Below are 144,179 nucleotides of genomic sequence, written 5' to 3' on the forward strand. Positions count from 1 at the left end.
GACCATTACAAATGCGACCATGACCGTTTCAGGTTATTGCTATTATACGGTGTACGCTTTAGCAAATAAGTAGGTTTTGAGTTCAGTCTTAAAGGTGGAGAGGGTAGCAGCCTCCCGTACTAAGACTGGGAGCTGGTTCTAAAGGGGAGGAGCCTTGTAGCTGAAAGCTCTGCCTCCTGTTCTACTTCTAGACACTTTAGGAACTTCCAGGAGACCAGCAGACTGAGAGCGGAGTGATCTGCCAGGACGATAGGGCACTCACAGGTGTCTACGATACACAGGAGCTTGATCATTGTAGAGCTTTATATGCTAACAGGAGGATTTTAAACTCTATTCTAGATTTTAACAGGAAGCCATTGAAGGGAAGCCAATACTGGAGAAAAATACTCTCTCCTGTTAGTACCTGTTAGTATTCTAGCTGCAGTATTCTTAATACGATAGTTAAATATCTACTTTTTATAGAAAATACAAGAAATGTTTATTAATGAACAACAAACTGTTTCGAGGCAGAATTTTGAACGTTTAGACATGGTAAACTTTAAATATAGGTGTTATACATGTATATGATCGGTGTGTGTACATTGGTTGTAGTTATATTTATATATACTGTATATATACACTCTATGATTTTTTGTTTTTAAAAAAACATTATTATATAGCTTTATTTACAAGGGCTTTATTTGAAGGATATTTTTATATATACTGAATAAATTATTTTTAATTTAATTATTTTCTTTTTCCATTTGTCTGTTTGCATCATGTATTGGTTTTTACATTTCTTAAACAAGTATGTATACATGATGGATGTGGATAGTTTTATTGTATGTAACTACTAAAAATATTCTTTTCATTTATTTATTTTTTCTTTTCCCTTTTGTCTGTGTTTGCATCATATTACATACAAATTGTAACAAATGTCAAATCTTAATCAAATCTAATATATTTTCATAAATTGGACATTTTGCTGTATTCTTTATTTTCCTTTGTTTTTTTAAAAAGAAAAAAAGAGTTCCCATCAGACATGGGATGTTATTCATATGTTAGGATGTCGTCTATTAAGAGCATCAGGAAGTGAAGCGAGCGATAAGATAAAAACCCCAAATAATGGAAATGTTTAGGCTGGTTCTCAGTTGGATGTAATACATTTGACTTTTTCACTTCCTTATACCACTCGTGTTCCCTTTTGGTCATTTATTTCTCCGTTGTGTATAGAAACAACAGGAGAAACAATATTCCATGTAGGAAATTTTATAATAAGTGAATGTGGCTTTAGTTTAGTCCAAAACCTTTTTTTTTTTTTTTTTTTTTTTTTTTTGACGAACTGCTGACCAATCTGTGCTTTTTAGGAGAACAATGTTCCCCAAAAACTCCAATAAAGTAGAATTCCCAGAATTACATCAGATGGTTCAAATACGGCACAAACCTCAATGTATGAACTGCATTAGATTTGTTAAAAACAGAGAATTAAAGTCCTGAATAATGATGAAAACACATGGGTCTGAGAGCATGTACCTCGACATGCAGTCCATCTGTAACGGACCTGTACTGGTGAAAAACTACTGCAGTAAAAGCAGATGGTGAGTCATTCATGTCCGTCCCATACAATGTGAAATAAAACCAGTGAAAGGAGCAGGTTTGAGCTGAGTGGAGGGTCCAAAGTGGCAGTTAAAGAGGAACAGAACAAAGTGAGTTCAACCATGCAGGAGTGAAGCAAAAGACAAAGAGGGAGAGATTTAAAAGCAGGACGGTCGTTTATTTATAAAGCACTTCTCAAAACAGAATTATAGAGTCATTCGCTTTCAGAAAGAAAAAGCACTATATGGCAGTAATCTGATAAAAGCAGGAAGTTAATGAACAAATACTGGAATTATGTGAAAATCCTAAATGGATGAAAATAGGAAAGATAATCAGTGGAAAGTAAGGAAAGCAAGAAAAACAGCAAAAAAAAAAAAAAGAAGAAGAATAACTTTAAACAAGTGACTTAGATCAGTGGTTCTCAACATTTTCAACCTGCAACCCCAAGAATAAAGGTTCCAGGGACTGGGGACCCCCACTGTACCTGAAGGACCAGACATGAACATTGAAGAACAGTCATGTGGAGACAGGGTCATCTATAAGGGGGAATAAAGTCATCCATAAAGTCAGTAAAATGATGGTCCTTTGTTCTATGAATCTGTGATTATCACATTTATTAATTCATCTGAATAATATCCACTGTTATCTAGGAAGTTTAGTATTATTGGGGCCATAGTATATCTTAAAAAGTCATCTTAAAAATGAGAATTCTTTCTACAATTTGCAATTAAAAAGGCTTTGAAAAACTGTGAGCTCCTGCAAAGATTGTGGAGTTTCATTAAATTTATGAATTTGAAATGTCAACAACTGAATTATTTGGTAATTTACACAACGATTCATGATTTCTCTTAAGCAGTGCCTTTCTGTTACTTGACTTGCTCTAACTTCCAGGCTTTGTAAAATGTTCTTCAAGTTGTTTGAGAGGAGTTTGAGATGCTGTGTGTGTGTGCGTGCGTGCGTGCATGTGTGTGTGTGCGCTAGCTGTTGCTAGCAAAGAAAATGCTAATAAAGTTTTGGTGGCTACGGCATCAGGAATTCAGAACACAACCACGACAGTGTTTAAATCCTCTCACTCACTCGTCTTTAATCCTTGCTCGGCTTGTAGCTGTTACGGTTTAGGAAGTTATTTGTTGGCATAACATGGGATTCAATTTGAAAAAGAAGCTTCAAAACTCGGATTAAACTGTAAAAATAAATAGCGGACGACCGTCTCACATTTGCGCGTTATAGAGTGAATTATCATGAACTATTTTCTTTAATAAATGGATACCAAAGATGTTTAAAGACGATTCATAAATCATTCTATCACATGATGAAGTACAAATATGATCTTTATGAAGTAAAAACTAAATAAAAAATCAAGCAAGAAGCAGAAGATAAGACACTGTATGGTAGCATTTGTTATTGTGCACAATGACTGAATAGCCTAATAATCCCACTGATATTTTCTCACATCAAGTATCTTAACATAAAAAAATGAACAAATGATTCCAAAACATGAAATAACATCAAATCTTAGCTAATGCTAATTAGTTAGCATAATTGGCACTTAATGTTATCAAAGCCACAGCTGTGTTATTGATACAGTATTGAGGCTATTAGCTGAAATTATTGTGAAATTCTTTCAAGGTTTTGTGCAGGAAATTATCAGCTGAATCTGGCAACCACGAATGTTAGCATTTAGATGTTTTATATTAATGCAGTTTGATCTTTTTCTTTATATTTGCCTTAGGATGGAGATGTTAGCATTTAATGTGAGGTCAGAAATGTTTTAAAATTCATACAGTTTTTGATAAGTATGACATTTGCCTTTCATGTCATTTAGCATGCCTTGGTTTGCTAATGGCATTTAGCTCACTACATTTTCTAAACTTGTTTTTCGCTCAATTTTAAACCCCTTTTTCTTATTTATGAAGGTAGAGCATAGACATTTCAGGTGAATAATCAAACAATAACCCTGAGATTTCCTACCATATCAGAACTCATCACCTCATTTACGATCTCCATGTGACAGAGAAAGTCTGTCTGAAGGCTGTTACCAGCTTTATTGTCTGGCAGATGTAGAAAAAGCACCATTAGCACCATTAAAACCACTCACGGTGTTGTTCTTCACACTGTAGCTGAGGCCTGCAGTCGCTCCCCTAATGCACAGGAGGAATTGGCCACGTGCCTGCCTTCTCCCATGGGCGTGATGCTCCCCGACCACAAACCGAGCATTTAACCTCAGCCCCGAAAACACCCACAATAAGGAAGACCAACACATCGGCTTGTTTTCTTCATCACATTCCTCGTATCTTTTAATCATCTGCTCTCCTCCTTCTTCTCCTGTCGACTCTCCAAAACGACCGAGATGATGATTAATGCCTTTACTCTAATTAATATACAGCTGAGGGTTGGACGAGAAAGACTCGAAGATAGGTAGAGTGTGTAAGTGTGTGTGTGTGTGGAGGGGTGGTGTGTAGCTGTGGGAGGCAGACAGGTGGTGCTGATGGGGCGACGTGATTCACTTTGCTCCCTATTTGCATACATATGACAACCATCTGTGCTAATATGCCGCGCCGATGTCTCTATTAGGCTCCCCGCCACGCTGCTTCGTCCGAGGACCGCCGCTTTGTACCAACACGGAGCAAATGTCCGTAAACTTTACGCAACACGGCAGCTGATGCATGAGAGGGAGCGGAACGGAATCGGGATGATGTCCTCAGGATGGGGAGGATACAACTGAATGAACATAGCTAGCACGTGTTCATTGGGTTGTTAGCAAGAAAACTGCAAGTCATGATGACTGTAGTTACCAGTTTGCTGTAAATAAGGATTGTAACAGTACTTGCCAAATCAATCTGTTGCGTTTAGGTACATTTGTAGGAATCTTTAAGCTGCTGAAGACGATAACTAGCTGTTGGGTTCATAGATCAATAAATTTGAGGTATTTTACTCACAAAGGTTGAAATTTCTGCTAGCAAGTTTGTCTTTGACTCCATAAACAATTGATTTGTTGACAAATGGTCATGAGACTCCAGCTTTGTGGGATTTAGATTCCCGTGGAATAATGTAAAAACGGTACGGTTAGGTTTCTTTAAAGGTGAGTTCACACCGAACGCGACTTTAGCAACTATGGTGACTAGATTACATTCAAAATCAATGTAAATGCCACAACGTCCCTTCAAGGGATGCGACTTATGCAATTCCAGCTACTCAATCGCGCGATCTGAGTCAATTTAAGTATCTATTGTCGCTGAAGTCGCATTTGGTGTGAATGCACCTTAAGAGGTGTTTTTTTTTCTACTGAAATATTGTGTTTTGTACAGTGGTTTTCTCAATGCCATTTTTGGTTTGTTTATCATGTTCCGTGTGATATGACGGCACTCCGTGTTCAAGTGTTTCCATGGAAGCCAAACATCAACAACTGCAATTGTTTTGTCATAATTTCCTTGAATGATATGCTTTTTTCACGGCTGTCTTCCCATGAAACACTACATTTGTGTCTACCAGCAGATGGAGAAATGACAGCTGTTCGTCCATCTCAGGTCACGCGAGGAAGAACCAGTGGCTTCAGGTTCTGTCCTTTCACCACATTTCCCTTTGATTATTGCTGTCATTAGGGTGCCTGTGTGCTTGTATACTGATGGACCACATTATCAAGACAAATGAAGTCGATGGTTATCTTGTTATTGTGACATTAGATAGCAGTAATCGTGCGACCATATTGGAAGCACTCAGATGTAAACACTGCAATGGATAAATGTCCGAAACCACAGAAAAGCTCCACAGAATGTGTTTTAAATGCAAAGGCATACAGGGAAAGACTTGGTCCGCAGGAAAGGTCAAAATATTTGGAAAAGTTATGGTTTATTGGTGGTGCAGATCCAAACGAGTTGACTCCCTCGTCTTGGATCAATGACGACCCGGAGAGTCTTCCATCTATTGCGTATCCTGATATGGTCAACTACCTGGTTTAAACCCTAACCCAATCTGGGTCATCCTTTAGATAAAGTTCAGACCTTTGACCTGGAATACAATGAGAAATACAGCTCTACATTTTAGCTCTACATTTTAACAACTGTGTTGCTACTGAAGCAGGCTTTTAAATGTGATTATGTTAAGTCAATAATGCCACATGCAGTAGCTTGATATGAATTATATTATTATCATCACACTAGAAAATTACTTAAGAGCCGCTGCTATCAACAATTCACTTACCTAACAAGAAATGGGCCGTACAAATTTGGATGTTGTCCAGATGTTTGCCTCATAGATCCTGGTTTAGCCACAAGCTCCTCCTTTCCTCTGATAACTTTTGACATAGTTGTTGTAACATTTGGCAGTCTATAAAACTCCAAATGTTTTTCACGATCTGACCGATTGATACAGCCAAAAACGCTGCAATAATTCACCATTTCCTTTCGTACCTCCAATATGGCAACTTCTGGATTGACCACGCGCTGTGAAAACCCTTTCTATCAGCCATCAAAAGGACATTTTGGTCATTATCTAGTAACGCTCTTTTTTTAAGGGTGGAAGAGTGATCAACTGTTGGTAAGAACATGGCTGGGCAAGGGTGAGTCAAGAATTTTGGGATGTGGAGAAACTTGCCGATCAAAGATCTGACCAATGGATTAAGGACTGGAGTTTAGACGATTGAGAAAAACTACATCCTCAGAATTAATGTTGAATCTATGCATCTCCAGGTTTACAGAAAGAAAATGACTTGTTTGATAAGTTGAAGGGGGTATTGTTGTACATATACATATTGAACATCAAATTATCCAATAACTTTGAACAAATATCCTTCATATATGGTATCAACAGAAGAAGAAAAAGCTGATGGAATGATGAAACTACACCTGCATTCCCCCCTGGGAGCATCAACACCAGAAGATTCATCCTCTTGACTACAATCCATCATTGTTTGAAAATTCAATTCAACAAAAGGTCATGTAATTCATAATTGAGTCCTGTTTTTGATCTAATTACGCCCACTGCAACAGTCTGATCTAATAAAACGCTGACATATTCAGAAAGACGAATGAGCATCAACTGTGCCAACCTCTTGTAGGAGAGTTGGGAGAAGTGGAAGATGGGGATCCCAGTGCTTAACAAGTGTGTGTGTGTGTGTGTGGGGAATCTTGATTTTTCATCACGCTGTCATCGACGAGCTGGAGAGTCACGGTGATCAAGTGTCTGGAAAAGCAAGAAACACTGAGCTAAACACAAAATCAGCCCAAGCAATTTGCTCTTCCCGCCTCCTCCAGTTTCATCTTCTTCCTGCTTTTGATTTCTGAGAAGTCTGCGTAGGTGTGAGGAGATCCACCCTGGAGCTTTTCCCTCCTCATTACTTGGTTTTCCTTACAGTTCCTCTTCATTCGCTAACCACTTTTGTTCTGCTTTTTTGCCATAATATCCTGCAAAGCTGTTTCCCTGTTGTGGATTCACTCCCTCACTCATCCTAACCTTACATTTGTCTTCCTCCTCCTGCTGTTGATAAGTGACACCTTGCAGAAGTTGGATGAGCTCCGTCTGCAGCTGCTCTTCTGGCCTCCTCAATCAGTGCTGCAGTCCAGACAGCGACTCCCCAGGCAGTAATGACCACTGAACAGATGATGATAATAGTCTCAGACTAAAGACATCTCATAGCTCATCCTCTTCCTCATTTAATGCCCTTTCCTTCAACTGTACCATTTACTGTCCTGAGCTCTGATGCCTTTAAGTTTTACTCATTTACTTGAATACTTAAATAATCTGGTGACATTTTTACCAAAAATAACTTTCATCAAAAAAAAAAAATTGCTTTTAATGAAACCAGCTTGAAAAACAAGAAAAGAAAACAGTGAATTTATTTTCTAAAGTATTGAATCTGAATAAACTCCACGACCATGAAAAATGGATGATGGATGAGTCTAAATACAATTAAACTGAGGTCAAAACAGGTTTTAACAGTTTGTTTTTTGTTTTTTAGTTTTTTACTTTTGGTAACACTTTACTTGAAGTTTTATACACAACGCTGACATTACGCTGTCAATGATATGACATGACACTTGTCATTAGCATCAAATATTGTGTCATGAAGGCTGTCATTAAGTATTGTTTGTTACCCTAACCCTAACCCCGAACCCTAACCTTAACCCTAACCCCACTAGATTCCTTCACCTAACCCAAAAAATGCCAACATTGCTCCAAAAGTGTCATAATTTAGAGAACGACACTTAATGACACTATATTCATTTTATTGTCATTGGTATTGTGGCTATTTTATTTAGAAAAACTGGAACTTCCATTATTTATTTTTTTTTGCATGTGTGGAAGTGAGGCTCGCAGATGTTGATTTCCCTTTCGCCGCAGCCAGTTGTGCGATGCGTAAAATTAAACAAACACCCATGCACCCTATTTTTTTGTGTTATCGTCCCTCTTTTGTGTGTCGCACCCCCTGTCTTGTCTGTGTACACAAAGAGACTGAGAAGATTATTTATTTGTCTTCACTCAGGTGTTGCCCGTCTCCTTGATTACTTCCAGTGAGCTACTGAAGGAGTGCTTAATCCCTGTGTGTTTGCTGGTGGATTGTTTTAATATCATTCCCAGTGTCTTACAGTATGTTTGTTTTGGTTTCACTGACTTTGTTCATTTTGTACTTTGAGTTACTTCATCCTTCTGCATTAGGGTGTTCCGCTATTAATCTTTTATATTTACAACGTTGCTGATTTATCTTTCAAGCTGTGTCCTGTTTTTTCATGAATATCTACACCAAAGACTTCCACTGACTTCCCAACATATCAACACACTTCTCAGGCTCTCTTACCAAGTCAAGCAGATCCAGGCTCATTTTCCCCATCCAGTCATTTCTTCTTGACACGTTCAATCCCTCAAAACCCTCTCCTCCATCATCGCAGCAATCCAATCTTTCGTCATGTTTTTGTTTCACCCGGGAGAGGACACGCTGAACTAAGGGACGAAGACAGAAGGTCGTTTGAAGAAAAAGGCAGCTTGAATCCCGCGCCCAACCCAATGTGCCGCTCACTTACGTAGAGTGAAGGACAGACAGGAGATAAATCATATCACCCAACGGATTTACATGGATCGATCTAGATGAGAGCCTCTGCCAAGGACATGCTCATTGCTGTAGATGTTCCCGCCGTGCTTTCTTTATTGGGAAAACATGATGTTCAATGTTGATGGAAATGTGAAAAATGAGTGCGTCGTATGCATATAACAGGCACTAACCAAGCAGAGCACATAGCAATGTAATGTAATCTAATCTCATAATACCTAACAGAAGTGAAAGACAAACATGCTAACGCCGCCGCATATTGGCACTAATGAGCTGAGCGACCTGGCTGACACCAGCGATGCTTATCTTGGAAGTGTCACTTTTATGAGCGAGGGAAACGCTTCCATTAATAAAGACAAGTGCCAGTGTCTCATTAGACTGCGGTTGGAGTGCCAGCTCGGCAAAACGAGAGCAGCCATGCAGAGAAGCTAACAGGGTCATGACGCTGAGGAAGGACTCAGGGCCTGACACTGGCACGCTAACACCCGTAATAACGTCAGCGCTGGAGCCCAATCTCAAACGCTTTGCTTTCACAGCTGTTGCTCGACTTTGGATCTAATGACAGCCTCCGAGGGTGAACATTAACCGCCTCCAATGAAAGACTCGTCACTATCTGCTAACACTGCTGTTCTAAACTCATACACGTTTACACCAACAAATATTATACTATAGAAACTAAAAAGATTTTTGTTTCAGTTTCAGTTTATTTGTTTGTTTCAGTCTAACAATCAAACATAAATCACAATTTAAAAATATATATAACAAGACTGAAACAGGCAGTTATTTGCCAGTGCGGTTGAGTAGTTACTTGTATTTTGTGTGACATTTTTGCACGAATTTGTTGATTTTGCAATTAAATAAAACAAAAATGATGTTTAGAAGTTATTTGGACAATTTAGGATTTTCATCTGATTCTCATGACATGCTATTTGGAAACACAATTTTTTTTAGTTTTAAATAATGCACTTATTCTTTAAATAGATGGAATTTATGTTGTTTTTGTCATCTAATCAACAGTCACTTCTTGTTGCTGTTGATTAGACTTCATATTATGGTAAGAATTTAGTTTGATTATTTGTTTATGTACTTTTTGCATAAAATGTTTATGCATTTTGTAAAAGCTAGTTGAATTCTGTGGCATATTTCTGCACAAATTTGTCAATTTTGAAAACGTATTTGTATAGTGCATTTAATACACAAGACAATTAAATGTGCTTTACACGGTCAAAAAGTGCAACAGAAAACATTCAACAGCCTAAAAATCATTAAAAACGTTAAAATTATCAGTAAAAACATTTAAAATCAGCAATAAACATATTACATGAACAACAACATGACCAAAAATCTCCCTCTCAGTCATACGCAGTAGAGAAAAAGAAAAAATATTCACATTGGATGCTGACTTCAGCTAAAAGGATGTTTAGATTTTGTTTTGACAACTTTAGATCTTCATCTCATTCTCATTCATGCTTGACGACCTGGCAATAATTTTATTTTGAAAGATATGTGAGGATTTTAATGATATTATACAATATTTTTACTTTAAAATAATTGGAAACCAAATGTTCAGGACATACTAATAATCAGGAAAATGTGTTCTTTTTTTGTAGCTTTAAATAATGCACTCATCCTTAAAATAGATGGAAACAAACAACAAAGGAGAGGATTTGAACTCCAGACCATGGACAGGGTGCGCTGCACATGGAAAACCCCTGCTTACCTCATGTTTGGATTAATTAAAGAATCTCCTCCCTTTGCTCTGGCGTCCTTTCAGAGCCTCAGTGTTTATTAAAAGAAGAGCGAGGATTGAAGCTGAAATTAAGACCTCCTTTTTCTCCCTCTTCTTTAGTTCCAGCGTAATTGAGCAATTAAGCGAGATTGATTGACTAGGGAGACGCAGCCTTGGGACATGGAGGGAATCTATACAGTAGCTTTAAATTAGGCATAGCAGAAGCATATAACTCTAAGTCTGAGGAAGTGTATAGTCACTGTACGCCTGGAAGACAGATAAGACGAAGAAGACTGTGGATGATGAAGATCTGTGGAAAAAAGAAGGAGTGGAGCAAGGGGAATTCAAAGTGTAATTAGCCTGAGTGATAGCGAAGTGTCGTCCTTTTCCCAGAAGCCTTTCCGAGTCCAGAGAAGATATTGTTGTTGCATGTTCAACTCACACTTTTATCAGATCTGCCGCACGGCCACTGTTGCATTCTCCACAATGACTTTTTGAGGTCATCGCTGATGAAACGCTAAAATAAGAATCTATATCTGGACCTCTGTTTGCTTCACAAGCTCATATTTTCAACCATGTTATCGTGTCAGATAGCGTTGAGTTTCTAACAGCATCAGTTTAGACCAGTGGTTCTCAACCTTTTCAGCCCATGAACACCCAAAATAAAAGTCCCAGAGAGTGGGGACCCCCACTGCACCTGCACTTGAAGAACAGTCATGTGGAGACAGGTCCATCTATAAGGGGGAATAAAGGGGAGAGTTTTTTGGGGTCCATCCATAAAGTCAGCAAAATTATGGTCCATTGTTCCATCTGTGATAACAACATTTATTTATGGCAGTGGCTATCCGTACAGTTGCCGTATCAATATACCGACGATCTATCTGTACGCAGCGCCCTTATTAGGCCAGTTTAGGTCACGTGACTAAGACTAAACCTAACCCTACCCCTATAAATTGTTGCGATATTGGGTTATAACCTAACCCTAACCCTAAGACGCTACGTACTTGTACTTCGGTAACCGTGCCAATAGCACCAGGGGTTGTCCATATGACAACCGTACAAATAGACACTTTCTTTATTTATTTATCTGAATAATATCCACTGTTACCCAGGAAGTTTATTCATTTTTGTGTCTTATTTTATAGTTATCTTAAAGACGTAAATCCTTGTTTTAATCAGAGATAAAATGAATTAAAAGTGACCAAAAATGGTAGAAAAAGTGGTGAAATTGGATTTTTAAAAACAACAGAAATTGGTTTAAAGTTGCAAATTAGAGTGGTCAAAAACAGACAGAAAAGGTGGTAAAAAGAAAGGGTTCAAAGTGTCAATATTGGAACAATTAGTTTAAACTGGCAAATAATGGGCATGACAAATTGTGAATGTGATTAAATTGGTGGAAAATAAGCATGAAATATGGTGAAATGAAGTTAAAAGTGACAATAATGGGTCAACGTTTGTGAAAAGTGATGGAAAGGGTTTATAAGAAATGTGCATAAAAAGGCATTGAAATTTGATGGCGAAGTAATGTAGCACAAATCTAATAAAAGGAGCAAAAATATGGCAAGAAAAAGTGATGAAAATAGGTTAAAATATAGCAAAGTTTGGTGTAGTTGCAGAAAAATGGTAAAAATAAACAAAGATGGGCTCAAATTGTTATAAAAACATATCCTTATTTTCTTGAAGTCATCTGGCGATCCCCTCCCTGTGCCTCGCGACCCCAATTGGGGTCCTGACCCCAAGGTTGAGAACCCCTTATATAGACAACCTTGTTTACAATATCCTTCCAATTAGTTTTAGTTGCAGCCATTTTCCTCCAGGGTCAAAGGTGAAATACTCATAAACAATGTCATTGACCTGAGGTGAAGTACATCCATGTGTGTAAATGTGTTGTATCATCTTCAGAATACGCCGCGTACACGTACGGCTTCTTCCTGTTCACATCCAGCTAATTATTAGCGTAGCAGAGTATAAAGTGTGACACCTGTGTCGCAGACAAATCCCCCACACTGCACTGGGGTTCAAACACCATTTAACCGGTGCAAGCTTATCCGCCGCTGGTGGCAGCTGCGTGACAGAGATTACCTCAACGTCTTCAGCCCACCCAAGCAGAACAATATCTATGCATGAGCTGCAAAGCAAGGCTGAAGCTGCTTTAACTTCATGTCCAATCCCTTTTCAAAATGAAATCACGACATATTTATTGCATTATTCAAACAAATTTAACTTAGGCTTTTCAAAAGCTGTGGTTCCCAATTCCAGCTGTGGAAAGCCTCCATGCTACACGCTGTAGACCAGTGGTTCTCAACTGGTCTCACCCTGGGACCCACATTTTCCCACGGCCATTAAATTGCAACCCACATTTTTTCAAACATTGCTGTTGAAAACACACATTCTATTTTTTAAAACATAAATCTATATATTTTTCTGTGCAACATGCACTTCACAGCATGCCTGTCAAAATAAAGGTCTCTTTCAAAATAAAAGACAAGTCCAACATGAAAGACTTTAAGTATTTATTTATTTTTGACCAGCTGTTCGCGACCCACTCAGTATAGGTCCGCGACCCACTTTTGGGTCCCGACCCACCAGTTGAGAATCCCTGCTTTAGACCAGTGGTCCTCAAACTTTTACCCCATTATACCCCCTTATGTCTGACGAGAACATTTTACTCTAATTCTGTGAAAAAATAACTTTAAAGCATAATGATGGAATGAATGAGCGATAACTAGTGTTGCTAGGTAACGCATTACAAAAGTAACAAGTTATTGTAATGTTTTCCTTTTTTAAGTAACGCAGTAATATAACGATATTCCAATGAAAATGAAAAAAAAAAGAGTCTAAAAAGTGTTGAAAACACCGCCGTAAATTCTACCCATTTCTGCGGCGTAGAAGAAGAACCTCCTCAGCCACTTCTTTCCTGCAGAGCAGACTGTTGCAAATCATAACACGTGGCCATGGAAACGGGCTACACATTTGTATGGTGGAATTACTCTCACTATTTCAAATGTATTCATTTACGGTACCTAATGATAAATGAACATTAAGGCTTTCTTTTGTGTTTTTGTTTAATAGATACATTTTTGTTTGTATATCTTAAAGGTGTTTTGTGATGTCACATTTGTAGACATGAATCTATAATGGTATCAATGTATTATTATTAGTGTTTTAAAATGGCTTCGACTTACATAAATGTGTTATTAGCTAAAAGTATCTTAAAGAAGTGTAACTTCTATATTTTGGAGGTGGCAATAATGTAATACAAATATGTTAGGTTTTCATGCCTGTAGTAATATTAAATGTATTACAATTTTAGAGTCATTTGCCCCAACACTGGTGATAACACACATTTTAACGTATCTCATTTTGTAAATAAGTTAATGAAACAGTGTTTAGTGGTTCCTGAATAGATTTATTTCTATAGTTTTTATCATTTACGTTAATTTCCCTCCTGATGTGGGACCAAAACTTACCCTTAAATGACTGTGTTTTCAGTTCATGTTCTAATCAAGATCATTTTGTGTATTTTTTTTGTGTCATTTTGTGTATATTGTTGTTTGTTCTTTTTATTAATCAGTATATTTTTGTCTTATTTTGTGTGTTTTAATTGTTGTTTGTGTTGTTGGTATTATTTAAATTATTTTTTTTGTGTTGCTTGGTTGTTTTTTTATGTCGTTTCTTTGTCATTTTTGTGTATTTTGTAGTGATCTTGTGTATTTTTCTTCTCATTTAGTGTGTCTTTGTTGTCGTTTTGTGTGTTGCAGGTAATAGTAAGTGTTTTGCTCTCTTAGTGCGTGTGCTTTTGGTGTCATTTTGTTTATTTTGTTGTTGTTTGTCAGTTATTTTTATTATTCATTCTTGTGTATCATCTTATTTTGTGTCGTTTTGTGAGTTGCTGGAAATATTTAGTGTGATTATCATTTTTAACAAAGAATAAACATTGTATATATATATATATATATGTGTGTGTATTCAGCAGCTTTGATAAATAACCTCATAAGTTATTTGTTGTTAGAAACTTTTGGTCAAGGCACCCTGCACGTTTCACTGTTATTACTATTAAAAATATTCTTATCCTTTGATTGTTTCATTAGCTTTCATTAAGGTAAAATGAGGACAATAATTCTAATTACTTGCCAAACTCTCACATAATCCAACTATATCCAATATATAGTAAATCCAATAAGCCAGCGGCTGCAGATGAAACATGATGCTGATGACACTCTGAGATATTGAGCACACTTTCAATATATACAACAACTCTTCAATGTCCCATAAAGGGAGCATAAAAGCACCATAAAAACCAACGGGCAGTCGGCATATCGCGCATGTCAACAACTTTTCTCAGAATGAATTAAATATGAAGAGAGCAGCTGCGGTATTTATGAGCTTGATGAAATAACCAAGGGTGTCGAGTGTTTGGCACGCAAGTGACGGCATTAGTGCACGTTCTAAAGAAGCTTCTTCCACAAACACCATTGGTACAACCAAACAGACTCATTCAAACATGAATATGGATTGTTACGCTTTTATACGTTGTCTTAAATGGATCCATCAAACTTTTTCTGACACATGCCTTTAAACAGCACAGTGGAAATGTGAGACGGCGCCACAGCATCAGATCCTCTTTTTTCAGAAAAAGAGGCGAGTCGTCGGTTCTGTCTTTGAATAGTAATCAGCAGCTCATCATTCTTCCTGCTTTCAGATGGAGGATTATGACAAATGTCAGCCATTATTCTTCTTCTTCTTCTTCTTCTCATGTAGCGGGTAAAACCACATCGCACAGGGGGAAAAAACGGATAAAGGTAAAGGATGAATATATTGTAAATCACTCAACATTTTTATTCATGAGGATGGGGGCAGCATGCTGAGCTCGGATTTTAATCCAGTGGAAAGTCTTTGTAACAAAGTTTGGATCGCAAACATTTGGAGGAACTAATTCCACCCCTGACCGTTGACTACAAAACGCCTACAACACATTATCAATATTTATATCAGCATTTATAATCATGACCAATCTGAGCATTAATACAGGAAAGAACAAAAGGTTTTGTGTTCTTGTGTCAATTTTTCTGCTGGTTTTTTGTCATTTGTTGTGTTTCAGTTTATTTTTGTATATATTTTGTTGTCATTTTTAATAATATTCTCTCATTTTTAATGGTTATTTAAAGCTACTGGACAGTATTGACTTCATAGATCAATGAATCAAAGGTATTTCTTCCAATAAACTGGATAATTTATTCACAAAGGATGAACTTTGACAGTAAAAAATAAAAAAATAAAATAAAAAATCCTGAATAAACAAAACCTCACCTTAACATACTGTTAAAAAAAAGACTGAATTATGTTTCTTTAATTACGTTACTCTAATTTTGGCCTAATTCTGATGTTTCTGTGGAAGTCCAAAATATCAACATGTTTTTCAAACATGTTTCTAACTGTGAAAACATGAAATCGGAATCAGAAACAGTTTAACTGCCAGGTATAGTTTACAGAAAGCAAAGAATCTGCGTTGGTGGATCGGTGCAAACAATAAATATATAGAGAAAAAGAAAGAAAATACCAGTGCAAGAATCAAGATTTAAAGATTGTCAATGAAACAAAAGCAGAATAACTTGTAATTGTTGGCGAGAGGGTGATATGTACGTATATACCGTACAGGAACAGTTTAAAAAACATTATCTTTCGTCCCCAGCTGCTTTAAAGAGCTCTCATAAATGCACGTGTATGGATTGGAAGGCTAAAGAAAGGATTCATCTGTGAGAGTTGTCTTTTGTTGGTCTCCAGACTGCTTTAACATGCATTTACAGTGCAGCCGCTCTGAGGTCCTGTAAAGTACCCGGGGACTCTTAAGCACAGAAAGCCCGTCCACTCCGAGTGTCTCCTCCTGAGCAACAGCCGGATAATGACTATTCCACCTGGGACGAGTGTTCGGAAGAGAAACAGAGTGAAGTCAGCACAAAGAAATATAAATCAAAGGGATTGGTTATGCTGAGGCCCTGCGTAGCCTGTAAGCACATTAGGCCATTTTGTTTGGATTTCTTAAAAAATTGACAGCGGACAGAAGACGGTCAGGTGGGGATTAGGGAAAGAGGGAGAGAGGAAACGAAAATGACAGTGTGTCTATTTTGTTTGGCAGGCTTTTGGCTGAAAGCCCGACATATTTGTGTCCACGTCGCGGGTGTTTCCACAGAAAGACCTGTTTAATATTCCTCCGTGGCAGAGTAAACACTTGGCATAAGGAAGCAATTGATCCACTTGATCCAGGCAGGACGATTCAAGTCAGACACCGGATGGAGAGGGGACATGAAAGCAGCCCTTCATGGATCCAAGTGGCCCCCAGGTCAAGTTTCAAACAGCCATCCCCTCCATCCGACACACTCCAACTCACACACACACACAATTCGACGTCTCTCGGACTGCAAATGTACAAACAAGCATGATCATGACACTCAACACACTTCACTAAAGGAACCATTGTATAAAATGTCTCTGGTGTGGCTCATAAATGTCTATCAATCAGAGGTTTATTGTGAAAAACTCAGGAATTCAGGCTCATAAATCTTTAAAGCTCCATAAAGGAGAAATCTTTTGCAAGGGAAGATCGTCAAAGACAAACCGCATTCCTTTCAACCCGCACATGAAAGTGGATAAATAGTTATTATGTGCAAAAGCCACATTTATTGCATTCATACAAAAGGAGAATACAAATGATTCAAAATAAGCTCACATAATAGATCTGCATTATAATGGTCTAGAACGTCATGGTTCTTGCCATAGTTTGTGAACCATTGTGCAAACTTGAAAAGACTCAACCATTGTTATTGTTGCTTTTGCTTCGTTTATATTACGTCCTAATAAATATATTATATATTTGATCAAAAATAGAATCCATAGTAGCAATATTTCAATTGAATGAGTGTATGTGCACTCTAAACAAGGTCTCTGGATAGCAGTTTTTTGGTAGTTACTGAAAAATAGTAAAAAGTTACATCACTACTTAAATTGCTAATACTAACCCTCTAATGTATGAAGAACGTGTGGATGGAATGTCTTGAATTACTTTGGATTTGTCCATCGGGTCTCCTTTAGCTTCTAGCTTAGACGTGCTAGCCTTAGATTAGAAATACTCTTTCTGACAGTAGACATGGGACACAGCTACAATTTAACAAACAATATTGTCGTATTTTCCTCCTGTTTAGCACTACTTTGCCTTCGTATTACATAAACACGCCCAAAACGCACCTTCGTGTGTGAATAAAAACAGGAAATAAGACATTGAACTATGTCACAGACGCTTTCCCTTTTCATTCAAAAATTTGTAAAAAGAAATTTTAGAAGCACTCAGCATGAGAGTTGTTCCCAACCACTTTTTAAGTACCTTCCAAGTTTCCCCGCAGTGGGAACGCTCTTTGGTTGGAAAGAAATTATTGATCATCGATCAGAGAAATGTAGTACCACACAGGAAGTACTGAGAGGTGGCAAGAGAAGTAGATGAGGGCAGGTTTAAACGGGAGAGGCGAAATAAATTATGCAAGTTTCCAGCCTAGCCATCTTCTCCTCATTACGTTCAAGCCATCTGAATGGTAATTAAATTCATGCACTGATAGGATTCCCTCGGTTTCTGCCACCGCACTTTCCTCATGCACTTTGTCATTTTGGCACTTGGCTCAAAGGAGGGGGGTAGGTGGGGGGGGGGGGGGTGTAAAGAGATGTAAAGGGTACTAATATTACTAATATATATACTACTCAAGTAGAGGTACTGTTACTTGATTGTTACTTGAAAGTCCAAGTAAGTAATACATAAAATACTCAAATACAAGGAAGAAGTAGCTTAATTAAATAGTACTCAAAGTAAAAGTTACAAGTTACTTTCACCCCGCCATGTTTATATTTGCTAATAAATCTTGCCACGGTTCCCTTGCAAACAGTAAACATCTCGTGTAGAAACTTAAAAAGGATGAAATCTTGCACAATTGGAACTTAATTTATTTTCTACAGAAGCATCTGTATAAAATAAAAGGTTTGTCAAAATGTACAATTCTTTTTTAAAGAAAAAAAAGACCAATGAATTCAATTCAAAATTTAAAAAAATCTAAGTACATTTCCATCCGTCAATTTTCAGACCCGTTTCTTCCTGTTTTTCAGGGTCGCGGAGGTATAGTTAACTTAAAGCTAAGAAACAAATCTGCATTCAATGCTATTTTGGCACCAAACATTACGTTTAATCTTGTTGGTTGGCTATGATGTGATGCATTGATTGTTGTCTGGTCATTTCATCTTTTTTCACAATGTCTGATGATCATTGTTAAACAAAAAAATAATAATTTACTTCTTTTAAAACGTACTTAAGTACAAGTAAAATTACTGATTTGGAAACATACTAAAAAAAAATACAAGTACCCATAAAAGCAACTCAATTGCAGTAACGTGAGAATTGAATTACTTTCACCTCTGGATAGCTGATGTGAAGCAAGTCCCAGTTATTTCAGGTAAATTTTACATGTGTTGAGGATATGTGATTATCAGCTTAGACTGTAACTGTACACAGCGATGTTGCTGCCAATAAGAGAGGCATATTTTTCACCCTACAACACCGCAGTGACCACAGCTGCCAAGACTCTGTCACACACTGACCTGCTGCTGCTGAGGTCCTTCACCACGTGGTGTGTGACGCTAGCTCTCCGTCAAAAGAAAACCTATTATGTAGAAAAATACAGTTTAAACCATCCAAAAAAATAAATAAATAAATGCAAGAATTGCTGTTTCCTGTTTACACGTGTATGTAATCTTATCATGTATTAAATGTGAATACTGCAACTTTTTAATATCCTTTAAAACTGGAAATGAGCCACAGCTTGTTAAGGCACAATTGACTAGCATTGAAGTTAGCATAGTTAGCATCACTACTAAGCTACGAGTCAGAGATTAGGAACTTTATTTTCCGAAGCTGTTTGATGAAGAAGTTATTACAGGTGAACAACCAAATGCGTTTTTTTTTGTGGGCGCTAACGCTGACTTAATTTTAGATTTAACTTTTGGTATGACGGCAAAAGTAGCTTTAGCTTGCTATCTCAGTAAAGCTAATAAGTTAAAGCTAGCTAGTTACAAGAGTAGCCCCAAATTATACAGTTTATATCGCAGTCAACCGAAAACGTATTTTATTTAGTTGTGCCAGCTTAACTTATTACAGGTGAACAAACTTGTTTCTCATACTTTTCTTGGGGGGCGCTAACACTAATACGATTTTAGATTGAATCAGAATCAGAATCAGAATCAGAATCATCTTTATTCGCCAAGTGTATGTTGTACACACGAGGAATTTGACTCGGTCAACTGTGCTCTCTCCAATAGTGAAAACAATTCAATAATAAACAATCAACTAGAAGAGATGAGTATAAACATAAGTATAAATATAAACAGTAGTTAGACTAGAATGTGCAAATAACAAGATGATAATAATAATAATAATAATAATAATAATAATAATAATAATAATAATAATAATAATAATAGTATAAAAAAATAAATAAATACAAAATAAAAATTAAAAAAAAAAAAAAAAAAAATAAGATAAAAAGAAGGGAAAAATAATAGACATTTAGCATGATAGCAAAGGTAGCTTTAGCCATTGTTAATTGATAAAAAAATGTTAATACTCAGTAGAGATAAGTTTGCAACTTTGATGATTTTGAAAATTAAAGCGTTGGAGCTGTAAAGTGCTATATTATTGTAAAGTGCTGTGTGTTATCCCACATGTTTCCTTTATTAATAATAAAGAAAGGATCATCGCCAAGAACAACAGATAATATCTAAGATAAATAAACAGTTTTGTCTGTTTGTTCGTTGTATCTTATATTTAATCTGTTTTACAAACCTGGAAGACTCGTAAAATGGCAACCCATGAATCAAAGGATTCAAGAGGTATTTATTATCAAACATAAGCTCCATTACCCGTTTCATGTTTTTCTCATTCATTCTCAGACTTTCATTTTAGTATCCCAAGTTGAAAATCTATCACTGATGGTGGAAAGGTTTACCTCCAAAACATTATTTTTACCGGGAGGAAACGAAAGTCCATTTCACAAATCAACTTCTTTAAGACACTGCGGTCTCGCAATATCCTCTTCCTCCTCGTGTGCTTCTTGGTTCGGAGCTCCTTGCAAGGTAGCGACTGATCCTGTGAAGATGGCCGAGGATTTATGAGGCGAAGTCGAGTGTAACTGAAAAAGGACTATTCCCATCTGGGCTGGAAGCTGCTGCTGCTCTGGGATTTATGACGAGGATGACACAACTGATTATTCTTTGTTACAGCAGAGAATTGGATATGGACCAGCTACAAGGATGCCAGTAGTGTGTGTGTGTGTGTGTGTGTGTGTGTGTGTGTGTGTGTGTGTGTGTGTGTGTGTGTGTGTGTGTGTGTGTGTGTGTGTGTGTGTGTGTGTGTGTGTGTGAAAGAGCAAATTGAGGTACCGTAACACAGAATAACTGCAAATCTTATCAGATTTCCAACAAATCTAAATGACCTTCTTTGGCTTCCATAGTGTTTGAATTAAGAAAGCATATAGGCTATGTGATAACATATAATCCAGAATGAATGTGGCCTCTGGATCTAAAAAAAAATAAACCCCCATAAACCACCGTACTGTGGACTTTCTCTTTCTTATTTCTCTTGACAAATTTGTGGTCTGTACAGAGAAGCCGGCTCTTGGACTTTGAGACTGCAGCCAAACCAAACGCGGGTCACGTAATGGCTGAGGATTTTCTCTGACCCCTCTGTGCATGGCTAAAAACTGCTGTAATGGATTTGCTAAACCGTCAAACCTCCGGCTGTCAAGGGGCTGTAGCTCATGGTACAGAGTGGTACAGCAGTCCTTGGAAAATCTATCAACGTAAAACTAAACCAAGACTTGGTCAAGAGTTTTCTACCATCATTCAACAATTATTATATATCATTTAACTACTCAAAGCTTCTTTACTTGTTCATAAACAAGTGGTTTCTTTGTCTGGTACAAAGTTTGGGGATGAGGGATATTCGCACACTCACAAACACACACTTAATGAACAGTCTCGTCCCCACTTGTAAAACTTGTTTGTGATAAATAGCATTGATTCTATTTCTCAACTTCAGTTTTATCATAAGTGTAATTCCTCTTCTAGCAATAAAGAACCGGGTGGGATTGCAGCTCCAGTGGGATGGGAAGACCTTCGAGCCACAAGGAAGAAAAAATCCCAACAAGGAAAAACATCAGTATCCAGGACAGACAAAGGACAGACCCATAGATTTATTGACATTGACTCAAAGTAAGAGTGTTTTCCTGACCAACCACTGCCCCTCCCATATCCTACTTTTAATTCCTTTGGGAGACACTGAGTTCATTCCTTTGTTTTTGTTCCGTTTAGCTTGTTTGGATGAGACTTTTGGGGTTGAACTGTATGATTGATGAGCTGTGGCCAATTAGAAGCTTAGCCCCGGAGGCCCACAACGACATCCATGATCTCAGACGCAAACACTGGGGTTACCTGTTGTTGTCGGCAAGAGAAAAAGGCATATAGCTGCTAGCAGCTGAGATGGACCCGAGCTCCCCATCTCAAAATAACTGTTAGCTAAATAAAAACAACAAGTCACCCAGCGTTTTCAAACATGGGTATGTCTTAGGGAGAAATTCCACAGATGATGTCAGTATTCCAGCGTGGTGCCAGGGTGGAGGACTGATGCTCCGTCTGACACTATGCAACAAGGCGCCAGCCGGGGGCTCGTTAGACAAACTATGACAACAAAACATCGCCCTTGAAAATCAATTAGACGGCCTTCGTGCATCTGTTTCTGCTCGAAGTTATGCGGCACTCTTTCTGACTGACTCCACTGTCATTCAGACGGTCATCCCTGTGGGATTACTGATGGTACTAAAACCTCTGGGACAGTGCTTGTAAATCAGCACATGTAGGCTACTAAAGCAATGACAGGCTTTGGAGGACTTTGGTTTTTTATTTTTGACTGAACTGTTTATTGAGGCTTCATTATAGTCACCCAGCGTGAAGCATGGAAAATGAGAATTAAAAAAAAAAGATTGAATTATTTTCCATTCGTGGGCAGCGAGGACTTACAAAGCATTTCCTCAATATTGTCAATTAATGACCCTTCAGCTCTTTGCTTACACAAGCTGGGGCCCACCTTCAATTGATTCAACATGTCACCTTTTCACCACAAAGTGTCAAAGAGCCGTGTTTTAAAAAGAAGCTTGTATAAATTCTCAGACCCTTGAGGTTTGTAAAAGAGCTTTTTCTACTCATGCCACACCAGCCTTAAACCAACGCTCAGAGAGCCTTTCCACCGGCCCACGCCATCAATCTTTCTGACATCTACTTCACACCTTAGCATTATTTTAGTTCCCCATAAACGCATTTGATGTCATTCTGAGTCTTTTTTGAAATTGTGTGAATGTTTTTAAAAGTCTAAACAAAGTACATTTATGTGAGGTAAGCTTAGATTAAGTATGAACTTGTTCTTGTTTGCAAAGCAGGCTAATTTGTAACAGCACCTCCTACTGTAGGTGTGGAACTGTGCAATATATCAGCTCGCATTGGGCGCCGAACATCTCATCTGGGTCTATTTCTATTATTCATTTGTTTTTGTTGTGTTGCAGTGATGAAGAAATTTCTGACACCACGGAGAACAAGCAAACTCCACACAAAACATCCAAAAGACAACAAAAATACACAAATTAAGGGGTAAATATTCAAATAAAATCAAGAAGAGCAAACATGCAGTTAATGAAAAAAGTATATAAAATAATGACAAAAACACTCAGAAACAAAAAAAATCACATTTCTGTGGCTCCCACTGTTATGAAAGTTTCCCATTTCTGCACTATTGTGTTTATTCGTACTTGTGTTTTTGTAAAGTTTATTTTTTTAATGCACATTTGTTTTGTGTGCAAGTTGGGCTGTGTATAAATACAATATGTTGAATTGTAAGTGCTGTCTTGTGCCTTGTCTTGTGATAAAACTGACCAAAAACATTATCTGACTGTTACAATTGTCTTCACTCATTGTCCACATAAGCATAGGAATTAAAAACTTCAAAAAGTCACAGGGTAGCACTTGGTCAAAATAATCAAGTGCTGTTCTCTTTACAGTCGTAGGACAGTACAGACCAAACAGTTCTAAGATCAATCAAATCTACATAAAGGCTGCAGTGTACTGTATTTTTTTATTATTATGTTCCGTGAACATTTTGACATGGTCTGAACTCTTATTGTCATATTCTTTGGAAAAAAAAATGTTCATAAACACTTAGCAGTGAAAGCAGTGTGATGAGAGGCACTCATCCTCACAGACCAACTGAGAAACAGAATAAAGTGAATCAGTGCTAGTGTTAGATTTTAAATAAAGATCCTTTCTGCAGATTGTACTATTACTTTTAATCATGCCAACTGTAACCAAGATTTTGATATGTTTTATGCTTGAAACGAATAGTATCATTGTTATTCTTATTATTTCCAGTCATGGAAGAATTTGTGATAATTTGCCGTTATTAAGGTAAAAATAATTCTTAATTTTATTCATGCAAATTATTTCATTTTTTTCCCCGATTCAATTCAACTTTATTTATATAGCTCTGATTACAACAAAAGTAATCTAAAAGCGCCATCAAAGTATGAAATTTGTAATAATAAGAAGAAAACCCTAATTTTTATTTTATTTCTTATTATATGTTTTTTTTTATTTATTTATTTCAGAAACAAACAATAAATGAAAACATTTTACAGAAAAATGTAAGAAATAGAACGAAAAGAAAAGATGATGAAAAAGCACATATTTTATTTTATTTTATTTTATTTTATTTTATTTTATTTTATTTTATTTTATTTTATTTTATTTTATTTTATTTCAGCCGCCTGGGATGACGTAGCCGACCCGGAAGTGCTTCTCTTTACACAACGAGGTCACAATGGCGGCTCGCTGCGTGTGAAGGGCTTCGCAGCCGGAGCCGGTTTAATGATCCGGGATCATGTTCAAAACGCCATGTAGCCGCCTGCCAGGTAACCCTCAGATTAACCAGCCTTCTTTGTTGTCAATCGGTCTGATTAAAACTCAATTTTGGTCTTCGTTTGTTGAAAACAGCCCTAAAACAGCTAAAGTGGAGGCTAGTTTATTAGCTTAGCTTGTAGCTTAGCATTGAGGTTGTTTGGCAGCAGCAGTGACCTTAAATAGAAGTCATTGACAACGTCACATGTCCAACCTGTCAGTTTACAGCTTGTGCGTGTTTTTGTTTCTAAAAGTTGACATTGTTTTGAAGTAATTAAAATGTGTGTGTAGTTTTAGTGGAAGAATGTTTTTATTTTAATATTTAGCATGGATGCTAATATTTATGTTTGAATATGTGACAGTGTAGGGTGTCCTGATTTTTAATTTTTTTTCCACTACCGATACTATATTGGCTACTACCGATATTGATCCGATACGATCAACACAAATCATACATACTTTTGACTTATTTTGTTCTTTGTAATGTTAAAAAAAAAAAAAAAAGCTTGATTTACTGATATTACTCAAAAAGAGAACAAACGTTAACAACAGTATTTATGAGAAAAACTGACCCATTTATTATTACAGACATTTTAACTTTAAACAGAAAAATATCTTACAATTAAATCAATAAAATAAATTAGACGAACCTGAAAAACAACCTCAATAAATCAAATCAACACAATGTTTATTATGTCGGAGATTTTAGATTCAAGCCAATACATTTTGATATTTATTTAAAATGAAAACTCCCAATTTTCGATTAATTCAAATAAATAATACCAATGAAGAGTTCATTTTTTGAATATCCCCCCCAAATTCCCGGGTTATGTTCTCGTGGAAATTTACCAAAACAATTCCGGCCCTTTGTAATCCTAGTTGTGTGTAGACAAGTTTCGGTCATAACGTTGAAACAAACTCACTGTGCTGTGTTTCCTTTAGGTTTTGTTGGTGTGAAACTGAAACATAAATTAATTGCGAGTGTCCCTCGGTGTCACCAGTCGGCTCGCAGCATCGTTCACCAGCACAGAACGCATCCGTCAAACTGGTTGACGTATCAGCACCTAAACTTCCTTAAACGCCAGGTATTTCATAATATTTAGACTTTGCCTTATTCAACGAGTAAGTCATAAATTGTTATAGTCAAAGCTGCTAAATCTACCGTTTTTTTTTTGCAGTATGTTGCAAAAAACAACAGTGAGCTTCACCAGCGTGCCGTCCCCAAGCACACATCTGTTGTCACCATCGTGGATGAGAGTGATGACACGGTGGAAAGGCAGGTGGAGAGAATCCCGACTCTGAATCCTGAACCTGAGCCTCACGGTCTCATCAGTCCAGCACAGAATGAAGCCTCCTCCTCAGAGACCCCCGTAGAGGGGGCCACCAACGCACGGGAAACGCCACACGTCCAAGTGGAGACGCCAGAGGCACGAGAGGCGCGTCTGGACCGACAGTGGAAGCAGCTGAAGGTGGATGTGACCGACTTACCGGATGTGTACGCCCGACTCGCCAAAATAAAACTCACAGGTACATTTTTGTTTGGTTCCTTGATGGGTTTTGTAATTTTATCGACTTTAATCCTAATTAGTCAAAGATCCTGTGGAATTCTGATGGCATTACCGTGTATTAAACTTATGCTGACCATGCTTGGATATTTATTTTTTGACAGATGACATAATAAATAAGTTATATTTACCTTTTTATTGCATCTTACACATGGTTTTAAACTACATTTTAAGTTGGACATACATTTTTGTTTAATTATGCTTTTCAATCATTTTTTTCTCCTCATATTAGTTGAAAACCTAGATTTTCTGAAAAAATATTTTTTTTAAAAGACGGAATTACTTTTTTTTTATGTTCAGCAGAATTTGGAGAAAGTAAAACGGAATTTGGAAAAAAAATAAAAAGGATTTTACAGGGCCCTAATACATCTTTATATGACATTATAAATAAGCAGTCAGAATAATCCATATCATTACAATTTATATCTACCTTTTAAATGTAGTTTACACATTATTATTATTTTTGACATACATTTTTGTTTAGTTATGGTTTTTTTTATTATTATTATTATTAATTTTGTTTACTCATGAGTTAAAAACCTATTTTTTCTGAAAAAAATATACATTTAAAAAAAAAAAAAAAACATATAAAATCTTTTTTTTTTTTCTCAAAATTCCATGTTTTCTGCATACATTTTTTTTAAATTCCATTTTTTCAATGAAATATTTCATCAATTTTTTTCAGAAAACATAGGTTTTCAACTCCTATGGGAAAACAAAATAAAAAATAATTAAATAAAGAACACATAATTAAACAAAAATGTATGCCAAAAAAGAAATGTAATTTAAAATCATGTGTAAACTATATTTCAAAGGTAGATATAATGTACTCACATGAATTTTTCTGCCGGCTTCTTAATTATATATATGTCATATGAAGATGGATGAGAGCAGCGTTTATGGATTGTATCATTGTGAGTACCTACCTTAGATAAAAAGAGCTTAAAAAATAAAATGTATTATTTAATGCAGCATCTTAGCTTTTAGGACTTGGAATTATTACTTTTTTTAAAAATTATTTCAAAATATTTTCAAAAAAATGTGAGAAACTGAACACTTTTGTAAAGAATAGTTTGAATATAATCATTAATGTTTAAATTCCAGTAAACGTTAATGTACTGATTCCAGCTCTGGTGGTGACGACGGCAGCAGCCGGCTTTGCCATGGCTCCGGTCCCGTTTGATCCGCTCACGTTTTTTGTGGCCTCGCTGGGAACAGGCCTCGCCTCCTGTGCTGCCAATTCCATCAACCAGGTAACCAGTTTACCAGTTTGACTGTATAAATAAGTTTTCTGACAATGCTGCTCCATTTGAGGCACAAAGGTACAGAAGCTTATTGCATTGACTGAAGAAAAAAGTTTAGCTTTTTTATTGGAAATTTTTTTTCATTTTTTCTGAATTTCCTATAAAAACATATCTCATCAACTCAGAAAAAGCTTAAAATTTTTCCAAAAAAACAGAAGAACAAGGACATTTTTTAAATGTACTTATTTTTATTTCATCAACTCAGGAAAAACTTAAAATATTTCCTATAAAAACAGAAAAACAAAGCAATTTTAAAAAACAGTATTTTTTATCTCAACAAACCAAAAAACTGAAACATATTTCCTAAAAAAACTGAAAAACAGAGCCAATTTTTTATTTACTTATTTTTATTTCATCAACTCAGAAAAAACGTAAAACATTTCCTATAAAAACAGAAAAACAGGACCGTTTTTAAAAAATGTATTTACTTATTTTTATCTCATCAACTCTGAAAGAACCAAGGTTTTTTCCTTCAGTGAATGCAATAAGCTTCCGTACACAGGTGAGGTTTACGTGTATTTATGTATTTTTCCTCGTCGCTTTGACCTGACACTGTTACCATGGTTACCGTGAGGTGAAGGTTTGCTAAAGGAGGTGTGAGACTATGAATAGGACGAGAGGTCACATGACACAAGGAGTTTATGTTGTACAGTAAACATTACAGACGATAGTTGTATGTATTTTTAACCAATGGGTGCAGGGTAGGTCATCGCTACAGAGTCACAGCTGAAAGCTTCTTCATTTCTCACGCAGTTCTAATAATGTATAACAAGTTCATTCAACTCTAGTAGGAATCTGTCCGTGTGGACGTGTGTCTCTGTCTGTAATGGTCGACGTCTTATATGTTCGACTGGGAACGATAGTGATGCACTAAAGCTTTCAACGACTCTGATCTCTTTAAGGCCTTTGAATAGATGTATTTAATGTAGGGCTGGGCGATATGGACCGAAACTCATATCTCAATATTTATTTTTTCCTCAAATTGGTATTAATCTTGATATTTTTAACTCAATAAAGTCTGACCAGAAAGACAATTCAGGTTTAATTTGCTGATGAAAAATGCCACACAGGCACATTTATGAACAAACATCTGCACAATATGTGCCACTTTTGGCTTTTTTCTCCTCTAAGGGACAGCACGTGTGAGTGAGTTCTCTGGTGGGCCTTGTTTAGAGGAAGGTCTGGGTTAGAATTAGGGGTGCACAATTATGACCAAAAGGATAATCACAATGATTTTTTTTTTTAATCATTATTGTAATCACGATTATAACCACAATTATTTACCATGTTCGGAAACAAAACTGTTTTTAAACAAACAATAGGTGTACAGTTTACAGTGCAAAATGAAGCATTAAAATGATTACATATTTTTTTTTTTTAAATGTACCAAAGGCTAACAAAACAAATACATTATTACAGAGGGCAGAGCCAGTATTTTAAATGTAAATATGATTAGGTTAATTTAATCGTGGCAACCAAAATTGTGATCACGATTAAAATTCGATTAATTGTGCATCCCTACATTAGGACGCACTCAGAAATCCATTTAACTGTGATTTCCTTGCTGTTCTGACAAGGAGCGAAAACAGCGACTCCTAAAACTAGTCTTTTAATAAAAATAAGCTAAAATATGTAAATATATTAATATAGGCGATATTGTAATTAAGAAATCGTGATATATCTTGACTCTTAATATATTGCTCAGGCCTATTCCAAATCAATTTCAAACTGAGCTTTTCATGCTGTTCTGAGAAGTAAGCAGTGACTATTTTAATACAAAACAAGCTATAAAAAAGTTTTTATTTCCTTTTCTTCTGCAGCACTTTGACATTTGTTTGAACTGAAAAGTGTTTTTTTTTAAAAAAATATAATTTAAGATTATAATTAAACAATGGTTGAAATGGACTGGAATGTAATGTTTCTTTGTCTTTAAATTAATAATGTCAGATAAAACCCTTTTAAAACAAAAATACATAAAAGAGTTTGACTAAGGAGTTTTATTTGAAGCAGAAATTGGCAACTTTTATCACAGCAGAGGCCACAAAAATGTGTGTCCAGTGTGAGGGACACATTATAAGAAATGAATCATGACCAAGTATGAACACAGGAAACAACAAAGGGTTTTAGTATTTTTTTGTCATAGTTTGGTGTGTTTTTTAAATGATTTTCTCACATTTTTGTTATTGCATTTTTCAGTTATTTTTCTGTAGTCATTCTGTGTGTTTTTGGAGTTCTGAGAGTCACATCATCAACTTCCATATTATTATTAGAATAATGAGCAATCTGAGCATTAATGCAGGAACAAACAAGGGGTTTTTGTGTTTTTTTGTAGTTTGGTTTGTTTCTAAAATCATTGTGTATTTTTGTTTTGGTTCTGTATATTTTCATTGTTGTTTTGTTTATTTTTTGACTTTTGTCTTGTAATTATGTGTGTTTTTGAAGTCAGTTTTTGCTTTTACTTTGAGGGCCGTGCAAAATTTGGCCGAAGGCTAAAAATGCAGAAGGAAAAAAAGAAATTAACATCAAAACAACACAGAATTGAACAAACACAACAAAGCTAAAGGTCCATAGGAAACACTTCTTATTATGTCCGACGCTAAGAGTTGGCAGATCCTCTTTTTCAAGCTTGTCCAGCATTCCTCTGTAGCTACACATCTCAGAAATGCATCTCACACACTGTTATTATTTCCCCGTTGAAAGGTTTTTTTTTTAAGCTGTAAACAAAAGGAGACACTTAGATTAAGTACATTAAGTACACCCTCCCTCTGCTGTGTGCTGGTGACGCCGTGCTCAGGAATTCGCTCCGTGACTTAGGAATATTAGGATAATGGCTGACCTCTCCCTCAGCCCTGGATTGAACTGCACTTAATGGAGACTTTACCTTGTAATTTGGCAAAGGCCTTGATCACACTGCAGGTTCATGGCCTTGAAGACGACGCCCTGGCCCCGCCCTCATCCTGCTCATCCCACTGACAGCTCTGTTAGCGTATACTATGATATCTACACAGTTTGGGACAATTGGATGTCAATCAGTCCATGGGGGCGGGGGTAGTGGTGGACATCTGTATTGTCTTTGCAGTGGCCTGAAACAGGGCCGGCTACCTCACACTGAGCAGGTGTGTAAATATCCCTCAGGTATTTCAAATATGTCCTCATCCTCCTCTGTCTGGGGTCAGACTCGAGCTGTAAGATGCTCAGAATGTTGAGTGACGTAAGAGTGAGGGGCTTCTGTTTCTTTATGTGCAGGCCCACCCTCACAGAAGAGCATCAGTCCTGTAGGTTGTCGGAGCAAAACTTGAGCCATAAACCATCAGTAAAACAAACTGGTAGAGGATTGGCGAGCCTAGGGAACCTGTATTCTGAAAATACAGTTTGCAAAAGTAATTAAAGTTTCTTATTTTAATTTAGTAGTGTCTTGTTTTTTACTTAAATAATATTTTGGGTATTATATATATATAACAAAATAATTTGTTTATGTGCAGTTATATATATCCTTTGTCAATGTTCATATTTCATATATTTGTTATCGGGGAAAACATCAGATTTTGGCTTCTTAAAACTGTCAATATTGGTATCAGCCCTAAAAATCCTTTTGCGGTCGGAATCTACTTGAAACCATTTAAAAATACAAAGCAGCCTAATTCAGCCTAATAATTGTTATCATTAAACCCATTCAGTGATTGTATTTTGTGTATAGAACGTAAGAGTTGCAAAGACTGCTGATACTTTTGTGGGTGTCTCAAGAATTTCAGATTTGACTTGGATAAAAGTGTCAGACTCATAAATGTGTGGTATTTGTGGAATGGCCCTCATGGTTTTTGTACATAAACATACAGTAGAATAAAAAGAAGTCCAAGAGGAATATGAATTGTAAATCTTTTGTTTTTACTAACCGAGCATGAAACACATGAGTAGTTAATCTGCTCTCGGGCTAGGGAAGTCTTTCTTGTGGCTACGAGCTGGCATGTGATCCTCGTCTTTGTTTCTCATACTCTGCTTCCTCGTTCCTTTTAGCCTCTCTGGGCACAATTTTGCACGTCAACAGAGTCTTAATTAGAAAGAGCCCGGGATGGGATTATGGTTTGAGACAAACGAGCCACCTGTGTTTGAGTAGAGTTGACTTTGAAGTGTGTGGTTGGACACAGTCATGCATGTGGGAGCCTTTAGACATTGTGGTGAGAGGAAAACTGTGTCTGTTTGGGTTGTTCCACGGAGGAAAACATAGGTTCTCCACGTGATTTCCTTTGGTAACACATCTTCTCTCTTTTCAACACCGGGCATCACACACTCACCTATGATTACTAACTGTCAACACTTCAATCGTGTATGTATTGTTATATGAAAAGAAACATGGGAACTTCAGATCTGCGTGCCAACTTTTTGTCTTTCAGCTTGGCTGTTTGTTTGCACAGCAGAAGTCAGAACTAACAAAAGCTTGACACCCAAGTCAAAGCTGAGACAGCAGCCTCTTCTCATTCATCCACCCGCTCCACCCTAATCCTTTAATGTTTTGCATCTGAAGAGGCAGACAAGCGTGCTTGGAGATGCGACCACACAAAAGTTGAATTACCTTGACGAGAGGTAGGGAAAGGCCTCGGGTGGGGGGTTGGGTGAGGTAAATGTTTTGGCAGCGAGACCTTTAGCCGAGCTGTCAGAAGTCAAGGCCGTTCTTTGTCCCAGTAGGAAGTGCCTGAAGGGCAGCTGCTGGAATCTGTGAGCGTCGACTCACAATGTGGCGTGTTACCACCTCCAGTTACGTCATCTCGTTCCTGTCTGAAAAACACCTGGCACAATCTCATCATTGGACTTTTTGGCTAAAAGATGTAGAATGATTCTGAAAACATGGCTCCGACTTAAATGACTGTTGCTTTTTTAGATCTATTTCATGAAGTACCAGCACCCACAAATATTGAGCCCATTCCTCCGCTGCACAAGAGCAGATACGCACTCATTTTTTATTCAATAGTCAACTGCAATCGACGCACCGTGTATCAGACATCACGTTGGACTGATTCAAGAGAAATACGCAAGAGTTTCATTTTCTCTGACGATTGACAGATTTTGATTTACCCGAACGGGAAACTGAATTGATTTACTTCACATTTCGTCGCACAGTTGCCACTAATCAGTGCAAAGGTCAAACAAAACATAAATACATTGTTTTGGTATATATAGTTATTGCGTGAACTTGTAGTTCTACCATGATCTTGTGGCGTAGTGGTCCTAGATGTTCGACTGGGCTGATCTGAGCGGACCACAAACACATCCAGTGGGCAATAGTATCCGCCGTTGGAGATGGAATATGGAAACTTTGGGCTTTACTGTGCGTGTGTTCATGCATGACCAAGTGTTCCAACCAAACTTGTTTTGTTGGATGTCTTTGCGCTTGCCCGTGCTCAGGCATGGCACAGTTGCACTTAAACTTGCCAAATAATCCAGATCTTTTGGTGTAAAATATGTCGAAGCCTGCATTGCTGTTGTAAAGTAAGCAGGATCCTGAAATAACTGCCCAAATGTTGGTGAAATAAACTACACTACTTGTCGGAAACCAGATATTGGAATGAATTTGGTTACCTAAGCTTTTAGCTCTTATGGTATAAACTGTGCAAAGTGTGACCTCTAATTCAACCTGAACTTGAGACTTGTTTGCAACAGTAATAGGAGCAAGTTGCTAAAGTCTCCAAGAGCGCGGGCCCCCCTACCCGCAGGTGTCATGGCCGTCATCGCCTTCCAGTCTGGCCACTACTTCAGCTAATTGGATAATTGGGTCAGATGAGATTTTGGACGACCTCGGGGAGGTCTGAGGTTTCCCCGCAGTGTAAATAAGATCTGATGTGGCCTTTCACTGTCAAATAAATACAGCCCAATTATTCTGACAGAGTGTGCAGAGCAAGTCGTACCCTGTGAGTGTTTTTGTGCATTTGTTTTGATGAAAGTTCCTGCCGGCTCCTTTGGTGGCTGACGGGTGTCGGCTCTGCGTTCGGGGCAAGTTCGTTCCCTTGTGTGGGCTCTGTGCGCAACAGCGGGAGGGTAGGACGCACATGCGAGCAGCCACAAGCCCCCAGCGCTCTCTCTCCGCTCTCCAATCCTGTGCAGGCATGCATTATTTACCCTCCTGCATGTTTCCTGCTTCATACATTGTGGTCACCTCTCTGAAGTACAGGACCTGAACACAGGGCATTACCCGAGCAGAAACTCCAGAACATAATGATGACACCACCTTCTAAAATCTCACTGACAGCTCATTATAATCCTGGTTTGTTCTCACAGTTATGATCCTAATCACCTGAAGACCTTTTTTTTTTTGTTTTGGAATCCCTTTGAAGTGAAACGATCATCTTTTTAATCATATTTATCCTTCCATTTGGATGTCAGACTCTCGTCTCATCAGCTTTAAATATCGACAAGTAAATCCTGGAAATTCCTCCGTGTTGTTAAACAATTGAGAGGTCGTTTCTGGTCTTTTTTACACATTTTGATGAATGATACTGTTTAATAAACATGTTGTGATCACCTTTCAATCACACTAATCCGCTCAGAGTTCACATACATCAGAGTGAATGGCTGATTAAGCAACTAAAAAGCTCCTTCTCCTGCAGCAGATGCTGTCTTTCAGATTCAGCTTTCCACCAACCGAGTTAAAACAAAAGAGAAACCTGATCTTTGACTGCAAGAGGGTTTCTATTCACCTCTTTGTGTTTGATGATCTCCACCAAGCTGTTAATTCAGCCCGGGAGAAGAGATGCAAGATCCTTTCTAATTGCTTGGCGAGTCAGAGAAGAAACGACATGATGGGTATCTTTCTTCCAGTGCCAGATTAGAATGAATATTTAACAAGACGGGCCTTTTAAATAGTTAATTTCTTTACAGCCCTTTGTCTTTGTCAGCGGTGGGGTGCCTGTCCAGTTTAAACTGTACAAATGGATCCTCTTGTAGCCTCAGACGGGAGACAGATGCTATCCTCTGATAAAGACATCAGGGCTAAATGGACCTATTGCATCCCCGCAGGCTGAACCCGAGAGGAACGAGAGACAATCCTGTTTCCAGGCAAAGTGTTTGCTTGGTTCTGATAGTAGGATAGCAACTCCCCTTTGTTGACCGATGACATCGGAATATGTTTTACTGTTTGTAGTCTGTCTGTCGTTTACCATGGTTGATTCCTATTGGTGTGTGAGACAAAACGCTTGAAGTTCTTTTTGTATTTCCTCATTCTTCATCTTTCTTCTTCTTTTCATTTTCTTCTTCCTCTGCTTTTTTCTTCCACCTCCTTTTGTTTTTATTCTATTTTAACATTTGACATACTTTTGTTGTTTTCCCCTTTTTCAATGTCTGCATTATTTATTCATTTCAATATCTGCCTTATAAATGTATTATTATTTTTTACATCTGCTTTTTTTATATTTTCATGATCTCAATGTCTACCTTATTTATTAATCTACTTGTTTTTAATGTATGTGAATACTTTATAATAAAAATTATTACTTGAATAAGTTTGCAATATTTGTTGAAAACAGCATCTTGAAAAAAAGTAAAACATCTCATGATAAAAACTGTAAGCAGATTTTACAGGTTTTGTTTCATTCTTAATGACTAAAAAATGTCTTTTATGATTAAACTAGCAGTCGCTGTATTAAAGGGAAACTATTAATCCAGCAATTTTAGAGGCTCTGATTAAACTGTACACTAAGGAGAACCAAAGTGATTTCTCTTAATGTTTTGGAGATGAATCGTCCTTTGTGGAAAAAGACTTATAAAGTCTGTCGGTAAAGCAGTGGGACCCTAAAACACCAAAGAGAAAAAGAAAATGGCAAATAAAGAAACCTCTGGGATGAGGAGGTTGAACGCCTTTGATTTAACCTGTTTGATTGCATTTAAACTTGACTGAAATCTTCGTTGATATAAAATGCAAGGAGTGCTGCATAGTTTGTGCACCATTGTGAGTCTGTGCTGCTGTATCAGTGTTTTATCTGAATCCTTGGGTGATAAATACAGGTTATCCTTCAAAGGACACAAGCATCAAATGGGTTCCTCACTGAATGTGTCTACCGCGTGTTGTCATCTTTTGTGAAGGTCACGCTCAAGTGACGCACAAATGCTCCGATTCAAAGCATCTCTCTGAGCTGTCAGCGCCACGGCTTGTTAACACACACACGCACACGTCCGCACACGCCATCACAATAAAGGTGACTTCACCTGCAGGGGATGGAGATGACTGAGTGATGGGCAGGTGTAGAGCCTCCTCTCCACCTTTTCTGATGAGCCTTTAGCGTTTGACAAAACACGCCTGATTACAGGCTTCAGTGACCTACACGGACAGACGCTGACAACAACATGACTTCAGTCACAGCCTGTGCAGCTCTGGGGAATCTTTCTACACTCCTCGCACACACACAAACACACAGATTATTGGCTGCTTTGGGGAAATCACTTACCTCATACAGGCTGAGTCAATATTTACATACCAACCCAGCACACGCGATCTGATACTGATGGTGAACTGTTTTTACTGATCAACTCATGAAAACCTCTAAAGAACAGTTATTCCTTGTTTCATAATTTCCTGAGGTAATTTTTTAAGCTTTAAAGTCTGTGTAAAGCAGAAATAAATGTTTGTTATGACAGAAGCATGTGTCATTGACTACTGCGCCAAATTTGAAAGATGAAAAAAATGCCTAAGTATATAAAATTAGGTCTCAAAATTACTGAAAAACAAGCACTTCTCTCTGGAAGGCTGGGGCGTGTCAGTTAGTGGCACTGGAACCACGCCCACGTGTACTGTCTATGGGAGAGAGAAGTGTGAAAGCGGCTCCAGCGTTGATAGTGCTTCCAAAAGTGCTCGGATGGGGCCAAACAAGGTGTCAGCAGAAAGGTCTGCTCTGCCCGTGTCCGAATATGTGCATCTCTCCCAGGTAGTCAAAACTGTGCCCCCTAGAGGTGGAACAAAAGTTCTTATTTCATGGAAAATATGGCACCAGCGGACGCGTAAGAAAGAAAGAACCCAACAAGAACCTTCTCTTACTTGAAGAAATGTAATCTGTGACGGCAGAATAACCTACAGCGTAGCAATGACGTGAAATGTATTTTGCACGATACTATTGTTGATCAGATGATCAAAACTTACAAAATAAGTACATTTTGGAGATTCGGCCATGCATCCATGTTGTTGACTGATAAAGTACACGGTTTATATCGCACAGTTTTTGGGGGGATTTTTTCAAATAGGAAACTTGCATTCCACATGAGCTTGTCGGCTTTTCCTGGTTATCAGAAAATAAATGCACTATACATATGAAATGCACGACATTGATTCTTTGGTTAACGTTTAACTGTTTTCCCCTGTCGGTTTGAAGTGACGTTGGCTAAAGACGGGTAGGAGCTCTCTTTGTAACGCTGAGATCTTTGGATATTTATCAAAAACACCAGTGTTTACAGTGAAGCCACAAGCCAACGCTGAATGCTAATTTGATTCACTCGGAGAAGCTTTTAGGGCCGAGGGCATCACTGCTGGAAAACACGACACACACATACACACGTGCGCTGAGTTTTTGCTAAAGCTTCGGGTGTGTCTTAAGTTCTTGCTTTAACAACCCTCCATCCTGCCAGTTGCTGAGAGGGGCATATTTTATCCTAAATCTGAGGATAAACAAATCCACTTATGTCACGCTGATGGATGTAAACTGGGAATATTTGGATCATATTTGTCCAGCAGATGTATTCACTAGAGACACATTGGGCCCATTCACGAATAACTGTCTCTGCATGTTTTACTGTTGGCAAAAAAAACTCATTCTACAGTAAAATCTTAATTCAATGATCACAATATCAACAGCCTCCGATTTTTTGTTCCAAAATTTCCCCAAGTCTGTTTCAGGGTTTACCATTTCCCCGTCACTTTATACATTTCCGTTTCATGGTCTGTCCCTGTTTCGATAACTTTATCAAACGCCCCAAAAATCGTACCTAACATTAACGTTACTTGGCAAGAGCGACGTTAGCTACACCGCTAGACCCTCAGTCACCCATTTAACAGGAATAGTCCCATTAGAACGTGTCTGATGGCCCCAAAACAACATTTGTGAAACGTTAAATTAAACTGACGAATAACCTTCACGTTATGCATGAAATCTTTTGTGATTTAGTGCTTCTGCTGTGATGTGTCACCAGTTTATCTAATACACACTTCAGATGAAGCTCTGCATTCATTTTCTGTCACAGGATGAAATGATCACTTAGATGAACCGTAACACTTAGCAAAAGATTTTGAACAGGATTATTAGCGGAATTGGACAAAGTCATCCTTTTGTCACACTTTCGAGAGATTCAGTTTTCTGGTGATATGTGGCTTGTAAATCTATGATACAGTATTGTCCCAAAACATTAATGTGAGGGAAGAAAAAAGAAAACTTTTCAGATTAAGTTCTTTCAAGTTTCAGAATGTGAATTCCATTTTCTGTTTTCCGTGATCTTTGAAAATCAGAGACCCTAATCACAAATATTTGATTAGATTTTGGTTTGATTTCTCATCCCTCTGTCTGAATTTGAATGTAGACTTTTTTACTCCTTTAAAACAGAGCTCAGCGTTGCAAATGCGATGAAGTCATCTGGTCTTTCTCTACACTGAGATAAATGTAGTTTTTAACCAACAAAGCCTGTAATAATGTAACACATCACACCTGTCCCGTTGGAAAGTTTCTCAGACATTCCTTTTCTTCCTCTTATCATAAAGCCCACTGTATCGGCGCAGTGCTAGGGCGCCTCATTATTAGTAGGCGCCCCAGATTCAGACACGCTGACAATTCTCCACTGTCTGAGTAATTGTTTCTCCCTCACATTTTTATCAGAAGCTTTAAAGAAGTCACTTGCCCAGCGGTCCACAAAACGTATTATTCAGTGATGACTGTGTAGGATATACTTGAATTTTCTGTTATTTTAAAATACGTTCAGAACTGCCACAAATCACAAGTTAGTTACATTACCTAAGCAGGCCTTTTTCTAGGAAGCTTTAGCTTTAATTAATGAAATTGATGATAAGACACTTTCACACAAAGAATCACACTGATAGTTATCAAATATTAGCTGTAATAAGGTCACATGAAAAGCTATTTTTAGATTTTTGTCCATTAATGTCATGCAGAGACAAGCTGGTGGCTTTTGTCCTGAATTTCTCTGTGTCTGGTTTATTGTCCTCATGTCACTTTAAGGACGTTTAACCGTTGTCACAGTTTGGGTGTCGCCATCTTTCAACCTTTTTACCCTGGTTAAAACGATACCTCTATTTATCAACCATAACTTTATGTAACTCGTTATTATAAGATATAAAATTAACAAGATTCAGCTGCAGTAAAAACACTAATGGAGTTATTTTTTAGAAAATAATTTCATTTTAAGTGAGGAAATAAATGAACTGGATACAATAACGCTAATAGAGTGATCCATATGCACAAATATAATTCATAAAATATCAGCTCATGAGCTCTTGGAGTCAGCAGCTATTGTAGCCTTTTTTAATATGTCTAGTGTTGATGTATTCAAATGTATGTGTTTGTAAGGAACCTGTTTGTACTTTATGTTGGGAATTGTTTTATTTATTTATTTCTTTATTTATGGTTTTTGTTTATTGTGATTCTTATCATTACCGTGATAAATACCAGAAATTATCGGGATCATTTTTTTTAAGTCTATATTGCCCATCCCTAATCAGCATTTGTAGATAATGTTAATGTCACCTTATGCTGACTCTTTGTATTTCCGCTCCCATTGAGAGTCTACAGTGAAATAGCATTTCAACCTGACGTTTCAGTGCTTGGTTACGTGTCATCATCGACGTGTTTATCCTCACCGGTCGTTTGTGTCTCTCTGGACGAAGCCACGGCGCCGTTTTATTCTGTGTGCACTCACCGTCTGAGCTCCGTCTGCAGCAGACAACACAGGCAGGTTTAGTTAAAAGGATCTTCAGCTTTTCTGATGACATGGCAGCCTCTCAGACTCTGTCATGTAGAAAATGTTTATTACAGCGCACGAGATGCTTCAAAGTGTGCATCACTGGCTCGAGCCGTGACACTTTTAACTGTACTTAGCCTGTTCCTCTAATGGAGGGTGTGTGCTTTGCTTTGTGGCCAAGCCTGCTGGAGGATGACAAAGAGATTTATGACTTGTTTTGTCTACTTTACTGCTCTGAGTGTTCATTGCTTAATTATTGTTTGCTCACGTAGGCTCACCTGTAAGATAAAACACAACAATGGATATGGTTATTTGTGTGGTTTACATTAAACTGAGAGCGTTTTCACCCCTGCAAACGTATTTCCCTTATTGAAGGAAGTCTTAATTGTGATGGAGGACAAACATCAAAGACGATGCTAAACCCAGTCAGGGTCCCATGACTTAAATTAGTAACACCATCACTAATGACGGGTGATTTAATACATCTAATAACAAGTACTGTTCATCATATTTTTATTCAGACGAAATGTCTTAAATTAAGGCAAGTAAAATCAGATATACAATACTTCAATTAAACCAAATTATCTGCCAACAGAATTGGAAGAATTTAGCAAGCAAAATTTTTCAGGCTAAAAATAAACATGTTTTGCCATAATTCAAGATATTTAATTTTTTCAAGATATTACCATTGCATTGTATTGTCATATTTTGATGACAGGTACTTTTTATTTGGTAAATTATATCTGGTACTACTTACATTTGGGGGGTTACCATATTACCATATGTTGGGCTAGTTGACAGTTTTAGCGATAGCATTCTCGAGTTTAATAATTAAGATTTAATCATAAAGTATTATATTAGTTAAGATGTGTCTTCTAAGGGGTGTGTTTAACACTCACCATCATAACGTTCCACCTACCTTATGGACACGTAATTAGAGAGAAGAGTAGAAGAAGTCATCCTTGTAAAACAGGAAGTGCCATCTTTGAACAGAGATGGGGTTTAACACAATCTCTCAAATATCTATATTTACGTCATCGTAGTCACTTCCCAGGGATTATTTGTTTCCAGGAACCTTGAGTAAGCTAATAAGTCTCTTGGATGAGAGGTAAAACGTCTACTAGCAAAAGACCAAGTATAGTTGCCTAGACTAAACTTCCAAAATCAACATGACCTGGATGACTGAGAACCTTCTCAGAGAATTATTTACTATATTCATTCTGTTCTTCCTGTTGTTTATAGATGACATTACAGGGACCTTGCTTTTCCTCTCCGGTTCACGCCCACATGGCTGTAATCAGCTAGAGAGATAGATAAAACTTTTTTTTTTACTGCGAAGTGCCAGAAAAACATGTTTCTTTTCTGACAGTAGAGGCGTTGATCTTTGTTTGGAGCAAACCTTTGTGACTTCCTTTCGCGGAGCTGTTCCCACTCTCTTCCCTATTTTTACGCCACATCCTGACAGCAAGAGTTCTTGGTACTTTTAGCAAACGTATAGCTGACAGCTCACTTTGACTGTTCACTCAGATGTACAGCAGTGAGAAGGGATGGATGTCAAGGGTGAAGCGCTGGAGAAAGAGGAGGAGGACACATTGTGACAGGGATGTTGTGATGCAGTTTACACAAGATCATCACACATAAAATCTGGGCTTATTTTTGCTTCTCTTTCTTTTTACCCTCTGCCTACTCACATTGGACTTATTTTCATTCTTACTGGTACTGTTGCTCTGGAATGAACACACTTTAAACCATCAACTTGTAAATACCTTTTTGTCTGCATTCTAAAGCAAAGCTCGAAAATCTTCACTGGAATTACATTTTTGTTCGTTTTCATTTCAATAAGTGATTGTCTGCTTCAGTGTTTAATTAGCGTAATTAGCGGTTTGATGCTTGTAGATGTAAATCGGCGCAAAACTGCATATGAAAATGTTTATTATTCTTTGTTTTTGTTTTTTTTTTGTTTTTTTTACTTTGGTCCAACACTCCAGATTCACACAAACTTCATTATGTATCTCTGCAAAAAAAAAACTACTGAACTGAACTAAAATCTTATAGAACCCAAAATAATACTAATGGATATTATGTGTTTTCTTTAAGGTTGACACCAAATCTGAATATTTCCACACTGCTCATTTGATTAAACATGTGTTCTCACCCTGCTAGTCAGGGCTAACAGATTGCCTGTCATTCCCACTGCCCACATCATCAGTCTGATGTGTAATGTGAGTCCTCCTTCACCATAGGAGGCACTGTGACCTGGTCAAGATGCAGCACAACTGATACAAAATCTGAAAGTGCTTGACATCTAGGAATGCGAGATGAACTACGGCATCACTCGTTGCTGAATCCAAAGGCACATTTTTATCCTCCGGCTCCAGACGAGCAGCTTAGGAGAGTCTCCTATGCCAAACATAAAGGGATAACGCTCATTTATCTTTAGCTATGAACCAAAAACCTTCCCTCTTGTTATTTCTGGAGCCAACGCAGCAGCTGTCACAGCATCCTTTGATCAGAGGAGTTCAAATGAAAGCACTGCATATGAATAATCCTCCAGTTGAAATATGTCAAGCTTTACCTTTTCTTTTTTTCTATTCATTCCAAAACTTTTGCTCCGTGGCTATCTCTCCGTCCATCCTGCTGCGAGGTTTCTCTACAAAGGCAAAGCCACCGATTATCGGCCGGGCAGAGGTAATGCGTCTCTGCTCAGCATTAATTGGCTGATTAACATGAGGGCGGTTTAGCACTTCACTGTCCCACACTCGGCTCATTAATCAAGAGGGAGGCTGTGCCAGCTGAACCGCTGCCAAAACAGCTCGAGAAGGAGAGCAACAGGAGGGGACGGGTTCAGCTCACAGCTGACGGACACACGGAGAACTGATGGTCAAGAAGATGGAGCCACTAACGGACCCGTCTTAAAGGGGTCCTCCACTGTTTTTACAAATGTGGTCTAAAATCTTTGAAATGTACTTATTTGCCTAACAAAACGCATTATTTTGCACCATATTAGTTTTATTAACTGTTAAAAATTGCACGACTATACCATTTTAGAGCCTATGTGCCACCATCTTGAAATTTGCGTGATTGTTCATGCAAAAACACCCCATTGTTTCCTATTGGAGTAAAAAATTCAGCCTCTCCCATAGGAGAGCTCCTCTTCTCTGCTTTATTGTCTCTTAACCGCAGAGTCGGAACTGTCGCCCCTTTGGTCACAGTTTTTTTTGGGGTCACAACTGTTTTTATTCTCTTTCGGTAAACAAAAGAGGTTTACATTGGCAACTTAGAAATCAAAGAATCCTGGGGGTGTCCCACCAATGAGCCCACCTGCATCAAAACACTACAATTTTTAAAAGCTATTCCCACTCGTTTTCGAGCCCAACCAGGCCGTTTACATGATCTAATGTTGTTTTTTAGAGACCCAGTTAAAGTGACAGAGGTGCCCTCATTACCAGAAGTGTCTCTTATTTATTCAAATCACGAGTTGTTTTTTCTTCACTGACATCGATGGATTTCCATGTCTTTTAGCCTAGCTCATTATTCCATGAATAAATGCTTTGGTACCATCCTCATGTCGGTCAGACAGTTGTTTCACATTCTACACAGTTACCTCATCTCTCTTCTTACATCAAAGAACAAGAGCACTCAGAGTGCAAAACTTCACCAAGTGCCAGATCTCCTCTTTTCCAGATATTGGTAGTTATCTGCATCATTGATTATTCACACTTTAAAATCTTGGAAGAAATGTATATCCCCATTAATAACAATACTGTATGTCCAAATTTATGGACATGGCCATTTTTTGAAAAATTACGATGAAATGTGCAAACCGTATCCGATTTGGATGAAATTTAACCGAGTCTAAATTTTTATCTGTCAAATTTTATGAAAATCTGTTTTCATTTTGAGGTAATCCTTGGTGGAGGTAGAAACCAACTGCTCATGGGAATGTTACACTGTAACACTTTGGTTACCTCTTAACCAGAAGATTTTCAATTTACCAATTTGTCCAGACATTACTTCAGAGACAGAGAAACAAGGTAATTGTAACAGGTTGATAATTACTTAGTGAGTGTTGAACAAGCTTTTCCTTTTCCTTTGTTAACTTAAACCACAAAAACATCTTGCCGTTACACGTTGTCTTTCATCCACACAACACGTGTTAGAATCTTTAACACAACAAATGAGCCTGAGCTCATGAGTTTTCAATGTAAGTGATCTACCAAAGTATCTAACTCATGCTAATTAAATGGATACGGCTGTTCTTTGTGGTCACGATACAAAGCTGCCTTATTTTTTGTAGCTGTAATGCCAAACTAGGAAAATGCCTCTTGCAGCCTGTTGAGTCCTGGATCACGTTCTGCCTTTGATGGTTACAAGGATCTGGCAGCTGAACACACCCCCACTTTTTCTTCACTTTTTTTCTATTTCATCTGTGTTCCGGCAGCATCATCTGGTAGCTAATTGTCCCCATGTTTATGTGTGGTGCGCGAGTGTGTTTTTGTTCATAATTGAAGGCAGCAGCCTTCTCTCTATAGCTTCCGGTTTTGTGCCCCCCTCCCACGTCTCTGTGCTAATTATCAGCTGATTTACTAGCATCGCTGGGGTGTTGATGGAGGGAGGTTCCGTTGTTCTTTTTCAATAACGTAATGTCCTTGCAGATGACTGATGACTCGGCGGTGAATGTGCTTTGGAACAATGAGCTTTGGGCTCGCTGTTAAACGTGATACAGGCAAAGTTCTACTTGGGCTATAAATACACTTGTATCTGCCACTATTGTTTGAAACACTGCACAGAAATATGATGAATTTTCCTGAAGTTGTAAATAAGGCAGATTCTTTATGTATTTGATAAATCAATGCAACAAAAAACAGTCACGTACGTCATATACTTTATATTCTGAAGCTGGATTTGAATATTTTTAATGTCTTTATTCAGTTGGTTTTATCATCAGTCTTCTTGTCAGAACTAAGAAAGAAAAATGTCTGTTTCAAAACACTTTTTTTTAGACTTTTACTTGTCGAAAAAACATTAATGCTCAACAGACATGATGACAAATATAATTTACTGTTAACTTTAGACAAATCCACAGATTAGTCGCTTTTGGCTTTAAAGGTGCATTCACACCGAATGTGACTTCAGCGACTCTGGCAACTAGATTACATTTAAAATCAATGTAGACGCGATGTTAAGCAACCTCCCTTCAAGCGACGCCACTCGAGCAATTCCAGCGACTAACGAAGAAGAATCCACTGTTACCAAGTAACTCGGCCGTGGACGCGCTCTGAAAATATGCGCCAGCGTCTGCTGGCAGCGCCCCCTGCTAGGCTCTGGCCCGGTTTTCCGTCCGTCGCTCGAAACTGAAACCCCACTCTGTGGCGGCGGGCGCGGCGGTCTCGCCCTGGCCGTTGCCCCGGGTGAAAAACAGGTCATATCATCGTGGAATTGACATGCATTGGTATCGGTTGATACTATGCAACCGGGTATCGGTATCAGGCCCAAAAATGGGCATCGGAACAACACTAACGTAGACGACGTGTGCAACCCTCTCAGGGTCGTCACGTCACTGGAGCGATGAAGCGACAAAGCGAGCAAAAAACACGACTATTCCATCAACTTATCGAGGGCGATTTAAGCAACTATAGTCTCTTAAGTGTCGTTCGGTGTTAACGCACCTGAAGTCCCACACCCGGATGTTTGTCTGCTTCAAGCTGGTTCAGACATAAATAAATCTAATGTGGTGTTTTGGAGGCTTCATACAAGTTATCTTCATACTGTATTTTACGGTATTTAATTCCTATTTTTACTCACTAGATGGTGAAAAATTATTGGATAGGTTGCTCTGCTGTATAAGTCGCCTTCTCAATTTTAAATGAATAAAAGTTGCAATTTATAATCCAAAAAATACCAAGAATAAGTGTAAACATTGAACTGGCAGTGGTGGAAAATCTGACACTGTGTGTGTTGACAGTTATCTAGATCTGCACACGTGCAGCCACACAAAACACAAATAGCCCAATTAGGATCAAGCCATCACTGTTACACATGCCAGTATTGGAGAGAAATAATGACATGGGCCACTGATGTGAACCAGATGAGGCACAGCAAGGGGACGCGAGGGAGGAACACGAACAAACTGGGAATGACACACGCAGCGGAGGTCCACAAAGTAACCATCACTAAGAATAAATACTTGAGATACTTTCCCACACTGCGTGAGTCTTCCTCCTCAACCCCTGCAGGTGTGTTAGTGGTCCAGTGGGAGCTCAGCGCTGTCGTTCACTCTACAGTTAGTTTTTTACTACTCGAGTTGATGTTATTGGAACCAAAGTGCATCCATTTTTATGTGAGCCGTGCTGAAGCCAGCTCGGCTCGGCCCGCATCCTCCCAGAGTCCCGGTTCAGGCGTCGCTTTTCTCCAGCCTGGACACAGCATGCAGTCGCCTCTCGGGCGGCCCCCTGACCTCTTGACGCATTTCCTGACCCAGGAAATAGAATTAACACCTTTGTCAAGGCCGAGGGCTCCGACAGTCGCACACACAGCTGTGTCGACCCAGCCTGGGCCTGGTTCAGACCCAGTAGACCAAACAAAGAGATGGGAAACCAAGCAGGAGGTTCTGCTGTCAAAGTTGATGTGTTTTACTCATTTTTCCCCCTATGTATTTCTGATTAAAGACAAATAAAACCGATTAAATGTAGTTTAAATTTTGTATTTGGACTTTAGGTCAAATTGATGATTTTGGCAGAAAAAGCTCATTTTGATGTAGTTTTAGTCGTAGTCTGAGTAAAATGCAACAAATTTTCAGTCAAAATTTGGTAATCAGGACTTTTTCAGTTATGTTTTATAGTTTTAGTCCAGTAAAGGACAATAATAGTCGACTAAATCTGTTACAGATATAGTGGAGTGGTTATGCATTTTCTAAAATATTCAATTACTATTCATCAACTTGATATTGGAGGTTATTGTTATTGTTTGTAAATACACACAACCACATTTGATGTGATCAATGTGTAGGGTCACATGATCGCATGACTTCTAATTGGTTTTCGTCCCATGTCATGAAATTAAGTTTTTATTAGTTAACGAAAATATCATTTTATTTTGATATAGTTTTCGTTCAAATGTATTTATTCTTAATTAGTCAAAATCTATTTATTGTCAATTTTTTGTTGACATTTTCAGTCGACAAAATGAGGTGTGGTTGCGTTTTCTCTCACTGAGCTTTCCTCTTCGGTCTGAGCTGTGGCGTTACATGATAATCTGTCCATTAGATGTTTTATGGACTGCGCCTTGATATTCCATCATGTCAGTGCCTTATCTGTTTTCTTCATTAGTTAAAGGCTTTTATCAAGCCAGTAAGTGTGTACACACACACACACACACACACACTAACACACACATCTTTTGTGCACACACAGATTAGCCAGTTCCTGCGTTTAAGCACCCCATATGTTTGCATTTTAGTCACACATTACCCGTCTCATGGGAGCACTTTGAAGCGCGCTCCTCCAGAGCAGATCATAAAACAGGAGTAGAAGTAGTTTTTCACATAGTCGTAGCCCAGAACCCTCCCACCAGCGCCGCCTCGCACCCACCAGCTCTGCACCTTCACCTTCCACCTCCAGTCCATTTACTCTCCCAAACGCAGAGCTGAGATATGAGCCGTGGCAGCCTTCAAATTGTTTCACTTCACATGTTGCATTAAAAGCCTGACAGGCTGCAAAGGTGGGAAGTCCTGTGATTTGATCCAAAGTGTTCCACACATTCAGCCGCGCTCTGGTTGTAAACAAGACAAACTGACTCTGATTGCTTTTGTGTCCGCTTTGCACTTTTTGTTTGTCACTTTTTGTTTCAAATCAACTCTGGTGATTGTCCAAAGGCTTTTAAAAACAGTACTGTGTGTAACTGTTTAATTTCAACATAGTTTGGGCTAAATATGTGTTGTTGGTTATATTTGGATCTGTTTTGCTATGTGTGTATGCAGAGTAATGTACGTACTCCTTCATGTCACTAGGTGGCAGTAGGTAGCACTGTTGACCTGCTAATTTGTACCAAATAAAATGTTACAGGATAGTTTAAGGCAGGAATGCAACTTTTACACATAGCGGGGTCAGATTGAGAGTCACGTGATCAACATTTTATGTCAGCATTTAGAATAATGACCATTCTGAGCATTAACCCTGGATATAACAAAAAGTTTGTCTGTTTTTGTTCTCGTTTTGTATGTTTTTGTTTGTTTGTTCTGTAATTCACTTTTGAGTTTTTGGAATAATTTTGTGTATTTTAAGGTTTTTCGTGTGTATTTTGCTGTAGTTTTGTGTCTGTTATGGAGGCATTTTGTAGGTTATTTTGCTGTTTTTGTGTATTTATTTGTCATTTTGTGTGTTTTTGAGTCCTCTTTTACTTGTGTATTTTTCTGTAATTTCATTGTTGTTTTTTTTAAGTCGTTTTGTCTGACTTTTTCTATTCTTCTGTGTGTTTTTGGAATCATTTTGTGCGTGAGGACTGCATTTAGCCCCCACACCGTCACTTTCCCATGTCTGGTTTTAATTTTTCATCTTTTGTATTGTTCTTGCTTCAGATAATGTTTTGAAATGCTTGAATTGCAATGAGCGTAGACGAGAATACTAAAAAAAACCAAACGTGTTCAAAGCTGATTTTCACCGATCGATTGATTAATTTAAATGTCTTTCTTCTGTCCTCACAGTACTTCGAGGTGCCGTTTGACTCTAACATGAACCGTACGAAGAATCGTCCACTTGTCCGAGGACAGATCAGGTACACATTTCATATCTATTTAATTTAATTAAATTAATTATGTATGCCTGACCTAGTGTGCATTTTTAGTCTCTTGGCAGGTAAATAATCAACCTGTCATATTATTTGATAGAAACTCAATTTGCAGCAGTTCCAACACTGCAGTAAAAAAAACGTATTTGTTATTTATAAATGTTCTCTTCTTTATTATTATCATTTTTTTAAGTCTTTACCACAATTAACCACTAATAAAAACAATTGGAGATGGATTAGTGAAGTAAGACTCGTCTTGATCACAATATTTTCAGTTTACTGTCAGTATAAACGAATAGAATATCCTATTCTATTCTTCTAGTATAAACACTTACTATCAGTGAAATATAATGTTTAAAAATTTAAAAAATATTTAATAAAAATGTCCAAACGTTATCTAATGCAGTGATTCTTAATCTTTTTTGGCTCAAGTCCCCCTTTCTCTAACTTTTGAATCCAAGTACCCCCTTCGTCTGACATTTTACTCAGAATTCTGTGAAAAAAGAGTAAATAAGTGTAATGAAATGGTATTTAGTGCCTCCTGAATAGATTTATTTATACAGTTTTTATCATTTGCCAAGACTGACTTTTGTATTTTCAGTTCATGTTCTAATTAAGAACATCATTTTGTTTTGTTTTTTTGTGTCATTTTGTATATTTTGTAGTTTTTTTGCCTGTTCTTTTTATTATTCAGTATATTTTATTCTTATATTGTGGATTTTTGTTATAGTTTTTGTGTGTTGTTGGTATTATTTAGATTATTCTCTCTCAGTATGTGTTTTTTTGGTGTCGTGTGGTTGTTTCTCATGTCGTTTTGTATGTTTCTCTGCTATTTTTGTGTATTTCGTAGTGTATTTTTCTCTCATTTAATGTGTCCTGTGTCGTTTTGTGAGTTAGTGGTCATTTTTTGTTTCATTTTTAACCAAAAAATTAACATTATAAAACCCCATATGCTCATATACCCCATGCTTTCACTTGTAATTATCTGCACTCTTTATTTCAAGTACCCCCTGTAGTGCCATTGCGTACCCCTAGGGTTACACGTACCCCCATTTGAGAAACATTGATCTAATGAATGCAGAGCGAGGCCTAATCCAATGAAACAGAAGTCATTGAAGCCTTTTGTGATAGTGTTAATTTTTGACTAATGTTAACAAAAACTACATCAAAATATATTTATATTTCCGTGGCCTGTTAAAATAAAGATGAACAGTGGTGATAGAAGTGTGTCCGTGGTCCTGGTGTGTTTGTCGTCTTCTCCTCCTTCGCTTCATACGACGCAGTGAGAGGACGTAGAGCAGATGGAACCTGATTGGTTCTGTCAAACAAGCTGTCAGACTTACGCTTTTTACACCGTCTCCATGTTGTTTTCAGAGGTGTCTCTCAGCTTTGTTTGACTTTACTGTCAAACCCGCTTCTCCCTCATATGATGTCAGTGTTGGACACAGTTTGGCATCCACACACACACACACACACACTCGGTCTCTCCCACGCCCACATGCAACTGTATGGTCTCCTTTTTGGGTCATCTTAGTGAAATCCAAAGGATTTTTTTTAGTTTTGGTTGTGTAATAAAATCTTTATCTTCCTCTTTAGCTGAGCAACTTTAACAATGTTTAATTTTTATTTTGAAAAACCGACTGAATGAGCACATGGAAGTCTTTCTTCCGTGCTGAGACCCACATGAAACAGACATAAAACCACTAATCGCATTATTTACCCCCATCTCGCTGCCTGCTGCGCTACCAAAATAAAAGCTCTTTTGAAGGAAGAAAAAGAAAAAAAAAATGAGATTTGGATCTGCCCCGTCTTTAATTTATGGAGCATTTACTGGTGAATTTAAAGCAGATTTTAGTGTCACTGCTTTGAGTTAAAGGAGGAGCTGAAAGCCTGAGTCGCTGCGGTTTCTGTTGCTAGTTTTCATCTCCGGCGTGTGCACGTGCACGTGCTTCTCATCTCATCTCATCGGATCAGTTTCCTTTTAAACGCATCACATTTTCTCTGTTACCATTGGTGGGATTTTTCATAGATGGACGTTTTCTGCCAGGGTTGTGGTCAGTTACATTTTTCCAATTACAATTACGTTTTCAATTATCCATGTGCAGTTATGATCACAGTAATTGGCATTATTTCCAATTACAAATACAATACTAACTTTTATTAATATAGCGTTGTGATGATTGTATGCAGTTTTTTATGCGTTTTAGCATCTTTACATTTATATTTTAGTGCATTTATTATAATGTCTTATGAAAAAGTCCAACTAGGGACAAGAGTTGGAATTTAGCAATAGCTTTGAACTATTTGTACAAAACATCAGTTACAGTCATACATTTATAACGTTTTTTTTAAATAGGAAACATATTTTAATAATAATTAACTACCTACATGTAAGCCATAGAACCTTTTTGCCTTTAATTAAATTGCAATTGACAGTTTTTAGTTAATTTCCATGGCAATTACAAAGTCAATTATCTTAACGCATTTACAATTAAGTTACGATTACAACGTCAACAGAATACTTTTTAAATTACAGTTATGATTACAATTATGCCACAATTGTAATAATTATCATTTACGCAATTACAATTGAACCGTCCCCAACCCTGTTTTCTGCTTATTTCAAATTGTTTATTGATTAAAAACTAAAACCCAGTTTTGGTGCAAATTGTGCAAGAAAAAGTTTTCCGACCTATTATTATTATTATTATTATTATTATTATTATTATTATTATGTTAACCCTTAGTGATGAAAATAATAAACACCCGTTTTTTTTTTTTGTTTCAGGCTCATTTATTGTTTTCATTGATTCAGTCTTAAACCAGAATCTATTTAAATTGGAAAAACGTTGCTTCTCGTGTCAAATATTATTATGTGATTAATTTAGATTAATCAAGATTAACAAATTACAAAGTCTTAAATTATTTGGATCAATTTTATTTAATCGAGTCCCATCAATAATAAAAATATGAGACGATATCGACCATCGTATCGATTTCAGCACAAATATTGTGTTTTGAGTTTTCAGTGCTAGAAATCAACTAAAGTGTTATATAAAAAAATGAAGTTATATGGAACCAAATATGACGTTTTAACCAGAACACGTGGACAATTACTGAAGAACCAGAAATTTATAATGACCTGATTAATGAATTATGGTTCCCGTGGATACGGCAAGCACAAGCAGAAATGATCAACTGTTAATAGTGTAAATATTAATGAGTTAAAGCCAGAAAACATTTGTACAATTATCATTTTCAATACAGTAAGTTGACTTTTCATTCAATATTTTTGTCTTATTTTAAGTCTAATAAGAATATTAAATCACTCTTAATAGTTTGTAAATAACTTATACCAGAATTACAATTATGTTTTCAATTACCCATGTTCAATTTCAATTCAATTACGATTACAGTGACCAGCTTTTTTTTCTTTCAATTACAATGATTTTTTTATTCTCAGAAAGTCAATTACAATTATGTTCTCAATTACTAAAGTTCATTTATAATTAATCACAATTACTGAGACTGTAATAAATAACCTAATAAAAGTGAACCATCCTCTTGTGTTAGCTTTCTGTTAGCATCTCTAATGCTAACATGTCCTAAATCAGCTGTAAAATACACTAAAAACAAATATCTATCATCTAATTTATTTTCTATCTATTGATTATCTTGTTAGGCTTCTTAATCAATGAAAATATAGGATTTAATATTTATAGTGTGGACGTCTGAGCCTTTTTTTTGTCAGTGGACCCCGAGATTTATTTATTTTTAAATGTTAAAATGTAGGAAAGCTTGATATGAAACATATTTTAATAATTGTTACCTACATATGTGTAGAACTGTAACATTATACAAATTATAATTGACAATTTTTATGGAATTTTCATGTCAATTATCAGAACTCAATTACAATCTCATTACGATTACGACAGCAACAGATTTTTAACGTTACAATTATAATTATGCCATAATTGTAATTACTGTAATTATCAATGACCCTGACTTCCATTATCCCTTCAGTGCAAACACAAACCCTCTTTTAAGCTGAAAATCCATTTTCCTCTCCGTCAGCCCCCTCCACGCCGTGACCTTCGCCCTGGCCTGCGGCGTCCCCGGGGTCGCCCTCCTCACGCTGGTCGTCAACCCGTTAACGGGCTTCCTGGGCGCCCTCAACATCTTCCTGTACACCTGCTGCTACACGCCGCTCAAGCGTCTGAGCATCACCAACACGTGGGTGGGGGCCATCGTAGGCGCCATCCCTCCTGTGATGGGCTGGACCGCCGCCACCGGCTGTCTGGAGCCAGGTACGAGACGTGTGCGTGTGCGTGTGTGTGACACAGTGATGGAGTTACACTTTTTATAAGTTTTAAAAAGTATTAAATTCATGAATCTAAATATGAGGATTTAATTGTCATTAGTGATGTGTCGGTCGGAAAACGAACCGACTCTAAGAACCGGCTCTTTGACGTGAACGACGGGTTGTTTAATTGGTCAATATGTCGTCTCTGTATGCGCTGAGCAGAGGGGGGAGGGGCTATGGTTTCACATTAGTTTCAAAACAACAGCGCGCATAAAACCCGTAGTTAGTGAGCGGGCACGCGCTAGCGGTCCCTCTATGAGGTGAATTCTCACACGCTTACATGCGCCGTTCTTGGTAACTCCATGTATGTTTGACATCACTTCCTGTTTGCTCGCGTAGCAAAATCACTTTACCCACCAGGATCAACCCCTCAAAGCTGAGGCACTTGGTTTTTGTCAATGCCAAACTTCACTGAAGGAGAAAACTTTTACCTTGATGCAGAATTGTTTTCATTTTCTTTTACATTTTAATTTACACGTTACCTTCTGTATGTTGTTTTACATTAAACGTGTTCAGTAGTCAAAAAAAGCTAAAAGTTAGTTAGGGTCATTTGTAAATACTGTAGTTAAACATTTATTTTTGCACTTTCTAATTTATTTTATATTTCATCACTCTGTAGAGTGTGTAAATAAATGTGTATTTATGTAATAAACATTTAGTGCATGTATTTCTACATTAGTAATTTATATTTTATATTTACTTCGTCTTAAATCAATGTTCCAAAAGTCTTGCATTTTAACACATAATAAGTATGATTTTTATGTATAATTTACCTTAACATTGTACAATCATGCCATCAGAACCAACTACTAACAGTAATGTTGACTTTCAACAACACAGGGAAATGTAAATTTAACAAAAATTGCCTGTCCAACGAATATTGTACTTAATGGTTTTTAGCGTAATTTCTATTATTTTAATCTGTTTTATTTGTGTATTTTACTGTCTTTTTGGGGGCCGCCAGTTACACGTCTGCATTAGACATTGGAAAAAATGTACCCGAACCCTATGTAATTAATGTGGCGTTTTTTCAAATTCAAATGGCAATAAAAAGTCTTAAAAAGTGTTGAATGTAGTTTGACTGAGGCTGTAGAAAACCTGTATAATCAGATCAACAGCAGAACTGTTTCCAGCTTCTTTATGTTTATATAAAACGGTAGAGTTGTGTTTAAAAGCTTTTCCATTTGTTGGTGAAGGATTTGCAAACGCTTAAATAAAATTTAACAATATTTTACTGTTTATCTTTTCTTTAAAAATATTAAAAAAAAATGAACAAAGTCATTCAAATTTTAATCATGCGTTCTATTCCTATCTTTGCAAAAAGAACAGGTCCAAGTTCATCTATTTACTCATTTCTTTAGTAGTTTTTACTTTTTTTGTTGTTTCAAATAATCTTTTTTCAATTAAAATTAAAATTCAATTTAATTATCCTCAAAAATACTCATTTGCGCTTTAATTTTGTTAAAGATGCTGTGCATTTGGTGTTTGGATTGTAATATTTTCTTAAGAAAACAGTAAAAAAAAAAAAAAAAAGGAAAGTGTCATGGTTAATTGCATAAATGTTAATTGCACAACCATGTTACATAATTCACAAACAAAATGACACTAAAAGATGCACCAAACAACAGAAAAAAATAGACAAAACCACATTGAAAACCAAACCAAATATTCTAATGTTGACATTAAAGTTGATAATGTGGCCCTCAGATCAATAATTACATTTTTGTGGCCTTTGATCTATTGTTTGTGTTTAAAATCAATGGAATTATCGAAACCAAATCAATCTTTATTCATGAAAAGCGCTTTTCGTACAAAGAATACAGCTCAAAGTGTTTTTACAAAGTAAAAAAACACCCACCCTGTCCACTACACACAGATAAACAGGTTGAAATAAGGACAATATATACAACATTTATGTTGTTGGACTTGGCAAAATATCTGACATTTTAGTTTAAACACAGGAAATGTTCCTTAAATATATTTCACAGGATGAGTTTTTAAGCCATGAGGAAGTTAGTGCATGAGTGCATAGGTTAGCATGTAGCCGTAGCTTCCTGTTAACGTGTGATGTGTGATGTGTGCACAACATTTCACGGTGAGTGCAGCCTTTCCATCAGGTTGCAGGAGAATCAAAGGAATGCATCATTAACGCCCCCCTCTCCTCCTGTCTTTTATCTCCCCCCCTCCCCGCAGGTGCTTTGTTGTTGGGCGGCTTCCTGTACAGCTGGCAGTTCCCCCACTTCAATGCCCTCAGCTGGAACTTGAGGGAGGACTACTCCCGCGGCGGATATCGCATGATGTCTGTCACCCACCCGGCCATGTGCAGGCGGGTGGCCCTGCGCCACAGCCTGGCCCTGATCGGCCTGTCCAGCATGGCGCCGGCCGTGGGCGTGACCACCTGGGCGTTCCCGCTGGTGTCCCTCCCCATCAACGTCTACATCAGCTACCTGGCCTTCAGCTTCTACCGGCGGGGCGACCGCGGCAGCGCCCGGAAGCTCTTCTTCTGCAGCCTGTGGCACCTGCCCATGCTGCTGCTGCTGGCGCTCACCTGCAAGAACCACCGCAGGGAAAACAAAGCGCCGGCCTCGACTGAACTCTGAGAAGAAAACGAGCTTGAAACACTTTTCCTCAGCGGTGCTAATAACTCTCGTTTCAGGAAATGAATTGGATCAAAGAAAATGACGGGAAAACACATGTCAGGTTTGAGTGTAAATATTCAATATTTATTTATGTTGGCGTTCAACCACTTCCTCCTCCTTCTCATGTTGTACATGAACGCCGTTAAATGAACGCGTGACGTGGAAATGACCTTCATGCAAACTCCAACATCCTCAGATGATCTCATGCATTATAAGAAATGCAAAAAAATACTGTAATCAAGGTGTGTGTGTGTGTCAGAGAGTCTGTGTGTGGCTGTGTGTGTGTGTGTGCAGCAGCTGGACTCTACACACTTTCTTTTGGCTCCCACACACGCCTCATGTCTGTCACAGCTGCACCCAAACAAAGGAACAAACATCCTTTCACAATAAAGTTCTAATGCCTCTTTTTCCGTCTGTTTTCTCAATATATATATATATGTATATATTTTTTTTACATTGTTTTGATTTGATTTGATTTTTATTTCGAACATATACACAAACCAAAGTGTAATTGCCACAGTGATAAAATAATAATTAAGAATAATACAAATAAAACAAAATAAAGAGATAATAAATGGTTACAAAGTCCTGCTTGTGAAAGTGAGTATAAGGAATTATAAACGTATATGATGTTATTGCTTGTAACTAGTACTATACATACATTTTCTTATACAGCTATTCACACTATAAGAGGAGACGATTCATCTATTCCACTATACATTCATCTGTCCAAACATACAAGTATATACACACCTGTATATTCTTTTTCTTATAACATTTGTGCGTCGAGAAGATAAATTGTATATATTTTTGTTTAAATACAGACATTTTTACTAATTTTCAAATCATAAGTCCAACAAAATGAGCATCCAGGCTGAAGTCTCTTCACTGTCACATGTCCATCAGCATTATAAGTCTTGTAGTATTTTTTTTTTTTTCATTTCCATCACCGCACCTCCATCCTGTCCCTGCCATCCCGACTCCATAAAACAGAGGAGGAGGATTTAGTCGCGACCTGAGACGCTCGACATCCTCGTAAAGAGTCTGAGCGGATACAGTTTGATATCAGAGCATGGAGCCAGCTGTTGTTTGGTCAGTAACACACACACACACACACACACACACACACACTGAGCATGTGGAAAGACTGACTGGTTTTGACCTCTAAGTCAGTGATGGGCAACTTTTATCACAACGGGAACCACGAAAATGTGATGTCTGAAGCGAGGGCAACATTATTAGCATTAATTATTCATATTTGTTATTTTATTCTGTGTTTTTCTCACAATTTATTTATGTATTTATTTCTAATGTTTTGTTTTTTGAGTGCTATTTTTGTTTTGTGTAACTGTCGTTCTTGTATTTGTCGTAATTTTTGTATTTTTTTCTCATTTGGTGTGTTTTTCGAGTCATTTTCTGTATTTTTGTTGTCGTTTTGTATATCATCAGTTTTTTAGTTGTAGTCTATGTGTTTGGAGTCAATTTGTGTAAATTATTTGTATTTTTCAGTTTTTTTTCTCCTTTTATGTAATTTTCTGTACTTTTCATGCAATTGTGCTGTTTTCTTTCTGTGTTTCTGGACTCATTTTGTCTTTTTGCTTTGAGGTCACACAAAATTAGAGTCATGGCCATGTGTAGCCCCCGAACCGCCAGTTGCCCATGTCTGCTTTAAAAGCTTTTCCTGTCGGCGTTACTGAATGTGGAGTTTTTGCTGTGTCGTCACTTTTCATATTTGTCAATGCATCTCAAACAACAAACTATTGCAATATATAATTATTTAAGTGTAAAAAAAAAACTGACTGTCAGTTTTACTTTTAAATAATTCATCTTTCATATTTGCAGAAGTTGTGATAGTAAAGAATATTTGCAGTAAATCTTCAGCTTAGTGGAGAAATTTAAAATAGGAGGAACTCACATAATACACAGAATTAACTTTAGAGTAAAGAAAATCATGTAAACAATTATAAATAATATTAAAAGAAGAAGATTGTCACCACTACTATGTTGAGTGTGGAGAAAATAGTTAGTTTTATTTTAAACTTTCAAAATAAAAGAATTAGAAAAATAAAGGCAACACATGCAGAGCAAAAACTCATACAAGATGTTCTATAATCAATCCAGATTTCTGCTGTACTTATTATAATGTTATTAATATTAAAATATAGTATTATTCTTAGTTGGACTATAAAACAGTGTTTAACTGTGAGCTGCTGAAATTAATATGCAATTTGTTTTTTTTTTGTTTTCTTCTTCCAAATTAAAAAAAAAAACATTATTCCAAAATGTAAAGCTTTTCGCCCAAAAAAAGAGAATAGTTAGATAGATGATCTTCTAAATAGAAAAATAATAAATTACCTCATGCAAATAATTCAGATTTGTACATTTAAGAAGAGTCAATAAAATCCATAAATAGTTAGTTTTATAATAGATCAGAAACCATGTGGTTTTCATTATAATCTTTTATAATCAGAAGCATCACATTCACAATAAACATGCTTTTATTTCATAAAGGAATAATGAAAATAACCCCTAGTGTCCTTTCATTAGTTATGTTTTTAATAATTTTAGTAAGGAAAAACTTTATGAATGACAATACAGATTTCTAAACAACATCACAGATTTAAATGAGAGAAATCAAACATTACATAAATTCCTAAGAGTCAGAAACTTTTTTAAAAGCCACTTTTACACACGATGCATTTATTGTCTTATCTTACTTAATCCGATGTTTTTATTTGAAATGTTCTTTTTAACTGATTTTAATCTGTGGTCTGTTTTCTCCATACAAACAAAATCCAAACTAAACTTTAACCACTTTATAATTTACGTGCTAATTATGATCAGGTCAATTATAAAATAATTATAGTGGTTTGAACAAGTTTCTTTACAGGTTGTTGATCTAAAACAGGTTTCACGCCTTGATCAGGGTTAAGAAAACTTTGCCTATATATATATATATATATATATATATATATATATATATATATATATATATATATATATATATATATATATATATATATATTAGTCTGAATTAATTAAAAGAAAACTGCTGATTAATGTTTGTAAAGCTGCAGGTTGTGTTTTACGGACATTTCTCAGCTTTTTAAGTCCGTTTTTGGATAAATAATCACCAAAGCTTTTCAACTTCATTGATAGCGCGTTTCTAAAAGTGTTTTTAATATTTTTAAAAATATATATTTTTTAGCTTCAGTAACGCAGGACGAGTTTCACTTTATTCGAAGTTCACTCCGTGAAGTTCTGAACACGCTCTCTACACAGTCCCACGGCTAGGACCGCCCCTGCTCTCCTCTGATTGGCCTGTTTCCACCAACAATCAGCTGCAAGTTTCCATCCTGCCCTCTGATTGGCTGATACCTCTGTCACTGCTCCTCGCGGCTCTCTATAAGGACTACCGCTCACCGCCCGCTGAATCAAACCCGAGAAGAAGCTGGAGGCGACAATTCTACGCTTTTTTAACTTCATAATGAGCACAACGTCCTCCCAGGGGCGTTAAAGCCTGGATTTACCGATGCTTTTCGTGCTATTCGGGTGTTTTATTTTATTGACTACTACTCTCTGGTTGAGCTAATTGGGAGTAAGTGGAGGTGCCACCACGGCCCGGGCTGAGTTTGGCACTATGCGCCGCTGGGATGTGACTGATGGAGTATAGCCTGAATGTCTTCTGCTCCAGCCCCGTGAAGAAGAAGCTCGTCCTGGTCAGCATCATGTTTCTAATATGGGTTTATATGCTCTACTCCTGCGTGGGCTACTGCTCCACCATGCCCAGCTCAGTGGGTGACGGACACCGGGTGAAGGACGCCGCGGGACGGAGGACCGAGGGCGGCAGGGCGGACCTGGTGTCCAGACTCATGGCCCAGCAGCAGCAGCGGTGGGAGGACATGGAGGGAGACTACGAGGAACCATCCATCAGGACCTCCGTGTCCAGGGACCTGCTCGATAATAATGAGCCGGAGACGGACTGGGAGCAGCAGCAGAGACTCCCGGAGCCCAGCGCCATGTCCAGCTTCTCCAACGGATCCGGGAGCAAGAAGCTGCCGCAGGCGATCATCATCGGGGTGAAGAAGGGAGGAACCCGGGCTCTACTGGAGTTCCTGCGGGTTCATCCGGACATCAGGGCCGTGGGTGCGGAGCCGCACTTCTTCGACCGCAACTACGACAATGGCCTGGACTGGTACAGGTACATAAAAACACACATAAATAAACAAAAACACTCCTGAAAAATAATAAAATAAACCCTGCAAATTTCAGACGCGTTAATATCCTTAATTAACAAAATATATCCAAATAAATCAAAAGTCATAAAATGCAAGAAAAAAAACATTACACTAAATATTTAAACTTACCTCATTGATTTTTGGCAGTTAATAAAGTTTATTTAACTCTCCTGATTGTTTGATATCTTTGCATTTGTAATATTTCTCTAGCCTCTGTGACTAAGTAATTTACCCCCTGGGATAAATGAATTATTTCTCATTCTAACATTAAATATAATGAGATAATTGAACTACTCTATAGTTTAAAAACCAGACTTTATTCAGTTGAGTTGTGACTTTTTAATAAAGAGGGGAAAACGAATTATTTGAACCCCCTTTTTTTTTTTTTTTTTTTTTTTAAAAAAAAAAAAAAGATTTAATTTAATCGTAAACTTTTAAAAATGATAGTCCACGTCTGAATAAAGAACAAGTAGTAGTTTGTAGTTTTAATTGATCTAGCCTCGTTACTTTTATTCTCATTCAGATTCTTACCTCACACTGATTCAATCATTTATTTCTTTGAGTTTTTTTTTTTTTTTTTACCCTTCGTTTAAAGACTTTTTTGTTGTTAAATTAATACAAATATTGTGATTTTTAGTGGTTTTCCGCACATTTGGATTGGACTGCAGGCTTTTTTTTGCGTTGTGCAGTGATCTCTATTGGACGAAAAGCATCATTACACCCTCACAGGCTCGATTCCCATTTCACAGCCTCAGATTAACTGAATTTAATCTACTTTACCAGTATAAACAGCTACAAAGCTTGGCAGGCTTTGGGTTTTAACAGGTTGGCACAAACACACATAAGAAAACAATCAAATGGGTGTATTTAAAAGTTATAGCTAAGGTAGAAAAGCAGCAGATGAATGGTGTCATTTGGAGCTTTTCTTATGCCAATGGGCCTAAAACCCCCAAAACAAAGCAACGATCCTTTGATTCTTCAGAGGCTGAAAAACTGACTTTATCCTGTAATTTACATCACAAAGTCTTCATCGAATGAGCTCAGCCTAATAACGTTTTATTGAGTCTTCAGTTTGTTAATTTATTCAATGTAACTTCATGTTTTCTGCGTTTCACACTCAAAATCTTGAAGTCGTATCCATTTCTGATCCGATTAGGAAGCAATAATTTTGGTTTTTATGCGATAGAATGGGACGTATATGCATATTTGTGTGCGCGTGTTGTAATTGTAGTCGTGTTGTACATGTGTGAGAGGTTGTTTTATGCTTCAGCGGGACATCTCAAGGGCAATTTTTTGAGCCAAGGAAAACCTTCTCAGCGTTTCCTTGGGAGAATTTCAGAAGAAAAACTCTTTAAGGAGGGAGCTGCTGTAAGAAGAACATATAGGATTTGGTGAGACGGCGAGCATAAGCAGTCTTTGTACAAGAAGTAAGGGAAAAATCATATTTTACTTAATGCTGATTCGTCAAGCTGTCCCACAAGGACTTAATACAAGGAAGAGGCTATAAAGTCTCACTCTGAAAGTGTGATTTGCACAATTTTTCCCGTTATTGTCCACCTATGGTTTACCCCCCATAGGGACGTGCATAGAGCTGGAATTCTAGCTAGCAGAAGCTTTTGTAGAGCGAGTGATCAGAAAAGAGGACGAGGAGGAGGAGGGATGAGAAGTTTGGAAATGAAAAGAGGAGGAGATAACAAGTGTTTCTGTGTTTTCATGATCTACTCTGACACTTTTTATTTGTCCAAAGACAAACACACGATTCATGCATCGCCCCGAGGAGGGGGGGGGGGTCCTCGTATCAGGGGGTACACATTTTCAGTGAGGTCATGCATGAACACACACACACACACACAATGAAAGCCCAAGCCCTGGGTCTAAAGGGAAACATGCTTACATTATTTTCACTTTGCACCTGTTTAATGGTGGGATGCGAGAACAGCTGCTGGTACGTGTGTATAAACGTGTGTAATATCCCACGTAAATCCTCATCAGAACAAATACTGACTGCAAAGCCTTAATTAAATAAGTCTTAACCTAAAAAGAAAAACCAGTGTTGGATATTTCAGTTTTAAACTTTTTTTAAATATTAAATTTTGTAATTTACTGGACAAGAAATAGTTTATTATTAGTTAATGCAAGTTTTTTGCTTATTATTATTTGAATCCAAAGACGTTAATAATTAGACTGAAGAAGGGAGGTTGTAAAGAAAATATGATTCTCTAAATGGCATTTTTCAATCAATCGTTAAAAAAATCTATATTCTTTGAAAACTAAGAGTGAAACTGTAGCACAATACTGACAATTTTGAATGGCAGAGCATCACTACATACAAGAAACATTAAATTATTCAGTTAATGGTTCTCAGCAGTTTAAAAAACAAGCATTGAGTGATAACAGGATATTTTTTTTTCATGTTCGTTAATTAAACTGACTTGTAAAATTTTCAAGTAACGCAAATAAAGGTTTGAAAAAATGAGACGTGATAGTTAGTTACCCATACTATTAGTAGTATTAAAAACATTATTAATAATATTAATTTATAAAGACAAAGCTGCTCTTTCCTGCAGTAATGTGGACAGAATGCTGTGCCTCAGCAGCTGAATGTAAAAGTGCAGTAGTTTGTGTTGGAACAGATTTGAATGCTCAAGGTTCAAATTTATTCTACATATCTCTCATATTGATTCTGCAATTTTCTAAATCTATAAGTTGGATTCTTTTTTTAATGGATTGTCTTTGTTTTCATTTTAAATAAGTACCGTAATATTTTTGGTAATCACAAACTGGCCTTTAACAAAGCCCAAAACTTTGACGTCTGCTCAGCTCTCACTCTACATTTTTCAGTGAGTTTTTTTTTTTTTTGTGAAAATAAAAGCAAATATTACACATTTTGTCAAAATGTAACCATATCACAATAAAAAAAATACCTGTTCAATAACTTGATGATTGTGTGTGTTTAAAAATTCACGTGGTACGATTATTTATGGTCAGATTTCCAAAGTATTAATTAATTCTGTAATTCATTCAAACCTTTAATTTATCTATAAATTTATATTTACACATACTTAACCCAGGTTGTGTGCATCTTTACCTAAGCAAATATATTATATTATTATGAAATAAGTGACGATAGTTTAAGTAATTAGAAAACAAAACATGTTTAATAAACAAAGTAGTTTATTCTTATTAGATATTATTAGTATTGTGAACACGAGTCCATTTGTCTGATACAGTTTTATACAGCCATGCACTGTGTGTCCTAAAGGCCTGCTGCTCTGTCATAACTCCAGGGACTAAAACTCTGGAAGTTTCTTTCACCTCTCACTCCTACAGATTCTCGATCTCTCCTTTTCGCTTCTGCTGCTTGTTTCCTCATTTCTGTTCACTCTAATTGGCTGTGAAGGGGCTTTGATATGTAATCACTGTTGTTGGGTTTTGTTGTCGTGGCGTAGCGTAGCGTAGCGTGGCTGTACGTCTCTGTTAGCTGTCAGCGTGGTGGACCCGGCTGCTCTCTGCTCGCCGTGTGTCTGGGCCTGTGAAGCTGTACACAGGCCGAGGAGAGCGGAGCAGGGCTGACCACACACTGTGCACTGCAGCATTGCTCAAGTTACAATAGTAACTAACTTTCACAAGACGTATTGATATCTAACAGTCAGGGAAGTCCAAAGCTTATGATGGCTTTAAGTAAAAGTTGTTTAATTGGTTAAGATTACTGGCGTAGTTTTGCACTTGAGCACGACTGATATGGGGTTTTTAGAGCCGATACAGATATTTTGGTATTTAAAAAAGCTGATATCCGATATATTGTAAATAATAACATAAGTAATTTACATCATCGGTGTCAAACTCATGATGTAAATTGACCTCAAACAGAAAAGCTCATGTTTTTGTGAAGAAAAAAGCAAAAATTCAAAAAAATTCCTGAATGTAAAGTAATTGGGGAAAATTCCTTAACTTTGTAACAATTTTTCTCAAAATTGGCAACGTAATTTGCCAGACTTCTGTAGGATAATTGGTAAGAATTTTCCTGGTTTTTAAAAAAATAATTGTTAAATAATATTACTGTAAATTATTTGCACAACGTCCTGTTTTTACTGTATATTTTACTTGGAACAAAATCTTCCTGCGGGCCGGAATAGATGCTATGGTGGTCCAAACTTGGCCCGCAGGCCTTAAGTTTGACACGTGCTTTACATAAACATATACATTTCTTATAATACCGAAAATATGATTTAAGACAAAGAAGCAAAACACTACTAAATTAAAATAAGCAAGTTTATTGAGTAACACTGTCAACATAATGACTGTAAACACACTAATTAAATAAAAAAAAATAGAAAAAGAAAAATTTTGCAAACTATATAAAAAACATGTGAATAGTATTTTAAAGTTTCACTCATAAGGACACATCAACGTGATCAGCAGACGCCTTCAAGGAAGACTGACAGTTGGCAGTCAGAACATGTCAAGACATTAAAGTACATTTCAAAGTAAATTTCCTGAAAAAAGTCATCTTAATAAATGAAATCTTAACATATTATTAACAAAGAAAGATGAAATGAACTTGCTGGAATTAAAATATTTAAAAATGAAGTTGCTTGAATCTCAAAATGTAACTCTAAGGTTAACAGTCATAGGAGATCATGTCAGAAACTCAGATCAGGACATCCATAATAAACAGGTTTATATTCATATGTATTCATCTGTATTATTTATTATCCATTGGAGGCTTAAAACATGCTAAATAAATCTGAAGTTTTAAATAATCTATAATCTGTAAAGTAACGGGATGCATGCTAATGAAAGGGAGATTGTCAAACAAATCAAATGTTTTTAAGGGTTTATGTGTGGATGCTACATTTAACTTTGGGAACACACGCTCGACTCCTTTACGTAATGCGGTTTATAATCAGAGGCTTGGGAGGAAACAGGAAGTGTCTCCAGTCAACCTCCATGTCTGCTCACTGATAAAGGCTGTGGAGGTGGAGGTAACCAGGCTTATACCAAGAACAAGTGCAGCCTTGTTAACAAACCCAGAGACTCCAGTCCGTTTCAGGGACAGTTCTGGATGGCCGCACAAGCTTTTATCTGCTCGCTGCAGGGGTGCTGCTTTTCTCCACGCAGGTGACCTCGAGCTCTCGCCATAGGCGCCATCTGCTTCCAAAGTAAAAGGCATCACGCCAACTAAACGCCTCGTGCTGATGTTTGCAGACATCCTTTGTGAAGAGTCAGCGGGTGAAGGAAGGTGTCGTCCTCCATGGAGGAAAACACTCAGACAGCTCGCACCAGTGTCGCCTCCTCCGGGATGGCCTGTATTGATTGGTCAAGCTTGATCGGAGCTAACGTGTAGCAACGGGTTGAGGGGCTTTTGACTTGTGTGTTGACCATCTGCACAAGCTACAGCAAAGGGAGTTTTCTGTTTTTCCTTACAGAAAAAAAAACATCTTGTTAACTTGTAGCTTTTGGCAAATCCACAAACATTGTGCAAATAAAACTGTCAGCATATTGAGATTTAACAGACCTCGAAATTATTAGTTAGCAGTGGAGTTGTGGTGAGGGTTGCACGACAACCTCCTGCTGCAAGAGTTTGAACAAAGTCTAAAAACAATATTTAGGTTATTTTAAAAAGTTTGACACTAGATCGCCCATATTCCCAACCAGCGGGGTACGCAAGCACATTGCAACGGGTACTCTTAAACATCATCAATATTTACATATTCACCACAAACTAACTATAATATTTCTCAATAAAATATTGTCCTTTGTTGTCCTTTCTGAACTCATTGTAGTTCAGGGGCCAAATATGGACCAGTTTGATTTTATATGGAAAAAAAACATTTTTCTATTCTGCCCTAGTTTTTAATATCCTTCCATGCCTTGATGTTCACTTATATAATTCTTAATTTTGTAACCAATTCTTTATGTAATTTAAAGGAATTTTGTGGAACTGTTTGCAAGAAATTACAAGATTTATACAGAAATGTGTACACAATTTGTACTTAAAATGACTGCATTCGTGTAATATTAACACAGGAAAACTGCAAGCTCCTAAAAATATTGTGGCTTATCATTAAATTGGTGAATTTGAGATATTTACAACTAGATTAGTTGGTAATTTACACAATAATTCATGTTATCAGTCATTTCTACTGTCTCCTGCAGGCTGAATTTCATGCTCTAAAGCAGGGGTCCCCAATCCTGGTCCTCAAGGGCCACTATCCAGCATGTTTTAGGTGTTTCCCTCTTCCAACACGCCTGAAATGACTAGGATCGTAATCAGGCTTCTGCAGAGCTTGATGATGAGGAAGAGGGAAACATCTAAAACATGCTGGATAGTGGCCCTTGAGGACCATGATTGGGGACCCCTGCTCTAAAGGGCCAGATTTGGCCCCCGGTCCTTGAGTTTGACACGTGCTGTAGAGGCTGTTTAATTACACTAGGAAGCCATAATTAATAAGCATTCAATTCAATTTAAATCACTTAATTTGTCCCCAAAGGGCAAAACAGATGTACAACCAGCCATACCATTGCACATTTACACTTAAACGTAATAGTAATTAAAAAGTATGTTTATGCAACGTGCATTTATACAGTAATGTAATATCTACACTAATGATCATTAACGCGTTGTGAGACATGCTTGTTTCTAAAGAAGACAAAAACACCATGCTGGAATTATTATACAGAAATCAAGGAAACATCAAAGCAATCGGCAGACGCCTCTGAAGAAGACTGGCAGTTGACAGTCCAAATGTGTCAGTATAATAGAGTAAATTTCTGAAAAACCGTTGTCTGAATAAAGAAAGCTTAACATATTATTTAAAAAGAAGACTAAAAGAACTTGGTTGAATTATTGGTTAGTTTTACCCTACTGATGATATTTTGCTTTTATGTGAAAGAGCCATTTTAAAAATATTTTTAGTATTATGAGTTTGTAGATTAAATATTTGGAATTGATACACAAATGAAGGGGATATACGGGACCACAAATATGTTGACTGTTAACACTTAAAAGGGCTGTATTGTTGTGCAGGAGACAGTGGTCTGTTGGGATGATTCCATACTTCGGCTTCCAGATTGTTTTCTGATTCCTGGAAATCCTGAATCTCCACTGGGAGCAGACGGCCAACCGTTCTGCTGCTGACAGCCGGTTTCCATCGTCTGCTCCAGTCCCCAACTGTAGGTGCCTTTGAAATCAAGAAACGGTTTATAACTGAGCCTTTTTACCGTCACTTCCCAAATGAGTGGATTATTTACTAAAAGCCCTGTTCCTTAAATCCTTTGTCCACTCTCCAGCTGTGCACTTGTGCAACAATAGTGTTGCACGTCATGCTTGGCTCGTCGTGTTGTAGGCAGGGATCGCTGCGGGCCCTCGGTGACCAGCAGCGGCCCCATTCCTGGGACGCTTCTGGTCATCAGCACAGGGGGAACAGAGGACGTCTCTCCACGCTGCCTAAGCTGGCATGGCCAGTGTGAGAGTGACCATGGGGTGCAAAGGCCGAGAAAAAGACGGCTTTCATCTACAAATTACCGCCGGTCAATAGTGAATGGAGAGACCTGTGGAGAGGGGGGAGGGGGGTCAGCCCCCACTCGGCCAGTGTCCACGTGCAAGTGATGGAAACAAAGGGACATTTTAGCAGAGTTGATTCCCGTTTTCATCTACTTAATTTTTGTAAGTGACAATAAAGCCATACTTTTGCTGAAATCCAATCAGAGCTCATTTTCTTTTTTGGAAAGTATCCAATTAAAAATGTTTTTGTTGCATGGAAGGCGGGATTAGCCGGTATGTGATCCAATAGGAAATAAGATGATTGTGTTTGCAGAGGTAAGACAGTTGGTGTGTATTTACAAACATTAATACCGTAGGTTGTTCAATGGTTATTGAATCTTTTAAAAATGCATAAACTCTTAGTCGTTATAATTTTGTTGAGCAAAAACTAAGTTACATTTTGGTCTAAAGACTAAAACGAATCAAAATTGTTGGCCTGTTTGTTGGAAGATTTGCGTTTGACATTTTATACACAGTAATTTAAGCAGCAAAGTTGACATTTTTCATTCCATGTGGGAATTCAGAGCTTTTTAGTTGTGTGTATATTTAGAGGACAGGTGGGAATATACATAGAAAAGTACCTTTTACTGTAAAATATTGCTTATGGTCTGTCTGACAAGTTCTCTCCACTTTAACGAAGAAAAGTCCAACTCTTCCAAGGAGTTTGAGGCAAAAAGACCAAGTGATGAAGCCACACTTTTCCCAGGTGTGAAGTCCCAGAGGTAGCCATTAGGGTGCGTGAGAGGAGACCTGCCTCTGGGAGTATGGACACACACTCCCAGACAAAGAAGGAAAGAAGGCGACAAAGGTCTCCTGAGGTTTCCATTAGCCTGGCAGTAAAAGAGCAGAGCTCATTAGACGCTCCCAGTCTCCTCTCCTCTCGACACTCGTCACTTTCTGTTTCGATGAAGTCCCAGTGTGAGAACACTTCAGCTCGACTTCAGTACGAGCTGGCCAAAGTCCAGTCAGTGTCAATTATTCTCCACTTTCTGCTTTGTTTGACTGACTGCAGCCATCAGGTGGCTCTGCTCCTCCTTATCTCCCCTCTATCAATCATTAGGTATTAGAGAGTTGGTCAAAAACATATTACAAGAAAATGATTGCATAAGATAAGAAAACATGAGCAGTCAGTGATCTTTCACACTTTAAAGGCTTGGAGGGAATTTCTATCCCAGTCAAAACGATTCAGAAGGTACGTAACATGCATTTGTTTTGCATGAGCAATGAAAAGCACAATCCGTATCCGATCCAGATTAATTAAGGAACCAACGTGACATAACTGAATCAAATTTCGTAAAGATCAAATATGAACTGAGATATACATTTTTAGATGGGGATGTTTTTAGTGTTTGAAACTAATTCAGAATCTGTATATTGATCCAAAACCCTTCTGAAATGTGAGGGAATCTTCTATGGCCTAAGGTCTATCTTTGGTTGAACTTTTTTTTGGTTAAATCTGTTGTAGTTTTGACGCAATCCTGCTAACAAACAACTAATTCTTTGGCAGAAGTAGAAATAACAAAAAACCTCACGGAAGTCCAGTTCATTGAGGAATAACCTGAATTAAGTCGCTATAAGAAAGGGAACAAAATGCCAAATACACATTATCAATTTCCTATCTTCTTTTTTATATTCAATCATGACAGAAAACCTATTCCTACACGCTGAAGATCATTAAATGACAGCATGAACATCACTCTATCATCCTTTTCTTGCATTGCATGTCCGTCTCCTGGTAGTGAATGTCAAGTTTGATTTCTTTCTTTGAAACCTTCTGCTGAATATACATTAAACAGGGTTGGTGACATAATTTCCAGGTCAGATGTTTGATCTGTTGCTTGTATTTATGATGGGGAGCTGCAGGTTGAACAAAGAACAAGGGTTATTATTGAAGATCACTGACGGTGCTCTCTGTGCAGAAGGTTAATTGTCACCACTGGTGCCGTCGTTGCTCAATATGTGTAGTTCTATGTTTGCACGGGAGGTTTTGGGTGAATTTGTGAACCTTTAACAGCTGCTGCGTCAGTCAGGGAGGGAAAATAAGAGCCCGTCGAGGCAGGAAGATGGTTTTTCTTCTAGTAGAGAGGAAATCCCCTCATTCGGGCGCACACTTTGAAGTTCACCTGTCTTCAAAAAAGGTGTGCTGGCAGTTATGGATGACAGCCAATTCTAACAGGATGCAAAATAGCAAGCTTGCTCCTTCCCCGAGTGTGTGTGTGCCTCCAGAGTGGGGGTGGTGGCATGTATGTTCTTCTTGAGTCTGTTTCATCTTTTATTCATCTTTGCTGTAGGAAGATCAACGAGTCATGGGGCTCTCGGTGCATGTCAAGTGTCAGGAAATCAGTCAGAATAGCTGATTCTGCTTCCATGCACATGCTGAGTCTTCACCTGCAGCGCCTCATTGTTGCACGGTCCTCTCCTTGTTGTTATTTTCTTCATCCTTTCATGCTTCACGGGGTTTATTTGGTCCGAGCAGCCAGCCGGTCGTACCCCGACGCTGATGGAGTGGCGGAATGTGTGGCGAGCTCCAGGATAACACCTTCAGCAAATACCCAGAGCAAACACTGTGATTAGATAGGATTACGAGAGCTAAACAAATTCAGCCCTGGATAATATCACTAAGATGTGGGTTTCAGATGGTGCCCCGCTCTGTGAGTAGCATGTCGTGTAGAGCTCAACGCTTAATCGCATTCAAATTTAACTTAAAGTTGTGTATATATCTCATCTAATAATGTGGAGATCCAGAAAACACTTAATTACAACTAGAACTATTCCCCTACATTTAAGCTAGCAAAGTTAGCACCCGTACGTTGGGTTTTTTACATCCATTAAAGTTCCAAACAGTAAGCGTTCCCAAATAAGGTGATTCCAACCTTTTCAAGTTTAATCAAGAAGGTTAATCAGGGCAGTCAATACTTTGTTGCTATATTTAGCACTAGTTTTGAATTAATTTTGGATGTATCCATGCATTTTCAGATAAATAAGGAAATTATACGCTGTATCAAGAGGAAACAGACCATGTGAAACAAGTAGAAGAAGCTACAGTAGCTTTGACATTAGATGTATCCCCATCACATCACAGTTCACACACTCTACCCTGTTCAGGCCTGTGATGTATTTACTTTCTCTTGATCTAAAAATAATCACAAATTAATGCCAGAATATATACCAGAAACCTCACAAAAACATATTTTCTCCATTACCGCAGAAACCCCGCTGCACTGAAAGGCGAGCTATGTCAACCAAAGCGATGAAACATGCTGTTATCTGTTACCGGATCTAAGATATCTCTAAAGTCCGAAAGCCAGAAGCATAATAAACAAAGAAGACCCGTTCTTCTTTGTGCTGCTCTCCATCGTCCCTTTCACCAAGTCTTCTGTTTTATTTATGCCACATGGTGGGCTCACTCTCTGCACTGCAGGGTTATTAACACTCTGTAATTCTAGGCAGCCATCATTGGCCACAAGCCGCAGCCATTCCAGACTTAAAGAAAAAAATCTCTGACTGTGGATTCCTGCCTTGTTTTCCATAGATGCCAAAATGGCAACGAATGCACCAAAAATGCACTTAGTGAGGCAGGAAAAGGGTTTTAAAACCATATCATATCAGATAATCCAGCATCTTATGTTTATTGTGTGACAAAACATGTGGTAGTACATTTATTGTTTTTCAAACCAGTTTCCTCTTTAACTGCTCATCCTTCCTGTGCTGAGTCACCTCCATTATTCCTTATTAACGCAAACTTTTTCACACAACCCACGAGAGTGCTTTGTTTAAATAAGTGCCCCTCTTCTGTAAAGATAAACTCCTCGATTTCAGCGTGCAGTGATGGATCGATGTGTTGTGCCAGTGTTTACATGAAGGGTCAGTAGATTCCCAGGCCTGCTTTGACACTTCACCACTGCTTGATAGAGTTCAGGGTCTGGGAGCTGAATTCATCAAACAGATCAGGACTTTTACTCTGGCCGCAGAACTCGAAAGGGTCAAAGAGGAAAGTTGAAGGACCCCCGCACAACTGCAATATCTGTGAGACTTTCTCCGTCTTCTTTGGATCAAATACTTTCCTGTTGTCAAAGTTATTTAAGTCCCTGCAGCTTTTTTTCTAGAGATTAGCTGTTATTGCTATTTATTTAACTTTATGTTTCGATGTTACAGATTAGCGGAGGAAGGGAATGTTGCACTGAAATCACACAAGATTACAAAGCAACATTTCCGTCCTTTTGCTACACAGACATTAAACGACTGGTTTGACGAGGAATATATTGTGGAAATTGAAATACTGCAATGGTGGCCTAATGGTTGAGGAAGTAGGCTTGTTACCAGTTTTTATTCCGTCGTGGGACATTGACCAATTCCCTTCACCCTCACTTTTTCTAGGTTGTCCTTGCAAATGAAAACTTGCACTCAATGTTAAATAAAGGTAAAATAAACAAAAATGGGGAGGTTTGACATTTCTTTCTTTGCTATGCATTCAACCACATGTTTTTTTTGACAAATTGATGTGCAAATCTGTAATATTTACCACAAAAAAATGCATGCCAGCCGGGGTCATATTTACATTAGCATTTCAGAAAGTGAATTCTGTATGTTCTCTACATGTTCCCAGAGGCTCTGCTTTTGTACAGCTCACGCTATTCATGCCATTTCAGAAAACACTTCAAAGGATCACAGCAAGCACAAAATTCTCCATAATCAAATTCTCCACAACACCTATGTATGTATTATGTCAGACACAAAAAATGGCATACAGTAGTTTATTTCACGCTGAAAGACATTTTTGACAAAGAATAATTAAGCTCTAGAGCATCCGTCCCCTTCCAGTGCCCATATCCCCCATCCTGTGGCAGGCCCCGACATCCAGGTCTGAGTGATACTAGGCCAGCCTGCATTATTAATCCCCATAGCAGACAGATGACTTGAAGATGCTTGCACTCAGCCACCTTCCAGAGTTTCCAGTGACACCATTATTCATTGAAGCCTGTTAATTTGAAACCTCACGTTGATCTGCTTTGGTGAGACTTCAGCATCATTTGAAGGTCATCGTCGGATGATTTTTAGGTATCGGGTGGCCAACGGGTGTAGAATATACATGCACACATGACTGAAGATGTGTCATGCCAACACGATCACGGTTGCAGAATGTATAAAAAAGGTCGTTGTGTAAAAACGACTGTGATATCTCACTTTTCAGAGAGAATCTCTGGTTTTTTACAGACAGGAAATAATGTGTCACTGAGCTCTAAGTGGCCACATATAGACACATGGATTCTACTTTGAGTTCCTAATGGAAAAGATCAAGTTCTTTTGGCTTCTGTACTAGAGTATTTTACATGCTTTATGCTTTTGGCTAAAGTTTTGATCAGTAGTTGTGCATATAGTGGAGTATGGTTAAAAACATCTGGTATTTGTGCACATTCGGGACATTTTGAGAGTACTAATCGCCATGTTAGCATGTTTTGTGGTCTTTGCGAGTTTGCTCTAATTCACCTAATTACCTTCACCTAGGAGTTAATATATTCACTGGCATTTATTTGTTTCTTTGTCTTTTTGCAGGATTACTTAACGGATTATGACGTTTTAACCAAAAACAAAAATAAAAATCCCTCTTTCTCTCTTACCTCACAGATTTTAATTTGGATTGGAATCCGGTTTGCGCATTTCATCATGATTTTTGGAAAAAATGAAGGTGCTCTTGTTTAACTTTTATTTCATCATTTTCTTCATTCTCATTAATTAAGACCTCGGTAAAAGGTGTCCCACATGGCTTACTATGTGGGCCACTTGTATTTAGTTGAAAAATAGTAATCACCTTCTTTGTCCTGGTGTAGATGAACTACTCTATGCTGATGAGACAGTAATAAAAACTTTTCATGTCTTTAACTGAACGTAATAAAGAAACGTAAATCCTGTCCAGTACATGTGGACATTATGCCTAAAGTTAGCCCAAGTTTTGATTTCAGAGTCAGTTAAAACCTTTACTTGGCATCCTGATGAAGATGCGGGCATTAGTGCAACCTCAATCCTTCAAAGATTGCTGATTTAATGAAATGCCCAAATCCATTCATACATTCAATGTACCATTATCACCCTCATTAATGTCTCAGATATCGTAATTTTGTGTACCTAGTACTACATATTCTGTACAGAGATAAGGGCACTCAAAGGCATAGATCATTGCACCACTAAGTAGTCCCCTCTACACATCTATTCAGTCATTATGTTCTAAGGCTAGTTTTTATCAAGGTTGAGAAGATCAAGGTCCAAACACGTACAGCTGTGAGTGAACAAGTGGCCCTAGAGATGCTTATCGGCAAAAAAAAAAAAAGGATAAAGATGCCTCTTTGTGTTGTCTGGAAATGCAGCTACCTCCACCACTTTGGCTCACGAGCTAACAGGCCCTTCAGAGAAAGGAACCCTTTCAGTGGTCATTCCCTCATTTCCTCCCTCTTCTATTTCCCACTTGTGAAGCGGACTTCAGCGGCTGTTTGCCAGGGGTCGAGTGATTCTTGTGAGTTGAAGAGAAAATGTAAAAAATTGAGTTTGCTGCGCATGGGAATTCATTTTACAAACTTGCTTCACCTTTAGGCTAAATTAGCGACACACAGTGCGTGTTTGTTGTGTTGTGTGGCGTTACCTCCCATTGGAAGATAACATTCGCTCAAGGGTCCTTAAGCCATAGAGAATGGACCAGATTAGCTTCAAAGCCCAGAAGAGTAAAAGCCACACCTTTGCGCCGCTGTTAGATACAAACAACCTGAGATTTGCTTGTATTTAAATCCACCAACCCCCAATTTGACATTCAAATGTTTTTAACATCTCAACATGTGAGAGAATTGAAAACCTTTTGTATCAAATACAGAATTAACAGATTTGCGTCAAACCGTTTGGTTCGTGCTTTTTGTCTTGGAGCTCAGCAAGTCCCTGTGTAAGGGATAGTGTGACACAGACAGCTCAGTGGCAGCCTGTTATCATCAAATCAAACGTGACAGGAGGGAGGCAGAAGCATCGCACAGAAATAACCCTTTTCCTGTCAGACGTTTAGCTTCGGCGAGATGAGGGGGGGGGTCTTTAAAACCATTCCGCTGACCCTTGCTCGATGCTGTCATGTGACGGGGGGCTTCTGCTTTCTATCTTATCACAGGCTTTGGCATGTCGTTCAACTTTTAGAGACTCTCAGTGGACGGAGGGAAAAAAAAGTTGAAATGTAAATCATTTCAAGCAGGAAAGCAAATTTTTGTTGTGATATACGAGGCCACTAGACTAGTTGTTGACAGTGTAGTGTGTGGAGCCATTGTTCTCTAAAGGGGGGGGGGGGGGTGACGCTGAGATGTTTGCAGGGCAATTTTGGCACACGCTCCACTTAGAGGCTCTCCAAAGCGCTTTTTCCTCACTTGAGACTGGGAAGGATGGCAAAGTGCTCCACTCAGACCCCACCACCATCCTCTCCTCCTCCAGCTGCCCCACCGACCCCGCCCCTCAGCTCTGACCGCTGCCCTGCTCGCCCCCTCGCCCTGAGACAATGGTTCACTTTCAAAGAAAAATAGGAAAATAGAGGATCCCGGTGTCAGAGAATTGCCTGTTTGCTGACGGAGTGTTTAAAGGCAGCACCTCATAAATCAAAAAGGAACATAATGGGCTTTGTTTCTCCAAGAACTTCTTGTCTCACTGAATTGTTGCCTGCCTTTTTTTAACTTCCTGCTTCTTTGGCTGAATGAGCGGGTGAAGTCAGACGTGGTGGTGGTTTCTTTGAGGCTTCTTCTTCAGGCTCTCCTTGCTGTTCCCATCCCTGTGTTTCATTCCCCTTCAACCCCCAACACTTGAATTTATTTATTTTTCTCTTTTCAAGGATTCCCTGAGCTTGGATCAGCATAATCTATCACTATGCACATTGTAACTGAGGCCTCCTCCTATCTCCACGCCATTGTCATGTTGAAATCGGATTAGAAGGCGAGCTATTTGCTTCTTGTGTTTGGCGCTGGACTTCTTTTTGTCCGTCAGCACTCAAACTGACACAAACATTGCAGCCAATGTTGCTTAAAGAGATGACGAATTGCTTCAAGAGGTGTAGTATAAACAGTTCTAGGTGGAATTCCATAATTTTGAACATTCCAAAAGCAGCGTGGAAAGCTTGTCTTGAATTCCTTGCACTTGCATCATTCATCCTTCTAATGCAAACATGGACAACTGGTGGCTGGGGGGCCACACATGGCATAAAACATAAATGTACAAAATTGCATTAAAATATACACAATTACATTGAAATACACAAAAAGACTCAACAAAAATGAAAGAAACACACAAAAGGATAATGAAATGACTACTAGAATATCAGAAAAATATAAAATGACAATAAGAATATACAAAATTATACAAAAACTGAAACAACAACCCAGAAAATACACTAAGTGGCTCCAAAAACACACGTGGCCCTTTGTGTAATTTTGTGAAGGCCCAACATAAATGACAAAAATACACAAAACAGCTAAAATGACTCCCATAGCACACAAAAACTATATACAAAACAATGACTCAAAAAGACTCAAACAAAATGACACTAAACAATTACCAAAATGAACTGAATTAACGGAAAGATGTACAAAACACAAAATGCATACAAAATTACAGAAAGATGCACGTAACAACAATAAAACTATACAAAATGCTAACAAAAATGTAAAAGGTTGATTAAAAAAAAATACAGAAAATGAGAAGAGAAACACAGGCAACCATGTGTTCTCCCAGTATTAATATTTAATAATTCATTATTCTAAATGCTGACATAAATGTTGATAATGTGGCTCACATTTTTTAAAAGTTGCCCGTCTCTGCTTTGCATGATGATGATATTATTGTAATGAGATCACGAGCACTGTGATAGGAATGCACAGATCTGCCAACACTAAATAATTCCACACATGTTTTTTTTGGTTACCTGACGTTACCTTGGATTCTCTCTATTTTCCATCATGAAGTTGTGCCGTTTAAGGAGGGAATTCTTGGCCACTCGGCTTGACGTACAGTCCCATGAATTATCCATGAGCTGGATGGACATGAACTAGATTCAGGCTTTTAGAGAATATTTCCCTGCTCTAAGCAAGAATCAAGATGGACAGATGCTATAATGCAGGGAACGAGACAAACTTAGCATTTTTGTGGTTTTTTCTTAGAAAATATAAGTAAATATTTGGTGTAGGATTGCTTGGAAACACTGTTATGATAGCACTGTCTATACAATGACTTATCAGTGTTTGATGTTGGACAACAGGCTAACAGGCTAACAGGACCGTTATCTGTGAGAACATGTTGACTCATCGATTGGTTTGTGTTTAGTTATCTTGTCCTGCTCCTGCTTTTCTTTTGTCTGTTTTTAAATGACAAAGTATTTTCACCCAGTTTCTTTTGCTTTATGTATCCATATGTCCCATCTGAGCTTTAATATAGGACAAGGGTTTTGTTTATTTTTGTCATTTCTTTATATTTTTTTTAACAATTTTTGTAGTTACCTTGTGTGTTTTGGTGACACTTGTTTATTTTTTTCATTTTGCATATTTTATGCCTTTTGTGTTTTTGTATGTTTTGCATTTTTTTGTTATTTGTTTTTGAGTAATAGTGTTGTAATTTATTGTTTTTGGAGTCATTTTTTATATTCTCACATTCTGTGTTTTCTTTGTTATTTCTGTACATTTTTATTAGTTTTTGTGTTTTTTCTTTTTAGAGTAAATTTTGTGCATTTTCTTATGCTGTTTTTGTATATGTGACGGTTTTTCGTTTTTGTTGTCGTTTTGCCATTTTGTGTGTTTTTCTTGTGGTTTTGTACATTTTACTTTCATTTTGTGTGTTTTTAAGGTTAATCTGTGTTTTTCTCTCTAGAAGTCATTCTTGATGCAATTTGACTGGCAGTCTCCTTATTTTTCTAGTTATTTTGTGTGTTTATGGAGTATATTTTGTTTACTTTTCTCTGATTTTGTGTATTTTTGGTGCCATTTTATGCGTTTAATTTGGAGGTGCCACATTTAATTACACCAAGGGCTGCATATGGACCCCGTGCCGCCAGTTGCCCATGTCTGATCTCGAGTCTGCGGCTGGCCTCAAACCCAGTGGTGAGAGAATGAAACATGTTCACATTTTCAAGTGTGTGATTGTGGTTATACATCCACATGTAACATATCTGCATATGGAGCGTTAGCTTAGCATTAGTTTAGCCTTTAGAAAACAGATTCCCTCCCTCTCTCGAGCCTCATCATATTTCAGAGGGTTCGCACTTTTTATTTTTGGTTCTAATGCAAGAATTGGCCATCAACGCAGAGTCATTCAGACGATATGTGAGCATTGCATCTCGCTGAGAGCTTTGCACACTGTCAGAGATTGTGTAAGAAAAGCCACGAGTGAGAAAAGCCAGTTGCTAATCCTCCACTTGACTAAAGTATGGGTGTCGGTGACGTTTCAGAATCCCTCTAAATGTTTCCTTATGTTTGATTATGCAGTCGGGAAGCCTTTTCTTTCTTTTCCATCCTTTTTTTGTCAGAAGTGAGATTTCTTATTGAAATAGCTTGTGGCTATTTATATTAATGGTTTTTTAAGCTCCTTAACAAGGCCAAACAGGCTCAGTGAGCTATTGATTGTAGGGCACGGTACACTTCATCAGCATCCTAATAGTCCCTCCTATCTCCTTTCCTATCTACTTTTCCTTAACCCTCAGAAGTGTTTAAGTGGCGGCCATGATAAAGACTGTTCCAATTCTCTAAAAGCAGAGGAAAGGAGGCTCAATGCTTCCTTTATAACATCCTTAGCAGTGACTACATTTACAGGGACATACACTTACGGAAACTCACGATGGCATAAAACAGAGCACTGTGAAAAATGGATCAGAGACATTTATAGCCACATTGTTTTATTTAACATATTTAAATCACAGAGGAATGATTTGTGTGGTTGTACATTTGTATGACGACAACGTTACGGAGTTTTATATCTTGCATAAATGTAACAATTTCATAAAAAACCTCTCAATGTGACGTCTGATTGTGCAACATAATGGCCTTTCCCTAACTCCTTTAGGAAGTCTCCTAGCACCTTTTCTTAACCCTTTCCTATCCACTTTTCCTTAAGGAAAAGTGGATAGGAAAGGAGATAGGTGGGACTTTACCTAACCTACTCTTTGTGCTCTCCTCTTGTCCCACAGGGAGCTGATGCCCAAGACCCTGGAGGGCCAGATCACCATGGAGAAAACCCCCAGTTACTTTGTGACCAGAGAAGCTCCTGCGAGGATCTCCGCCATGTCCCGAGACACCAAGTTGATCGTAGTGGTGAGGGACCCCGTCACCCGAGCCATCTCGGACTACACACAGACTCTGTCCAAGAAGCCCGACATTCCCTCTTTTGAGAGCCTCACCTTCAAAAACAGGACTACGGGTCTGATCGACACCTCCTGGAGCGCCATCCAGATTGGCATTTACGCCAAGCACCTGGACAACTGGCTGCAGTACTTCCCTATGGAGCAGATCCTGTTTGTGAGCGGCGAGCGCTTGATCAGCGACCCGGCCGGAGAGCTGGGACGCGTCCAGGACTTCCTGGGACTAAAGAGGATCATCACAGACAAACACTTCTACTTCAACCAGACCAAGGGATTCCCGTGCCTGAAGAAAGCAGAGGGCAGCAGCAAGCCACACTGCCTGGGGAAAACCAAAGGCCGGACGCACCCCAACATCCACCCTGAGGTGGTGCAGCGGCTACGGGACTTCTACCGGCCCTTTAACATGAAGTTCTACCAGATGACGGGACATAACTTTGGTTGGGATTGATGTTAAACCAACCAAGACCTTTTTTTTTCTGTTATTCATTGGCAAGATTTGGAGTTAATGCTATATATATATGTAAAATGTACAGAAATCTATTTTATAATAATTTATTTTTATTTCTAAGCAATTAATTCACTAAGCTGCCTAACCATGTTTGTAGGTAACGTCCAACCCACATTGTTTTTAACATTCCTCTGTTGTTTTTCAGTTCTATTGTTCCTCCCTGATTCATTGGTGCTTCATTATACACATAATCAACAACATGGGAAATGTATAGGCACCATATTATAGGGCTGGGTGATATGGACCAAAACTCATATCTCAATATTTTTTCTCAAAATTACATTATACGAGATAGAAATCTCGATAACTTGAATTCAAATTGAGTCTAACCAGAAAAACAGGCACATTTTTTTATTAACAAACAGCTGCACAATATGTGCCACTTTTGGCTTTTTCTCCTCTAAAGGACAGCACGTGTGAGTGAAGAAATCCATCCATGCTGTTCTGAGAAGTAGCAAAAGCAGCAACTCTGAAAACAAGTTATTTGATACAAAATAAGCTGTGAAAAATGTTGATATAAGCGATATTGTAATTTCCTATATCGCCAAAATGGAAAACTCAACATGAATACCGATATATATCGCCCAGCCCTAGTGCAGAGAGGTAAAGAACTCGTGTTCATGTGCATCAACATTCTCTGTGAGTCATTTACAAAGCAAACCTTATTTATTAGGTGTTTTTTACAATCCAGTTTTCCTGCACACGCGTGTTTTTTGCCTAAACGGTGGACCTGTTGTCTCATTGCGTTCAATAACCGGTGGATCAATAGGTGTAATTGATGCTCATTGTGTCACTCATGCCTAACGTATACAGCTGCCCTTTCATTCTGCCTGCTCTAATGAACCACCCATCCATCAAATCCCATCCCAGTCCACGTTAAGGGCCCATGTTAGCATTATGCTAATCGGCTAAAGGCAAGAGTCAGATCGATGGCGACTCATCTCACTAACTCTCTATTAGAGGCAGTGGTGGCTCAGAGCCAGTTCAAAGGTCACACTAAGTCTCAATCAAGTTTGATGGAGAGGAGTTTGAGCTGTGGGGGGGGTGCCTTGTTTTTGCGGGAAAATGTGGAAGCAGAAGCTAATCGGGCGTTTAAACACATGAGATGATGCGTTATTGAATATGGGCTTAGTCTAGTTTGTTTAGTTTGATCTGGAACTAAATAAATCAAAGGAACGACATGAACCCCTCTGTGTATGCCTTATCCACCATCATCAACCAGGGTTGGGGTCAATTATGAATGTAAGTTATAGTTAATTACAATTATGGCATAATTATAACTGAGAAATCTGCTGTGGTTGTGAAAACTAGAAAATATGTTACAGTTCTATGGTTTACACATAAAATACATTTCACAGCTTTTCCCACTACCTTTCAGTTCATTTTAACATTTGAAAAAATGTTGGTCACCGCAATTGTGTTGTAATTGAACCTGGATAATTGAAGATGTAATTGTATATGACTTTCACAGGAAAAATAGTTGTGTAATTTTAATTGTAAATGGAAAAAAAATGCCAGTCACCATAGTCTTAATTGAACCTGGATAATTGAAGATGTAATTGTAATTGAAAAATTCAAATGACCCCAACCCTGTCGTCAACCTCGACTCTCTTAACATGTTGCCAAAAATTGTTCATCTTCTTCACCTTGCACTGCTTTTTATTAGTTGTTTTTTTTTTTTTTTTTTTTACTTGCTACTTGAATTCTCAATATGCAAGAATGAAAGAGGTTTAACAAGGGCACAGGGTAGAAACCATGTCGTAGTGTGCAACTCTACGCTATACATGCTCTACGTTGTGGCCCCGAACGTCCAATCACGTTTAATCTGATTGTCCTTCTGTTATTTAGGAGGTAAGAAAATGAAGCGTTGATTACGTCATCATTTTTCCACGTTGCAACCCCGTTTTAGCCTTTTTCTTTTTCTTTTGTGTGACTTTGTAGTGAGAGTTTCTATGGCGATGGTCTCCATCCCTTTTCTCTTTGCAGTGCAATGTTGGATCACAGCATTTATGATGACCGCGCTTTACCAGCACTCACATTCTACAAAGGAACGTCTGTGGATTTCTCTGAAAATATGTTACGTGTGGCCGCACGACACTCACAGGCGTGGATCGACTCCGTGTTGCTACGGTTGAGTTTTATTCAACCTGATTTTGGAGATCTAAAAAAAAAATAAAAAAGTTTCAATGTTGGTCCTCTCCACTTATTCTATGTATTAAGATTAGCAGATCTGACATGTAAAGCAAGTATTTTGTGGGTATGTACATGAAAAGGAATTAATTTTTACAAAAAGCGAAATGGAAAAAGATGTTTCTAGACAAGAACTGAACATTCATAATATTTCTTGGTATGAAGAAATAAATAAAAAAATATATATTTTACCAAAAACGGTGTTTGTTTTGGCTTCTGTTAGCAAAGCATGTTTATTAGTAAATGTATGTAGCACAAATTTAACAAACTTATCATGTAAAGCAGGGGTGTCAAACTCATTTTAGTTCAGGGGCCAAATACGGACCAGTTGGGCCTTAAGTGGGCCACAGACTTTAGGTGGAAAAAAGAACAAATTTAACATTAATGTGCCCTGGTTTGCACTTTTCAACGTATAAATCATAAAGGTATGAATGTATATCCGCCCCTGCAATATATTCACTTAAATTTCTCTGATTTTAAGAATTTTGGGACTTTTCGTGGAATAATTTGAGAAAAATTTACCAGATTTTAGAAAAATATGAAGTTCTTCAAACGATTTGAGATGAAAAATTACTGTGATCATGTAATAAAAGAACTGGGAAAACTGAGCTCTGCAAATATTGTGGATTTTAATTGAAATTTCACGTACTTTGGCCAATCGGTAATGGAGAAAACGATAAAAAGGTGTTTGTTTTTCGTTTTTTGTACCGAAGCAAAAGAGCTTGAATTTAAAAAAAACAAAGCGTTTTCTGTTTATTCATTTTGGTTTTGGAAACAAATATCAAATAATGAGTTTTTTTTTTTTTTTTTTTTTGTCATGTTTTTGTTACATAATGAAAAACTAATGAAACTTCAGTTTCTGTTTTTAATATCTGGTCTATTCATCTTATCATGCCCCCCCCCCCCCCCCCACACACACACACACACACGTTAAAAACTAAAACCAGGAGCAGAATCCAGAAATAACGCAAACCTCTAAAACCTGAAACAATTACCCACCTACACAATGGCATCAGGTGGCTTTTATTTGCACGTTTCCGCTTCCTGTTTCTTGTGGCGTTGTGGTTTGGGTTTGTGAGGTTTCAGGTGACCTATAGCAGCGTGGGAGGTTTGGCTGCTGCTGGTGATGCCCCCCACCCTCACTCATTCACTCCCTGCCTGTAAAACGCAGCCCATGTTTCCTCACGGCTCGTAATGACTTCCTGTTTGTTTACAAGGCTCGGACTCACCTCGGTACCTTCACAATAAGATGATGAGTTATTGGCTAATCCTACCCACGCTCAATGACACCCGTTTACAACCAGTAATACAGGATACAAAAGCTCACTTATCATTCCTGTCGAGCCTTTTACTCTTGGTTAGACTAAAAATCCATCAATGCAGAATGTATGGTTTATATAAAAAGTCATTGAGTAAAACTCCTCCGACAATCTGCAGCGGCCCAGTATTATTTAGACTATTTATCATCTGCTGTTAGAAGAAACGACTCTTTGCACAATCTAGATTTGAAAGATAAACTTAGCTGGGTGTGTTGCGCTCCCTGGGGTGCACGCGCTCCACATCTCCGTGACACATTTTATTGGTTTCCAAAACAAAGCCAACAAAGAACTACCCCCTCCCCCCTCCCCCCCATGGAGCTGCACTATAGAGGAAAATAGGCTTTATTCCCATAAGGAGCAGAATAACCTAAATATGATATAGTTACAGAAGTAAACTCTCAACGCTAACTTCTGGGATTTTTGTTGGTGTGTCCTGTACTACAACGCTGGCTATCATTAGGGATTCATTCTCTTTCAGTGATGTATGGTGATGATTACATTTAACATTTAGATTTAAATTTAACATTAAGATTTAGATTTACATTAAATATTTAGCATTCTCATTTAGTTTTAACATTTAGCTTTAATATTTAGCATTTAGATTACATTTTTAACCTTCAGATTAAACATTTAGATTTACATTTACATTTAATATTTAACATTTAGATTTAATATTTTCATTTAACGTTTAGATTTAACATTTAGATTTCACATTTAGATTTAATATTTAATGTTTGGATTTAACATTTAGATTTAACATTGACAATATATTTTTATGAGAAAAACACAAATTTTTGCAAATATTGCTGTAAACACGTTTTGTTGCTAAATGTTGCAATAATTTTTTCAAAAAAATTTAGCATGCGCAACCTTACAATCGGCGTCGCATATATAGTGATGCCAACTTGGCTAAACAATCGAGCTACTTCTAATGTCTTTCTTGATCGCAACGGCGACTAAACATCTCAGAAAACGTTCTGGACGACTAGATATGTGATGTTTTCTCTTGCTTTAACATATTGTGAAATAAAGAAGCCTCTTAGATGGCAGGTAAACATCTTTAAATAAAACTGCAAGCATTAATCTTTAGCTTTAATCTGTGATGTATGGTGATGATTACATTTAACATTTAGATTCAACATTTAAATCGAGATTTAGATTTAAATTTAACATTTAGAATCAGATTTAAGTGTAACATTTAGATTCAGATTTAAATGTAACATTTAGATTTAGATTTAAATTTAACATTTAGATTTAATATTTAACCTTTAGATTTAGATTGAACATGGAGATTTAACGTCACAAATTTCACAAATATCGCTGTAAATCTGGTCACGCACTTTTTTTTTTAAACGTGGTTTGTTGCTAAATGTTGCAACAACCTCACAATCTGCGCCCCATAGTGATGCCAACTTAGCAACACAATCAAGCTAATTCTAGCGTCTACAAAAACATACTGGACGACTAAATATGTGATATTTTGTGAAATAAAGAAGCCTCTTAGATGGGAGGGTATTACAGTATTAAAACACTAAAATCACCAAAAGGGTTTGGCTCAATAGTTGATGGAGGCCCAGTATGACACAGTGTAAACACATCTGTCAGTATACGCGGGGGTTAAGCAGCACGCTGTGTTCTACGTTCTCCCCACAGACGCAGGCAGCGACATGCTTCTCATCAGAAATCATCCCTGATATTTACCAGTCAGGAGATGGATAATTGCTCAGCTGGAGCAGCACTGAAAGAGCAGAGGAAGACAAACAGGATGTGGTGTTGGGTGATGAAAAAGCATCTGAAAAAATAAGCCTGAAGTCTGGCATGTGTGTGTGTGTGTGTGTGTGTGTGTGATGGTTTCTCTCTGTGGAAGCGACCCATATTAGCTGGAGACCAACCTGATGAGCCTGCCCCATGAATGCGACACACACACACACACACACACACACACTGGAATGATAGATGTCTGGGCTGGCAGCCAACACAGCCATCTTGAAGGAAATGGTTTGTATAATTAACAGAGGAGTGACAGGGGGTAATTGTTGCGTTTGCAGATGATGTCTTATTGTCGTCCAAGGTGCCTCCAGGGCTGAGATGAGAACAGACACCTGGCAGCACGAGACACGCAAACCCTCATTGACATCAGACACACACACACACACACTTCCATCTCCAGACACTGTATCTACAAAAACAGGAAGTTGCCAAGTTGTGTGTGATCATATTAACCTTAATTTGTACAAAGATACTATAATATAGCATCATAGGTTTGACATAATAGTTAAAGTAGTTACCAGGGTTACAATGAAACACATAAAAAGAGAACATTTTTGTTTTTTGTTTTTTTTTTCTCTTTCAGTTCCATTCATTCTTTTCTGGTTGTAGTAGTATTTACTACTCCATGATGACCTTGATAAACAGATAGTATTTAGTCACCCCCATCTCTTCTTTTTGCACAAACATTTTTACTTTTATTTTGACACACGTGGGCGGGCCTAGGGCTGATATTGTGTGGCCCCCAAAAGTAAAAGCATAATCACTCACACAAAATGACCATAAATAAATACACAAAACAACACGAAAGTACTCGAGAAACATACAAAGTGACAAAAAATTGCACAAAAGGACACAAAATGACATGAAAAACACACAAAATGACATGAAAAACACACAAAATGACATTAAAAACACACAAAATGACATAAACTCCATAACATAAAGAAATATTTCACAACAGGACAACAGTCGTACGCAAAATTACTTAAAAAAGCACACATTATGACTACAAACATACAGGAAAATAATAAAACAAACACAAATGACGAACCACAAGCCAACAGCAAAATAAACAAAATTACAAAAAAAATAAAATAAAACCATACAAAACTATAAACAATTGCACAAAATAACCGATTTTCCACAAAATTGCTGAAAAAGTACACAAGATGTCTCCAAGTATACACAAAAATAATAGAAAAACATAAGAAATGACTACAAAAATAATCCCAAAAACATAAAACAACAAAAAATATACAGAATGATAGAAAAACATACACAAAAAATACACAAAAGAACTTCACAAACATACAAAATGACAAAAATTGCACAGAAGCACAACAGTGGTACACATAGTCACTCAAAAACCACAAAATATGACTACAAACATACAGGAAAAATAATAGAAAAAACAACAAACAAACAAACAAACAAAACAACAAAAATACACAGAATGATAGAACACTATACAAAATGACATTAAAAAAAACAAACACACACACACAAACATTGCACAAAACAGCAGCAAAAAAATAAATAAATAAATTAAAAAATAGTCCAAAAACATACAAAATAAACAACAATGGTATTCAAAAAGCATACAAAGATGGAAATATTAAACATGTTCACTGTTTATTTTAAGGTATAAATAACACCACAGAGTTGTGTCACAGCTTCTTCATCAGCTCAGGTGAATCTCATTAAGTGATCAACAGCAAACGTCCAGAGCCAGACAACACTGCATTTAAAAGGTGAGAGATTTATTTCTATTTTCTACTTTTTTTTTACATTTTAAATAAAACAACATTGAATAAAGGTTATTTACTCAGTTTTAGAGTCCATAAATGTAGCTGTTCTATGAGCTTGACAGTATTTTTTCATTTAAAATTGAATCCATTTGTAATATTTTAGAAAGAAAAATACTTTTATTTTATACAGATGCTTTTGTGGGAAATGATTTAAGTTCCAATTGTGCAAGATTTGGTTTCTTCCTTTTTTACTTTTTATACATGATGTTTACTGGAGCGATTCTCAACCAGTGGGTCGGGACCCAAAAGTGGGTCGCGGACAGCTGGTTAAAAAAAAAAAAATAAAATAAACACTTAATGTCCTCATGTTGGACTTGTCCTTTATTTTGAAATATTTTTTCCTTCTGACAGGCATGCTGTGAAATGCAGGTTACATGGGAAAATATATAGATTTATGTTTTAAAATGGATTATATATGTGTGTGTTTTCAACAGCTATTTAAAAAACTACATTTGTTTGGTTGAATTCTAAAAACATGAGAGAATGAAAATAACTAGTAACTTTTACTTTGAGTACTATTTAATTGAGCTACTTTTTATTTTTACTTGAGTATCTTATCTATGACTTACTTGTACTTGTACTTTAGTAGGATATATTAGTACACATTACACTTCTGCATATCCAGCTTTGTAGTACAGGCCCTCAGATCATCCCTTGTGAGCTCTTGTTTTGACGAACACATCACTTGTTCGTGCCAGTTTCAATTCACGCGTGATGATGTGTCGTGTGATGGGTTAGCAGACAGCACACACACACACACACACACACACGCACACACACACACACCCCCCCCCCCCCCCCGCTGAGACACTTAAATGTGGTCAGAGATCCACAGACTGATGGCCATCAATAATGCACTGCTGTGATCATCAGGGACGATTGGTTCGTCCTCCGCTGGAGGGAGGCCACCATCCTCCATCCTCTACCCTCCACCATCCATCCTCCACCCTCCACCCTCCATCTGCAGACGGATGGGTTCAATTCTCTCTGATGGTGGAGAAAAGGAGGCAAGAGCTTCCACTGAGGCCCAGATCTGACTATCATCATCTCGTCTAATGCGTCATTATTAGCTTTAAAGGAACAAATGGTTCTTTACGATGTTTAAAGCAGTTACTGACGGATGAGGCAATATCTCCCAGTATGGCAGTGGGGATGCTGTCCCAGCTGCTGGTCTGATGAGGTGTGTGTGTGTGTGTGTGTGTGTGTGTGTGTGTGTGTGTGTGTGTGTGTGTGTGTGTGTGTGTGTGTGTGTGTGTGTGTGTGTGTGTGTGTGTGTGTGTGTGTGTGTGTGTGTGTGTGTGTGTGTGTGTGTGTGTGTGTGTGTGTGAATAATATCCATAGATTTAGTATACTGTATCAGCTCATCTTATCAGCTGTTTTCCCATCAAACCTGCTTATCCTGCCTGAGCTCAAATGGAAACCTGTGGAATTTTATTTTGAAAAATATGCATGCATGCGTGTGGGAGGTTTGCATGTAGTACGGTGTACATTTTCGGACATTTTAAAGTATGTTAAGTTGAGGTTTTGTTTAGGTTTTTCAGGAATATTTTATCTCCCGACATGTTTCTACTGCCAGTCTTATTCAGAGGAGTTCTGCTGATGGACTTTGATGTTTCACTTGACTTCCATGTAATAGTTCGAGCCAGATTCATTTTGTTATCTTTTTGAATAGTATGTTAAGTAAGGAAATTTCCTGAATTTTCCTGAAAAAACCTTGAATCCCACTGGAACTAATGTAGGACATCCTCAGGTCTCAGAGTGAAGTATCAGGAACACCTCTGTTATTTATCAGACAAAACTGTCTCATGACTCAGCAAAACCTCCATCAGATGAGAAGGCATCACTTGCCAAACCAAACGTCATCAAATGACACAGCCTCAGGCTTCAAAATAAAAGTCACGGTGTGTACTGAGATTATAACCCTGACCCTCACATAATCCAATAAACAAATAAAACTCGTGTCAGTTCACTTTGAAAACAAAAAAGAATTCATTTTTTTTTTTTAGCAAAAATAAATTTTTGTACGATGTGAACTCAGTACATGATACCGTAAAACACCACATGGCATTTTATTTTGACGGAAATGGAAGTACACATGACAAAGCAAGTAAAAAAGACTTTATGTCCTTTTTTCTTCATTTTTTAAAGTTAAGATATATGAACATATTTTTTGATTAATAAATATGTAGGTAAATGCAGCGTTGATATAGCTTAACTTTTAAAGATTAATATAAAATAACAATTTTAAATTTACTCTTGTATCCGAAGCAGCACATGTTCAAAAGTCATGACTCATGCTTTTTATTTCCGGTCTCTTCAAAACACAAAGTCATGTCGTGTTTTATGGCCTGGGGCGGTTTTTATGTTTAGACTGATGACTAATGTTTTTGTTTGACAAGTGAGGCAGTTTCATTGGACAGAGGTTTTGCTGAGTCATGAGTCTGTAAATGACTCTGAGAGTTCTAAAATGTGCACCGTAATGTAAGTGTTTTAACATCACAACCTCTGCCTGAGAGGAAGTCTAGCTCCATTTTCTATCTTTGCCCCAGTCCAGACTGGTAACTCTCCCAGTGCTGCTCACTCAATGGTTACCATTCCTTGGTCTGGAAACCATTGGTGCTCCACTTCCTGCCACTGGTGCCCATTCACAGCTTTAATCAGGCTCCGCTGAGGGCGGTGCAGCCGTGGCCCAGGAGGGGGTTTGAGGTGGTTTTGGAGACGTTGGGAAGTCCTCGGTTGCCATGCCGTTCCAGTTTTGGAAAATGACCCCCTTTTATTTTGAAACGCTCGGATGAAAAAACAAAGTGAGGAAATGTGTGGTTAATTTTTTCCTGTAAAATATTCCAACATTTCTTTTTGGTGCAATTAGAGGAATAATTTATTAACTTTGATGTTGTGAAACGTTCCCAAAATAGAAGCTTTAGGAAGTTTATCTACCTTTAAACTTTGCTAAACAAGAGGCTGTAAAAAAAAAAAAAAAAAAGTTTCACACTGTTGGAGGCAATATTAATAAAACTCACCAGCAACACAAATATATTTGAATACAATCCTTTAAACTATGTTTTTTGCAAAGCTTATAAGTTAATTCCTAAAAGCTATAGCTAATTAGACATTTAGTTATTTTTTATCTTTGTCTTGCTAACACAATTGTTTAAACAGGAGTATGAAAAAATTAAAATATGGAAATTAAAAATACTAAGACACAAGGTTAATAACAAGGCAATAAGTCCACAATGATGCCTTTTCTCCCAGCTGAGGTCAGGCATTTAAATAATAAAAAACATGACAAATAATGTTGTTTTTTTTTTGTTGCCACATGCTTTTATTCTGAAATCTAAACTGCTTCTTGTTAAATAATACCTCCTAAATTGACGTATTTAAAGCTATCAAACATTAATGTGTCCGTATACTTTGATTTGGATTTTAAATTTAAATCCAAATTTTTAAAAAAATGTAGGGTTACCCTAACCCTTTTTTTTTTATTATTGGATATAGGAAAACTTTTTGCTTTTAATATGTTAATTGTGGGTTTACACGGTTTACACATTCTAAAAGCCGTGGTTTACGAAAACACTACTTTTTTAATTTTATTTCTTAATGCAAGTAAAAGGGCTAAAACAAATGGTCAAAACGACAAAAACACACAAAATGACTCCAAAAGGACAGTGAAAAAGCACACATTGACAGAAAAATACACAAAGGAACAACAATAACACATAAAACCAGTTGTTCTTTCCCAATAAATGCTTAGATGATTATATTTGCTGTCATTAATGTTGATATTGTGCTATGTCAATCTCTGCCTTACAGTGTTTGTACATTAACTGTATGTATCCATCGCTGTCACTCGTCCTCAGTGGGCATCGTCTTTAATAAAACGCCAACATCTGTCGCCTGAAATCACCCGCCGACCGTTTTCCTCAACAAAGAGACCCCAAGTGTGCCCACATGTCACACCGTCACTGTGAAATACTGTGTAATCAGACAGACAACTGGTGGCTCGGGGGCCACATGCAGCCCGCGGGGTAGATTTTGCATGGCCTGAAAAGTCAAAGCATAATGTGACTCCAAAACTGCACAAATGACCAAAAAAATACACAAAACACCTGTAAAACTACACAAAGTCACAAGAAATTGCTCAAAAGGACAACACACAAAATTACTCAAAAAGCACATAATGACTACAAACATACAGAAAAAACATAGAAGATTATAACAAAAATGCACAAATGACCCCAAAAAATATAAACCAACAGCAAAATACACAATTATTAAAAATAAACCATACAAAATGCAAACAATTGCACAAAAAAGATCAACGCATAATGACTCAAAAAATACACAAAACAACAGTAAAAATACTCCAAGAACATACAAAATCAAAAGAAATTGCTCAAAAGGATAACAACAGTACACACAATAAGAAACACAGGATGACTACAAATATACACAATAAGATAAAAACATAGAAAATTTGTACAAAAATACAAAACATGATTCCAAAAAACAAAATACAAAACAACACAGAATAACATAAATATATAAAAAATTACTAATAGTACACAGAATTACTGACAAAGCACACAAGATGACTACATATAAATTGATAACAAAAATACACAAATGACTCCAAAACATAGGATGACTGAATATGCATATACAGAATAATAATAGAAAAAAAAGAAAATGGCTACAAAAATACTGTACACACAAATTATTCCAATAACACCAAACAAGCACAAAAACACACAAAGTGACAGAAAAATGCACAAAATTTCAACCACTCTTTAATATCATGTACAGTTGACATTACATTAACTTTAAAAGCTTTACTTTGTTGAGGCTAAAAGTTCATATAAATGAGATATTTCTGATTTGAATGAATAATTAAATTTTATTATTTAGCATTAGACCAATCATCTAAAGTGCATTTATGTGATGGATTTGTATTTTTTAATTCTAAAGACACAAATACAAGCAAATAAATAGACCTGTGATGCAATAACATCCTTAAATATTGGCTTGAGTACAGTTTAACAGTTTGTTAATATTTGTTTTTGCCTTTTTTAAGACAATGTCTGTCGCTGTTTCCGTTACAGTTTTTCGCAAAATAAAAGTGATATTTCAAAAATGGTGACATTGCGCTTTGAACGTGTTTCCATTGAAGGCTGTTTAGGGTAAAAGCCTCGTAACTTTTGCGAAGTCTCATCCCGCGAGACTTCGCCGCAGGCAAATGGACGCTCGAAACCTTCTTAAAACATTTCCATTATTAGTTTTTGGCACTTTTTGAATTTTGCACATTTCCAAGGGTAATGATAATACGCCTGCAGGACGTAGAGACATGGAGTGATACATTGAGAAGTTATCCTTTTTTATTTTTATAAATGTAGCTGAAACTCTAACCTGCATAAAGAAGTCACTGCTGAGCAGAGACGTGTAAGGCATGCATATTTTACAGCAGCTCAGGAGTGCAGCAGGTTTACAAGGGTGCGAGTGGGGAAAGTGACTTATCTGAGGTGGCTTTAGACTCATCCCTTTTTTATTCTTCACGTCATGTGGAATGAAAGACGTTTAAAGGAGTGCAAAGACGATGAATGGAACGAACCCTTTTTCCTTCAAGAATCACAGCGAGGTGGGAGATGTTGTGTAATTTATGCAGAGGTGGGTGCTAATTAGAAACGGCTGCTGTTACTGCTGCGGGGTTATCCTCCCAATCTTCTGCTGGTTTGATACTGGCCAGCTTTGTGGTGCTGACTTATCCCATCCCACCAACCAATTAAAAGCCTTTTTCCGTCTCTCTGATAAGAAGGCTATTAATATTATAGCAGCTAACTGGCTATAAACGGCTGTTGATGAGCAGCAAGAATTTATCAACTTGACTTCTTTATAAGTAGAAAGGGAGAATTAACTGATATATAAGCTGCAGGCGGCTTATCTACTGATTGCCTTATGAAAGCATCAAGTGATTCTTTTTTAAACTGGGAAAAACAGGGCAAGTTCTGTCAAGAGTTATGTCAATTTTTTATCTTTTTTTTTTACTAAACATCTGCATCGTAGGCAGAGTTTGACATTCATGCGTCAACGCATTGTTTAATGTTGCAAATTCATTATAAAATCAGGCCGGCGGCTGCTCTCTGCTTAGTTTTTGCTGTGTCGCTTTATCATTTACATTGCGGAGAAGAATTGAAGAACCAACCTAAAGTCTCAAAAGTTCGGAACCATTTCACTGAAAACTTCATATATATATATTATACAGTCACTTCTATGGCACCGAAAATATTTGAAAATTATCTACATTATATTAAGAATTGTGTTTTTTCTAATGAATTTGGGAAAACTAATGAAAACTTGACCACTGTCCACTACTTTTCTGCGTATGCAGACCCTTTTTCTGGTTTGTACACAGCTTTCTAGAGTGTGTATTTCTATATAACAGTCGACGCAGCCACGTCGCAGCACATTGCGCTGTTTGCTTTGACAGACGCGGCTGCATCGGAGGCCAAAAGTGCTTAACGGCTGCTTTGATTGCATGGGCGTTTATTTAATTTCCCTCGTTGTGTAACTCCCAATTATACGCTCGAGTGGAACACTCACCAACAAAAACAAGCTATTTTGCACACTGATTACAGACACGAATGGTCTGCAGGATTTTCTGTTTAGCTTGGCGCGTGAACCCAAGCTGAGATACGTGAACACAAATACAGTCTGTCAAAGGCAAGATTACAGGTGGGGAAAAAAAAGGTAATTTGTTTCATATTTTGCCTTTTGTTCCTGTCAATCAGGACGCTTTAACTTTTCACTTCAAGGGATGTTTACTAATCCTCCAACAGATTCAGGATGAATCAGACAGTGAGTAAAACTCATAAAGACTGACGAGCCTTTATTGTGTCACACTCACTCTATTATTTATCTTCTTAAATGGTAAAATGTGGGAAAGCTTGATATGAAACATATTTTAATAAATGTTAACTACATAAATTATAACTGACAATATTTAGAGAATTTTCATGGCAATTACAATTACAAAGTCGAATATCCAAACTCAGTTACAATTTAATTTGCAATCATGACAGCATCAGATTTTTCAAAATACAATTACAATACGTCATAATTGTAATTCATTATAAGTTAGGCAATTACAATTATAATTGGCGATGAAATGCACAATCTGGAACTGATACGGATTCATTGAGGAACCAACTCGACATACATGAGTCAAATTTCATAAAAATCAATCAATTACGAACTGGGAGATGAACTTTTAAACAAAGTGCTATCAGAGCTAACGACACAAAGTTTTTTCATAGATGACCCAAACAAGCTAATAGCTCCAGCTAGCTGTTAGCTTTCATTGCCTTCAAGTGTACAGAAATATTTCTTTGGTTCAAGCAAGAAAATGAACAATTACATGAAATCTTGTTGTAATAAAGCAGCCAAAAAACGACGAGTCATGCATGTTGGCATTCTTCAAACAACCTATTGTTCTGAGTTTAGAATGGGAGAACGAGATATGGAATGTCCTCTCCAGGCTGTAGATGGGACACTTCAGATGTTTTCTTTCAGCTGCTGAGAAGATGAACAAATGAGTCGTAAACAGTCCTGTGGAGACGGAGCAGAGTGTCATGTGACTTTGGCGTGGCACTTTGATGCTTCGTCTGCTCTCTATCACCTGCTGCTGTGCGTGTGCACGTGCATGAGTGTGAGAGAAAGAGGCTGGCTTTGCTGTGGGAAAAAAAGAGAGAAAAATCATGAGTGGTCCTTAACATAGTGGAGAGTCTGAGCTCGACTGCACATTAATGGATGAAAATTTCATGACACTAAATCTAGACAGACTTTTAGTGTCAGTCAGGATTACGGCAGCAACCCGAACACTCATGCATTATTGAAATAGGAGAGAGATCCCTGGGTGCTAGTAGCGCTAGCAGAGGAAAGGAAAAGGGAAACCAAGTTGGAAGACGATAACTCGAATCGTACTATCAGAAGCAAACAGTCGATGCAGATCATTTGTTATTTGGACGCATCCTCACTCTTTGATTCTAAAACCCATTGATGAATATTACAAAGTACGATAAGGTTCCAAACCTGGTTCTAGAGCAGAGGTGAGCAATCTTTACCACAGCGGGGCCACAAAAATGTGTTTTTCTGATCCGAGGGCCACATTATCAACATTCATGTCAGCATTTGGAATAATGACCAATCTGAGCATTAATAATACAGAGATAAACAATTTGTTTGTGTTCATTTCATGTGTTTTTGGTCATTTTGGGGGTATGCTACAAATCTAGATAATTATATTCTGGATTTACAGTATCTCCATTAGCAGGCTTCACCTAACCAAACATTCCCTGTCAGAGAGAAGCTGTTCTACGAAGGTCGATAACAACATGCTAATTCAAGCCAAGTGATTTCGGCCTGGCTACGTGCGCTTGTCACAGAAAAGGCAGGAATGAAAGAACGAATTACATCACCCGTCCGCGTGTACGGAGGCGCAGGCTTCATCAGCTGACTGTAGATCAGTCCATCAGATATAAATCTATATTTTTTCCTAAAGGATGTCATCAGTAAATGAAAGGATTGCATTTATACATTCGCTAATATCCAAGCCAGAACAAAACCTTGTCCCGACCAGGTTAGTCGTTCAGCCTAAGTTACCATGGTGATTTAGCTCCGTAAGACGTTAGTGAGCTTCGTAAAACAGCACACACTGATTAAATCCTGGAAGTTAGCGCGATAAGAGGTAATCTGGCTTTGTCGCTTACCCCCATTTGTGTTTCTCCCTCATTTTGCGCTTTCTGTTGTTGTCTTGTGTGTTTTTACTGTCGCTTTGTGTGTTTTTGAAGTCATTCTGCATATTTTCCTCATTTCATTTGTTTGTATTGTTGTTTTGTGTGTTATTAAACCAATTTATGCATTTTTGTGTTCATTTTGTGATTTTTGTAGACTTTTTTGTATTCGTGTTCTGTGTTTTTTTTTTTTTTTTTTGTAATTTTTTTCAAAATTTATATATTTTTTGTTTTGTTGCCGTTTTTGTGTATTTGAAGTCATTTTGTGTATTTTTCTCTCATATAGTTTTTGTTGTTGTTTTGTGTGTTTTGAGTCAATTTGTGGGTTTTTTATTTTGTTGTTTGGAGTTTTTTAAAATATTTTTTGTATTCATTTTTTTAGGGTTAGGGTTCTTGTTAAAAATAAATTGTAAAGAGACAATTATATTTATCTAAGAAACTATTCCAAAGCCTGGCACCAACCGTCCAAACCGTCAGTACTGTAGATGGAGACAAATGTTATTTTTTTATGCTAAATATTTGGTATATTGATATTTGTGAATCAAGTTGATTGACGTTTGAAACCTCTTAACAATTAGCGTTTACTTGAGTGAGTGTTTCTGCTTTGAAGAAGTGTTCTCTGCTCACCGCGCCTTGACTTTACTGCTCTGCAAACATTATGGTAAATGAAGACGTCACTGATACCAGCAAACAGCTAAACAAACAGCTCCCCTACTGTCCACACAGCCAAAACCAGGTGAGAGATGACACCCCCATATCTGTCTCACTACTGGAATGTGAAGCGGGGCTCTGTTGACCCAGACGGACCTGCCACTCAGTGTGTGTGTTTGCGTGTGTGGGGGGTACATGAGGGGTGGGTAGGGGGCGTCTGCTGTTCTCTTGGTGGTGGTGGGACTCCAGCAGGGAAGTGACAGGTGCAGCGTTTGTCTGTGGCTTTGGTGTATCCACTGTCCACCCTGTACCCCCCCCCCCCCCATAGTAACTCAAGTCTTCAGTCGCTATATCGTGTTGACGCAACATCTGTCGCCTCAGTTGAGAAATTGTCTCAAGAAATAAACTGGTGCAACATTATTAATTACGTTTGGTGAGTGAATAGACATTTAGAAGCTGCAGATACAATTAAAAGTACTTTAAACTCATACTTGTGAAGGTCGACATGTTTGACAAACTGTGAGGTAGTGGTTACTCAAGGAAGTACTCTGTCCAAGTAACTCGAACTGGTTTGATGAAGTTTAAGGCATCTGATGGTTGCCATGGTAGCATAGACTTCCTGGTTTTAAAGCTGATATCAGGATTTTCTGAGAAATCTATGTTTATGTATGATTCTTTTGAAATGCAAAAAAATACCTAACTAGTCTTTTACTATGGTCTACTGCTGATGCTCTTTCATATAAATTAATGTATACAAGTCCTTCCTTCATCCTATAGACCCCTATACAAATGGAAACGATCACCGACTGCGTCCAGCCAATAGGCTTCGACTTCCTGTTTTTGAGCCTGGCAATTAAAGTGAATGCGGAACTGTGCACAGAAACAAGGCTGCGCGTCACAACAGCAAACATGTAAATATGATTTAAACTCTTACCTGACCCATAGACATATATCAATACGACCTGATGCAATCTTGTTATGTTCTGCGACGTGCGTGCAGAAAAGTAGAGGCGTGGCTTCTGGTAGATTGGGAGAGGCAGTGGGAGGAAGTGAGGCTGTTTAGGGTGGGACATTGAGACGTTTCTAAGAAACTACAGATCGCAGCTTTAATGTGTTTTTAGCCAGAATGCATGCTTGGATCTGTAGTAAAATGGCTGATAGTGGCATCCAAATGCCTCCACTGTAACATTTCTTTTTTTTTTTGGTAATCCAACGTCAAAATCCGTCCACCATAATGTTCCTGGTCTTTTTAGGAACGTCCAATGATACATAACCACGTCACATTAACAGGCTATTTCTCCATTTACTTTTTATGAGACTGAAAATACAAAGAGTAGTCCTGTAATGAGAACATGACATGCACTTTGTGTCATTTTTCCAAAATGGTGTCACCCATATATAAAGGGATTACATGTGTTTGAGGCTAAACGTTGGTATAAAAGACATTTCTGTCACAAATTAGTCACAAAGTTTTGTTATTCAGCTTTTAATCTTTTGGGTTGGGTGTCGCTTTAAAGCCAAATGAAATGCATGGTTAGAAAAGTCAATATAAAACCTAACTTTAACTTGGAATGAATCAGCTGAGCCTGAGGTGTTGCCTCCTGTGTGAGTTTACCTCATGCCATCTGGTGTGTGGATCATTAGGAGAGATGTCACGCTGGTCTGGAACGCTCAATGATCCAAGCCTTTCTATGTGTTCCTCTGATTTTCCATCATCTCTTTTGTCCCCAGCAAATAATTGAGGGGCAAAATTCAGATTGAATTCATCAGTTATGTAGCGAAGGAATCCCCAGTAGATGCAGAGGTTGTGTCAAAGGGCCATTGAAGGGGCTGCATTAAAGGTCAGATGAGTGCTATTCTTGAATGTGTGGTCGCACATGTGGCACTCTGCACATTTATCTGAACGTACACACTTTTGTCTTTTGGCTCATTTGCATTTCTATAGAATGGTCACGGTCCTCTGTTGGTGGTCTCGTCTCAGGATGTGGTCAATATCAGCCCACCAAACATTAACATGGTCGATGGAGCTTGAATCAGGTCATTTAGGACTGTTTAAAAGCTGTGAAAGTCATACAAAATGTAGCGTGTCATGTAAATTGTGCGAAGGAGACTTAAGGCAGTGGACTGTGCTACAGTAAATGGTGTTACTCCATCAACAGGCGTGTGCATGGTTCCATCTTTATAAGGCCTGCGTTTCTTTAGTTATTTTAACAGGTTGAAAGATAAATATCGAATCAATATTGACATTTGCATAGAAAACCCATGGTGTTTGAGTTGCTTTTACTGAGTAAAAGATCCACGTTCAGGGATCTGAATGCATTTTAAAATGTACACCAAAAAAAAAATAATTCAGCGTTTAGTGGATTACAGCAGTTAAATAATATTCATTTAAAGTGTGGGCAACAAAGATGGAAAAAGACTCAAAATTAGCTTTAGAGAGGAGGACGCCATAGGGTGAAATATGCTTAGCTTGTGGCATCTGACCAAAGCGCTTTGATAACAGCGAGGGAAAAAGATAAAGCAGAGGATCCTTGAAGTCCACATCAGACACCATTCTGTCACTGTGTCTTTTTAATCAAAAATACCACCGGACACCAAAGTAGACCCTCAGGTACTTTTAGTTTTCTCTTTTTTAAAAAAAGGTCATCTCTCACGAGTTGATTTCGCCCTTTCTCAGCTTGTGGCGCCATGTGCGATCAATGATGTCCGTAACCCTGCGTGACCCTGTGAGTTTTTCTTGAGTGGCGTCTGCCAGACCTTCAGCTAAAGGAAGGTCAAGCGAGAGCACATAGTCCACACTCCACGTGTCAGCACCTCCATCCGTCACGTCACACTCGGGATCCATCTTTATCTTTGATGGATTTTCTTTACAGATCTATTACGAAGCAGCTTGAGTCCAACAGTATTTAAGAAGCAGCTAATTGTTACATAGACTAAAAAAAACTGTTCTTTAAACTTGATCCTAATGATCCACAAGTAAAGAATAAGCTGTTTGCTTGGGTTGATCTTCTACTCCAACTCTGCTCACTGGTACCTGGACATTCATTCTTCTACTTATTAAAATGATTGAGCAATTTAACAGTAAAGAAACATTCTCAAAAACAAACAAGACCAGCACTAATTTACTTCAAAAACAACCCATAAATACACAGTTGGAGCACTGAGCTAATAAGGACTGGTAATTGATACTACCACTCCTAAACTAGAAATCTCAGTTAAAGCACTCACCAGTTGATGGAATAATAATGTTTTTTGTGACCAAATATATTCTTTTTCCCATTCTTCTTCCCGGTTCAGGCTGAGTGGCTTCACTTAGACATTACTGTCTCTAGAAAAGAAACCCAATAATAAAAGCAGCAGAAGTGCTGGAGTTTATTTTTCGAAGTGTCCATAGACGTAGGTGTCAGAATAAGTGACAGGGTGCGAAAGAAAAATGGAGTTAGAAATGTAGGATGAGAAGAGAACGAGGTGGGGGAAGTCAACTGTGAGCTGGTTGACAGTCCCAGGGCGTCTCGGTCGTTTTTACAGCCATGAATGGAGATGGCACCAAGAGCCGTGCGGTGCCCTGCGGAGAAAAACCCAACGACAGCACGAATTGGAGATGTTGTCACCCTTTAAACACAGAAAAAGAGAAGAGGCATTAGCGAGGTGGACGGCGTGGTGACTGGTCCCTCCAGGACGGCACAGATAGCAGATCGGAGTCTTTCCTCTTGGACTTTGTCAGGTGGGCTTTGATGGGAACAAGAGTTTAAAAATTACACGACTGAAAATAACTCGGGTTGAGCTTTCCTGAGCGAGACGTAAATGTGACACGTGGACTCTGAGAGAAAAAGAGAATTATAAAATCATGAGGGAAGATGTCTGAGCCAAAGCAAAACAAAATGTAGCAAAAACATTACATTTCTTGATTTGGTGTTTACAAGGCAGTTTAGGACACAAGCTCAGGCTAATTGTAGCCACATGTTGGCCCGACTCTTCAATGGGGTCAGGCCAGCATCAATCACTGAGGCTTTAGGTCCTTCTCTGGTGACCATTACAAAGGCTCTACAATGGGCTGTGGTCAGCCCCCTCTGTCCCATTGGAGGGGACGGGGTGAGGTCAGTGGACAGTGGCTCGCTGTGACCCATTCTATTCTTTATTACTATACAGAATAATGGACAGTGCTCACTCATGTCGGGGGTTGTAGGAAATAAGTTTTAAAAAAGTAAAAAACCTGAAAAACTGAGGTTTACGTTATTTCTAAAATCCAATCATTTTGTGCTATTTTATAAAAAAAAAAATGTTTAATTCAAGATGTTTTTAGAGATAATGAATAGGAAATAACCCTACAATCTATTTGAGGTAACAGTAAAAGCATGCACTCTCCTCTGAAATGGGCAATCGGGAATCTTTCTGTTGTGAATTACCTCTAATCTGAAGATTATTTCCCAGAAATGAAGTGACGTGTTCAGGGTTTGTACTTCGTCTTGTGCATTTCTGGCTATAGGCGGACTATGCTGTTGCATACAGCCCTCTGAGCCACTAAAAAGTCCTCAGCCTAATCTGAGGAGAATTAAACATACCGGTCTTTATTATCTCTAATATGCTTAGAAATAAATGCAGGAAATGATAATAAAATGAACCGATATGCACAGCGTGTGATACCAGCTGACGGATATTATGCAAACCTTTTTTCCCCCTAACAGTTTCCTCTGTCTCTATGATCCAACAGTCAGCTGTGTCTCCTACAGTCAAACCTACTAATGGGAATAACACCAGTTTTACAAGTCATGCTGTAATTCCTGCTATTTCACCTTTTACAATGTTGTCGCTCCGATAATGTGAAAAACACCTGATGAACCGGGTCCCCGCCCCCCCCAACTACCTTCCATCTTTGCTTTATGGAGCTCTTACTTTTTGGTCACAGCCCAACTTTTTTCCCTTCACTATGACTTCTTTGTGTTCTTTGATTCTGTGTTTCCTGTTCTATCAAACCTACAAACTTTACAGACACTATTAAAGTCCTTTACTGGTAGAAGGCGTACATGCCTGCATGTTTAACTGGTTTTACAGGTTCCAACACAAATAGACTTCAGTTTGTTTCAAAAGAATATCATTCAAAATGTCAACTAAACAGACAGACCACAAAATATGGCAGTTAAATTAATATTTAGTCTTCTTACTTCTAAGGATTAAAGATGGATACTCATTGCATTGCTTTGTATTTGACATTATTTCTTTATGTACTTGTTTTTCCTATTTTCACATTATAGAGATAACTCCAATGAACCAAAGAGAACACGTTAACTCCATGGCACTGGAAATAAACTCCATTTAAAAGCAATGAAAGCTTGTTGGATAAACGTTGGTCCCCAATCAAGGGACTGTGGACGAGTATAGGGTGTATTATTTTGAAAAATTACGTCATATGCTTTTACACACATCTCTGCTTCACTTGACTGCCTTTGGTTAGACTCAAGGGGGCCCAACGCCATCGGAGAGCGAAGACCTGGCCTAAAAAGTTTACGTCATCCCTTCAGTGGTAGCTTGATCTCATGGGTCCCAATGCTAGGCTAATTCTAATGCTAACGCTAGGCTAATGCAGATCTAATGTTAATGTTAGGCTAATGCTATGCTAATGTTTGGTTAATTTTAATGCTATTTAACGCTAATGAATGCTAATGCTAACTTATACCAATGCTAATTAATGTTAATGTTTGTTAATGTTGATGCTAACTTATGCTAATGCTAGTTAATGCCAATACTAACTTATGCTAATGCTGTACGACGTGGGCTAGCACCTGCATTCTCATTAGCATTTCCTTCAGGAAATGCTAATATTCTAGTTATCCTTGATTTTACTGTAGATTCATTCAGGGTCATTGTTTAGCTAACTTGTGTTAGCCTTTAAGAAGTCATGTTTGGTCACTCGTGAGGTCATAGCCACAGCCCCTTTAAATAAAGGAGAAGGAAGTAAAGAATAACTGCTATATATTAGTTTAGTCCACATTTCTCTTGTAAGTAATACTGCAGCCGTACTCCAGGTTCACGACGAGTTCACCTGAAATCTGAGGTTCATGAAGCAGTCGTTTGGGATGATGATATATCGTTTACTTTGATCCATCTTTGGCAACACTGTCAAAGTTAAGAGTCCACATTCTTTATTAAATGTCCACGTGAAGAGTAAGAGAGGCTCACTTGAATATTTATACACAGTGTGCTGTTACTTCCACTCGAGCAAACCTTTCAAGAGGAGAGGTGGTTAATTTGAGCAGAAAATACATAGTCTATTCATGTGTGTATGAGATGAATATTTGAACGCTTCTCTCGGTTGTCTCACACTGGGGATACGTGATGTAAGAATGGAGAGAAAGAAGCTCTGGTCCACGTTAGCGACTAACAAACTGTTGACGTAACTCATATTCACCTTCATTCTTAACATGCTACAGTTGTGTTGCACTTTTCCTTATAGCCAAAGAAGAGTCTTCATTTTAGGGTTTATTTTGATTAATGACAGCAACATTTGTGTAGAATTTTATTCCGATGGAACACACAACTTTCAGGTTTTTTTAAAGCCTTTAATGAATGCTGATGGGTAATATGTATTTGTTACTTGCCGTCTTGTGTTTTTGGTTACTTAGTATGATTTTTAGTATTTTCATGTTTTAGCTTTTCCCTTTTGTGTATTCTTTCTTTTTAATGTCTGTTTTTGTCCAATACAATATTAATTTGTGCTTGATTGTACATTTTGTGTCAAAAGCTGAATGAAGCTTTATTTACTATTAACTATTATATTAAAAAAAAAAAAAAAAAATGTACAGGTTTGCGTTTATTATATGCAACAATAATTAAATTATTGTACCGGTAATGGTGTTTATTTAATAACAGAGGTTTTCTGTTGATTAATTATTCGTCAGCCTCAGCGTGCACGACGAGATCGTCGCAGCAAGCCAAAGATCGTCAGAAGGGATGTCGAGGTACAGATGGACAAGCAGAGGGACAAAAACTAATCTTATCCTCTCTCAAATCTAACCTGCAGTGCAATCTGTTGATTAAAACCTAATAAAAATAAACAAGTATCTTAATATCCATGTAAAAAAGAGCTTAAAATCCTTAGTGTTCGACTATTGGGAACTGAATGTAATAACTTTGTTATGTTAACCACATATTTTGAACATTTAGCTAATTTTTCTTTAATTTGAGACAAATTCTTGTGAAACAGCATGTTATATATTATTGTTAAAAATGTGTAAACGTGAAAAATAAATCTGTAAATCTAAATGGTAAATCTAAATGTTTAATCTAAATCTTAAATGTTCAATTTAAATCTAAATGTTAAATCTAAATGTTAAATCTTAAATGTTAAATCTAAATCTTAAATGTTCAATTTAAATCTCAATGTTAAATCAAAATCTTAAACATTAAATCTAAATGTTAAATGTAAATCTAAATGTAAAATGAAAATTTTAAATGTTAACTCTAAATCTAAATGTTTAATTTAAATCTTAAATGTTAAATCTAAATGTTAAATTGGTCGCCAAGTGTAAAGCTAAATGTTTAGAAATTATACAAAGTGGGCTGGTCAGCGCCTGTCCATCACAAGGCTTTACAATTGGTGACCAATTTAACATTTAGATTTACATTTAACATTTAAATTTAGATTTGACATTGACGTTTACATTTAGATTAATTTTTCATGTTTACACATCTTTGACAATGATATCGAACATGCTGTTTTATATAAATTTCTGGCTGAAATGAAAGAAAAATGAGCTAAATGTTCAAAATGTCGGCTATGAAACAGTAACTGACTTTTTACATTTGACACTAACATTGTAAAACTTTGGTTCAGGCATCAGGAAACACTTTGAGCGCTTTGAGCATGTGTTAGAGGAAGTATTTGGACTCTGCTTGTCTTATCTGTTAAACGTAGGTACCGTCTTCCTTTCCATCCTGTGTTGATAACACAACCGTTCTGTCTTCTATCTGCTGGGCTGAGCTTCCACCTGTCGAGCTGCCCCTTCGGCTCCTTTTGGCCCAGCTTCTGATTAGACCTCCTCTGTTTATTGAGGAAGGCGACCCACAGTTTATCTGAACAGAAAAGGTCCGGTGTGGAAGGCTGAGGGCACTTTTCCTACAAGCAGGTTTACTGAGATTAGCACCACGCTTCCTGAGTGTCAGGGAACAGATTGCACCAGGCTCAGAGGGTTTGGTTGATGGGGCAGATGGGTTGGAAGCACGAGTCCTATCCGCATGCTGGTAATGATGGAAAATGCCACACGTCGTCATGTTAATCCTGAGGACACGGACTGTTCCAAAACCAACATTTGTCCATCGGGTATTCATTTCTTTATTCCAACATGCAAGTGTGGGATGCTAAACGAAAAATACTGTATGGAAAATTAAATATATGTATTGTTACTGGTTTCCTTTCCATCATCATTCCTTATTTATCACTTGTTTTTAACACTGCTATTATCTTTGGGGTCAATTTGACCCCTTTAACTGGGATGTGGAAAAATACCAGTCCGTGGACCATTTGATACCGGATGCAAAGAAGGAAAAAAGTTGTAAAATTAAATGTATTTTATTTTGAAAAATTAACCCTTTACTAGTAGAACAAATGGTTGCAAAGAAAAAAGTTGTAAAAATGAAATGCATTTAATTTTGAAAAAATAGAACTTTACTAGAAAAACAAGTGGTCGCAAAGACGGAAAAAGTTGTAAGAATTAAATGTCTTATTTTGAAAAAGTACAACTTAACTGGGAAAACAAGTGGTCACAAAGAAAAAAAAAAGTTGTGAAATTAAATGTACTTCATTTTGAAAAATTGCCACCGAACTAGGAAAATAAGTGGTTGAAAGAAAAAGTTGCAAAAATTAAATGTATTTTATTTTGAAAAACGACTACTTCACTACAAAAGAAGTGGTCGAAAAGAAAGAGAAAAGTTGTAAAAATTAAATGTACTTTATTTTGAAAAATTACAACTTCACTAGGAAAACAAGTGGTCGAAAAGAAAGAAAAAAGTTGTAAAAATTGAATTTATTTTATTTAGAAAAAATGCCACTTCGCTAGGAACAAGGGTTCACTAGGAACTCGGCGACTCAGAAGTAAATTTTCTCTCATTTTGGACTTGTAATACTACCAGAAAGATGCTAATACTAGAAAGATTAAATTCAATTCAACTTTATTTATATAGCGCTAATTACAACAATCCTGTTCCTGTTTGCTGGAGGAAATAATTTAAATCAAACATGTGGTTTTGGGAATGTGGGGAATAACAAGATTTGTCTTTTTTTCTCGCTAAGCTTCTTCAGGGCTTTTTCACACCTGAAAAATGTCACAGGTGAGCTACGAGAAAAACAAGTGGAAATGTCGCCCAAAACATGACTCCAACCGCCGACTGACTCCATAATTACATCCAATCAGATGTAAATGCATCTTTTTGCTCCACACCAGCTTTCCTCACAGGCTAATCAGAAACTGTGCTGCATGACTGACTCCCTGCAGACATCCTATGAGGCTCGCTGCGATCATTAATCAAATTAGCAGCGTTAGGAGACCTGATTTCATGAAAATTCATTCAACCTTTACTGCGGAGCAGCAATTACCTTCATATGTTACATGATGTCGATTCATCAGGACGAGCCGACTGTATACGGTAGTCTGTGAGTTTTGTCATAAGATGAATATTTTGGTCTCAGGACATCTGTTTAATTCAAATCAGCTGTGGGAACACATTGATCATAATTCACAAGATATCAGCTCGTCATAAGGGAACGTCCTTCCTTTTATGGATCGTTGCACACTAATAAAAAAATAACACAAGACATCCTTCACCCCAGACACCTTACAGTGGGTACTATATATATTTCTAAATCAGTATTTTTACTTAAGTACGTTTTAAAAGAAGTAAAGTAATTGGTTACATTTCTACACCCGACCGTTTACCGAGTAAATTATTATTTTTTTATTGAAATGACCAGACAATCAAATGCATCACATAATAAAAATGGCTTGGATTTATATAGCGCTTTTTTCAAGGAGACTCAAAGCACGTTACAGAAACCAATAATTCATTCACACAGTCATACCGGTGGTGGTAAGCTACAGTGTAGCCACAGCTGCCCTGGGGCATACTGACAGAAGCGTGGCTGCCTATGGCCCCTCTGACCACCACCAACATTCATGCACAATTCATGTCCATTCGTACGAGGCAGTGTGGGTAAAGTGCCTTGCCCAAGGACACGACTACAATGACTTGGATAGAGCGGGATTCGAACCCCCAACCCTTCAGTTACTGGATGACCCACTCTACCACTGAGAATGTATTTTTATTTTAATAATAGCAGATTTTGACAAACCTTTTATTTTATATAGACGACTTTGTGGAAAATAAACAAAGTTCTAATTGTGGTAGATTTGGCTCAGGTGCTACTGCTAGCTATAGCTGTAGCTACCCTCGTGATATGGAAATCTGTTAAATGAGGAAAGTTCTGGTGCTGGGTTAGTCTGTCCCAGGACGAGAGGGGGCCGAGGTGAAACAGAGGGGTGGGGGGAACCATGTAATTTCATGGTGCGTTTTCAGCAGATGCGTCGACGCTAACTCATGCGATGGTGCGGTTCGGACACTGACAGCTGTGATGGATCGACCCACTGGATGGTCCCACTGTGACCAAAAAAAATACCTCGTCTACTCTCCACGCTGTGCGGCGGATAAATAGTTAGTTTTTACTGAAACAACTTAAAACTGTAATACTGCATCTTCTAATTTTATTAATTTCTTGGAGAGTGGTCAATGGATTAAAACATTTTAAAAACAAAATGAAAATTATTCGATATATGGGGGTAGAAATAGAATGAAACTGCATTAACTACTTTTTAAAAGAGCATCCGGTTATCAGTTATCATCATTACTTTCACCAGCAGGGTTTTATTTGAGGCTTTTTGCTAGCTGAGTTAGCATGTTCCTAATTAGCATTTGTTGCTTTACTGGGGGAAACACTAGAGAAGAAGTAGCATTATAGCGAATAGATATGTTGAAAAAAAGTTTATGGAATACTCAATTACAATTTTCTTTTTGAAAACCTTAAACAAAAACTTTCTTTTGATTATAAGCCTTGATCCTGGGCTTTTGTTTTGAAAAGATACCGTAAGTGTTGAATTTGGTATTCTATGAGAGCAACAATGGACAACTGAGCTATTTAACGTTACTAAACCTTGTTTTTTACAGTATTTGTCGTCACACAGGAAGTTGCACACACACTCAGGAAGTCAAGGTCCTAAAAATAAGGCACATACTGTAGCTAATGTAAAGTAGAAGTGATAGAAACCACTGGAGAATTTGATTTGTTTCTATTCCTGCACGCATGCTTTTTTTTCTTCTGTGTCTAGTTTTATTTATGACTTTGTGATGCATATAAATAAATGGTTTGTGCTTTGGCTTTGGTTCCATAGCTACTAAAGAACAGCACTTGGAGCCTGAAGAAGGATTTGTAGAGCAATATAAGACAAATACAGGGTTCGTCCAACAACCTTTCACCACCTCAGTGTATTTAGTAAACACCGAACAGCGTTTCTTTAAAACTACGAATTTGGAAAAGCACGAGCATAAAACCCACAATAAATCATGCTCGGTGTTACTGAAGTGGATGGTCCTGAAACAAAGCGCATTTACCATCTGCTTTTGGAGTTTTCCTGTGTTTTTTGTCCAGGAGCCATTTATCCACTGTCGGTGGGTGTTTTCTTAAAGCTAACAGATTTTTTTTTTAGAAACAAGATGGAACTTGGTCTCAGTTGTATTACTATTAGTATTACTGCGACTTGGAAATCCCTGACCTTTCTAACCATCCTTTGTGTTGCCAGATCTCATTAGTTAATCTGTCTTTTCTTATAACAGAAGACAAATTCTCCCCATGAGTAAAGCCACTCATCTTTATCTTGACACCAGTGCAGCACCACAGCAAATAATTAATGTCCTGGAACTGGGATGGGCAACTCTTATCACAAAATGGGCCACAAAAATGTGATTGTCTGATCCGAGGGCTAAATAATCAACATTAATGTCAGCATTTAGAAAAATGACCAATCTGAGCATTAATACAGGAAAGAACAAAGGCTTTTTTTGCTTTAATGTGTTGTTTTGTTGGTTTATGGAGTTAATGTGTGTATTTTTCTGTCATTTAGGGCATTTTGTTGTCATTTACTATGTCATGCTGGTTTTTGTTGTTATTTTGCTTGTTAGTATGTTGTGTATTTATGACATTTTCTAAAAAAAAAAAAAAAAAGTAGAGTTTTTGGAGTAGTTTCCTTGCTGTTTTTTTTGTTTGTATTTTTCCATTATTTTATGTTTTTGGAGCTACTTTGTAAATGTGGTGTTTTGTGTTTAAGACTTTTACCGTGTGTTAAAGTGTTTGTTTTGTGTGTTATTTCTTTGGATTTACAAGTCACTTTGTTACCCTTTTGTTGACATTTTGTGCATTTTTCTGTCATTTAGTGTGTCCTCATGTATGTTTTTGTTGTCATTTTTCATGTTATTGTTGGTATGTTGTGTATTTTTCTAAAATTTTCCATTGTTTTGTGTGTCTTTGGAGCTATTTTGTAAATGTATTGTTGTTTTGTGTTTAAGACATTTTGTGGTTGTTTTGTGTGTCTTTTTCATTCCGTGAGATGTACGAGTCACTTTGTGCACCTTCTGTATTTTTGTGGAAATTTTGTGCCTTTTTTCTGTCATTTTGTTGCATTTTTGGCGTTTAGGCTTCATATTCCATCCAACTTTTTGAGTTACAGTTTTTGGGAAATTTGTTTTGGCGGTCTCACAAAATAATAGCGATGTCTGCATGTGTGGCCGCCCTGGGCCGCCAGTTGCCCATGTCTGCCTGAGAATAAAGGAGTAACGCATTAATGGTCCTTGACAAACTGAATCTAGAACACTTGGTGTGGGACACACCTTTCAGACACACTCATTGTCGAGTCAAAGATCAGAAAACAAAAGTCGCCAGTTTCTAAGAGCGCGTCCCCTGGCACTTAACAGGGTTAAGCATTTTAATCATCCATTCCCAAATAATCCGTGTTGTTGCTGGAGTGAGCTCCGTAGTCTACACATGCTGCACAGAGGTATGTGCGGTTTGGAGACGGGATAAAGAAACCTGACTCGACCTTTACTGTCTGAACTGATAGTTTTCACTCCTGTTTTATTTTCATGGTATTTGCTACTTTTCCCTATCACGGTGAACCACCACCGCCGTGCTGAAGAACTCTGCTGTGGGATTTCCAGAATGTGGGTGTTGCTTTGCTTTTCTTTGATCGTATCTTGAGAAACGTGATATTAATAACCTGAAGCTACAACCGCTTGTCAAACGCTTTTGGAAATAACCAATAAGGAGGATTGTTTAAATCAGTAATCACATTTCGAACTCCCTTCAGAGAGATTTAATCATCCAGTTTATGTACAAAAACCAGTCTTAATGAACTGTAGATGGTTCATCCTGTCAGGTGACGCTGGCAGCCAATCGGATAATGCTGCTATGGTCGCACTGCGGCAACTGAACGCCTCGCTCACCACTCTGTGCCAGCCAGTTTGGATGGTGGCTAGGAGAAATGAAGCACGGCACAGGGCTTCTTTTCACCTTCAATGTAGATCTATAAAATATAAATGTGGATTTAAAGGCTGAGCCTCATTTTTAACATTTCTTTGAATGTTTTCTCTAGTTTTTGATCAAGAAAACGAAAGATTCCAACTGTATTGGCCATAACATCAAGACCACCTGCCTACTATAGTGGTCTTGATGTTATGGACAAGAACTAGAGATACTTTTTTCTTTACTAAAGTCTACTTTTGTTCTAGTAAACCAAACTTGAGCACTGATAACACTTGATATTTAATAAATGCTTTCCATAGAGCAGTGTTTCTCAAATGGGGGTTTGCAATGTTTATTTTTTAGTTAAAAAGCAATATATTAAATGCAAAATAAAGCATGGATAGCGGTTGTAAAAGACAGTTAACCTTATCAGATGTTGAATGTTGACATAATTTACGTATTGGACTGTCACCAAGTCAGTTAAATCAGAAATACAGGAGGTTATTGAGAGAAAGTGGAAAATTAACAAATGAAAATATAAAAATACGGGGTTTTTTTTTTAGTTAAAGATAATCATTAAAAGGATGATGGAAATGATTTTTCTTAGAACATGAACTGAAAATACAAAGGTCAATCTCGGTCACGCACCATTGCACTCGTAAACAAATTTGAGCACTAGTACAACTCAACTATGGTTGACAACCCTTAATAAATGTATACATTTCCCCACTACGGGATCAATAAAGTAACTCTACTCTCCACAGAGTGAATAATACAGGTTGAAACATCAGCAGATTGTTTCTTGGCTGACTTCACCTCAGGTTTATTGTCCTGTTGTAACTGTTCAGATGCATCAAAGTTCCAGAGGCATCTCATCACATGCTTATATCTGCAGCTTTATGTTTAATGTATCGAGAATGGTGACGGATAGAGAAGGAAATACTTGTTGTTTGTCTCTTTGGCAGAGGTGAAAGTAACTGGCGTTACTGTAATAGAGCTGCGTTTATGCGCACTTGTACTTCATTGAGTATATTTCTAAATCAATAATTTTACTTGTACTTAAATACGATTTAAAAGAAGTAAAGTAATATGTTGCATTTCTACACCCAATAGTTACTGGATAAATTATAATTTTATTGTCTTAAAATGGTCAACGAACATTGTAAAACTACAAAAAAATGAAAATACCAGACAACGTCAATCAAATGCATCACATCATTGATGACCAATCAGATTAAATGTAATGTACGGCGCCAAAACAGCATTGAATGGCGGTTATTTTCTGTTTTAGAGTCCATAAATGTACAGTAGCTGTACTTTTCTTTTTTATTTTAAATTGAACGCATTGGTGTTATTTTATTTAAAGAATAATTTCATTTTACGCAGATGTCTTTGTGGAAAATAAATGAAGTTCCAATTGTGCAAGATTTCATCTGTTCCTTTTCAAGTTTCTTCTTGAGATTTTTACTGTGTGCAAGAGAACAGTGGCAATATTTATTACGTGGGGGGTGAAAGTAACTAGTAACTTCGGTACTTGAGTACAATAAATTAAAGTGTCCAGTGTCGTCTGCGTGTTTTACGATGTCTAGATCCAATGATGCCAATACGACAATGTCCGATTAGTGTGTACAAATAGGAGCTGTCTGTCCTAGAAGAACCTTTACAGTATGCTTTCGTCTACATTCTCATTTTCTTTTAATACATTTCATATTTTATGGATCTACGCCCTGTTCTCACCTTTGGGATTCTGCTGAGTTGGCACCTCTGCAAAAAAAAAAAAAAAAACATCTTCCCCCTTAAGGCCAACAATGTGTTATCGTCCCTAATGAAGCGCTTTCATTCCTAACCATAAGTGGAGACTCCAGGGGGCCAATCAGCGCTACTGTACATGTAAACATTCATCGAACCATAAAATCCATTATTCAGCACATTACCCATCTTCTACAAAGTTTTAAAGCCAAAAGCAAATTTATGGAGTTTTAGATCAGAAGTGCCAGAAGCTGACGTAGTAGCAGCGGCGTTAAAAGTCAACAGAAAATTTTGCTTTTCAGGCTTTTTTTTTTGTAAGGAAGTAAATTTTATTTTAAAATCTGAGCCGAAACAAAAAGTTTGAAGTTAGTTAATGATCAAACTAATAGGAGAGGAAGAATAGAATAGGAAAACAACATAAACAGCACATACAGTCAAGAAAAGGACATATAGAAATGTTTACTTTATTTAATTGTTCATTCCAGAAATGCTGACTCGACAGAAAAACTGTGTTGTCTCCGCCTCTTTCGGTTCTGCCCACTTCTCCTCCTCCAACAACAACTGCAGCCATCTGTGAGTAAAGCTGTGACAGTCACCACATTACTGCATTAGAGGCAAGATTTATTTCTTTTTTATGTGTTGTCTGTTTGCTCAAGTTTTAAGGTGACAATCTTTAATTTGGCCTTCAGTGTAGGAATGTATTGTAAATCATTGCATTGATTGCAATTCGAATGATTCGAAATACTAAATTTTAGCAGCTAAAGTTTACCAGATGTTTTAAAAAGCCTACATTTCATTATGTCAAATAACTTTTGGGCTAAAATACTATAAGTTTTGTTTTTTTCCATCTGGTAAAACTGATTCACCATTTTAACCAAAGAAATTTGTTTTTTTTTAATTTGTGTGTGTCAAATATTTCATAAGGATGTCCAAAAAAAAACAAAAATTGCAATTTGTTTTAAACTTGAAAATTATTATGCATGTGTGAAGATTAGCAATCAAATCTAATAAAAAAGAATGTACAGCCATTTTCAAGTGATTTTATATGTATTTTGTAAATAATCAATTTGAAGAAATTTAAGTATTGATTCATAATCATCAACAATAAAATTGTGGGGTTTTTTTTATCACCCATGATATCTAATATATTTAGCTCTATATGTATAAAAATAGAAGGAAAAATACATTTTAATGAATATATATACGGTTTTATATTTGATGTTTGATTTTTTTTAATTTAAGAAACTGTTTACCCTGTAATTAATGTAAGAGTGAAAACTATATCTGGCAACAGCTCAGGCCAAATTCCTGTGACTTTGAGTGACAACGATAGCATTCGTCATTTTGGGAAACCAAACCTCTTAAGAGCAGCTCAGTGATTAAAAGTACAGAGGCTTTATTGTGTAGAGGTAACTTCCTGTCCCTCGACTGGCTGCGATCCTCCTTCCTATCAACAATATCCGCTGCACGTTGTGCTTTGACCGTCGCTGCCAAGTGCAGATAGTGATGCAGGGGAGGGACGCTGGGAGCCCCGGATTAACGGCTGACGACTGTGGCGTGGTTGGCACGGCCCTGACTGGGCCTCACAGGGGTGCCCACCTGGCTGGCCTTGGCTCTGGTTCTGTACGGCTGGGTGAAGGGAGAGATAAGCCTGTGAGGGACTGGCTTCATCCTCCAGGGCCGAGGATCAGGAGGAGGTTCTTATCAGCCCGATAAACCCCACACAAGAACGACAGTGGCTGCAGGACTCGGTGGGAGAAAAAAAAAAAAAACAGCAGAGAAGGTCACTTAGATTGAGATTCATTAACTGGAAAAGTGCTCAGTGAAAGTGGGAAGTCAAACTGACATTTGTGTGCTTTCAGATAAGTCTGAGATAAAGAGTGAAATGCCACACAGCGGAACTAACGATGGCTGATGTGTTTCTGGGTATGAGTGAGTGACCCGAGTCTAGAGTTGATCTAAAGTTCTAACTGTTTGGATTAACTACAGAAGTAACAAATCTCTTTTTATAGTGGTAGCCCTTATCCCTTATTCCTTTTGTGTGGAATATTTCTTGAAGTTTTAATACAGCATGGTGAACACTCTGAAAGAGAGCCAGTGATCACCTGTTTCGTTTGCCAATTCAAGAATAAATGTGTCTCATTTAGAGACTTTTGAACTCCTTACAACTGGAGCCAAAGCCACAGATTTATGTTTTTGTCCCAGTGATTGATGAAGAACGTATTTCCTCTGTGCATTTTTATACGCCATGAAAAACACAGAAACCGATAAAGTGTCTTTTCTTCATCACTGAAGGATACAGAAAGCAGAGCTGACACCATATCAGAGCCGGGCCAGCACATACCCGTACGCCCTCGTGATGTGATAAATCATCATATTAGGGCTTGTCATTGGGTTACAATCACCTCCGTGCAGTTTTTATCCATGTTTTTTGACATGTGGAATTAAAGCCAGATACCTGAGGCCAAGTGCCAGACAAGTGGAAGGAACAAGAAAGACGATAATGTGGCGAGGGAAAGAAGCGCGGCTCGAGTATTTGCAGACAGCCAAACGAAACAAAAGTGAAACAGGTGAACCGTTGTGTGAAAAGGAGTTGGCTATGTTGGAACAGTAGTGTTTGCGTTACACAGGAAGCATAGTTGCATCTGGACTTAGATACAGTTACAGCCATCAACTTTATAATGACTGCAACAGCAACATGAAGCTATAACAGAGGCTGAGTATTTCTTTGTTCAAGTCGCGTCCATCTATCTAATAAGTCCTTATACGGCCTTGTCCAAACCAGGTCAAGGCACGCAAGCTTCTATTCCAATGAACTTAAAGCTTCTGGAGATAAATAACATTTAAAAAACTGTACAAGTATTTCAGTTGCCAGTGTACCACTAAAAAGATGCAGTCAAAGTAACAGATGGCGCCGAAAATGGCCGTCGCGGTGTGTTGATGTGTTCTTTCCGCTAAAACTACCAAGTTAAAATCCTTGTACTGTTCAAACTGTACCTGGTGAATAAAATCCATCGTGATTCTGATTTCTGGTGTTTTCATGGATTGAAAGTTGTTGCTGATAGATTCCACCAAAACAAACCAGAACAAAAATGGCATCAAGAGAATCATCGTCTTTCTCGTCTGGCAAAGAAACACAAGAAGTCACGGTAAAAACAAGAACACTCGGAGAACGCAAACCTCCACCAAGTTTAGAGGAAAAAAGTCACCAGCAGACATTCCTGTAGAACCAGACCAAAATCTACATTATGATCTAACATTTGTTCTGGATACTGTATCCACAATACCTGCTGGATCATCTCCAAAATCAAACTCCATCTGTTTGGCATCGTTTATCATTTCATTTCAATCCGTTTAAATTCAACTTTCTGAGATATCCTGCGAACAAACGCAGATGAAAACATTGAAGAAGTAAAAACACTTCTTAATGAACCGTTGCCACTTGGGCACCATCTTTGCATTCTTCTACAGGACTCCAATTCCCATAATGCAATGCATAAAACTATTCCCAGGCTAAAGTCACATGACCATTTTATCATAACAATCTTTCGAGCAGAAGTTTCGACCTTTGTGAGTAAATTCTGCCATTTTTAGGAAGAAATACCTCAAATGTATCTTTAAGCTTTCCACCAGTGGTGGCAGTGATGCATTAAGATTAATCTTTAATCTTAAGACAAAACGTGTTCATTCATTTCAATGCAAACACTTTAATACTGTGCAAAAGGCCGGTAACAACAAAGTAGAGAGAGATTAATTTACCCTGACTTTATTTGCTTGCCTTGTTTTGTGACATTTGTGTGAATCTGGATTAGACATACAGTACATACACAAGCCAAGAGAATCGATTAGTTAGATTTATTAGATTAACAGTCAATTTTTTTTTTTTTTTTTTGGTTAATGCACAAATTCAGGCTCTGTCTACTAAGTTACTACTGTAAAATATTTTTAGTATTATGCATTAAAAAACATATTTTTCATTTCTCAGTTCACTAATACACTCAATTGTTGTAATATTTATTTAATAGTAATAATTAGATGATAATGTTTCATAATTGTAAGTAAAATCTAGTCGAAAAAAAAGCAGTATAGCTAAAAGCGACATTCCAGATTTACTTTAAAAATGTTGACATATTTTATCTTTTTTTAAAATCGGTGAAAAGAACCCAAGAAAATTGCTTTCATATGTATCTGATGACTTTATATCCGGAGGTGTTACAGAAGATATAAAGCACATGTGAAGCCACTTATTTGGAGGTATTTCCTCTCTTTTTATGGTCCCACAAACACATCCGGCAAATTCCTTAATTACTAAACACCCCCTTTAGCAAAGCTTTAAACATCAGAATCCTACTGTGGATTTCCCTTTCCCCTTCTCTCAGTTAAAGCTTGTAATTATTTCCTTCGGCTGGTGTTTTGGTGCATGTGCTTAAACTACCTCTAGCAAAAGAAACAAAAACATGTTGAGAGGTAAAAAAAACTAAAGTCAGGACCAGAAAGATCATGGGATAGAACTGAAATACATTCATCAGCTGTACTTTACCTGGATCAGGGATGGGTGCATAAAAAGACTTGTTTTTGGATGTTTTTGGTGATCAATTTGTGAATTTTCTGTCCTTTTGTGTAATTATCTGTTGTAATTTGTACAATTTCCTTTTTTTGTTATTAATATGAGAAGCTTTTTGTCCTGTTGTGTTTTGAAGTATTTTTTGTGTATTTTAGTGGTAGTGTTATGTGGTTTTGCTGTTCTTTGATACATTTTTTCTATAACTTTTGTGTATGATAGAACATTATATCCTTGTGTGAGGTTTTTGCAGTTATTTTGTGTATTTTTGTGGAAATTTTGTGTATATTTGCTGTTCTTTTGTGTTTTTCCATTATTTTGTGTAGCTATTTCTTTTTCTGGCTTTCTGCAGTTATTTTCTATTATTTTGTGTATTTATATCTGTTTGTGCATTTTTGTAGTTTTTTTTGGGGTTTTTTGTTTGTAATTTTGTGTATTTTTGCTGTTCTTTTATGTGATTTTATATATATATATATTTTTTTTTGTGTAGCTATATCTTTTTCTGGGTTCCTGTAGTTATTTGGTGTATTTTAGTGGTAATTTTGTATGTATTTGTTGCCCTTAGATGTGTTTTTCTAATATATTGTGTAGTTATGTCCTTTTTGTGTTTTTTTTATTTTTTTGTGGTGGTTTTGTGCATTTTTTTTTTTTTTTTTTTTGGTCCTTTTGTGCATTTATCTCTCATTTTGTGTATTTATTCTAACAATTTAAATGTTTTTGTTAACCTTTATGCTTTTGGACTCATTTTGTGCGGGCTGCACAAAATTAGGCCAAGGGCCACATGTGGCCCACTGGCCGCCACTCGCCCATCACTGATAGACGGTGTGTTTTGGCTACAGGCCGCTCAGGTTTTACACACACAGATAATATCAAAACCTTTCTATGGGTTGTGTTTGCTCCGAGCACAAACTTAGTATTCCTTCATCGAATGAAGCTTCTGAATCGCTGATAACATGACATAATAATTCAAACATTTCTATGTTGTGTTGCCGTATCAAGCACAACACATGTGCGCTACTTCAAACACAGGCGTCTTCTTTTAATCTTTGGATCAATGTTGAGTGAAATCATCTCTCCAGGCTCTTTTTTTTCTCTTCCTCAAGTGAAATTTCAGCCAAGCGTTGGAGTATCTGTTAATCTTCCTCTTGTTTGGGTTTGTCTGCGGGAGACTCGCTGCCCCCTTTGACTTTAAACACCTTCTGAAAACGACATAGTGAGAGCTCTGAGGACCTTATTTATAGCTTATTTATGACGCTACGCTACAGCCCAAACACACACAACTCTATAGTGGCTGTTGGTATAAAGCAATATGCATCTGTGTCAGTTTGTCACATATTGATGAAATATGTTTGTTTAAGGAGAAAATACCTAACAGATGTATATTTGAGACAGGGCCACTGAGGGTGTAACAGTTAGGTATTCACCAAACCGTTTCTCTTGGCACCGTTAGCTTAGCGGTTAGCCTTTGCTTACTGCGCATCACATGACGGACGTTAATTAGAAGGTAGGGCTGGAAGACAAGACAATGGTGAAATGGTGAAAACATGCATGCAGACACTGTGCTATGAGATCAGCTATGTTGCTATGGCAACACATCTGTCGTCCCTAAAGATGCTTTTTTTTTCTGAAAAACTACACAAAACGTTGAATGAAGCTTACTTTGACCACAACCTTTCACTGTTGTTACAATATACAGTAGTACCTGCGTTATATGTATGTTTTCATATTTCCTGCTACCCTTCTTCATTCTAATTATGATTATTATTATTATTGTTATTATTATCATCATCATACTGTTGCAGTTTTTGCACCAACCACCAAAACTCTACTCGATAATACAGCTTTTTTATTTTTTATGTTGATCTTATGATTAATTATATTCATCGGGATGAATAAAGTATTTATCTATCTATCTATCTATCTATCTATCTATCTATCTATCTATCTATCTATCTATCTATCTATCTATCTATCTATCTATCTATCTATCTATCTATCTATCTATCTATCTATCTATCTATCTATCTATCTATCTATCTATCTATCTATCTAAATAACAAATACATATGATACGTTTGAACTGGTAATGTGAAACTGTGGAAAAGTTTATTTCATAAAAAGGGAAAATACATATGTACACATTTGTAAAGCTTTTATAATTTATAGTTATTATATGCATGTAATATTTTATTGTTGTTTGTATTGGTTGATTTGAGAATCCTTTAAGCTTTGTCCAAACATTGTAATATTACGATAGAAAATCAAATTTGAAAAAAAAATTTGTTGACTAAAACTGAACTAAAACTATGAAGGATAAAAATGACCAAAATGTGCCATTTCATTTTAAGACGAAAGAAGTGTCTGCCAAACATAACCCTGTATAAGTGGTTGTCCCTTAGGAACTGCAGTTTTTGTACAAACTGAGTCTTTCCAGGATAAGTTGGAGTTCCAAGTCTGGATTCAACTGGTTTACAAAAAATGTAGCAACATGATTTATCTTTTTAAAATTGATTTAAAACGTATGAATGAAGCCATAAAATAAGACCGATTGACACCATCTCCCTGTAGGTACAGTATAGGTGAACACCACTACAGGCAGACGTCTTTGAATCGTGTGCTGTTTAGCGCTGACTGAGGACCCACTGTTGGTAGTCTGGGGTCTGGCTAACTCATCAGAAGATGCGTATGAAAGCCTGAGTGTAACCCAGATATGCAGCTGAGCAGAGCGGCGTGGCGTGGCGTGCGGCAGGATGATGAATGGAGTGACATGGTTGGGAACGGATGAGCCGTCTGACAGTAGATGTCTGGAGTTGGGGCGTTTGTCTACCCGCTGGACCCCTCAAACTTAATCCCCCTTTTTAAGCTTAAACTCAAGACTTTAACTCACAGCTGATGTTCATGGTTTTCATCTTTATTAAAAGAGCGGCGGTTTTCAGATAGTGAGATACAGCTTGGAATGCTTTACACCAGCGCAGTCATAAACATCAAGAAAACTATTTTGTTTTCAACCAAAGAGCTTTTGCGAGACATTTAAATTGAGGTACAATTCAAATGTATAATAGAGGCCATTTCTATGTAGTCATTATTGGTTTTCTCATTTGTTTACAGAATTTAAAAGGAGGCCGACCTTAATGCATCTCGGCTCATCTCTGAAATCCTTCAGTTAAGAGGAAAAAATAAGTCCTAATGCTTCAAGGAGTGCCTTTACATTTCCACTGACACCTCATATTCTTTCTAGCAGATCCATCTATCGCCCACACGCTCATGCTAACTCATGCTAACTCACAGCAGAATATGTCCTCATCCTTTGGAGAGCTAACACACATGGTGATGTGAAGATTAGAAACCCCTAATTTTACACGCCATGTATTGACCTAGAACTTGAAACTCAAGCAAACACACAGCACAAACAGGTTCTAGATGGCTACATTCTTCTAATCCATATCTGGTCCAGTGGGTCCACCCCTAGCATGATCATCCAGCTCACATTCCACATGGAATGATGGCACTTGGTGCTCCAATCTTGGCCACAACCAAACCATCACAATGCCAGATGTCAGCCAAGGACGGACCAAATAAATATAGCACCTCATACATGGACTACTTTTGGTTCACATCCAATTAGTTGATGCTAACCTGCCATAATCTAGCTAAAACTGGCCCAATTATGTTTCAACACAACTAGTTTACATTTGCAGCATCATATGTGGGCCATTTTAGGCTCATAGCTGTTTTGTACGGAGCAGAATGCTAAAAGTGCCGGACTGTTGCACGATGTTGCCCAAATCCGTATGCTACATGGTCCAAAAAAAATAAATACAATAAAATTCCGGCCCCAAATTACCTATGACGTTCAAAACAGTACTTTGCAGCCACGGAGTAAGATAACATACACAGGAAACAGTAATTAATAATAAAAATGTCATTCCCGGACAGTCGAGAGACATGTAAACAGAATATTGAAACGGAGGTATGACTTTTGTGAGCACGTCAATGCCAATTCGTAGCCACAGTTTTTTTCTTTTTTTTTTTTAAGCATGTCATGTCCAAGGCTCTGTACTTTTCAGACTTTGACAACTTTATGTAATAAATGTTATAAAAACATGAACTCAGAAGTAGAATCACCGCACTCACAACCAAATCTGCCAAGGTGCCGGAGCTTTAAACATATTTGTGCAAAAAAGAGCTTTCGGTCCAAAAACTTGGAAATTCAATTTGTTTTACTTGCATTGATCCAAATGTGCAGATCTCCTTTTTTTTTTTTTTTCCACAAATAAAAACATGAACTAAAAAAACTAAACTATCCAATTTTTTTCCGACCATTGCCTGATTTGCTCGTTTGTGTTTTCGTAGTTTTTCTAGATTATGTATGAAATAAATCAAACCAGTGGTCCCAAATGTCTATTGAATTGAAGAAAGAGAGAAAACAAAACCCTAATGAAAATCAGACTTGTTGTTTATCGCGTTGCTGAGACCACATACAGGATGTGGCAGCAGTGATTTGGTGACCCATTGAACTTTACCACATACAGTAGATACTGTGCACACACGCAGTGAAGGTTCACCAGCAGCACATGCACAATCTCCATCCAGTCCAATGACAGTTCAAAGCAGAGGTGAGCTGGAGTTAATAGAGATGAATTGCGTGGCCGTCGGCTCCCGAGGCTGCTCGCCATCACTGACGCTTGCCAGACTCGGATCAACATCTTCATCGCTCTGAATCATGGACGCTTCTCTCCACTGTGGCACATCTCCATATACGTCTGTGATCCCGTCCCTCCCTTTCTTTCTTCACTGTGCCTGGTTTGCATTATTTTCCCCTCGGAGCAAAGTGGGATCTTTCAGTCTGCGCTGCAGTCGGCTGGCCTCTATCAAAGACGCTGTATGTTCGGAAACCAAGTTTGATCATTCTCCTGCTTTCATCCTTCTCCATCGTCGGAACGAAGTCGTTTTGCTGGGTGGCCGAGATGTGGAGTAGTTGGATCATCTCTATGGTTACTGCTCAGGTTTTAGTGGTGCCAGTAATGTACAACCCGCATTTTTAAAGGAAATGCCATAACCGTGAAATTTTCTCCCTGGCAAGCACACGTCACAGTATTTGCAGATGATTTGTGGCTTTTGCTTCGACCTGTTTGGGATGTAAAAAGTGCCAAAAAATTGAAAAATGTTCCACTAAATTCACTTTATTGATATTTAATTTTTTGTAAAAACTGACTGGCCATAGGAAATGTTGCAGATTTACTACTTTGACTCCCTGCTGTTAGCAGACAGCTTTTCATCAACTTTATTGGGTATTTTTCAAGGTTCAATAGATAATGCTTCTACAAGGTCATCATTATGTCGTTTTTAACATAAAATAGAGCATTTCTAAGGAGAAATCTTGTGTGCTTTCTATTCCGCACTTGGTGAACTACCTTCTAGCAATTGTGACAAATGTGTCGGCACCGTTGACATCTCAGCAACTGTTGATGCAATAATTAGTGTCTTTTCAGATCCATCTCGTGACTTGTTTTCAATAATGCGACTAGCAACAAAAACTTTGCAGAGGAATTAGCCTAGTGCCAAATCCCCTTTCGGCGGGGGAGTTTGATGGGACGGTAGGGGGATGTGGCATCTTCTTCTAGCCTTCTTCGCTAGGGAATTTGGCCTTACGACCTGGACGTGGATAAGCAGAAGACTGTGCGGCAGGTGTCTTTTGATTCTACACTCAGCCTCTGGACATACGTGACCGGTAAAGTGCCCATTGCGCCAGCCCTAATCACTTCCTGAATAGCTTTTTTCTGGTGAGTTTTAGTCATATATCTACGGTATACAGTCATATATCTACGGTATACAGCATCAAACAGAACTTTTAACAGTCAACATGTTAAAAGTTCTCCAGTAGAAACATGTATACAGCTCTCTCTCTCTCTCTCTCTCTCTCTCTCTGACATCATCAATATGGTGGAAAGATTTCAGGAATCCAAAACCTGGTAGTTACGATTTATAGTTAACAATTACTGGCTCAGATTATTTAAAAACATGCATGATTTCTTTCATAGGATATGAAGCAAAAAAAAATGGTTTTTGAAAAAAAATTCCTTTGATTTCTTCAGAAAATAAAGCAAAGAATTATGATTTTGTGTGTGTGTTCCAACAAGAAACGTGACTCCCTCTGTTTTTATTTTTCTCCGGACTCTGTGAGACAAGATTTATCACCAAACTTCTGTCTTATTATCTCTTTAAAGATTGCCCGCATGCTAAGAAATATGTTTATATTTTCACGGCATGTAGTGGGCTGAGAGTTATTCCACTGATATGTTCAAAGGAGTGTCTCGAGTTTCCTGCATGGCTTTGAACACATTTTCTATCAGTGTCACTTTCAGCATTTTTGACAGCTTGATTCTATTAAATGCTTGTAAGAAGTAAAACCGATACATTCCCATGCCTTTAAAGTCCAGTGTCCGTTTGAGGGTCTGTATCAGGCTTCTGCCTCGGTGGCTGTCACGGGTTGCTCGGATGAAAAATGAGAGCGAAGGTAAATGAGCTGTGAGGTATCAGCTTTGAAGCTGACTCGGCTCTGAATTGATGTGGTGTGACTCCTTAAAGACCGTTGGTTGGATCGCATCCCATCTTTTGTCTTTACGCGCCTCTTAACGTTCACCACTATAAAGAACGGGTTTTGTAAGGAAACCCCAGTAGCTCAAAACAAATAGCTACCCACTGAAGGTTACCAAAAGGTAGCGTCACCTTAGAAAATGGGTCAACCGATGGAGAAATTCCAAATTTTTATCAAGCAAATGATATTTCAGTACTTTAGCCTAGAATTAGGCACTGAAAAGATTATTTATCAGTATTTCAAAAGGGTTACACGAGGGAGAATAGCTATAACTTAAAAACAAACAAACAAGTTAGCTGTTTTAGGGCTAAATTGCTAACTTCAGCATCTGCTAAAAAATGATGCTTGATGCTTTTTATATCTTACTTTTCAAGTCAAAATTACAAAAATTCTACTTAGCGACGGAAACACCTGTGTACAGGTGTCATCACCTGTAGATGGTGCACCCCACATATTAAAAACCTGTGCTATAAATATAATAATGAATGTAAATAAATAAGATGTCAAGAAAACCGTATTAATAATATGTGCCAGAAATGTCTTGGGAGTCATAACATTTTTTATTTATTGATTTGTTTATTTGAGTGGGACAGTGAGTATTAATGTACAGCCAAAGTTGCAAATACATAAGATTTAGCTAAACGCTAATTTCCATCAGGAGCCCAAAATAAATATATAAATATCTTTTTATATGTGGGCGATGCCATTTTAATAACATCGGCTTCTAAAATCACCTCTAATTCCTAGATTAATGGTTGAAGAGAATAGTCTTTAAGTGGAGCAGTCTTTGCCTTTTTGGTCGAGTATTCTTTAGGGTCTTAAAAGTCAACCTCTATTTAAATTAAAACGTATTATATATTGGTTAAAAGGCAGCTTTAGTATTCTCAGTGAAACCTGCACGCCCTTTAATGCAACGTATGCTGTCATTAAATAAAAGAAGGTTAAATAATAATCCTTACAGTGTGCCTGCATGTGTTTGGGTTCCTTTCTATGAGCACGTCTGTGCTCTTACTCTTACTATAAACCATTGTAACACTTCCCTCCTGTTCACAAAAGCTCCTCCAATAACGGCACCGTGATTGATGACCACTCAGGGCCTAATGAAAGCATGAAAAAGCAAACCGACTATTTCATGATGGCACAATGCAAGCAAAGAGTCAGCACGTTGCTTGCACTTCCTAAACAAATGACACGCCATCCCAACGTGGCCCATATTTCAGCCATGTTTGATCTGCAGTTACTCATTAGCCTCTCTGAACACGCTTTTGTGCGACTGCTTGTTGTTCTTGGAGTCTGTTAGGCCGCCATCATCATCCTCCACAAAGCAGAACACATACATCTTGCGTTGCTAAGTTAATAGAGGCAAACACCTTCCGGGATGTAAACAGAGTGCTTGAGTTAGTCAATCTTTCTTTTGTATTGCATTGGATTAAAACAATCGTGAGGGAAACGAGTCAACACGGATTCAAACGTGCTGACCTCCAGAATTGTGATCAGTGCTTTTCAACCTATTTTCTGTAAAACGTGTCTGTAAAAGATTATTGTGACCTTAAACCTTATCTAGTTGAAAACTGAGCTAATTTCAGTGCTGTGCTGTGCCATCATTGTCTGATGTGAATATCCCCAAAACTGACCCATAACAGATGAATGATAAATAACATGTTTTGGTAACATAAAAAAATTTAAACTAATGGAAATAAAACATCTTATTGAGGCACAAGACATTCAAACAGACAAAGTTAATGAATTTTCATCCAGAAAAATGTTTTAATTTTAACACTTTGCATCTACAAAAGTAGGTTCATCTTTGAGTATCCTAAAACTTGATGATATATAATTCATTTTCAGAAATGGCATATAATTAAGAAATCTAATGAGAAATAAGTATATGAAAAATGTATACCACCCTCAGGTACATCATGGAATACGTCTTCTTCGATTTGACAAACACAGTCAGACTAAAACTTGATCAACACATTCATTAAAGTTAATTCAAATATGATTAAAAAATTCATTATTTAGGTTCATTAAGATTCCATTTATTTTTTAAGCCCAGTCAAGTCTGTACAGAGTTTAAAGGATCTGCTGGTACTTATCCATTTAATTCTACAGGCTTGTTTTTGAACTGCTGGCAGGGCGAGAACATGAAAACTTCACAATACGAGGTTGCAGGTACACCTTGAGATTTTGTAGGTTTAGATGTCGATGGGTTTGTCATCATTCATAAAGGAAGGCAGTGGCTGAATTTGGAAGTGTTTTTGGCTCACTTCATCATGGCGGGCATGTAAAGAAAGACCCCTGAAGAATCGTAGGCAATGCCAGGAATCTTAAGCTAGGCGTTGGTGCCAACAGCTTGCTCTTCAATCGTTCCTGCTGCCTTGGCTACAACCCTAGCATCTCATACCCCTCAGAAACACTTTCCTCCAAGTGGTTTTACCCACTGTGAATTCACTGGGGAGTCAGTATCTCTTTTTTCAGGACAAAATAAGACAAGTAGCCACAGGGACAGACGAAAAAGAGAAAAAACAGTCTGTGCTGGTTGGAGTCATACATGGCTCGAGTTGATGTGGACGTAATCTCACCACATTAAAAATGCTGGAAGAGCAAACATTGGAAAATATTTCAATATCTTTAATTTGAAGCTGCTGTTTGATCTTGTTGACATCCACGATCTAACACTATGCAACTTCTTTTATTCCTCCCATGGCCCCATGTCTCCGTGATGATGGCACTGGTCTACAGTGGTTCTCAAACTTTTTTGACTCAAGTACCCCCATTCTCTAACCTGAATGCTAGTACCCCCTTTTGTCCGACTACAACATTTTGCTCAGAATTCTGTGAAAAAACAACTATGCAGCATAATAATGGATTGAATGAGTGATAACACACGTTTTAAAGAATATAATTTTGTAAATAATGGAATGAAACCATATTTAGTGCCTCCTGTTAGTACCTCTATAGTTTTTATCATTTACATCTTCCTCCTGATGTGGGACCGAGACTGACTCCTGTATTTTGAGTTCATGTTTTAATCAAGATCATTTTTGTGTGTATATTTTTCTCTTATTTTGTGTGTTGTTGGTATAATTTTAATTTTTTTCTCTCAGTTTGTCTATTTTTGGTGTGTTTTGTTTGTTTCTTATGTCGTTTTGTATGTTTCTCTGTTATTTTTGTGTATTTTGTCATAATCTTGTGTATTTTTCCCTCATTTATTGTGTCTTTGTTGTTGTTTTGTGTATTGCTGGTAATAGTAGGTATTATTGTCTCTTAGTGCATGTGTTTTGGGTGTCGTTTTTTTGTATTTTGTTCTGGTTTGTTTGTTGTTTTTATTATTCAGTACATTTTCCTCTTTTTTGTGTGTTTTTGTTGTCATTTTGGGACTTGCTGGTAATGTTTAGTATGGTTATTATTTTTAACTAAAAATAAACATAATACCCTATATTTTTAATACTTTCGTGCAAACGCATACCCCTAGGGGTACCCTAGGCATACCCCCATTGGAGAAGCACTGGCGTAGACAATAGCACCAACCATGATACGGTTTTGAGCTTGATCAGACGTAATCACAGTCTTATATTGTAAGTACAGTGATGACTTGGTGAAACGTTATGCTCGCTCAGCAGAAGTGGAGTTTGGTGGGTTTGTCAGTGCACTGACTCATCTCATGCTTGTAAAAGCCAGTAGCCACAGAAACACGCGTTTCATCATGCGTGTGTGGGAAAAGGGTAGAAAACAGCGTCGAATATGTAATAAAGTCGCAGGGAACTACGCTGGTGTTCTTTGATGAGGTTTTGAGCCACAGAATGCAGACCATCATCAGCACTGCCAACACTGCTGGAGCCAGTTTTCAATGATAAAAAAATGAAACTAGCACTAAGTCAGCAGAATAAAGGATTCCTTACGTTATTGTTACTTTTTTGTTAAATACAGGAAAATGAATAGAAATGCATATTGATTTATTGTGCAAATAGGTATTTATTTTAAGATGTTGATAGGTAGTGATTGGGAGGGTTGTTTCTTGTCCCTGTTCATTGGCATCTGGTTATAAATAGCAATAGTAAGACAATCGGATACAAATTGGATGCAATGGATGAACAACAGTGACGTTTGTGTCTTGCTGTGCTCTAGTTGACCTCCATTACGCCTTGCTGGGACGTCCTTCATGACGTTTTAACCAGTCAAGAGGTTTCCTCCACGCAGTCCACAAGAGCCAGTCGACACATGTCGAGGTAGACAGAACCTACCTTACTCCGAGTTACCAACCCATCACTCAAAGCACGTTACACAAACCATTGTTCGTTCACATTAGTCACTTGCATTAGTCATACCACTGACGGTACAGAAATGTGGCTGACATTTTTCGCCTATGGCCCCTCCAACCACTACTAACATTCATGCAAAATTCATTTCCATTCGAGGCAATATGCGTAAAATGCCTTGCCCAAGGACACAAAAACTACTTTTTGGTTAACGGACGAGCCACTCAACCACTAAGCCACGGTACCCTGACTTAGCGTGGCCGTCTAGTCGAAGCCAATACCATTGAATGCAAACAACTACAAGAAGTTTGAAACATAAAACATAATCTTTTGGTGAACAAAACCGCAAATATCTGCAAATTATTCAAATAATAGAGACTGAGTTTTCAGTTTGATGTATTATGTGTCGTCTCATATTTCCTTTCCCTTTGTTATCCAAATAAAATGTCAAGTTAAGGTAAATATGAATTATTTTTCATTGTACATTCTTTTTACACCATTTGGTTGGCTTGTTTTTAAAACTTGGTCATGGCGGTGGTTAGGGTTGCCAACTTAGCAACTTAGCAACCCCTCCAAGGGACTAATTTTCCCTCAAAAAAGTGTCTCGTGACAAATCTAGCAACTTTCTTCAGTGGCAAGTTTCTCTACAATGCTCCCCCATAATGTGTCTAGTTCATATTGGACTATACATTCAGGACAGTATTTTGTTAACAAACTACAGCTACAGGAGTTTATGGACATCGTATCATGCTAATCTAGCAGTTTTACTGTGGGTCTCCGACTCGTACCGGGCAGAACAGCTCACAGCCAGCGTCTAGACCAAGGGTGGGCAACTCCAGTCCTCGAGGGGCGGATTCCTGAGAATTTTAGATGTCTCCCTGCTCCAACAGACGTGGTTGAAACCAATGTGTTGCCATCAAGCTCTGCAGAAGCATGATAACGAGCCGTTCATTTGATTCAGGTGTGTTGGAGCAGGGACACATCTAAGAGCCTCAGGAATCCCCCCCTCAAGGACTGGAGTTGCCCATCCCTGGACTAGACTGTGAACAGAGAAGAGGCTGGTGCGGAGGGCTACGGGCTAAGCTAAAGCTATTATCTACTTATAAATGTCAATTTTCTGATTAACAAAATAAAACAACTTTGGTGTTTGAGTTTGTATCCCAACCAGAAGCCTCGGATTCAGTTCTCTCTTTTTATTTAGTAGATTCAAGCTAATACCTGAAGTTAGAATTCTAATGAGTGTATATAAAGTGTAATGTCCAAAGCCGACTCTGCATGACATGTGTGATTATCCAGATTTGACGCTGATAAAACAAAGCAGACACCTCACAGCGGATGAGATATTTCCACAGTGCACTTATGTTTTCTCAAAGATTGTTTTAAAAAGGAACACCCAGGAATTCTCAAGCAGCCCAAAAGAGCCGTGGGGTTTTGGACTGTGTGCTTTTTCCACTCAACACACTCGGTGTGACCAAATAGTGGTGTCTGGGCAAAACTGAGCTGGTTCCCATTTAGAGACAGTGGCTGGCTCCAGCCGGTAATTGGCAGGAGGGGAAACAAATTGGTCTCTGTCTCTCCTCAAGTCTGCCAGTTTATTTCACGCTACTTCTGCTCTACCATTTATTTTGGTTAACGTGTCTTTTTCTGCAAGCATTTCAAACATTTACAAGTTCCATTCATGTGTAGATCAGGATTGGGTGGTTGCTACGTTTGATGGTTGGAAGAAAACTGTTAAAACCAAAATGCAGGTTCGACCAAACATGTCAGTCAAACTTTACCTGTGTTTAGTGCAATAGGTGCTAGGGGAGGGTACACCATGGACCGAGCACCGGTCCATCATAGGACAAAAACAAACACACGCTCACACACTCAATCTCACTTTTACTTGTGATCTCAAGACTTTAGTTAGCATAGCATAGCATCACGTTTGTATGTTTCGTCATACCATACATTTTTGGATGTTAGGAGGAAACCGTCGTATCCGCAGAAAACCCACACAAGCACACGGAGAAAAAAGCTTTTATTTTGTTGTAAATCTTTTAAATGCCAAAGTGGAAATGGGTCTTGCCTACAAAACATGGTGAATACAATTCACTTTCTTTTATTCTATTTTTTAGAACCTTGTCTGCACATGCTGTCAAAAGTCAACACTATACATGTAGTCTTTCGTGACAGCAATGTATGTTTTATTATTGCAATTAAATAATTGTGATCATCACCAGCCTTCTCTAAGGAAAGGTAAGAAACACTTTATTAAAGGGAGAATATAAAAAGTGAGGGCAGTGTTACACCTTAGGGAAGGTAACAGGGAAGAGGGAGTTAGGGTGGGACAATGGAAGAGTTGACTATTTAAAGGTGGGAGTGCAATGTGATGTTTATAGTTGTGTATATTGCGTTGTGTAATAAGTTAAACCAGTCTGGTGACGATTCACTTTCTAGCATTTACTGTTTGAAATATCAACCATCTGCAGAGTGACGCAACTGATGATTACTAGTAAAACTAGTGGTTTCTGTGACAGCATAAAAGTCCCGGGTTCAAGTCCTGGAGTGATTTCTTCCTTTGTGGAGTTTACATGTTCTCCCCGCACTTGTGTGGGTTTTCTCCAGTTTCTAAAAACACCAATGTTTGGTTATTTCTAGGGGTGCATGGTTAATCAGCCAGATTTCCCGATTCAATTCCGATTATTGAAGTCTTGGTTACAAACCAATTTTTGATTATTAGCGATTGTCGATTTTGATTTTTGATTATTGCTGATTATTGATCTTCCATTAAACATCAGTCAGCTACTGAATTATTTGACTTCTTTTTTTGACAACAACTCACAGCACCGTCAATATTTTTTAGTGCTGTTGAAATATTCAAATTAGGAGGAACTACGTGGTCTGCATTACAATTTGAGAAATGTCAATAATCGATTTTTGGAAATTAAAGAATCAAAACAATTTCTTTTATCCTTCCTAGTTATTTGGAGGCTTTATTATTATTATTATTATTATTGTACATCCATTTTATATAGTGCTTTTCTGGTTACTCATAGTCACTTTAAAATGAAGGGAGCAGTATTGGGGTTTGGTGCCTTACTCAAGGGCACCTCGGCAATGTTTCCCATTGTGGTGAAGGACAGTGGACCAAAGAAGAATAATGGTCACAATATCAGGGTTTTGTGCTGTTTCATCATACTGCAGATTCATCTTTTTTTAAATGTTACCACAGATTGCTGTAATACAATGGCCACCTTAACGCTAAGACGTTGCCAGTCTTAGTTAGCGTTACTGTGTTTCTTCACTGTTTCTTTACCTGCTTAGCGCTCATTGTTCTCACATTTATGTCAATAGAAATTCCCTTTGTTGTCTAAGAGAAACAAACACTTGTGAAAGAGGGAGAAATTGAGTGATCCACCAACAGTTTCCTCCACCACAAACCCTTTCAAGGTCCAAGATGTTTATAGTCCTGCACGCAGCGTCTAAACAGCGGTTTACACCATGTAAACTACAATTCCGTCTTTCATACCAGTGCAGCAAATAAATAAAAGTCTAAATGAAATGACGCAAGAAAAGATGGAAACATCACAGTAAGATTTAAGTATAATTAGGTAATTATTAGACATTCAAACGAACAATAGAGGTAGAACGTTAAAAGCAAGCAGTCATGCACTAATAGCTGCTTTTACGATGAATGAATGCTGCACTAGAGGCTATGTTTATCTTTTACCTGCTAATACATGCACCAAAGACACTCATCTGTTGTAATGTTGTAGCGTAGATGTGTAGGAGAACAATCAGTGTGTCCCACACTGAACTCTGACTGAGCGCCACAGTTTGGGAAACTGAGCTGTTTTTTCTTTTTAACCGCCCAAGTAAAAATGTCAACACTAGCTGACATGATGCTACATGTTTACTAGGACTATAAGGGCCATTAATGAGCTCTATTGTCCAGTAAATCTCTAAGTGCTGCTCTGGAAACAACAATAACAACAGACGCCAGCACACGTGTAGTAAACAAATGACTAAAAGCTCTTATCCTTACACTCCTGTGCCTTGTTTGCACACATGTTCTACATGTTGTGCATCTGGTTTGTGTTTATGTAGATGCCACTCCCCCCTCTCTCTCTTTCTCTCGCTCTGTATCTTTATCTTTTCGTTCTCTCCCTCTCTATTTCCTGAGTGTGTACAAAGTGATTTCTCGGGCTCTCAGCTTCCTGTTTGCCTGAGGGCATGAGGACCCTCTGGCTGATGAAAGTAAAGCTTCATATCAGATTGCACACAAGCCCCATTTTAATACCTTTTATAAGAGTGTTTTCATTAGAGCATGGCCATTTACCTGGATCATGTCTACCAAGGCTTGTCTAAAGAAGTCCGTAGCTCCAACACATTCATTCATTCATTCATTCATTCATTCATTCATTCATTCATTCATCCATTCTTCCATCAACTCTCCATAACTGCTGGGTTTAATTACGGTCAGAGATAGCAAACCTCCACCAGGAGCCTAACTGGAGAACTATCCTCTACGACAGATATTAGCAGTTATCTGGACAATTGATCTTGTTCATTGTACCATGATAATTAGAGTAGCTAACAAAATTAATTTTCACCAAATATTGCCAGATCACTTTTAGCCTAGGTTTCCATTACCCTTGGAAATGCACAAAATCTAATAGCGCAATAAAAAGTGGTGATGAAAACACCTGAATTTTGGAAAAAACACTTGAATATCACTAAAATGTTTTCATGAGGAGGAATTTCAGACGTTTCGATATTGAAATGTGTCGCAAAAGCGCTATGGAAACACTTTTTCTGCAAATTCACATCACAGAACGCGACTTTCCTGATCACATGACCACTCCTCTCTGAGAAAACATGACACGGTACGTATCAAACTGAAACTGATCCAGAATCAGTATATTGATTGAGATTCCCTCCAAAATCCAATGGATTTTTCCATTGCGTAGGGTTCTTTGGTCAAAAATCAATTACGTACTTTTAGTTTAATCCAGCTAGGATTCAAGGCTTGAAGGGGGAAAAAAAATGATCAAATGATTCCATGATTTTATTGTTATTTCCAATGGAGAACATTTAAAAACTAAATTTGTGGCCCTGGGCCAGCATCATTCTGTAAACATGAATAAAAAAATAATAATAAAAGGATCAAAATCGATGATGTGTAGCAACATCAGAGCTTTGGCTTATTGTTCATTAGTCCAACAGACAAACAAATAACATCTGATTTCTGTGTTGGACAGGTGTGTAGCTCATCATAGTATCGCTATCCTCAGTAACACAAAGGCTCGGCAGAGTTTCTACTTTTTCCTCTACGTCGTTTTTTGTTTTTCTTGTGCGTATTAACTCAGCTCACATTCCTCGTGCTCTCCAAAGGGCTTTTTTCTTATTTTGAAAACCAAATATGAAACCAAATAATTGGCGTGCAATGGTAAAGAGAAGAGTTTTAAGTTGCATCCCGTGTAATCTCGAGCTAATCACAGTTATTGAGCTTTTCCTTTTGTGTATTACGCTGCCAAGAATATGCAATATGCACACAAAAACAAAGACGCCATGTAAATCCTCTTGCATTTGCATGTTTTTGCACATCGGTGACTTTACTGCAGGAAAAAGTTTGAACTCTGAAGTGTTATTTAGCAGCAGTTCCTCACATGGTAGCTTTGTCACGTATGTATGCAGAATTGCGTCGATGTGATTGTGTTGACACAGTATCATATTGGCCCGAATCCAAGATGTATTTCTTGGTTGTCCATTCAAGCCCACATGTTAACATTTCCATGCATTCATTCCAATCTTGCATTGTCCACGTACGTGTGCATTGTAGCACAAATCTTCTTATCTCAGCTCCTCCAACACACTTACCCACTCAGGCATAGCATGACACTGTAAAGTCCTGGTACAGTGTGTTACGGCTCTATGACAGATTAGCTTCCCTCAGAGGGAGAACATTTCCCTTTCTCATCACTTTTTCAGCCCCTTTAGTTCTTTGTCCACAAAAATAATATCAAACCCACATCCAGTGTTCAGATAGTGGAAGAATAAAGGCTTTCTCTACTGATCTGCATTGTTTTCTCACTGTGGCATTTTCTACCAATATCAACAATGACTTCTGAAGCTTATGTTTGCAAGTCGGGTCTTTCTGTGACTCTATAAAGTTAAAATCATCTTTTACTCTCACCCAATGGTTCACAAAGGAACTACAAGACATCATTCTTTTAGGAGAGGAATTTTGTTTCACAAATAAGAAATGTACCTATCAAACAAATACAGCATTGTTCACACATGTAAAGAAGCATGTTTTCAGGCATAGTGCACAGTGCAATTTGTCTCAAACATATTTCTGTGAATTCCTCAGGGAGAATAGAATGTGTTGCCACTAATTTCCCACATTTTAATGCATTTTAATTATTAAAAAATATCCTTCATTTACAAACTAACATTTTTCAAGTTCAAACAAATAATTCTTCATTTATAAAACAAGACATTTCTTAGAAGGTTTTGTGGCATTTGCATCTGTTATTCATTTGTATTTGGATCTGCAAAGTGGAAAATATGTGCCGAAAGTCATGTTTTTTTTTTGTATTTGAAGGATAATTTGTGGTAATTGAAGACATGTTTCTTTGTGTGTGTAAAACAAACCGTATTTGTTTGATTGGTACTTTCTTATTTGCATTAGTTTTCTGAATCGTTGGGCGTGTGTAAAACACGATTTGTGTGTTTGTCATAAGTTTCTTTATATGAGTAAAGCATGCTGTGTTTGTTTGATTGGTACTTTCTTATTTGCAGAGGAAAATGCATTAGTTTGTGAATCATTGGGTGTGTGTAAAACATAATTTGTGCGTTTGTGAGGTTTTGGCTCGAGTTTAATTCCATGTAAATCGTTTAGCTAAGAGTTTTAGGACACACTCAGAAACAGCGAAAATGTTTAACCAAACAAGTGATCGACATAAAGCAAAGGTCACTTCCTCCCCTCGTCTTTGCAGATAATGGACAATGACAAAAGATTCATTACTTTAATAAATAAAAAAGGGCATTTAAGTAAGAATCTTATTTTGATAACCTAAAGGTATAAAATACTTAGCGTTACATGTTGCTACAGTGTCTGTTTTAGTCACCATCCCACTTACTTTTACATCATCTGTCCGTGTTTGCCAAATGGCTCCAAGCTTAAGTCCTTCATACAATTAAGCCATTATCACAATTTACTCATCACCATGCATGTACACAGGTACTCATTAAGAGGGTGTTTCTCCATCCTCTCAGCCCAATGCTGCTTTAGTGTGTGTGTGTGTGTTGTGTGTTTTACATGGAGGGCGTCAATTAAAGTGTTGCCAAAGCTACAATTCAAAGCTTTTGCTCGACTTAAAGCAGGATAAATGAGTTAGAGTGAGCCACGCAGCGTGCACGGAGCCGTTGGAATATGTTGCTCAGGCAGGTTAATCAGATGTTGGAGCTTGTCATCAAACCCGTGTGAGAGTTTATAGTTAAAGCCAGCGAGCACTTTCTTAATTTACCTTTTCTTAATTTTAAAAAATGTTTCAATTATCTTTTTTTAGTTTGAAAGCGACGGTGCACATTTATGAACAATGTAAAAAAAAAAAAAAATAACATATTGTGAATGCGCCAGAGTTAGCAAACATTATACACAAGGATTAAAGTACATAAATACAACACAATCAGTCAATCAACAATGCAAAGTGCATGAATATAAGAATGACAGTTAAACTGGTCTCACCCTGGGACCCACATTTTACCACGGTCATTAAATCGTGACCCACTTTTTTTTAGAATTCAATCAACCAAATCTATTTATTTTTTAAATAGCTGTTGAAAACACACACATATAATATATATATATTTTTTTAATTTAAATATATATATATATATATATATATATATATATTCCTGTGCAACATGCATTTCACAGCATGTCTGTCAAAAGAAAAGTTTCTTTCAAAAATAAAAAACAAGTCCAACACGACATTAAGTGTTTATATTTTTGACCAGCTGTCCGCGACCCACCCAGCACAGGTCCACGACACACTTATGGGTCTCAACCCACCAGTTGAGAATCCCAGATCTAAACTACACCTCGTTGCAACAAATGGTCATTTATCTAATTTAGTTTAATTTCATCCTCTATTTATACATCATTTATCCATGCATAGAGTTTGCGTGGGAGCATTCTTAATACAATGTACATAATATACCAATATTTTAAGTGCCATAAAACACAGGGACTGTAATATACATGAATTGTTGTTCTTTTAAAAATACTCATAAGTCAGACCCTCCAGGAACTCGCAATTGTTGCAAACGCAACTATTATTGCAAATTCTGCGCGGACCTGCAATTCTGTTCAATCACCACAAATTTAAATAATCCATGTCTTGTTAAATTATTGTCAATCTGAGCTCTTTTCTGTATCATTATGAAATAATTTAAAGGTAATCAGGGTTTTTTTTTGGCAAATTGACCAGTTTAGGCAAAGTTATAGAAAACAATAAAGCTGCAAAATGCCACAAGTTTTGCCACAGTTTTTTTGAAAGAGCTGTCACAAAATCAGGCATTTTATGCCGCAACAATCACAGAAATTGGCCACAAAATTCTTGAGGGACTGTTAAGTTTTCAGTGAAATTGTCCCAAACTTTTTAGACTTTAGGTTGGTTCTTCTTCTGTTGCACAATTCTTCTTCACAATGTAAATATTGAAGCGACACTGTGCCCAGCAGTTCATGTTATGGTACTGCAGCAAAAATAAAGCAGAAAGCGGCCGCCAGCCTGATTTTATCATGAATTTATCTATATATTTAATGCTATTTTTTTCTTTTGACTTCTCATCTTACTCTACTGTTAGCTGAGCATCTTTTCAAAGATGCAGTTTTTAATTTCTCTTCTACTTACAGTAAATCTACTTTTCCTCACAATTTTATATGACAAATATTTTTGGGGCCCAAAGAGACCAGAGCTACAATCTGCGATCCTTCAGCCACAGCTCAAGGCTTGAGCTCCAATGAATCATCACATGATGATTAGTTGTGGCCGAGTCGGGATCCCTTCCCTTCTTTTGAGCGCCTCCAATTAGCCATTCCTCTACAGCGTATGGCACGACTTTGTCAGCTCTCCTTCACTCTACAGCAGGCTTTATTCCCGCACCCAGGCTAGCGTACAGTTGCTCTGGGAGTAAAAATGAACGCATCCTTGTCTGGAATGCGTGTAAACACAGCAAAGGGATCGGCTGTCCTTGAGGCTGAGGGAGTGACAACCTGCTGCTGCCTGTGTGGGCCGGCTTTGTCTCTCCGTTGGTGGCGCCGTTTTAACAGCCTGCTTTACCCAAAACTGTTAACCCTGCAGCGGAGACAGTCTACTGCTGTAAACCCTGCTGTATTATTAATGATGTTTTTGCAACCTATTTATACATCATATAAAAAGCTGGAAGGGGCCTTTCTGACTGTGTTGTTTATTAGTAGGCAGCCTCTTTTTTTTTTTTTTTTTTAGCAGTATATGGTTTTATGCAAATAAAAACTTGAGGGTGCAAAACACTTTGTGATTCTAAAAAAAAAAATAGTTGGGATTTTTGTCAGGTGGGGAAATTAAATGTTGGAGTTGATAACAAAACTTCCCATTGTCTGTGAAATAAACCCTAAAGCAGATGAATAATGTGCAGCATATTAAAAATTGTGTCATGGGGCACATGATTGTAATTCATTTTAACATTAAGAATAATGATCAATATGAGCGCTAATACAGAAAAGAACAAATATGTGGAGCTGGATATTTACAGATCATGGGTTTGTATCATTGTTTTGTGTCTGATGAGTTTTCTTTGTACAATTTTCTATTATTTTTTATGTTTTTGTACTTTTAATGTTTGTTTTTTTTGGCATATTTGTGCGTTTTTTTTTTTTCAATTTGTGTATTTTGTTGGTCGACTGATACATACAGATAACGAACTTTTGACTAAGGTTGAGAGTGAGACATTTTTTCTTTTATATAATTTTTTGTAAATAATAAATAAAATAATTTGCTCATGTATAAACCAGGGGGGGGAAATCTAAATTTAAAAAATTGGACTTGGGAGCCAAAAATAGTGATCATGACAAACAAATATAGTTCTTAAAATACTGCTAAAAATGATCAATTAGAATTTAATAATATAAAATATGTTGTAGTTTCAATGGGAGACAACAGAAGTGTGAAAGCTTTAGTTTTCCTGCTTATCAAACAGAAAATAAAAAATATATAATTGCAAGAAGAAAAACAGAAACATTATGAAAATTGAGAGTTTTGCTATGAAAAATTTTAAAGAGTTTTGCTGAAAGATTAAGACTTGTAGTAAAAAGCAGCGTCAGAAGTGGAATATTTATGTTTAATTGTGTATTATTTACCATTTGTATAGCTATTTTTTCGTTTTCGTTCCAGCTTCTCACCAACTTCCCGTCATTCCTGAGCAAAAAAAACCAAAATTTAACTGAAATATTCAGAATAAAGGATATCAACTCGATTCCCAGAAGCTGCCTTTCCTTCCTTTCTTTCGGTCTAATGACTGATGGTAAAACCGTGCTGAAAAACATAAGGCTCTGAGCTCTTTCCCTGATTACTTTTCTTGCTTCCTTTATTCTTTAAGTGCCGGGTTTTAATCATGACAATGTTAACTTAGGTCATTGTACACTATAGCGCCCTCGTTTCTGGTAAGGACTCATTTGCAAAAACATTTTTCCCAAAACATGAAAACAACATACAGTAATTTATATTCTGTGTGTTGAGATTAGTTTAACCATATCTAAAGCAGAAGGATTGTCAGAGGTAGATTCTTGTCTATTCCGTCACCCAGGCATGTGCTCTTTAACAGAGATACTAACTCAATGGAAAATCCCTTAATTACCTCAGCTTTCCCATAAATCTGTGTGTTCGTGTCTTCCGTCAGTTTACCAAGAGTGCAGATTTTCTATAATTATTAACCAGAGTTTGCAAATCAATCTGAACATCTCAAATTCTTCAAATAAGAGCTGCCCTGGTCAAGGTCTTGGCCGTACAGACAATTAGGAAGGAAATATACAGGAGAAAGCCCAAGGCAGCAGTAAATCTAAGCCACAGCCAAGTTTATGACAGAGGAGGATAATGCATGTCTGCTTGGAGGGTGGCGGTGGGGGGTGGGGGGGGGGACTCATTTGGCCGTTTCTTCAGATTCTGAGCGTTCCAATCGGATGGACATTCCTCAACCACACTCCCACTGTACGGCCTTGAGATTCTCTTATCCTGAAGGTAACAAGACTAATAGTCATAGAACATTGGCTAAAACATTGTATGACGTCAGATCTGATGTTCGATTCAATTCCATTCAACTTTATTTATGTAGCGCCAATTACAACAAAAGTCATCTCAAAGCGCAATGTTGGGAAACTGGGCGTTTTGGAATACACTGATTTAAAGAGTCCATATTACCTGTCAATCCTTTAGTCAGTTTGTCAGAAAATACTTCTGATTTTGGATATTGTTTTGTTGAGCACCTTTTTGTGTTTATTAGTTTATTATTTTATTTGTTTCAGTATTTTTTACATTGTATCTTTTTTTAATAGGTTTTCTGTAACTCAGAGGTTCTTAACTTGTAGGTCAAGACCCAAAAGTTCATTGCGGGATAGTAAAAAAAATAAATAACTTGCATCTGTTTTCTACAACAATTAACTTGTACAACAATTTTACTTCTGATGCGATACCGATATTGCTGCCTTGCATATTGGCTGAGCCTGATATTGATATCGGCTCGAATAATTTATATTCTTATTTCTTATTTTGTTGATTTGAATGTTTGGAGAAAAAAAAAAAAAACTTGATCAAGTGATATTACTAAGACAGAGCAATAGTCAGTAGCACTGTTTAGTTACTGATAAGCAGAAGAAAATTTAACTTTTAAGGTTTTGGTATGAATTACTTGATATATGGATTACAAGTGCAACCTTTTCTCAAAGCCCTTATTATCTCTAGTTTAAAGTGCACCATATTTTCATGAAAACAATTAGAGAACTAGAAAATGGTCCTTGATAACTTCTTGCTGTCAGGAGTGGTTGCTGGTTCTGGACCAGTTAAGAACCACTGGTATAATTGGAATAATCAAACTGTATTATTACATATTGATTACTAAGGCCTACTAAACCTTAAAAAATCCTGATTGAAGGTGATAACACATCACGAAAAGACACCCTTAAACCCATCCATCATCTTACCACGGTGTAGCATCAAAACTAGACATTCCTATAGCAACGCATGTGTTTGTGCACACACTGTGGTTTGGCAGTGAAGTATTTTGGGATAAAAGAGGAAGTGAATTACAGGAGACACAGGGATCTGCCTTCCACTGAGGTCAAAGGTGGACAGAGTCTGGAGACCGCACTTATTCCCGGTAAAATGACCCAATCACCCCCAGCGTCTCACTCTCACCTTCCTCTGGCTATGATTGGAAAACTAAACCTCATGTTTCACTGTCGCCCTGTGTCTATGTGCAGAACCAAGCAAGCCTGGTGAGAGACTTAGTGCGAGTCGGGGACCTTGGTGGTCCAATCAACTGATTATAGAGGCCCCCGTCTTCCTGTCACATGTTAATCACAGCAGTGTTGTGGGCTTCCTTTAAACACACTGCAGCTCTGTTGCTTTGATGCGGCCTACACTGGTCAGGGTCACGGCTGATCATTTCTTTTTGATGTTACCTCATGGGTTACGCTACAGGGTGAGTGCTTAATAGTATTATATGACAGTAATTGCTGTCCTGGTGAGAGAAGGCGTCATTTTTCAAGCTCCTTAGATTAGGAGTTTTACAAGACTTAAGCATTAAATGGATCCTCAACTCAAAATACAAAGACTGTTCAACTGTAAAACTATTATCCGAACGCTTGTGGAGGTCAACAAATGTTGACGTAGTGACGATTCAAGGAAGTGCTCCGTTTACGTAACTCCGACTGGCTCGTTAAGGTCAAAGGCATCGGATGGTTGCCATGGTAGCATAGACTTCCTTGTTTTAAGGTGTCTTCCTTGGATCTGTAATAAATTGGCTGATAGTGGCATTGAAATGCTGCGCCAACCACCATTTTCATTTTCCTGGTGAGAGTAGGCAAGCATTTTTCAAGCAATTTATCACTGACTTCCTTAGATTAGAGTTTTTTCAAGACTTTAGCGTTGAAGGGGTCCTCAACCCAAAATACAAAGACAGTTCAACTGTAAGGTAGTATCCAAATGCTTGTGGAGGTCAACCAAAGTTGACGTAGGAAGTGCTCCGTTCAAGTAACTCTCACTGGTTTGTTAAGGTCAAAGGCATACGATGGTTTCCATTGTAACAAAGACTTCCTTGTTTTCAAGTGTCTCCCTTGTTCAGCTGGAAGGCATGAGTGGATCTGTAGTATGGTGGCTGATAGTGACATTCAAATGCTGCACCAACCAAAGTCCAATTTATTCTGTCCTGCTTAGTGCAACATCAAAATCTGTCCACCTTTTTGGGTTTTAAACAGGAGGAGTCAGAAAAGCTACAACAAGGATAACTGGCTTTTGGATTTCATAGCAACGTCGCTTTTTGGTCCTTTGATGTCGATACTTTTATCATTGTGAAGCAGAATTCACCAAGCGTTGGATATGTTGTTGCAATAGTAGTTGTCCTCACGTGACAACAGTATATCTTAACACTGATTGGTTGAAATCTCCAAAATGGCAGCATCCACTTGAGGATATAACGTGTTGAGGCTAAAAGTTTGTTTAAATGACTGCAAAGACTTGTTGGATTAGTTGTCCATTGGTCATGTGACTTGAACTTCGGAAAACATCCCCGCATTGCATTGTGGAATTTGGAGTCCATAGAAGACGGCACCAAAGTGAAAAAATGTCTTTGAAAAGTGTTTTTACTTCTTCCCTGTCGTGAATTATTGTGTTTCTTCACCAAACAACAGAGACAGTGACTTTATCATATGTTCCTCGTGAAATGATGTCACTCTGATTTCGGCTGGACTTGGGTTTTTCTGTGGAAAGCCACAATATTAACAGCCGCCATTGTTTTGGCACAACTTTCAATCAAGAGTTTTTAGGTCACACTGGCATCGGCTGAGGATGAGAACCACTTTTGGATGGAATATGGCTACAGTTTAAAATGTGATTCATGCGGTTAAGCAGCTTTAAACATTTCTATCTCCCATTCTTATTGATTTCATGTGGTGAACACCATTTATTGTAATATAAAGTTTTGATCTGGAAATTTCAAATTGAATCCCCTCCCATTGTGTAGCTTCAAGCACGGATGAAATACACGTTTGTCTTGTGACCTCATACATTTGGCCATTAGAGCAATCACAGTGAAGTATGGAATAGGTGGCTTTCGGTTGGAGGAAACATCAGAGCAGGAAGCCTTTCATTAGGAGCACGAATGAATCTTTGATATGGGAGTCTTCTGTGTAGGCCAAGTGATCCCGAGACGATGGTAAATCAATCCAAATGTCCCCCAGTGTCATCACACAGTTAATGGTTGTGAAAGAGTCCCGTAGCAAAGAGCGGTTTCCTTTCTCTGAGTCAGAGCTGAAACGCTTCACTTTAAACAATCAGCCTTTCAGTGAATGGCAGTTTGATGGACACACGTGGCAATGGGAAAGGAAAAAAAAATCACCTCTTACCATCCGTCTTTTCTACTTGTCTTGTCAAAGCAAAACTTACAATTTAACCACAAACGTCCTTGCTCTAAACCTTCTGCAAGTGACCTCATCAGTTGTTACGAGCCTGTTGTGCAAATCCCTGTTATATGGCTCACATGTGGGCAGAAAAACTTCATCCTTCTAACTTAAAACAGCCCTTCTGTGTCATCCTTTCCAACAAACACCTGAGGTTCATTGTTGGATAATTTCAGCTCACATGGAAAAAAAAACGTTACCCTTATGTTTCCAGATAGATCTTTAAAGCCTCATCCATTAAAGAAGCATCAACAGCTTCTAAATAATTAGGAAAATATAGAAGAATATACAAATTAATGATTCTTTCGGATTATATCCACCGATATTGCCTGGAGGCCAGTGTTGAAGTACTCGAGACCGGTCTCAGACTGGCCAGACTCGGAATTTTCCGTCAAGACCAGTCAAGACCATCACTGATCAGCTATTCATCAACTCCATTAATGTGAAATTAAGTAGAAATACTTGTAACTGTTCCTGGTCAATTCATGTTGTATTTTGACATAGCGTTAGCTCACTGATTGTTCTGCCTCTTCGTCTCACATCTGCAAAAATCAGTTCATCTTATTCACCTCTAGTCATAAATATCTTTGAACACTCACTTTAGGCCTCATTCACCTGATGAATAAACATCAAATTTTCACATATTTAAAATAATTCTCTACTCATCAGTGGTTTTGATTTATTTTCTGCAAGAATTTAGTTGAAAACATTAGTCAAATTAAGCTTTTTGCATGTTTTCCTTTGAGAGAAATGCATGGACCGTGACTGTCTGTAAAATGAATTCAAAAGAAAACTAGAATTAAAGAGAGATTAGTTGAAATGCTCAACCTTGTCATAGTTTTGATCTTTATGGTCTTGGTCTTGACTCGGTCTCGACCTCTAAAAGTCTTGCTCGATGCATTCTGGTCTCTGATAGTTTGGTCTTAAGTACAAGGCTAGGAGTTCTACTCTAGATGTCATCATCATAGTCGATCAATCTCTCTGTGCTTGCGTGGGTTTTCACTGGTTTCCTCCCACCTTTCCAAACATCTAAGTTGTGGTAGAGTCTGTAGGTTGCTCGTAGGAGTGAATGAGAGTGTTGAATGGTTGTCTCATCTATTTGTGGTTGCCCTGCAATGAAGGACCTGATTCCAGCCATATTTTACTTGTTCACCCTTTGTTAGGAGGTTTGTGACAGGAAGATTGTTATCAAATTCGACCCAAGCACCTCTTTAGTCTCACTCGTCTGCTTGCAAACTGATGTCATTCCCAGGCTATTTATCCTCCTTTGCTTTTGTTTTTTTGCTCCTTCTTTTCTCCATTCTTTGGACTCGCTCAGCTGCATATTTCCACTCTGTTCATTTCCGCTTCCTCTCTTCACACTCGACAGCTCCTCTCCTCTCTTGTACCTGTCATCCATGTCAAAGCTTTTGAAGGGATGAGAGAAGAAGAAAGTCTGTGGTCTCGGAGCTTGAAAAGGCTCAGGGAAGCAGAGGAGACGGAGACCAATAACTTTCAAGTGCGTCTTCTTCTTTTTGCATCCCCACTGATTTGTGCCAGTCTCGCAGACACATGCCAGGATTGTGTGAGTGAACGAGCAACTTTTCTCCACTAGGATTCCAGCATGTGCTAAAAGTGCATTCCGAAAACCAATTTAAATCTCATTAGTTATTTTCAATTAGAAAACAAACACACTTGCAGAATATTGTTTTTCAGGCAGCTGCACACCGGCTGGTTACGTCACTCATTCCACCTTTTCAGGGAAATCGTCAGGATTACGTACAAATGCGAGTCATAACACTCCCAAACCCAGACTCATCTCAGGTATTCACGACGTCAATCTGCTTCATCCTCCATCGTCTCTTGTCATGCCCAGATTAGTTCCTGTTCATAAAATTCACATTGACGTTTACAGTACATGTTAGGATTTTTTTGCCTTTGAGGATTTTGACAAGGAAATGTTGTGATTTCCAGAAATGCTTTTAAAAAAGATTGTTTTTAGACAGCTTTCCACTAAAATGGCGGTTTTTTTTCAGTTACAGTTTTTCCCTTTTTTGTCACCAATTTCTTCACTATGTCGCAACTTTGTAAAATAAATGTCCCCATTTACTAGTAACTATTAAAACGTACTTAAATAAATCATAAATCATATTATTTCAATGCACGTACCATTTCCTCTTTAGAACTATTGGGAGCTTTTGTGCATGAACCCTTTTTCACCTCAATGCTGGTGTTATGGGTCATTTTGGTTCCTCTTTAACATGTGACTGCTTTCCAAACGCGCTGATAGTCCTTAGAAAGTAGTTTTCGGCATCAAGTTGCCAAATGTTATATTCAATAAGTTTACAAGAATGACTATAAACAAGAACGGATAACAATTATTTTCTCACTTCATTTCCTGCTGTCACTGGAGAATGTTGATCACCAGTTAAAATGGACACCAAAATAAGTGCAACATTGGTTTATGGGTTTTTAAAGAAAATATTTACAAATGTACGGCAAATTTCCTCTGAAACCGGTTTGCATTTTTCCGAAAATTATAGACTTTCAAAATAAAAGCTGAACATTGTCACATGATTTTAAACAGAAGGAAAAAAAAAAAAAAAAAACAGCTGACATTCACTCATAAGTCATAAGGCATTTATTGTCCTTCACCTAAACACAGCTTTTCACGCTCCACCTATCATCTGCTGCCCTTTCACAATAAAACTGGCAATAAGCACTAAATTAGATTTTCAATGAAAAATCTCACCGGGCATCATTATGACTGCATGAGCCACGGTGAGAAAATTCATATCTTCCTTTGCGTGCCTATATCTTTCTGTCCTTTCTGATGGGACCGGGGTCAGAGGTCAAGCATTGAGGGGCCACTACTGTCCCCATAGGGAATGTTGGCTAATGGAATGGGAGATTCAGGTCACATGGAATGATTTGGAGGCAACCTTTGGCATCAGCAAAGACGTGGGCCGCATTGAAGGTCTAATGCTCAATTTGGGACTACAAGCCGTGGCAATAATGGCCATTAAAAGTCCATTGAGCCACAAAGGGAGCTGTAAATCTAATCCCGTATGAGGGCAATCACACATGTTGGCTGGAATATGGTTTCCCTTGAATAAATGGATGGCTTCAGTTTGATATACTCAACCAATTTCAACATACTCCAGTGATTTTGAAAAACCTTTCAATGGCGATGCTAATAAAACAAACAGATCCATCTAAAAGCATGTTAAGCCTCCACCCTTAAAAAATGTGGTAAAAGATAAATTCTATGCCAGAAACAGAATTAAACACCACCTTTAAGCTCTACCTTATACCTCGAGTTAGGTCAACAGTTGCAAAATCTAACATTGCAATCAACAAAGAGCAAATCACGTACATGTTTTTATCATCTTTTAGAATTTTGCTGCCATCAAAACTCATTCAGAAACTTTTCAGTTTTTTTTTTGGTGTATATCCATGAATGAGTTTTCATCCAATCATGTTTAAGCTGTCATCTGTTGCTAAGGTCACAAATATCTGCTTTAGATCTGCAGAAGAAGCAGTTTTGGCCGTTAGGCTTAAATCATTGACAATGACCCTGTGGCTTTAGCCAATCAGATTTGGAGATAATAGCATTAACCACCAGAGTGTGTGAATGTG

The 144,179-nt window shown here is 37.7% G+C and overlaps 2 protein-coding genes across 2 annotated transcripts; both read left to right on the forward strand.

Moving 5' to 3' along the window:
- The first annotated feature begins 24,270 nt into the window (after positions 1-24,270).
- cox10 (cytochrome c oxidase assembly factor heme A:farnesyltransferase COX10) lies at positions 24,271-55,379 on the forward strand. Its single transcript, XM_028477140.1, has 7 exons — positions 24,271-24,388; positions 25,317-25,459; positions 25,553-25,901; positions 27,068-27,192; positions 47,885-47,955; positions 52,045-52,277; positions 54,527-55,379. Exons 1-7 carry the CDS (start codon positions 24,358-24,360, stop codon positions 54,931-54,933), a joined length of 1,359 nt encoding a protein of 452 aa, XP_028332941.1. The 5' UTR covers positions 24,271-24,357; the 3' UTR covers positions 54,934-55,379.
- A 3,045-nt stretch (positions 55,380-58,424) lies between these two features.
- Positions 58,425-79,050, forward strand: hs3st3b1b (heparan sulfate (glucosamine) 3-O-sulfotransferase 3B1b). The gene is made up of 2 exons (XM_028476169.1): positions 58,425-59,173; positions 77,939-79,050. Exons 1-2 carry the CDS (start codon positions 58,635-58,637, stop codon positions 78,555-78,557), a joined length of 1,158 nt encoding a protein of 385 aa, XP_028331970.1. The 5' UTR covers positions 58,425-58,634; the 3' UTR covers positions 78,558-79,050.
- The last annotated feature ends 65,129 nt before the right edge of the window (positions 79,051-144,179 follow it).

This window comes from Gouania willdenowi, chromosome 19 (genome assembly GCF_900634775.1).
Source record: "Gouania willdenowi chromosome 19, fGouWil2.1, whole genome shotgun sequence".
In the NCBI taxonomy this organism is placed as follows: Eukaryota; Metazoa; Chordata; class Actinopteri; order Blenniiformes; family Gobiesocidae; genus Gouania; species Gouania willdenowi.

What these genes read in the sequence shown, in the direction of transcription:
- cox10 (XM_028477140.1), top strand. Translation starts at nt 24,358, where the DNA reads ATGTTCAAAACGCCATGTAGCCGCCTGCCAG. An exon ending in GCCATGTAGCCGCCTGCCAG is followed by an intron (nt 24,389 to 25,316) that starts GTAACCCTCAGA and finishes TGTTTCCTTTAG; the next exon opens with GTTTTGTTGGTGTGAAACTG. An exon ending in CTGCCAATTCCATCAACCAG is followed by an intron (nt 27,193 to 47,884) that starts GTAACCAGTTTA and finishes CTGTCCTCACAG; the next exon opens with TACTTCGAGGTGCCGTTTGA.
- hs3st3b1b (XM_028476169.1), top strand. Translation starts at nt 58,635, where the DNA reads ATGGAGTATAGCCTGAATGTCTTCTGCTCCAGCCCCGTGAAGAAGAAG. An exon ending in AATGGCCTGGACTGGTACAG is followed by an intron (nt 59,174 to 77,938) that starts GTACATAAAAAC and finishes CTTGTCCCACAG; the next exon opens with GGAGCTGATGCCCAAGACCC.